This window comes from Acinonyx jubatus, chromosome X, assembly GCF_027475565.1.
Source record: "Acinonyx jubatus isolate Ajub_Pintada_27869175 chromosome X, VMU_Ajub_asm_v1.0, whole genome shotgun sequence".
In the NCBI taxonomy this organism is placed as follows: domain Eukaryota; kingdom Metazoa; phylum Chordata; class Mammalia; order Carnivora; family Felidae; genus Acinonyx; species Acinonyx jubatus.
This window is the reverse complement of record NC_069389.1, coordinates 30,376,317-30,520,495: the sequence shown is the minus strand read 5'-3', so window position 1 is coordinate 30,520,495 and position 144,179 is coordinate 30,376,317. Positions and strand designations below refer to the sequence as shown.

General features: G+C 38.1%; 1 pseudogene; it reads left to right on the top strand.

Annotated features, from left to right (window-relative positions):
* The first annotated feature begins 50,738 nt into the window (after positions 1–50,738).
* Positions 50,739–50,838, top strand: LOC113597364 (uncharacterized; annotated as a pseudogene).
* The last annotated feature ends 93,341 nt before the right edge of the window (positions 50,839–144,179 follow it).

Here is a 144,179-nt window from a genome sequence, read left to right as displayed (position 1 = left end):
ACCTGAGCTGAAGTCTGATGCTTACCAGACTGAGCCACCCAGGCGCCCCTCCCCTACCAGTGTTCTTGAGATCACTTCCCAACAATGGCTTCTGAGGGAACTCTGACAAAGACAGGAATCCTCTGAAATAGGCATTATCTCCATTTTTAAAGATGAGAAAACTGAGGTCTACAGAGGCTTAGCAATTTGCTCAAGGTCACAGAACTGTTAAGTGATGTTGCTAGGATAAACATCCACAACTGCAAAGCTGGGTCTCTGAACGACTTTGCACATGGCTTCTCAGTAAAGACACAGAACACTATCTTACTACCTGCTCACTTAGGTATACACAAAATCTAAAATCTCTACTGAGTAAATAATACTAGTCAATGATTAGAGGAAAGTCTTGCCATCTTTCTAAATTCCTTTAGGTGCTCTGAAATCTACTCAGGGATTGAATCAAATGGTTCCAAAGTCCTGTACCTGAAATCTACATTCCCCTGCAACCATGCTAATACTGCATTCAATGAATTTCTGTGTTGTGATGTCATCTACCCACAACATCAGATGACCTAGAAATATTCTGAGGGATTCATCATAATGTGTAGGTAGTAATGTTATCAAAGCTTTCCTTGTTCCATCACAGTCCTTTTTGAAATATTTGGGAGCAATGGCTTTCAGATGTTAGCAGCAGGAATGACTCCAACAATTGGCTGGTTTCTGTCCTATAGAGCACAATTGTGTCACTCTTCATTTTTCTTCCTTACATGTGCAGTTAGAAAGAGTTTTTGGTTTATTCAGAGAAATGACATGACAGTACTATATCTCCTCCCTGATTGCAAGTGATGTCCCCAATGTTGTTTCAACTTCCTAAAATAATTTATTTGCATTTCACCTTTTCCTGTGTTTAACATCTTTGTGAATAAGGGCATAAATAAATGCATGTATGAGCTAGATAGCACCATAGTTCATTTCAAAGCTTTTGACTGCTGCAGAAATAATCTACTCATGACATGATAAACCAATAGGAGAAGACTGCAGCTCTCAACTTCTTTTAGATTTCTCCTGTCTTACCCAGCTTAGGAATCCAGTATAGGAACAGAAGACTAGACAAGGATATGTATAAACTATAACGGCAGGAATATAGCAAGACCTTGAAAGAACTTTCAGTTGAGTATTATGCAAGGCAATGTATAGTAAAGATTATGTTTCAGGGGCCCACACTTTTTACTGCCTATGAACTTCAAAAGGTGAATGGGATTGGATGGCTGGATAAAGACTCAAGGATCCATCAACAAAGCCATAACCAAATACATACTTCCCTGATTATTCATTTGGGGAATTTCACTTGCATGCTGGGTTTAGCAGTGAAGCATGACAGAATGCACTCGAAATTTCTTATTCTTAGAATATTGGTAGCTATAATCATTTAAGTGCATAAACTCCATTTTACCTTAAGTTTTCAAGTATGTCCTTAGTGGGGTAGGTGGATACATCAGATTATAAGTGTATGCTTGTTTGCAGGCCCAGAATAGACTGAGTAGACAGCACAGACTTTTGTTCTAATAACTACAGTAATTTTCAACCATCTAGCAATAAGTGCTCAAAATGCATTACTTGTAGTTATTTATGGTAATCACTGACATGCTTTATTAACCTCAGCAATTAGCAAAATGCCAGGAAGTTATGCATTGAGTCATCTGTGTAATAGGTGAGCATTTGGCTATGCTGTCAAACCCATTTTCTTAAATTCCAACTGCCAGTCTGGTTTTAACAGATGTAATCACAGGAGGCCAATCAAAGTACAGGATATTACTTTTAAACTAGCTAATACTTCCAACATAACTTTATCACTTTATGTTTCTCTGTAACTGCCTTATTGTTTTTTTTATTGTATCCCTAGTTATGAGGTCAGCAGTATTCAGGAAAATAATTTCTTGTAAAGATGAATGATGGTTATTTGTCATATTTTGTGCTTAATTATGGCATGCCAATCATGCTGATTTACAGTGACATAGGCCCTTAGGACCCATAGAAATAATCTGGCACTGAAAAAGTCATGATTTGAGCATCAATTAAAAGCATAAGATAGCATTATTAGTTTAGTGCAACTCCAGAATTCCAATAGCATTCATTGGTAACTAAAATCCTGTCATTGCATCTGCTGAATTATTTTTGAAATTTGCATGAGGCACAAGAGAAAAAGTGTAACTGGACTTCATTAAAATTAAAAGCTTTTGTCCCTCAAAAGACATTATCAAGGAAGTGAAAATATAACCCACAAAATTAGAGAAAATTTTTATTAATCATGTATTGGATAAGTTTTCATTTCTACAATATATGTGTATGTATAGTGTTTGTATGTATGTATAGCATTTGTGTGTATATATACATATAAAATGGTACAACTCAATAACAAAATGACAAACAACCCAATTAAATGTGCAAGGGACTTGAATACTTAAAAGCTAAACAGAGTAATACTATTATGATCCATGCATTACACTTTTAGGTACAAACACAAAATAACTTAAAAAACTCAGATATTGTGCACCATTGTTCACTGCATCAATACTCAAAATAGCCAAAGATGGAAAAACCCCAAGTGTCCATCCACAGATTTGCAGAATAAACAAATGTACGTACATATAATAGAATATTATTCAGCCCTAAAAGAAATGATGTGCTGATACATGCTATAACATGGATAAATATAAAAAATATAATGCTAGGTCAAATAAGTCAGACACAAAAGGATACATATTATGATCCCATTTGTCTGAAATATCTGTAAAAGAAAAAAAAATCATACAATTGGAATGTAGATAGAGGTTACCAGGGGCTGGGGGGGGGGGTCAGAATTATTGATTAATGACTACATAATTTATGCTTGAGGTAAAGAAGAAGTTTTGGAAATAGTGATGAGCAATGATAGATCTACATTGTGAATGCTATTAATTCCACTGAATTGTGCCTTAAAAATGGGTAAAATTTCAAATTTTGTGTTACATATACTTCATGACAGAAAAAATACATACTTTTGTGTAACAGTGAAGACTACATTAATTTTAAAGTTTATTTATTTTGAGAGAGTGAGAGAGAGAGAGAGAGAGAGAGAGGGAGAGAAAATGGGGGAGGGGTAGAGAGAGAATCCCAAGCAGGTTCCACACTGTCAGCGTACAGCCAGATGCAGGGCTCGAACTCATGAACTACGAAATCATGACCTAAGCTTAAACCAAGAGCCCAACACCCAACTGACTGAGCCACTCAGGCACCCCAGACATTTTCTTATTAAGATTTAAAATTGCTCAATAGAGTTTCTGTAGAGGGAAGCAAGTGGTTATCTTCCTCACTGAGTTCCTACAATTTCAGCTAATACACTTCACCTTTTCATTTACCTGTGCAGCCTTTTTATGGGGGAAATGGGGGATTGATTTCTATCTGAGCTTTAAATATAATGCCCTTCTTCCTTCAAGTATCCCTAGGGGTCTAGACTTCTTAGTATCCAGGGATGGAAGCTTCTGGTATAGTACAAGGAGGACTTGACTAGGAGTCCAAAACAATATTTCAAAATCAAGCTCTGTCACAAACAAAATGGGCTTAACACATCTATTAAATATAATATCCAATTTGACTTACAATTCAAGATATACACATATTCTGTATTAAATGGTTTGGTTCATAAAGGCTAAAACAAATGGATGTGTTAAGGTGTATCAGGCAAAAGGAAACATAAGAAATCAATTTAATATCTGCCATCAAATATAACCTGAGCCTAAATGCATTATACATGGGAAAGAATGATACTTTTTAATGCTGAAGTCAGAATTAAAATGCACATATAATAGTTAAAAAACATGGCAAAGACAGGATATGCAAGAGACAATAATAGATAAAAATACAGTAATATTAGAGTACTGTAATACTTCACTAAGGCTATAGTAGATGAAACAGAATGAAAAAGGTAGATAATATGGATGCATAGCAAACTTTACATGTCAATCATAAAGAATATAACTTAAGTCACATAGAATATTCACTTGTTTTTAGTTTGGCAGCATTTGAAGGTTTTAAAAATATGCTGATGATGTCACTACATTGGTCATATTTTCATATTAAATTAAAAAATACGGGAGTTGTATGCCATTAAAATGAACACTGTAAATATGCTGGTTTGGGTATATAGGCTTTCGTACCTGGACAAGGGCTGTGGCAGGTGATATATCAATGAGCCAAATATGGCCCATCAACCTTGGCTGTATATTTTTTACTTCTTCACATAGGCCAAAGATCAGTAGCGCAAAAGCCCATAGGCACCAAACCTAAATGTTTATACATCTGGTTGTTTAAATATAGCTCAAATAAGCAGATTTTTAGCCATTTAGAGCTTGCCTGTTTTGCATACGTCCATAAAACCACACCCAACATTTGCTATATATAGTTGAGATAAACTGTAGCTGTAAAAGACTCCAAGCCATTACTTCCCTTCAGAGTTCTCTGAGAGACCCCCACCCACACTGTGCTGCTGAGCAATTATCACCCATACACATGAACCTCCTGTCTGATTCCTCTCTTTCCCCCGGAGTTCCTCTGCCTTTTACTCCTGAGGGTAGCTCTGCCCTGTGGCTTCAGGAAGTTTTCATGCTGTTAAGGACTTCCCACTTGAATGCAACCTATCATATTGCTGCCCAAAGAAATCTCATTGGGCGCTACTGTCCCCTAGTGATCGGATCTTTTTCCTTGATGAGCCTTGAAATCTCTCAAACTCACCACAAGGTGTATGTAAAAAAGGGTAATTACAAAATATGGACTGCTCTTGACCTGCTGTGATATAAAGTGTTCTAAAAGATCATGGCTTAGGCTAACGCTACCCAAGGTGTCTTTCCTATACCTCTGGAAGCTGTAGCGGAGGCCATTAGGTATGGCCCAGTTAACCCTTCAAAACTGAAGCCCCAACTAGTGTAAGTACTGCCTGTCGAGAGCCCGCAGCCATCATCCTTTTTGGCAAATTGCACTTGATTGAAGGGAAGAAAGCAGGCTTGCTCAAGGTCAGGACTTTTTTTTCCATAGGCAGACTGTATCCAATGACTGGTTGATGCAGGGACAGAAAGTCTTGATTACAAACACTTCAATTTAGGACGACTCTGAAGAGCCTTTCTAGCTTTAGACCATCACGTGAGATCAGCAACGACTTTTTGTGATTGAATCACAGCCCACCCTCTGTTTAATCCTGCTTCTTTCTCTTTCCACACAGGTGTTGCTCCTGAAAGCACTCCTTAATAAACTTCCTGGGAATTAATCTCCTTTTCAATATATGCTCCCTGACATTGAGCAGCGTTAGTTAAGATGGTTCTGAGTGGCAGGAAGACAAGTATTTTTAAATTCTTTTTCTTTTTCAGGGTGGGGGAGGGGTTTGTTGACAACGTTACATTAGTTCAGGTGTACAACATATTTATTCAACAACTCTGTATGTTATGCTATGCTCACCACAAGCGTAGCTACCATCTGTCACCATACAACACTATTACAATATCACTGGCTATATTCCCTATGCTGTGGCTTTTATTCCCATGACTTAATTCATTTCCATAACTGGAAGCAAGTACCTCCAACTCCCCTTCACCCAACGTGCCCATCCTCCCCACCCCCTCCCTTCTGGCAAACATGAGTTCTCTGTATTTATATGTCTTGTTTCTGCTTTTTGCTTGTTTATTCATATGTTTTGTTTTTTAGAATACACATATAAGTTAAATCATAATGGTTGTTTAAAATTTATTTTATTAGTTATTTATCAACTTTTTACAGTTATATTTTGTTTATAACGGTATTGTTTATTGGGTAAGAGCCCGGATCCTGAGGCTAGACTGAATGCATTCAAGTCCAACATCACTACTTAATATCTGATTACTTTAGACAAACTGCTTAACCTTATGAACCTCAGTTTCATTATCTTTACAATAAAAATTATTATGATACCTACTACAGATAGTTCTATGAGAATGAAATCAATATTTTTATGGTGCTTAGAAGAGTAACACATAAACTCAATATACATGTTTTTTAAGTAAAACAAGCAAGAAAAAATAAAGTTAGCAGCAATGTATGTATAAAATTATCAGATACAAAGGGGTAACATTTTATAATTTGTATGTTTATGTAATGGACCTGGATTGTATTTCATCAAGGAACACTAGAGCTGGGGTGCAATTCAAGGGCATTGTTTATGTTAGAAATGTGATTCATGGAATCATAATTAGTGTTAATTAAATGTGAAAGCAAAATATTACTTTTTAATTGTTCTTTTAATTAGTCATTAGACCTCTACAGAAGAGTACAGTGTGTGGTATATCATAGGTATCTCAATAGTAAGGTCATGTTCAGTGTTTCCATCAGCCAACACTAGAAATACGCTGCAAAATGAACTGTCATTTAGAACAAGACTGTGCTAACCTACATGTGTGGGCTAGCTGGGGTTTAGATAACTGAGGTTAGGCTTTTTTTTTTTTTTAAGTTTATTTTTTATTTATTTTGAGAGAGAGAGAGACAGAGAGACAGACTGGAGGGGCAGAGAGAGAGAGGGAGAGAGAGAGAATCCCAAGCAGGCTCTGTGCTGTCAGCGCAGAGCCTGATGCAGGGCTTGAACTCAGGAACCCTGAGATCATAACCTGAGCTGAAACCAAGAGTCAGACACTTAACCGACTGAGCGCCCCAAGAGGTTGTACTTTCTGTGTCATATCTAAGAATCCATAGAAATAAAAAACTCAAGTCAACATTTAATCTTACACAATGGATGTTTCATACTTTTCTAGTTATCTCATATAAGGAAAATAATGAATGCATTTTATAAAAATTAAAAAAAAAATCATTCTAAGATTTCCCTCTTTGGGAAACCATTCATGACTTATTGTTGTTCATTCTTTCTGAATTGTGGTAGCTAACATGGATGTCCTTTCCTATAGCAACTGGGTGGGTACTGGGACCCCCTCCTCCTTGATAGAAGTAGACAGAGTAATTATTGAGCTATATTTATCTTTTTATCATGAGTAAATGCTGCTCCAATATTTACCGCAAATTCTACCACGAGGAAAACTGATAGGAGGAAAAGCGCAAATGGTGAGACATTCATCTTGTATCTAAGCATACAATTCCAGGATGCAGTAGCAAACTCTCCACATAAGACATTGGTTTATTTGTGAGAATGGGATTTTGAGGATAATAAGCTCATATATAAGAAATTGTATATATTTAATAATAATTATATGATATATGGTATATATGATAATACACATTCTTTATATATGTGTATAGAATTTTATATGCATATATAAAGAATTATATACAATATATATTTATATATAATACTATATATGTTATATATGTATATTTATATATGTATACACACATACATACAGTATATATTTATGTATAACACAATATGTATATATTATATGTATATGTATATATGTACACACACAAACACACATTTAGGTAGTTAAAGAGTATTGAATAATTGTTGGATTACTTTCTAACCATTGAATTTCTTATATGTGATTTATATTTACAAAGCTCTCCATTCTTACCCATTTCCAAAGACTCATTTCCCAAAATAGTGGTGGGGGGGGTGTGAGATCTTACTACCACCATCTATCTTTTTGTACATCAGGAATGTCTCATTATGCATTTATCTCTATATTGTTCATCACCACACACACACACACACACACACACACACACACACACACACAAACCAAAACAGTTCTTCCACGGCATCTCTCATTCTCTGAACTCTTATCACCAAGGGCAGTGTACCTCCACTCTTATGACTATAATTCTCCTCCATTTCCAAATCCTAAAACTGTACCCCACCATCTTCTGGAAATTTTAATCTGTCATCAGGAAAAATCACTCATATCCCCTGGGATCATCTTCTCTAATGTTCTCTTTACCTTCTTGCTCTACCTGAAACCGGGCTCTCCCCTGTGAAGACAATGCTTCCCCAGCCCAGCCATTTAATATGGTGGCTCATTTGTCTTCTATACCTTCCCTCTCTCTTAAAATTCCCCAGTTTTAAATCTTAGATCACCAAACAAAATCACCTATCAAAATTAACTATTTTTTTTCAATATATGGAGGTTATTGTCAAATTGGTTTCCATACAACACCCAGTGCTCATTCCAAAAGTGCCCTCCTCAATACCCATCACCCACCCTCCCCTCCCTCCCACCCCCCCATCAACCCTCAGTTTGTTCTCAGTTTTTAAGAGTCTCTTGTGCTTTGGCTCTCTCCCACTCTAACCTCTTTTTTTTTCTTCCCTTCCCCCATGGGTTTCTGTTAAGTTTCTCAGGATCCACATAAGAGTGAAACCATATGGCATCTGTCTTTCTCTGCATGGCTTATTTCACTTAGCATAAACACTCTCCAGTTCCACCACGTTGCTACAAAGGGCCATATTTCATTCTTTCTCATTGCCACGTAGTACTCCATTGTGAATATAAACCACAGTTTCTTGATCCATTCATCAGTTGATGGCCATTTAGGCTCTTTCCATAATTTGGCTATTGTTGAGACTGCTGCCATAAACATTGGGGTACAAGTGCCCCTATGCATCAGTACTCCTGTATCCCTTGGGTAAATTCCTAGCAGTGCTATTGCTGGGTCATAGGGGAGGTCTATTTTTAATTTTTGGAGGAACCTCCACACTGTTTTCCAGAGTGGCTGCACCAATTTGTATTCCCACCAAAAGTGCAAGAGGGTTCCCGTTTCTCCACATCCTTGCCCGCATCTATAGTCTCCTGATTTGTTCATTTTGGCCACTCTGACTGGCGTGAGGTGATATCTGAGTGTGGTTTTGATTTACATTTCCCTGATGAGGAGCGACGTTGAGCATCTTTTCATGTGCCTGTTGGCCATCCGGATGTCTTCTTTAGAGAAGTGTCTATTCATGTTTTATACCCATTTCTTCACTGGGTTATTTGATTTTTGGGTGTGGAGTTTGGTGAGCTCTTTATAGATTTTGGATACTAGCCCTTTGTCCGATATGTCATTTGCAAATGTCTTTCCAATTCTATTGGCTGCCTTTTAGTTTTGTTGGTTGTTTCCTTTGCTGTGCAGAAGCTTTTTATCTTCATAAAGTCCCAGTAGTTCATTTTGCTTGTAATTCCCTTGCCTTTGGGGATGTGTCAAGTAAGAAATTGCTACGGCTGAGGTCAGAGAGGTCTTTTCCTGCTTTCTCCTCTAGGGTTTTGATGGTTGCCTGTCACATTCAGGTCCTTTATCCATTTTGAGTTTATTTTTGTGAATGGTGTGAGAAAGTGGTCTAGTTTCAATCTTCTGCATGTTGCTGTCCAGTTCTCCCAGCACCATTTGTTAAAGAGACTGTCTTTTTTCCATTGGATATTCTTTCCTGCTTTGTCAAAGATGAGTTGGCCCTACGTTTGTGGGTCTAGTTCTGGGGTTTCTATTCTATTCCATTGGTCTATGTGTCTGTTTTTGTGCCAATACCATGCTGTCTTGATGATTACAGCTTTGTAGTAGAGGCTAAAGTCTGGGATTGTGATGCCTCCTGCTTTGGTCTTCTTCTTCAAAATTACTTTGGCTATTCGGGGCCTTTTGTGGGTCCATATGAATTTTAGGATTGGTTGTTCTAGGTTCGAGAAGAATGCTGGTGCAATTTTGATTGGGATTGCATTGAATGTGTACATAGCTTTGGGTAGTATTGACATTTTGACAATATTTATTCTTCCAACCCATGAGCATGGAATGTTTTTCCATTTCTTTATATCTTCTTCAATTTCCTTCATAAGCTTTCTATAGTTTCCAGCATACAGATCTTTTACATCTTTGGTTAGATTTATCCCTAGGTATTTTATACTTCTTGGTGCAATTGTGAATGGGATCAGTTTCTTTATTTGTCTTTCTGTTGCTTCATTATTAGTGCATAAGAATGCAACTGATTTCTGTACATTGATTTTGTATCCTGAAACTTTGCTGAATTCATGTATCAGTTCTAGCAGACTTTTGGTGGAGTCTATCGGATTTTCCATGTATAATATCATGTCATCTGCAAAAAGTGAAAGCTTAACTTCATCTTTGCCAATCTTGATGCCTTTGATTTCTTTTTGTTGTCTGATTGCTGATGCAAGAACTTCCAACACTATGTTAAACAACAGCAGTGAGAGTGGACATCCCTGTTGTGTTCCTGATCTCAGGGAAAAAGCTCTCAGTTTTTCCCCATTGAGGATGATGTTAGCTGTGGGCTTTTCATAAATGGCTTTTATGATGTTTAAGTATGTTCCTTCTATCCCGACTTTCTTGAGGGTTTTTATTAAGAAACTTTGCTGAATTTTGTTAAATGCCTTTTCTGCATCGATTGACAGGATCATATGGTTCTTATCTTTTCTTGTGTAAATGTGATGTATCACGTTGATTGATTTGTGAAGGTTGAACCAGCCCTGCATCCCAGGAATGAATCCCACTTGATCATGGTGAATAATTCTTTTTATATGCTGTTGAATTCGATTTGCTAGTATCTTACTGAGAATTTTTGCATCCATATTCATCAGGGATATTGGCCTGTAGTTCTCTTTTTTTACTTGGTCTCTGTCTGGTTTAGGAATCAAAGTAATACTGGCTTCATAGAATGAGTCTGGAAGTTTTCCTTCCCTTTCTTTTTCTTGGAATAGCTTGAGAAGGATAGGTATTATCTCTGTTTTAAACGTCAGGTAGAACTCCCCTGGGAAGCCATCTGGTCCTGGACTCTTATTTGTTGGGAGATTTTTGATAACCGATTCAATTTCTTCGCTGGTTATGGGTCTGTTCAAGCTTTCTATTTCCTCCTGATTGAGTTTTGGAAGCGTGTGGGTGTTTAGGAATTTGTCCATTTCTTCCAGGTTGCCCAGTTTGTTGGCATATAAGTTTTCATAGTATTCCCTGATAATTGCTTGTATCTCTGAGGGATTGGTTGTAATAATTCCATTTTCATTCATGATTTTATCTATTTGGGTCATCTCCCTTTTCTTTTTGAGAAGCCTGGCTAGAGGTTTATCAATTTTGTGTATTTTTTCAAAAAACCAACTCTTGGTTCCGTTGATCTGCTCTATAGTTTTTTTAGAGTCTATATTGTTTATTTCTGCTCTGATCTTTTTTATTTCTCTTCTTCTGCTGGGTTTAGGCTGCCTTTGCTGTTCTGCTTCTATTTCCTTTAGGTGTGCTGTTAGATTTTGTATTTGGGATTTTTCTTGTTTCTTGAGATAGGCCTGGATTGCAATGTATTTTCCTCTCAGGACTGCCTTCACTGCATCCCAAAGCATTTGGATTGTTGTATCTTCATTTTCATTTGTTTCCATATATTTTTTAAATTTCTTCTCTAATTGCCTGGTTGACCCATTCATTCTTAAGTAGGGTGTTCTTTAACCTCCATGCCTTTGGAGGTTTCCCAGACTTTTTCCTGTGGTTCATTTCAAGCTTCGTAGCATTGTGGTCTGAAAGTATGCATGGTATGATTTCAATTCTTGTATACTTATGAAGGGCTGTCTTGTGACCCAGTATGTGATCTATCTTGGAGAAGGTTCCATGTTCACTCGAGAAGAAAGTATATTCTGTTGCTTTGGGATGTAGAGTTCTAAATATATCTGTCAAGTCCATCTGATCCAATGTATCATTCAGCGCCTTTTTTTCTTTATTTATCCTGTGTCTTGATGATCTATCCATTGTTGTAAGTGGAGTATTAAAGTCCCCTGCAATTACCACATTCTTATCAATAAGGTTGCTTATGTTTGTGAGTAATTGTTTTCTATATTTGGGGGCTCCCGTATTTGGCGCATAGACATTTATAATTGTTAGCTCTTCCTCATGGATAGACCCTGTGATTATTATATAATGCCCTTCTTCATCTCTTGTTACAGCCTTTAATTTAAAGTCTAGTGTGTCTGATATAAGTATGGCTACTCCAGCTTTGTTTTGACTTCCAGTGGCATGATAAATAGTTCTCCATCCCCTCACTCTCAATCTGAAGGTGTCCTCAGGTCTAAAATGAGTCTCTTGTAGACAGCAAATAGATGGGTCTTGTTTTTTTATCCATTCTGATACCCTATGTCTTTTGGTTGGCGCATTTAATCCATTTACATTCAGTGTTATTATAGAAAGGTATGGGTTTAGAGTCATTGTGATGTCTGTATGTTTTATGCTTGTAGTGATGTCTCTGGTACTTTGTCTCACAGGGTCCCCCTTAGGGTCTCTTGTAGGGCTGGTTTAGTGGTGACAAATTCCTTCAGTTTTTGTTTGTTTGGGAAGACCTTTATCTCTCCTTCTATTCTAAATGACAGACTTGCTGGATAAAGGATTCTCGGCTGCATATTTTTTCTGTTCAGCACATTGAAGATCTCCTGCCATTCCTTTCTGGCCTGCCAAGTTTCAGTAGAGAGATCGGTCACGAGTCTTATAGGTCTCCCTTTATATGTTAGAGCACGTTTATCTCTAGCTGCTTTCAGAATTTTCTCTTTATCCTTGTATTTTGCCAGTTTCACTATGGTATGTCATGCAGAAGATCAATTCAAGTTACGTCTGAAGGGAGTTCTCTGTGCCTCTTGGATTTCAATGCCTTTTTCCTTCCCCAGTTCAGGGAAGTTCTCAGCTATTATTTCTTCAAGTACACCTTCAGCACCTTTCCCTCTCTCTTCCTCCTCTGGAATACCAATTATGCATAGATTATTTCTCTTTAGTGCATCACTTAGTTCTCTAATTTTCCCCTCTTACTCCTGGATTTTTTTATCTCTCTTTTTCTCAGCTTCTTCTTTTTCCTTAATTTTATCTTCTAGTTCACCTATTCTCTCCTCTGTCTCTTCAATCCGAGCCGTAGTTGTCTCCATTTTATTTTGCAACTCTTTGATAGCATTTTTTAGCTCCTCCTGGCTGTTCCTTAGTCCCTTGATCTCTGTAGCAAGAGATTCTCTGCTGTCCTTTATACTGTTTTCAAGCCCAGCGATTAATTTTATGACTATTACTCTAAATTCACTTTCTGTTATATTGTTTAAATTATTTTTGATCAGTTCATTAGTTGTTATTTCCTGGACGTTTTTCTGAGGGGAATTCTTCTGTTTAGTCATTTTGGATAGTCCCTGGAGTGGTGCGGGACTGTGGGGCACTTCCCCTGTGCTGTCTTGAATAACTTGCGTTGGTGGCTGGGACTGCTGTCAGACCTGATGTCTGCCCCCAGCCCACCGCTGGGGCCATAGTCAGACTGGTGTGTGCCTTCTCCTCCCCTCTCCTAGGGGCAGGATTCACTGTGGGGTGGCGTGGCCCATCTGGGTTACTTGCATACTGCCAGGCTTGTGGTGCCAGGGATATGGCGAATTAGCTGGGGTGGATTGGCAAGGTGCAGGGGGCGGGAGCGGCAGGCTCAGCTTGATTTTCCTTCAGAGATCCGCTTCGGGAGGGGCCCTGTGGCACCGGGAGGGGGTCAGACCCATGGCCAGAGGGATGGATCCGCAGAAGCACAGCGTTGGGTGTTTGCGAGGTGCAAGCAAGTTCCCTGGCAGGAACTGGTTCCCTTTGGGATTTTGGCTGGGGGATGGGCGAGGGAGATGGCGGTGGCGAGTGCCTTTGTTCCCCGCCAAGCTGAGCTCTGGCGTCCGGGGCTCAACAACTCTCCCTCTCGTTGCCGTTCAGCCCTCCCATTCTCTGAGCCGAGCTGTTAGCTTATAACATTCCAGATGTCAAGTCCCTCTTGCTGTCAGAACACACTCCATCCGGCCCCTCTGCTTTTGCAAGCCAGACTCAGGGGCTCTGCTTGACCAGCGGGCCGCCCCTATGCCCCGGCTCCCTCCCTCCAGTCCGTGTAGTGAGCACCGCCTCGCCTCCCTTCCTACCCTCTTCTGTGGGCCTCTTGTCTGTGCTTGGCTCCGGAGACTCCGTTCTGCTAGTCTTCTGGCAGTTTTCTGGGTTATTTAGGCAGGTGTAGGTGGAATCTAAGTGATCCGCAGGACGCGTGGTGAGCCCAGCGTCCTCCTACGCCGCCATCTTCCCAGGATCCTCCTCAAAATTAACTATTAACTCTATATCAGTCTCTCATTTCTTGATGGTTTTAAAATTCAAGCTCAGGGGCGCCTGGGTGGTGCAGTCGGTTAAGCGTCCGACTTCAGCCAGGTCACGATCTCGCGGTCCGTGAGTTCGAGCCCCGCGTCAGGCTCTGGGCTGATGGCTCGGAGCCTGGAGCCTGTTTCCGATTCTGTGTCTCCCTCTCTCTCTGACCCTCCCCCGTTCATGCTCTGTCTCTCTCTGTCCCAAAAATAAATAAACGTTGAAAAAAATTTTTTTTAAAAAATAAAAAATAATTCAAGCTCAAACATTACTCTTATAATTCTTGGGGACTTCAATATCCTGTCTATAACTGTCCCCAATCATCTCTCTCTCCATCCAACCACAGCCACACACTCCTGGGTACATACCCTAGATCGAGTCATTCTCAAGAATAGTAGCCCCTCCATGATGTCAATTTCAAGTCTTTCATTCTCTTACTACCACCTTTACCCCAGTTCCAGAAATTCCTTAAATCTCTTCCCTCCTGATGTTCTTACATCATATAATGAATTTCATGGCCCATAATTACAATAACTCTCTTGCATATATTCTCATCTTCTTTGCTTGCCTCTCTGCCCCCGAATCGTTTAATGTACTTATAAATGGTGAGATCATCCAAGTATGCCTCTGTTCAGATGAATGTGGCTGGAGGATATCATACAATCATGCTGGAAGGTCTCACTTTAAATCTATGACCATTAATCTCAAATGGATCCCAAATGACACCTTGCAATCATAGCACATTTCCTGAGCTTTCTCACTCTAACCATTTCACACCTTTTCCTCTTCTCCTACAGCCAAAACTTTCTCCCAGATTTTCAATGTCAACTAATAATTGATAGTTCTGATTTTCCAAGAACACAGAGACAATCAATTGAGAACTTCCAAAAGCTCTTACTATCTCCAGCAAGCCAGAGACATGTTCGTTTAATCATATAGTCTGACTTCCCTCCTTTTATTTTGGAGAAATTTTCAGAATTCTTGTTCCGGTCATTCTCTCTGCCTGCCCACCTGATATCATTCTTAGTGGCTCTACCAATTCTTTATCACTAGCCTCATCACTTTTCCCTCTTCTAAATCATTCTCATTTGCATATAAAATGCTATACTTTCTCCTATCTTTAAGAGAAACTGTCATCTTCAAGATAGCTCCCCATTTCCAAGCCCCTTCATTTATAACAAAGCTCCCCAAAAGAGTTGAGGAGACCTCGAGTTGAGATCTCCCATTTCTCACTCCTCATTTCCTGATAGCCCATTCAGTCAGATTTATTATTACATTTCATCAAGGCAACCGTCATCAAGGTCACTATGATTCCCATGTTGCCACATTCAATTATTAAATTCTATTTCTCATCTTACCTCACTTAACAGATGATTACCTCTTCCACGTTGAAACAGTTTCTCACTTGCTTTCCAAGACCATATTGTCCTGGTTTTATCGCTGCCTCATGCCCCACAAACTGTTAGTAATTTTTCCTTACTGCTTCTCTTCTTACATCCTCTAAATGTTGGAGTATGCTAAGTGGAAAATAATAAGAAAAACATATATTGGTCTCTGCCCCAATTCCTTCAACAGAGCTCCTAAAAATCCCTGTAAATTCCTAAGTTATAACACTAGGAACATCTCTTGTAATACTTGTGTTTGACCCCATCCCTGACACAGGACTCCTAAAACCTTGTGGTTTTCCTAAGTGATGACAGCATCACAGGCATCATTTTTTCTAATGTGGTGATGCTGGGTGGGTTGCTAGATGGCTCCTGTATGGGAGCTGGTCACCAGAAAGACCAAGCCATGATTAGAAGCTTAGAATTTTCAGCCTCATACCCCCCAATCCTCCAGAGAGGGGAGAAGGGCTACACATGGGGTTAATAATTGATCATGGCTACATGAGGAAGCCTCCTTAAAATCCCAATAGTAGGAGGCTCCAGGAGCTTCCAGGTGGGTGAACACATCCACACAGGGAAGGTGATGTACCTTTCAGAAATGTCAGAAGTGAAGTGTCTTGTGTGAGAGTAAAGAAAGACTCACAGGAAAGAAACACAGGAAAAACCTGAGGTTTTTTTATGTTACATCAGGACTCAATCTTTGGATATCTTATCTTTGGATATCCTATCTAAGGTGATCTGATCAATTCTCATGGCTTGTGTCATCCATATCCTAATGATTCTCAAATTATTATTCTCAGCATGTACTCATTTTCTAAATTTGGAATTAATAATTCAGTGGCCTAGGGGCACCTCAGTGGCTCAGTCAGTTAAGCGCCCGACTCTTGGCTTTGGTTCAGGTCATGATCATACAGTTCGTGGGTTCAAGCCCCACATCAGGCTCCATGCTGGTAGTGCAGAGCCTACTTGGGATCTTCTCTCTTTCCATCTCTCTCTACCCCTCTTCTGTTCATGCTCTCTCTCTCTCTCTCTCAAAATAAGTAAATTTAAAAAAAATTAAAAAAAATTCAGTGGACTACAGATTATCTTTGTATATCTAATAAGAACCTCAAAAGGTAGCTTGCCTCAAACCAAACTCCTGCTGTCTCTAAACTACCTCCTCCTATAGTCTTCCTTATGTCATTAGTGGCAATTCTTTTCTTTTACCTTAAATAATCTTTGAACAGCTCCTGATGACTCATATTTTCTTTCTTTCTTTTAAAATATTTATTTATTTATTTATTTATTTATTTATTTATTTATTTATTGAGAAAGTAAGAGAGGACGCAAGTGAGTGAGGGGTAGAGGGAGAGAGAGAATCCCAGGAGGGGGAGAGTGAGCAAGTGAGTGAGCGAGAGAGAGAGAGAGAAGCAGGGCTCACCTGAAACGGGCCTCATGCTAACCCAACAAAATTACCCTTTTCATAAAACCACATCTACTTCTACCACCCTCATCTGAGTTACCATCTCATTACTCCCCAAGAGCTTCCTATCTGCTCTTTCTGCTTTCTCTGTTTTCGCCCAAACTGTATTGTACCAACTGCAATCAGAGGGAAATCTGAAAACTTGAGGTCAAATCAGATCTCTCCTCTGCTCCATGCCCTCTTATGACTTCCCATCTCACTTTGAGTACACCCCAAAATGACCTCCAAATTCCTATGCCATTAACCCAGTGGTTAGTAACATTGAATAATGTGTGTTGCTGCCTGATATAAAGCACAGGAAGGTCTTTCCGATAATTGCCATGAAAGTGTATTAAATACTGTTGGCATCTGAGCACGGCTTTCAGATGTTTTATAAAATTTTCCTTCCCATTATATCTAATGACCAATTTTCCACCCAACTGAGCTCAGGATCCAATCATACAGATTTCTAATTATGATTTACAGCATAAAGCAGGTGGGTTTCCTAACTCATAAGGGAAGCTGCTGATTTTATTGTAAAGACAAAGGTATACCTTTTGTTATGCAAAGATATATGGATGTCTGCCTTCCGGAAAAACCTGCAATCTGAAATTTAGACCTACTTATACCAGTAGAATATTTTTTTATGAAGAGAATAGAAATTGAACCTATTAAAATAGTGTATAAATAAAGTCTGGGTTTATGAAATGCATCCTAAGCCCCAGTGCAGTTTATCTTTTATATTATTTTATGCCATTTGCTTAGCTTCAGATATGCAGGTAAATATACTGTAACAGAGTAATATCTGCGGAGGAGGTTATAGGATATCTGGAGTTAACAAGAGGTAGATTGGTAGATGTTTGTGTAGATGAACAGAGAGAAACGGAAATCTATAAGTAAGCACACTGTGAGTACTTAATGACCTTTTCATGGCAGATAGTTTTCTGTTAGTGAAATTTGCTATAGTGAAATTTCTTACAGTGAATTGAAATCTACATCACTACTAGTAACACCCATCACTCCCTTTCCTTCTGGATCTCAGCTGATATTCTTCTTTATTTCACTAAGAATATAGAGGCAAATTAGAGTCAAAGTGTCTGGTCCTTCCATTACATCCACCATCCTAGTTGCATTTGTATTCATGTGCTTTGCCTTTCTTCCCATTATATCAAAACAAAACAAACAAACAAGTAACTCTCTGTGCTTGTATAGCTAGGCCTTCACTAATTCACAGTATTGCACACCATCTCAATGACATATCTCCTCTTTGTCTTCACTATAACAAATTAGTTCCTCCTTGTTGGATTATCTCTATCAACATACACATGCTAAAATAGCTCTCAGTATCAAAGGGCATGCCTTCCTTTACCCTTTATCCCTGCCAGCTACTATCCCACTTCTCTTGGTCCCTCTTTTTTAGCAGAGCAAGTTAAAAGGTTGTATATACTTACTGGCTCACTTATACCATTATTTTTTAACCCTGGACAATTCAGTTCTATTCCTCTTCAGTCTACTGAGACTGTCCTTAAGTTCAACAATAACCTAACACTGTCAAATCTAATCATCTCAGTTCTGCTCTTGTTCAACCCACGAGCTCCATTTGACACAGTTAAATCTGCCACTGCTTCTGAAACCCTTGGCAGGTAGAACTCCATTTTCCCTTGATTGTTCTCTTACCTTTCTAGTAAGCCCTCCTCATTCATGTTTCTCTTGAAAAACTCATGTTTCTCTCTCTGTTCCTGTCCTTCTGACTTCTAAGGTCCAGGGCTCAGTTTTCTGTCTTCACCTTGTTTTTTTTTTTTTTTTTCATATCAAATATTTTATTTTTTTTCAAAATTCTATTTTATTCTTTTTTATTTAAATTTTTGTTAACATACAGTGCAATATTGTTTCTAGAGTACAATTCAGTGACTTGTCACTTACATACACCATCCAGTGCTCATCATAAGTGCCCTCCTTAGTACCCATCACCCATCTAGCCCATCTCCCACCCAACTCCCTCCATCAGTCCTCAGTTTGTTCTCTATCATTAAGAGTCTCTTATGGCTTGTTTCCCTCTCTCCTTTCCCCCCATTTCCCATGTTTATCTGTTTTCTTTCTTAAATTCCACATAGAATTTAGATCATATGGTATTTGTCTTTCCCTGGCCTATTTCACTTAGCATACTACACTCTAGCTCCATCCACGTCATTGCAAATGGCAAGATTTCATTATTTTTGATGGCTAAGTAATATTCCAGTGTGTGTGTGTGTGTGTGTGTGTGTATACACCACCTTTTCTTTATCCATTCATCAGTCAATGGACATTTGGGCTCTCTCCGTAGTTTGGCTATTGTTGATATGCTGCTATAAATATCGGGGTGTATGTACTCCTATGAACCTGTATTTTTGTATCCTTTGTGTAAATACCTATTAGTGCAATTGCTGGATTGTAGGGTTGTTCTATTTTCAGCTTTTTGAGGGACCTCCAAACTGTTTTCCAGGGTGGCTGCTCCAGTTTGCATTCCCACCAGCAGTACAAGAGGGTTCCCCTTTCTCTGTATCCTCACCAACACCTGTTTTCTTGTGTTGTGAATTTTAGCCATTCTCACAGGTATATGTCCTCACACCTTTTCTATCTACCCTCATTCTTGATGAAGTCCTGTACAGTCACACACAGATACCAGTGAATTCTAAATTGACAGCCTCAGCCTTGACCTTTCAGTAAATCATGACTCATTCCACATTCATATAGCCACTTGCTATCTCAGTATTCCTCCCATGGATATCTAACAATGCTTTTCAAAGTTCCACAGATGCTCTGCTCAAGTGACACTTTATCAGATAGGTTTCCCTAGGCTACCTTGTATTAAATAAAACCCACATTATCTAACTCTTATTGTTTTATTTAACAGTGCCATAAGCATTGAAAATTTTTTTTGTTTGACTTGAACCTGCCCTGCCTTTACCAATACACTCTGGAGTACGTGCTCCAGTAAAGCAGGGGATTTGTTTTCATCATTATTTTATCCCCAGGGCTTGTTATAGTGAATAGCACATAGTAGGTACTTAATAAATATTTGCTGGGTGCATAAATAAGATAATAATATAGTGTAGAATAAAATCAGTATACAGACTTTCAGTAGTGACATGAGCAGAAATGTCCAAAAAGGGAGGCCCATTCTCCAAAGAAACATGGAAAAAACAAGCCAAAGTTGTAAAAATCAACTTTGCAAGAACTCTGGAAAAACTGTCAAAGAGTTAAAGCAACCAAGGAAATGCTGAAGAAAAAGACAACTCACACATGATGGAAGAGCTCTGTGGTGTTTTAATGTAACCCTGCCACATCCCCCTTTCCTGGCATGGTGGTGATCTGGAAGATGGCAATTCATGCTCCTGGTGTGATTATCTGGTTCTGGGGGAAACAGAGTGGTCTTTATTACCAGGGAATTTTGTCTGTATGTTTTGGCCTGTCTGGAGGTTCCCTGAAGGATGGATGTGCTGTGCTTGCCTTTCCTTCACCTAACTGGAATACCCTCAGAGCAGGAAAGGTGCTAAGCAGTGGGTGTTCCTTGGAAACACTGAGAAGTCAGTGGACATTCTGTTGCCTCCTAGGACAAAAAATTAAAGCTTAGGAAAACAACAGACATGCTGAAAGCTTGTAAAGAAAAGCTGGAGAGAAAATTACTTTGCATAATAAGGACTTTAAGAAAGCTCCCATGGGGAAGAGCCAAGATGGCAGAAAAGCATGGAAGTTTTTTGTGTGTCTCGCATCAATGAAATACAGCCAGATGAACATTAAACCATCCTGCACACCTAGAAAACTGATCTGAGGATTAACACAACAATCTGCAAAACCTGAACCACAGAACTCAGCAGGTACACGGCACGGTGAGGTGAACTGGGGGAGAGAGAAGCTGTGGAGGTCAGGGAGCTGCTTTTGCCTGCAGGGAGAGGACAGAGAAGTGGGGGAAGCACCTCTCCCCAAAAGCAGCTGGAAAAAAGGTGGAAAAGTGGAAATAGCTGCAGGGACTGAACAAAAAAGGGAGAAAGGAGAGGGTTTACATTCCATTAAGACTATAAACAGGGGGAGCGCAGAGTCTGAAACTCCACAGTTTGATACCTGAGAGTGCTCTGGTGGGAAGGGCGAATCCCTAGGAGCAGAGTGGAGTCCAGGGTTCTTCAGGCCACGTGGAAGAAGCGGTTCCCCTGCTTGGAGGACATCTGGTAGAAGCTGTGTGGGTCCCCCAAAGGCAAGGCCCCAGTGGACCCAGGAGAACAACCACATTTGCTGGTGCTGGAACAAGGTCATTGAAGGTGAGGCCTGGTGCCAGATGTGTGTTGTGGTTTTCCATAATCCCTGAAACACTGCTGCTACACTATCTCGTGAAATGTTTCTAGGGTGGGCTGGCACCCGGTCAGACTCTGGGCATCAGCAATAGCACAGTCCCGCGAACATTCCTGGGTGCAGCTAGCACCTGGTCATTGCTTGGTGAGACCCTCCTGCAGAGGGGCAAAATGGGTCAAAGCCACAGTCCTTCAGAAGTAAGGGGTTGGGGAAAAATAGCCACATCTGAGACAAAATTCAGGAGGGAGGTGCTGCCTGGAGCTTGGTCACGGACTGTGTAAAAGTGAGGGGTGGATGCAAGCCTGAGACAAAGGACGGGTGCATGATTGCTGATCAGGGAGAAGAGGGTTCCGATACGAGCTGGGTGACGCCATTTTCACCGCTTCTGCACATGCGCATACACACCTACAAGCACCACAAGAATCCACCCCAGTAAGCTAAGCAGCACCATCTAGTGAAGAACAGAGCCGTTACACTAAGCCCTGCCCAACTGGGCCAACCTCGCCCTTCAGGAATACAAATCTCTCTGCCTGCTTAGTGTATGGACTATAAAGCGCCTCATAGTTTGACTTCTAGGGGAAAACAAAGTAATTTCAGTCGTATTTCACTCTGTTCCCTGGCCCATCTATTCAATTTTCTTTTTTTCTTTTTTTTTCTCTTTTTTTGTTTCTTTTCTTTTTCTTGAATACATACAGAGAAAAAATTCATTTGTATTTTCAATTTTTATTAAAAATATTTTTCTTTAATTTTTTGTACTATATTTTTTACTTTTGTGTAAATGTTTTCAAATTCTATTTTACTCCCATCATTTCATTTTAGTATACTTCAGTGTATTCATTTTTTCAAATTTTCAAACAATTTTTTTTTCTTTTTCCCCCCTTTTTCTCTAATCTATCAAGCCCCTTTCAACACCCAGACCAAAACACACCTAGGATCTAGCATCATTTATTTGATTTTTGTGCTGTATTTGTTTTTAATTTTTTAACATTAATATTTTTAAATTTTAATTTGTATGAATTTTAATTTTTTTACTTCATTAATTCCTTTTCTCTCTTCAAAATGATGAAAGGAAGGAATTCACCCCAAAAGAAAGAGCATGAAGAAGCGACAGCCAGGGACTTAACCAACACAGATACAAGCAAGATGTCTGAACCAGAATTTAGAATCAGGATAATAAGAATACTAGCTGGAATTGAAAATAGGTTAGAATCCCTATTCTAAATAGGGATTAGATAAAAGGAGTAAGAGCTACTCAGGATGAAATAAAAAAATGCTATAACTGAGATGCAATCATGGATGGATGGATGCCACGGCCGCAAGGATGGATGCGGCAGACCAGAGAATCAGCGACATAGAGGACAAACTTACGGAGAATAATAAAGCAGAAAAAAAGAGGGAGATTAAGGCAAAAGAGCATGATTTAAGAATTAGAGAAATCAGTGACTCAGTAAAAAGGAACAACATCAGAATCATAGGGGTCCCAGAAGAGGAAGAGACAGTAATAGGAGTAGAAAGGTTATGTGAGCAAATCATAGCAGAAAACATTCCTAACGTGGGGAAAGACACAGACATCAAAATCCAGGAAGAACAGAGGACTCCCATTAGATTAAACGAAAACCTACGAACAGCAAGGCATATCATAGTCAAATTCACAAAATACTGAGGCAAGGAGAGAATCTTGAAAGCAGCAAGGGAAAAAAAGCCCTTAACCTACAAGGGAAGACAGATCAGGTTTGCAACAGATGTAGCCACAAAAACTGGGCAGGCTAGAAAGGAGTGGCAGGATATATTCAGTGTGCTGAATCAGAAAAATATGCAGCCAAGAATTCTTTTTTTTTTAATTTTATTTTTTATTTTTTAAAATTTACATCCAAATTAGTTAGCATATAGTGCAACAGCGATTTCAGGAGTAGATTCCTTAATGCCCCTTACCCATTTAGCCCACACTCCCCTCCCACAACCCCTCCAGTAACCCTCTGTTTGTTCTCCATATTTAAGAGTCTCTTCTGTTTTGTCCCCCTCCCTGTTTTTATTTTGTTTCCCTTCTCTTATGTTCATCTGTTTTGTCTCTTAAATTCCTCATATGAGTGAAGTCATATGATTTTTGTCTTTCTCTAATTTTACTTAGCATTATACCTTCCAGTTCCATCCATGTAGTTGCAAATGGCAAGATTTCATTCTTTTTGATTGCCAAGTAATATCCATCTATGGACATTTGGGCTCTTTCCATACTTTGGCTATTGTTGATAGTGCTGCTATATACATGGGGGTACATGTGTCCCTTCGAAACAGCACACCTGTATCCTGTGGATAAATGCCTAGTAGTGCAGTTGCTGGGTCATAGGGTAGTTCTATTTTTAGTTTTTTGAGGAACCTCAATACTGTTTTCCAGAGTGGCTGTACCAGCTTGCATTCCCATGCAGCCAAGAATTCTTTATCCAGCAAGGCTCTCATTCAAAATAAAAGGAGAGATAAAAAGTTCGAGACAAACAAAAATTAAAGGAGTTTGTGTCCACTAAAGCAGCCCTGCCAGAAATTTTAAGGGGGAGTCTCTGAGGGGAGAAAAGATGAACAAACAAACAAACAAACAACAAATAAATATGACCAAAAGCAACAAAGACTAGAAAGGACCAGAGAACACCACCAGAAACTCCAACTCTAAAAGCAACATAACGGCAATAAATTTATATCTTTCAGTACTCACTCTAAATGTCAATGGACTAAATGCTCCAATCAAAAGACACAGGGTAACAGAATGGATAAGAAAACAAGATCCATCTATATGCTGTTTACAAGAGACCCACTTTCGACCTAAAGACACCTTCAGATTGAAAGTAAGGGGAAAGAGAACCATCTATCATGCTAATGGTCAACAAAAGAAAGCCAGAGTAGCCATACTTATATCAGACAATCTAGACTTTAAAATAAAGACTGTATCAAGAGATGAAGAAGGGCATTATATCATAATTAAGCAGTCTATCCACCAAGAAAACCTAACAATTGTAAACATTTATGCACCAAATGTGGAGCTCCCAAATATATAAATTAATCACAAACATAAAGAAACTCACTGATAGTAATACCATAATAGTAGGGGACTTCAACACCCGACTCACAACAATGGACAGATCATCTAATCAAAAAATCAGTAAGGAAACAATGGCTTTGAATGACACACTGGACCAAATGGACTTAACAGATATATTCAAAACATTTCATCCTAAAGCAGTGGAATATACATTCTTCTCCAGTGCACATGAAACATTCTCCAGAATAGACCGCATACTGGGACACAAATCAGCCCTCAACACGTACAAAAAAGATCGAGATCATACTGTGTGTATTTTCAGACCACAATGCTATGAAACTCGAAATCAACCACAAGAAAAAATTTGGAAAGGTAACAAATACTGGGAGACTAAAAACATCCTACTAAAGAATGAATGGGCTAACCAAGAAGTTAAAGAGGAAATTAAAAAGTTAATGCAAGCCAATGAAAATGACAACACCACAACCCAAAACCTCTGGGACACAGGAAAGGCGGTCATAAGAGGAAAGTGTATAGCAATCCAGGCCTTCCTAAAGAAGGAAGAAAGATCTCAGATACACAGCCTAACGTTACACTTTATAGAACCAGAAAAAGAACAGCAAATAAAACCCCAAAACAGCAGAAGACAGGAAATAATAAAGATTAGAGCAGAAACCAATGCTATGGAAACCAAAAAAAACAGTAGAACAGATCAATGAAACCAGAAGCTGGTTCTTTGAAAGAGTTAACAAAATTGATAAACCACTAGCCAGTTTGATCAAAAAGAAAACGGAAAAGACCCAAATAAATAAAATCATGAATGAAGGAGGAGAGATCACAACCAACTGCAGAAATAAAAACAATAATAAGAGAATATTATGAGCAATTATATGCCAATAAAATGGGCAATCTGGAAGAAATGGACAAATTCCCAGAAACATATACACTATCAAAACTGAAACAGGAAGATATAGAAAATTTGAACAGACCCATAACCAGTAAAAAAATCGAATTAGTAATCAAAAATTCCCAAAATACAAGAGTCCAGTGCCAGATGGCTTTCCAGGGGAATTTTATTAAACATTTAAGGAAGAGTTAACACCTATTCTCTTGAAGCTGTCCCAAAAAATAGAAATGGAAGGAAAACTTCCAAACTCTTTCTATGAGGCCAGCATTACCTTGATTCCAAAACCAGACAGAGACCCCACTAAAAAGGAGACCTATAGACCAATTTCCCTGATGAACATGGATGCAAAAATCTTCAACAGGATATTAGCCAACCGGATCCAACAATATATCAAGCAAATTATTCACCATGACCAAGTGGGATTTATACCTGGAATGTAGGGCTGGTTCAATATCCACAAAACAATCAATGTGATTCATCACATCAATAAAAGAAAGGAAAAGAACCATATGATCCTCTCAATAGATGCAGAGAAAGCCTTTGACAAAATACAGCATCCTTTCTTGATAAATACCCTCAAGAAAGTAGGGATAGAAGGCTCATACCTTGAGATCATAAAAACCATATATGAAAGACCCAATGCTAATATCATCCTCAATGGGGAAAAACTGAGAGCTTTTCCCCTAAGGTCAGGAACAAGACAGGGATGTCCACTCTGGCCACGGTTATTCAACACAGTGCTGAAAGTCTTAGCTTCTGCAATCAGACAACACAAAGAAATAAAAGGCATCCAAATCAGCCAGGAGGAGGCCAAACTTTCTCTCTTCACAGATGACATGATATTCGATATGGAAAAGCCAAAAGATTCCACCAAAAAACTGCTAGAACTAATTCATGAATTCAGCAAAGTTTCAAGATATATAAAATCAATGCACAGAAATTGGTTGCATTCCCATTGACCAACAATGAAGCAACAGAAAGAGAAATCAAGGAATCTATCCCATGTACAATTGCACCAAAATCCATAAAATACCTAGGAATAAGTCTAACCAAAGAGGTGAAAAACCTATTCACTGAAAACTATAGAAAGCTTATGAAAGAAACTGAAGAAGACACAAAAAAATGGGAAAAGATTCCATGCTCCTGGATAGGAAGAAGAAATATTGTTAAAATGTTGATACCACCCAGAGCAATCTACACATTCAATGCAATTCCTATCAAAATAACACCAACGTTCTTCACAGAACTAGAACAAATAATCCTAAAATTTGGAACCAGAGACTGAATAGCCAAAGCAATCTTTAAGAAGAAAACCAAAGCAGGAGGCATCACAATTCCAGACTTCAAGCTGTATTACAAAGCTGTAATCATGAATACAGTATGCTACTGGCACAAAAAGAGACGCTCAGATCAATGGAACAGAATAGAAAACCCAAAAATGGACCCACAAACGTTATGGCCAACTAATCTTTGACAAAACAGGAAAGAATATCCAGTGGAATAAAGATAGTCTCTTCAGCAAGTGGTGCTGGGAAAACTGGACAGCGACATGCAGAATGAACCTGGACCAGTTTCTTACACCATACACAAAAATAAACTCAAAATGGATGAAAGACCTAAATGTAGGACAGGAAGCCATAAAAATCCTTGAGGAGAAAGCCGGAAAAACCTTTTTGATTTTGGCCGCAGCAAATTCTTACTCAACACGTCTCCGGAGGAAAGGGAAACAAAAGCAAAAATGAACTATTGGGACCTCATCAAAATAAAAAAGCTTCTGCACAGCAGAGGAAATGATCAGCAAAACTAAAAGGCAACTGATGGAATGGGAGAAGATATTTAAACGACATATCAGACAAAGGGTTTGTATCCAAAATCTATAAAGAACGTATCAAACTCAACACCCAAAAAACAACTAATCCAGTGAAGAAATGGGCAAAAGACATGAATAGACACTTCTCAAAGAAGACATCCAGATGGTCAAGTGACACATGAAAAGATGCTCAACATCACTATCATTAGGGAAATACAAATCAAAACCACAATGAGATACCACCTGACACCTGTCAGAAAGGCTAACATGAACAACTCAGTCAACACAAGATGTTGACAAGGATGCAGAGAGAGAGGATTTCTTTTGCATTGCCGGTGGGAATGCAAACTGGTGCAGCCACTCTGGATAACAGTATGGAGGTTCCTCAAAAAACTAAAAATAGAACGACCTTATGACCCAGCAATTGCACTACTAGGTATTTATCCAAGGGATACAGGTATGCTGTTTCAAAGGGACACATGCACCCCAGTGTTTATAGCAGCACTATCAACAAGAGCCAAAGTATGGAAATATATATATATATATATATATATATATATATATATATATATATATATATAATGGAGTATAACTTGGCAATCGAAAAGAATGAAACCTTGCCATTTGCATCTATGTGGATCGAACTAGAGGGTAGTATGCTAAGCGAAGTTAGTCAGAGAAAGACAAATATCATATGACTTCACTCATATGAGGACTTTATGACACAGAACAGATGAACATAAGGGAAGGGAAGCAAGAATAATACAAAAACAGGGAGGTAGACAAAAACAGAAGAGACTCTTAAACATGGAGAACAAACAGAGGGTTACTGGAGGGGTTGTGGGAGGGGAGTGTGGGCTAAATGGGTAAGGGGCACTAAGGAATCTGTTCCTGAAATCGCTGTTGCACTATATGCTAACTAATTTGGATGTAAATTAAAAAAACAAAATTAAAAAAAAAAAGAAAGCAAGCTCCCATGGATAATGGGGAATCTAGAAAGACAGGCTGATGCCCAGGTCAGGGTCATGCTCAGAAAAATTAAGAAGATAATAAGCTTTCACCTAAGGCTGATCTTCCTGCTGAGGACAAGAAGGAAGTGAAGGCTAAGAATTGTAAATGGCCTGGCTGAGTATTGAAGAACTGCCCCAATGTGGTCGATCTGCAAAGACAGTGAGAATTTTGGTGGGGTGGTAGTGGTGGTGGTGGTAATCTAGGCATTTAAGAAATTCTGTATGACACCACAGGCTGACCAAACACTCAAAGAACAGAGAGTCACACATGAAAAGAATAAAAAATCCTTAACACATACTTTTGAAGAGTTACTGAACAAGCAACTATGACCCATATTAAGCAACAACAAATTCCAAGGAAGGGGAAGAATCTGATAATATTAAAAACAGTTCTGTCAGGGCACCTAGGTTGCTCAGTTAGTGAAGCATCCAACTTCATCTCAGGTCGTGATCTCTTGGTTCATGAGTTTGAGCCCCTCACCAGGCTCTCTGCTGTCAGCACAGAGCCCACTTAGATCCTCTGTCTTCCTCCCCCTCTGCCCTTCCCTCACTCTCTCTCTTTCTCAAAAATAAAATACAAACATTATAAATAGATAGGTATATAGATGGATAGATAGATAGATAGATAGATAGATAGATAGAAACAGTTTTGTTAAAGGCCAAAGAAACAAGGCATTTGGTCCTTTATAGGAAAAAGTAAATAAACAGAAATGGTCCCTGAAAAGGACAGACAATGTACTTACTAGACAAAGACTTTTAATCAGATCTCTTAAACATAGTTGAGGTAAAAGAAACCATGGAAAAAAAATAAAGTAGGAAAATGATGTTATGAAAAAGTGGATCTTCATTCACTTCTGTGATGCTTATTGTGACTCTTGTTTGCTGGAGATAATAAACATATTGGACAGTGAGTTTCTTTACTTATTTTAGTGTGAATTTCAAGCCAGATAGAATGTAAACATTGCTTATTATGAGTATTTTTGTATTATTGTGTGGTTATCTACACCCTCCATTCCCAGCCATATTACAATATTAAACTCATAGACATACATATATACATAAGCTTAAAAATTTTATTTGCTCTTTCTCAGCTCTTAATTTTTATGGCATATGTATGCTTAAGAGTACAATACTGAATGATGATCATAATGATGAAAATGACATACTGAAAGATCTCAAAAGCATTCTGAAATTTCCAAATTGTATCCCAAATTTTCCCCCTGAACTCTGCCAATATTTGTTTGACCTCACATAGGCAGAGCTCATGAATTCATTCCTCCATTTATTCATTCAGAGCATACTATATAACAAACCAACAGAAGAATTTTAAATGGCTAAGTTGAGGAGTGCCTGGGTGGCTTAGTTGGTTAGCCCACTAACCAAGAGTTGGCATCCCACTCTTGACTCCTTCTCAGATCATGATCTCATGGTTCGTGAGTTCGAGCCAGGACAGGCTGTGAGCTAACAGTGCAGAGCCTGCTTGGGATTCTCTCTCTCCCCCACTCTGTGTGCCCCTCTGCTGTTCATATGCTCGCTTGCTCTCTCTCTTTCTCTTAAAATAAGTGAATAACCTAAAAAAAAAAAACCACCAGAAATGTTATGGAATGTTTATTGTTATCAGTGAGATATTAAATAAATTTAATAAAATCTCAAAGTTATTTTCAATTTTAAGATTGTATTTCTTGGAAGTTATGAATATTGAACCACAACTTCACAGGTCAGCAAGAATAGTGGTTCTTACTATTCAAAGGTATAATTAAAACTAATGAAATGGTAAATTTTGGGGAAAATTGGTTTTCCCTTATATATGACAAATAGCTATAGGAGCAAACATGCCCTAGATTTTTACTTTAGTGAGCTTAGTTATTTGAAAGATCATATCCTTTTAAATTCAAATATTACAAGCAAGTACAGTATATATATAACCTTATCTATATCTTGTTTCCTTAGGTCGCATAAATATCAAAGTATGTTTTTAGTAATAAAATAGCTTTTATAAGTTTAAATGATATCTTCTAAACTTGATTATTTTGAGATGCACGGCCTACTTGAATCAGTTCTTACTGTTTCGTGTTCCAAAACTGTTTTGCAATGCACCACTCTATTACTGTAGTATAACGAAAAAAGAAGAGTTGAATTTTCATAAACTATATACTTAGTCAGATTTGTACTTGTGGCCTTTGAAATAAAATCAGCTACATTACTCTTTCATAACTTTGCAAGGGAATTCATAGATGTTAAATTAGTAACATAAGGTTTTTTTTTGTTTGTTTTTCATGTTTATTCATTTCTGAGAGAGAAAGAGAGCATGAGCAGAGGAGGGACAGAGAGAGAGGGAGGCATGGAATCTGAACCAGGTTCCAGGCTCTAAGCTGTCAGCACAGAGCCCAATGCAGGGTTTGAACCCATGAACCTTGAGATCATGACCTGAGCTGAAGTCAGACACTCAACCGACTAAGCCAACCAGGCACCCTAGTAACATGAGGTCTTTTTATTTTGCTATGAATGATCATGAATCATAAGTAAATGTTGATAAAACTGGAAAGCGGGGGCCTGGCTGGCTCAGTTGATAGAGCATGTGACTCTTGATCTCAGGGTCATTGAGTTCAAGTCCCATGTTGGGCCTACATCGTACTTAAAGAAAAAAAAGGAAAGAAGTTTAGAGTCGAATGGTTCTTATAAGTATATACCAAGATTTTAGTGCATGTATAATTTAATCATAGACATAATATTTTATATTGAATTTATTTTTTAATTTTTTTAGGGGGGCACAGAGAGAGAGAGGGGGAGAGAGAATCTTAAGCAGGCTCCATGTTCAGTGCAGAGCCCAATGCGGGGCTCTATGTCAAGACCCCGAGATCATGACTTTGGCTGAAATCAAGAGTTGGACACTTAACCGACTGAGCCACCCAGGTACCCCTATTGTATTTATTTTTTAGAAATAAATTTCTTTTAACTAACTGGTATATCACAAAGCAATGATTCATGAAAAATGTACAACTTACAAAGACAGATTTGAAGATAAAAAGCCTTATATAGATATCTTAGTTAACCTCATATTCTTTTATTGATATTTCTGAAAAATTATGTTGTTACTATCACTTACAAGATTTTTGACCTTATGCAATTTTTTTTTATCCTGTTAACTCAATTTCCCTAGTTATAAAATTGGAAAATTATAGCACCTAACTCATAGGGGTTTTTCTGATTATTAAATGAGATGGTACAAGCCAAATACCCAGAACAGAGACCAGCATATATTAAGCACTCAATAGTTAGTTATGATTAATTACTAGGTGTGTTACCTGTAGTGACAGTGAGCTAGAAAATTTGCATTTAATAAGGAATAAAGTTAATATTTTGTGGAATTATAAGAATCTTGAGTTGGGACATATTGGAGAAGGAGGGATTTTCTTTTTCTTACTTTATTAATAGTTTAGTAACAAATCTCACTTTTGGTAAATATGTCTTTGAATACTTTGTGCCTTATTGCAAAGAATAAGAAAAGAATACAGACAACATTTCAGTATCATGAAGGAAGATGTCATTCCTTCACAGTAAAAAAAACTCATAACTTCTGCAACCTCTAAATATCTGTCATAGATACGTTGTTTCTCAAAGTGTGGCCCCATGATCATTTGATTCTGAATCCCTTAGCTGCTAAGGAAAGCTTCTGTTAAAATGGCAGCTTCCTGAACACCAACCAGATTGAATGAATCAGACTCTCAGGAGGTGTGTCTCATCTGACTGTCTTTTTAGCAAGCTCCACAGGTGATTTTTACACATGGTAAAGTTTGAAAAATTGTAATCTAGTATGACATAAGGAAACTGCTATCAATCATTTTGCCTTATGGCTTTCACAAGAGTGAGAATTTTATTCTTTATTTTACAAATAGTTTTTGATTTCCATCTTGGATCAGTCAAGAAAATGAACAGTGATTACTGGCAGCAATTTTGAGGCTTCAAATAGACATCCATACCTGTTATAGAGTGGAAATAAATACCAGAAATCAAAGGTTTTCTTTATTTTTAAAATGAAACTAATGGGTTTTGACTTAATTTCTCTTTGTAAAGTGTGACAGACTCGTGAGTTTTATGGTTCCTTAGTTAGGAAATCCCGGCTCTTCCTTATGACATTTCCCAGAGAAATAAGGATAAACTGATTTTTTAAAAATAGGCTCTATGCCCACGTGAGGCTTGAACTTACAACCCCAAGATCAAGAGTTGCATGCTCTACTGACTGAGCCAGCCAGGCCCCACCTAGACTGATTTTTAATAGGGCTGGTTGATACCTTTTGAGATAAAATGGTAATCGTGCACTCATAAACCATCATACTGTAATTTTTGCTTAAAAGTGGTTTCTTTAAATATGTTATTTTATTGCGGTGCCTGGGTGGCTTAGTTGAGTAAGCAGCTGACATAGGCTCAGGTCATGATCTCGCGGTTCGTGAGTTCCAGCCCCAAGTCGGGCTCTTGGCTCACAGCAGCCTGGAGCCCGCTACAGATTCTGTGTCTCCCTCTCTCTTTTCCCCTCCTCTGCTCATGCTCTGTCTCTCCCTCTCTCAAAAATAAATAAACATTTAACAAATTTTTTTAAAAATGTTATTTTATTGTCCTAATTATATTTAACGTGAGATGGAACTTTTAATAAATTTTTCCCATTATTTTTTAATTTTAATTTTTATTTATTTTTAATTCAAGTTAGTTAACATAGAGTATTATCATGGTTTCAGGAGTAGAACCCAATGATTCAGCTCTTACATATGACACCCAGGGCTCATCCCCGCAAGTGCCTTCCTTAATGCTTGTCAACCATTTCGTCCAATCCCCCACCCACCTCTCCTCCAGCAACCCTGAGTTTGTTCTCTGTATTTAAGAGTCTTTTATGGTTTGCCTTCCTCCCTGTTTTTATCTCATTTTGCCTTCCCTTTTCCTATGGTCATCTGTTGTGTTTCTCAAATTCCACATCTGAGTGAAATTATATGATATCTGTCTTCCTCTGACTTATTTCGCTAACAAATTTTAATCGTACATTATTCATCTTGCTTAATAAAAATTTTATGTCCATTTATTAGTAACTCCCCATTTCCCTCTTTCTCCAGTCCCTGGGAACCATCATTCCACTCTGATTCTACGAATCTATTTTAGAGACCTCATATAAGTAGAATTGTGCAGTATTTGTCTTCCTGTGAGTGGCTTACTTCACTTAGCATGCGTCCTCCAGGTTCATCACGTCACATATTACAGAATTTCCTTCTTTTTAAAGGCTTTATTGTACTCCATTGTTGTATGTACCACATCTTCTTTACCCATTCATCTGTCAAGGGACAGTTAAGTTGTTTCCACATCTCAGGTATTATGAATAGTGCTGCAATGAACATATGAGTGTAGACATCTCTTTAATATCCTGATTTCTATTCTTTTGGAAAAATATCCAGAACTGAAATTACTCAATTTAGAGGGGATTTTGATAAATTGATAATCACTAAAGGATTTGGATTATTTATTGATGCCACTAAATTGGTATTTCACAAATATTTATCATATTAGTTTTTATCTTATGGATATATTATCTCCAAAATAAAATTCAGATATTCTGGTGTTACCTGCAACTTTATGAAATTATACACAATACTGGTGATTACTCAGATGATAGGTGCAAATGGCAGTTTTAATGAATTGAATGTAAAAAGACATTTAAATAACATTGAAAAGAAATTGTTTTATTTTGACTAACTGATTTGATTGGTTTCTTTTGCATGCTATGCATATACAATATAAAATTCAGGATTTTTGTGGTGATGAATTTATTTCATGATGTCTTAAATGATTAAATTTTTATTCTCAGAGGGGGAAAATATACATGTTATATGAGTACAGCATATATCATTGTTGATTTGAAGTTCAAAGTGATAAACAAGTTCAACCAGTATCATTAATAAATCATAGAGACATGAAAGGAGACTCTTTTTAAATTGGGATATTAGTGACTACAAAGACAATCAGTATCCAGAGAATAAGCTCAGACAGGTTTGTCTAGGAAAAGTAGAAGACTTAGGATGCTGGCATTTACCAAGTGATGGAAATCCTAATGAAACACTGCCATGACTTAGGTGATACTGTGCCACTTTGTAATGTGACTCAGACAAAGTTTCTTTGCACACTTTTATTAACCTCCTGTTCTATTCCTGCTATAGTCTACTGTTACTTATTTAAAATTTCTTGCTTTCGCAGTGGGCATGGTGGTGTTGTGTCCAAGGGTCAGTCATTGGCATGTACCATTTACCTGAGTAGCACGGATGTGCCTTCTTGGTTATCGTGCTTCTCTCCAAATTGTACTCATAGATTCCATGCATACTCATTCCTCTTCTCCAGGAGTATGGTTCTTATACTTATTTGATGGTTCCAAATGCAATGACTGTTCACCATTCGCTAAGATTGACAATGGTTGTTGTTCTTCTTCCCACAGATGGAAGCTATTGTTCTGTACTGGATCTAGAGAAGTATGTTGGTAGAGTTTCTTGTTCCTCTGTTATGACTGTTGCTTCCCTCCCACAGGCCTGCACCAGTGGGTATTTTCCAGGAGTCCTTCTGACTTTTTCTGTCAGTGCCTGTTGGGTTTTGTTGAAAAAGGACATGAAAGAGTATATGGACTTCTCCAATTTCCGATGCCAATTTCAGGGATTACACATTGTCTCACCAGGCCATGTTTGGTCTTCACCAAGTGCCACTGATGCTAGCTGAACTCTTCTTACCAGTGTCTGATTGTGTCTACCCCAGGCGAGTGCTTGTTCTTCATTTCTCCTTGCAGCATCATGATCTTTCCTTAGATATGGGACCATTGACTTTAACTCTCTGGTAGTTCAAGAAAAGCCATATAATTTGAAGTTGGTCTAGCTCTTTTTTATTGTAAAGGGGTAAGCAGCACTCCTTCAACACTAAAACCCAGGCCAGATGGAAGCCAAAACCATTATTCATGTAGTTTTAATTTTAGCAAGTGGAGTGAAAATCCACATTCTAGCAGTGCCTTTGACAATAATGTCACTTTTCTTTATACTTGCAGTATTCTTACTCTTGGGTTAAAAAATACACAGCATATATAAATATTTCATAACTACTAAATTATTTTCAGGATGTTTCAGAAACATTTCAAAATGTTTCTTTTTTATTTCTAGAAGATAAGTGATTGTATAGCTTCCATAGAGATGAAATTTAAAATTTGTAAAAATTAAATTTGTAATAGAGTCATCTGATCAAAGTGATGTAATAAAGCCTAGATATTGCTCTGTTGGAGTTTGAACAGTAATGTTGCTTGTATTTTCTGTAAACACTCTTCTTCCCAAATTAAAAATGTAAAGCAGGAAATTTCAGTCTAAAACAAGGCCAATGAGAACATAAAAATATAAATTTCTTGTATGTATTTTTTCACAAAAGTGTTGGCACAAGGTCCAGGAAGTTATAGGTGATGGTAGACATGTTCTACACCCTTTATTCATATGGCTTGGTAATTACGTATTTAATTAAATATGAAGTCTTCATCTAGACTGTGTTGGATTATAGTAGAAAAACCAAATAGTAATGACAATGTTCTGAAAAAGATTGTGTACTAGGTGTTGAATCATTTTATCAAAGAGCTCAAAGATCTTATGTACAGAGGTCCTTAAAGAGAACATTGATATAATTGTACAGCTATGTATTATATAAATTCTATATAGCACAGTCCCCATTATTTACTTACTAGATCATTGAAGATTAACTGTGCTTTTCCCTTTCAACTGGATCATCTGTTGACATTTTACTTTTACTTACATAATTTTATTTTGCTGTATCTCATCCAGGTTCTATTCAAACCAAGGGCCCCTTTATTGTTGTTCCATGGGCCACTTTCTCTCTTTGTGCATTCTGTTTTCTCCTATCCACTGTGACAGATAATTGGAAAAGGACTCCACTACCTGTTACAGTGGAAATACAATGGAATGTGAATCCACTGTATGCAATGAGTGATGCATGCATTGTCAGGGTACTCATTTCTTAAAGACTTATAGGACAAGATCAGTGACACGATGTTAATTATTACCTTCATGTCACTAATTTCCAATTTAATGCTTTAAGACTCTGAAGCTAAGTATAACCAGAAAAGCCTATATATTTTCCATAGCCATCCTAACCCTCTCAAATTACATATAACTGTATCTTTATTATTTCACATACTTTCATAGGTCCAGAGTGTTCAATATCCACCTATAAATTTGAGAATAAAAAATAAATGTATTTTGATATTTTATTATGTTACAAATGTGCTACATATTGCAAATACACATAGATTTGAGCATGCTTACCAATTTGCAGTTTAGGTAAATATGTGATTATTCATGTCACAAAAACATAGCATACTAAATTTTAAAAGCTCTTATCTATATTAAAATTCCCCCTTTCCCACAGATTCCATTCATATTTTCTGCGCATCTAACTTAATAAAACTATAATATTTAGCATATTTATGAGGAACATAAATATTCCCATTTACTTGGACTCTAGTGCACATGGCTCCAGAATACTCTAGAGCTAAGGCACAAAGAAAATATTGATACCATGTTTTTGTGTAAATATTGTCTATATAGATGAATTATATTTTTATTTTCACAAGATCACTGATAGTTTCCCCTCACCTATATAGAAAAAAAAAATATATATCCTGTGAATATTTAATCTCATATTTAAGCTTGTTTTTGAGGTTATTAATTACAATGATATTTATTTTCCATGATTAAAGACATACTAATCTGTTCAGTTTGTAAATGGAAAAGCAATTCAAAAAATGAAAATTCAAAATATTTTATTAAATGAGTTTAAATATACATTAGTAAGGGGTATTGGAATAAGTAGTTTGAGTAAGGAATTGTTTGAATAAGAAAAATACTTAAAGCATAAAAGCATACCGCACATTTTTACAGTGTCACACTAATTTTTGCAAATTTATGAAAAAAGAGATTGTTATTGCCACAATGAGCAAATTCATTTGTCCACAGTGACCAGTTGAATTAGTCATATAATCATACTCTTGGAGCAGATTCCTGTGTACTAATCTAGTCTTCTTTAATATAGCCCATATCTGTTAGATATGTTTTATGTAGTAGTATCTTTTTGTATATTATTTAGTAGTCATTTCTGTCATCTTATATATTTTTTGCCAGTTACCAGTCATCTCTCTGTGGGTAAAGCTGTGTGTATGCATGCACATTCATGTATTTATAGATACTCATATTTTACATTAGTTATTTATTTATGTATAAATACCAGATGAAATGACAAGACAATGCATACCAAAAAAGGTATATATTTCATGGTTGACATAGCTTGACATAGTTTATTTTCTGCTATCTCAAGTATGATCATATAAATTAAGAGTCAAATACCTGGAGATATTTCTCTCTAGGAATCAGGTAGAGAATAACACAGAAACCGTACTGACTGGTGAATTTTGTTGGAACAAAATACCTCAGAACTGATAAATTGTGCAGTGTTTTTAAAAAGGAGTTCAGATAATTGTAATAAAGACATCAAGGTAAGAGAACCCACCATGATTTTTTTTTTAAATATTACAAACACAGTGTGCTTGAGTTATATAGTGCTGACAGTCCACTTTTTGTTTTTTTCCTTCACTCTATTGAGATACAATCAATATATAACATTGTGTAAATTTAAGGTGTACAACATGATGCTTTGATGTATGTTTAAACTGTGAAATTATCACCATAATAAGGTTAATTAATAGGCTAGAGTGGGTTTTTTTAAGTTCATTTTATTTAGAGACAGAGAGAGAGTGTGTGCACAGCTGCATGCAGGGGAGGGGAAGAGAGAGAGGGAGAGAAAATCCCAAGCAGGCCCCGCACTGGCAGCACAGAGCCCGACTTGGGCCTCGATCCCACAAACCCTGAGATCATGACCTGAGCTGAAATCCAGAGTTGGACGTTTAACCAACTGATAAGCTAGAGTGTTTTAAAGCAGGGCTTCTTAACCTTTAGTAGTCTAGTGAGGTCTCTGGACCCTTTCTCAAAAAAAAAAAAAAGTTTCCACTTATATTGCAAAACAGTTATCAAAATATTAAACAAACTTTCAATATGGTAATATACATACTTCTTGAATGCGTTAAATATCAAGATTTAGTGGTGGGTCAAATAGCCACTATGATTTTGAAGTATAAATGGGAAAAATATTTTAAAGATATTTACAACATTCATTTACTTTTCTTATACACCATTTGAGTAGTGCTCAAAGAGTGCTCAGTTCTTATATTTGCTGTCTTCATTTAGTTATCATACCCCCAAATGGCAGTAATTAAAATTATTAATAGATCTAGAAGACAGAGATTATGATTCTGTCAACAGTGAAAAAAGGAAAATCTGTAATAACTGAAATTTCCACTTCCAGCCTACTTTAAATTACCTCATTTCTCTTCATGATTTCCTTTTGAGTTTAAGGAATATGACTGAGCCCATGTGTTGTAGCCTTAATTTTAGAAATACAAGCTTGGGAAAAATGCCTCCTTTTTAAAGAAATAGAAGAATTGACATAAATTAGATATAATGCCCAAACATTTATTTTATAATCAAGCATAAGGTATTCATTACATGTAAATTACAGTGTTTCACTGGATATTTGCCATCTAATTTTGACTCCAAATAATTTAAAATATTTTATCTAATTTTCCAAATACGCAACTTTTCACTTGTAATAAATAATATGCCACTAGCAAAAATGAAAAGCACATTTTGGGCAAGCCATGGATTGCTCTTATATTGATTTGGGGCAGTTAATCTTTTCAGGTAAGCATTTTGGTAATGAAATGTTTTGACCCTGGTAGTAGTAGAGTGATTTATGTTTGTGTCAGACATTATTTTTAGATATATCTGATGCCTGCTAGCAAGTCAGGTTTACTACTATAATGTTTGGGTTTTGTACAATACCAGTAAAAAGGGAAATAAACATGAAAGTGCTAACATAATGGCAAGGCAATGTCTCTCTCCCTCTTACCTAAAGTGATGATTCTTCTGAGATCTGCAGTGTTTGTCAAGCAGTATTTGTTTTTTTAGCTGCCAATAGATTACAATAATAATTAGAGGAAGATCTGTTTTAAACAAGTTCAGCTTTAGGATTCAAGTATTTTGGTCAAACTTGTCTGAAAGTGAGTTTAGTAAGAACTAAAACTGCCCACAAGTACAGAAGGACAAAACCATCTTCATTTGAATTTCAGACGAATGTGGGCCCTGATAATCCTTCTGAGATTTAGTCTTAAGATTTCTCAAAAAGTTAATATGATGATCTGGCAAAATCGAATCCCAATGATGCCAACTCGATTTTTCAATTGAATTCCAGATGAACTAACTGGGAATGAGCCTAATCCACATCAAAAGGGAAATTCCTATAGCACACTATTATCATTAAATTCAAGGGTAAAATAAATCTATGATTATGTATTATTTAAAAAGCAAGTTGACCACAAAATTGAACACACAATTCCTTGCAGGAACAAAGATATATTCCCAAGTATGATGAGAAAACAGCTACTATGAGTCGCTGCCTAGGCATTTGACAGTATGACAGCCCTCCTCACACCCAGAGTCTGGACTTTGAGATAAGGACCAGAGCTTAAGATTCCCGCCACAGGATTCTGCTTGGCTTTTCTCAGGGCATCTTTTAAAGTAACCACTTGGAAAAAATATATATAAATAAAAAAATAAAGTAACCACTTGGACGCGCGCCTGGGTGACTCAGTCGGTTAAGCGTCCGACTTTGGCTCAGGTCATGATCTCACTGTTCCTGAGTTAGAACCTCGTGTTGGGCTCTGTGCTGACAGCTCAGAGTCTGGAGCCCACTTTGAATTCTGTGTCTCCCTTTTTCTCTGCCCCTTCCCCTCCCATGCTCTGTCTCTGTGTGTGTGTGTGTGTGTGTGTGTGTGTGTGTGTGTGTGTCTCAAGAATAAACATTAAAAATAAATAAGTAAATAAAGTAACCACTTGGAGTGAAGCCCACAAAAAGTTAGTGACCTCTGCCCCAAACACTGTAGAAGTAATAGGTGCTTGCTACCCTGCCCTCTATCTCCTGATGGCTCATGACCTGGGAGGGGAGGACTGCCCTTCCCCAGGCTCACTGTGCCCCCCACCCACCCTTGTTTCCAGGGCTTGTAAGTAATGAATCTTGTGCCTTTACTTCTTTTGTGTAGGTATATTGAAACTTCACCTTCAAGCAAAACAATTCTGGGGTTTCCACCTCACCAATGTGGGAACCTGGATGCTGAGGGAGCTACCTGCTAAATTCTTGTGGGTGGCTTGTGCTTCCTCATTAAGCAGATCATAATCTCCATAATTATGGCAGGCTTCAGGTCCCCCAGCACACCTAGTTTTCTCCATGCATATCTATTTTGTTTTACTTTGATTCCAGTTTTATCAGCTCTGTCTCTGATCTAATTATTGCAGTGATAAAAGAGTATAAATGAAATATAACTAAAGGAGTTACGGAGAGGGTAAAGAACAGTTGATCTTTGAACAATGCAGGGGGTAGGGGCACTGACCCCTTGCACAACTGAAAATCTGCATGTAACTTTTGATTGCCCCAGATCTTAACTACTGATAGCTTATTGAGGACCGGAAGCCTTTTTGACAACATAAACAGGCGATTAACATGTTGTATGTTATATGTATTATACACTGTATTCTTAAAATAAAGTAAGATAGAAAAGAAAATTAAGAAAATTATAAGACAAAATATGTCTACAATACTGTCCTGTATTTGTTGAAAAAAAATCTGTGTATAGTGGACTCACACAATTCAAACCCATGTTGTTAAAGGGGCAACTGTAGTTTTAATATTATATAATAATGGCTATTTCTGTTACTTCATTTAAAAATATTAATTTTTAACAATTCAAGTAATTCCTGACATAATATTAATAGCCCCTCCCCCAACTTAATCCAATCTCACTTACATGATGTTACACCCTAATCAATTAGGCATATGATCTTCCATGCTTCCATGCATACTTGGGGGGAAGAAACAATTTTAAACAGAAAACCAATGAGTCATCTTACATATTAATGAAGAATGTACTTCAGTTGTTTTAACAGTGAGCAAATAACAATGACAAATAAGGCTTATTTCTCTTTCACACGAAGGCCTAGACTTGTAGGAGGTCCAGGGAGTGTGGTGCCTATGTCCCCTGAGATCATCCAGGGACCAGGTTCCTTTTCTCTTGTTGCTGCACCATCCACTGTGTTGTCCTCATCTGCATATCAGTTGTGCAGGGACATCTGCAGTGGAGAGTAAGCTGGTTCCCTTTAAAACTGTGACCTGAAGATGCCCACGTCATTTCTACTTGCATCTCATTGGTCAGAACTCAGTCATATGGCTACATCTTGCTGCAACTGAGGCTGGGAAATGTTGTCTCTTGACAGGTCAAGATAAAATTGGGGGACCTTCTATTACTAACAAAAGAGAAAGAAGGAAATAAATATTGAGGAGACAATTAGCAGTCTCTGCCATAATTTATTTACTGTGGATTTATAAAATCTATCCATCGATCCATAGATCCATCCACAAGTATTTACTGAGCACCCCATCACACATGAAATACTTTTCTGTGCTGGTGACACCATGTTGTGGGGAGCTCTTGTCCTCATGCACACCATCACACCATCTCTTTCCTACCATCAGACTGCTATCTCTACTTTTTTTCTTAATTTTAAAAAATCTTTTATTTTGAGAGAGAGTGTGTGTGGAGGGGCAGAGAGAAAGAGGGAGAGAGAGAATCCCAAGCAGGCTCCACACTCAGCGCATAGCTCAACGGTGGGCAGTTGATCTCATGAACCAACAGATCATGACCTGAGCTGAAATCAAGAGTCCGATGCTTAGCCCACTGAGCCACCCAGGTGCCCCTCCACTCTTTACGATAGAGCTCCAGGCAATTTCTTGGCAATACATCAAATCCCCTACTGAGACTAGAAATGTCTGAGTTCTACTGTACTGGACTAGGACTAGGGTGACTAATAATCCCAGTTTCCTCATGATTAAAATGCTTCATAGGACACAGAACTTTCAGTGGGTTTTTTGTAAACAATAGTGTTGACAACACACATGGTAGGGTTCAGGAACTATTAAATATTTCTTAATAAACCAACAAAAAAAATCAGAATAATTTTCCTTCCCATTGGTACTGGATGAAATGAAATTATTTTTTCTTTAAGGAGGAGAATGAGGGGCACTTGGGTGGCTCAGTCAGTTAAGGGTTTGACTCTTGATTTCAGCTCAGGTCATGATCTCACAGTTCATGGGTTCAAGCCCCACATAGGGCTCTGCGCTGACAGCATAGAGCCTGCTTGGTATTCTCTTTCTCCCTCTCTAGCTGCCCTTTCCTGGCTTGCATGTGTGTGCTCTCTCTGTCTCTCTCTCTCAGAATAAATAAAATAAAGTGGAGAGTGAATTATGAAATCAATATCTGCTATTGCATATACCCAACTATATCCCATATGTTCTTTGGAATTACAGAAAAAGTTTGATACCTCACACAAACTGCATTCTTTTTATTTACTAGTTAGATATTAGTAATACACATTTTTCAAGAAAAAAGGAGACAGTATTAAGTCACACAATTAAATTTTAATAATGCTTTTTAATAGTTATTTCCTTTAATCTGAGTAAATTTTAATTTTATAATTGCAGATAGGGCCAAATTAATCACATAAGGCCTAAATTTATAAATAAAATTGGCATATATCCACATGGAAAGTATAGACTATTATTCAATTGCCAACTTTCACAATTACTCTTTATGGAATTGTTATTTCTTCAAATTAAAATTAGACAGATGTAAACCAGTCTCACTTATCTTGGAAATATTATTATAACCTGGATCCAGAATTTCCCTTAGTAAAATAATTAAAGGAATTTTGGAAATTCAATTTTTACCAAATTAAACCCTCTAAGCCTTCCTTTCTTCAACTAATAGCAAAAACTAATAGGCAAATAAGGGAAGCAGATACTAGAGTGGATTAGACACAGAGTTCAAATATGTAACACTTAACTGCTAATTTTCAGGGTCAAGTAAATTTCTTAAGTATTTCATGATTAAAATGGAACAAAATTTTAATGAGCAGGCAAATGATATTTATAGTACTTCAGGAACAGCCAGTCATTCAGATGTGAAAAGATTGTTTTGTGTCATTTTGCTATACTTAAGTGACGTTTAATAGCTGATTAAGTTTCATTGTAGAAACTTAACTGGGATTAAGTGTTCAAAGCTTGATTTCTATTGTAAACCTAGTCTAATGAAGGAAAATGACTCTATGTATACAGGAAGGTAGAATGAAAGGTTTGTATATAGGAATCATTGTAATATAGTCTTACTACTTCACTTGTATATCCGTCAGTTTGTAACCTAAAGAAATTATGAATCTGATAATAGGAACTGGTTAAAAGTTACCATCTACAATATTTGAAAGTTGCTAACATTGTAGATCCTAAAAGTTTTCATCACGAGGAAAAAAACATGTATTTTTTGGAACTACATGAGGTGATGGATGTTAACAAAACTTACTGCGGTAATCATTTCCCATTATGTGTAAATCAAGCTATTATGCTAAACATCTTAAATTTATACAGAGCTTTATGTCAATTATATATCAATAAAACTGAAAAAAAATTAAAAGTTTCTACCTAAAAAGTGTCCACTTTCTCCTAGATGAGCAAGATCTCTATGGAAGCTGCCAAACTATTTTGGGAAATTTGAAAGGCATATTAGGAAAATAACCTCTCTCAAAAATTTTTAAAAATGTAATTTTTGATATGATCCTAATTGTATTGCTTCATTACTTTTCATAATGGAAAATAATATTTAATGTTGAAAATAACTATATGGAAAGATTGCAGGCTTATCTTCATCCATCATTCCCTTTGAAAGATTTTTTTCTCTGCTTAGTGCTACCAAATTCAACAAGCTAATTTTTTGGCTAAAGACACTTTAATTTGTGAATGTTCTTTTTGTTCTCTTGAAGCATGTATTTCTATACAGAAGTAGGTTTGATCAGTTCCCTCTCAACTTTAATATTTTCTGTCTTCATGCTGACCCCTCCCTTGTCTTGTCTTTTTAAAGATGTCTGAGAATAATTTGATTCCTTTCCCTGCCTTTATTCCAAGAGTGTAACCAACTTGCCTGCCCTCTCTCAAAGTGCCCCTGCTTGCCCTTGCCTTCTTCCCTATTTCTTTATGAAAGGACAACTCTGGCCACAACTCTGAATATGATTTGACTCTTTGGTATATGCAGAGGCAAACCAGTTATTTTCCTCCAGGAGTGTAATTTAAATACAATTTACTCAGCACATTAAATAGTGTCCAAAGAGTCATGTTGTTCATGCCATTTTGTATTTCCTGTCCTCTGTTAAATCCCTTATGGTGGAAATTAAAACACTTCACTCTGTGGCTTGGACTGTGATGGGGTTTCAGGAGTGATCATTAATTACACGCTCATCTGAGTTTCTAACCAATTGAGAAGTACTTGTAGAAAAAAGGCAGATGGAGATTAAAATGTCAGCTGCTTCTTTGTAAAGATAAACTGGAAAGTGGTTTGGAATTTTGGACACAGTGGGCTTATTACTACCTTCCTGAAATTGAATGTATGCACATCACATTGGCTAGTAGTTGACTTTGTGCAGAGAAAAAGGAACCTGCACATGAAGGGGGAGAGGAAAGGATGGGTTCCTAGATTGAACTTATTGGGAAAGAAAGAGAAAGGTCTGCTGCTCTGCTTATGTTCTGTTCACCCAAATTCACTGATCTACTATGTTGCTTTTCCTCTGAAGGCAAGTCATGATGGAGGAGGCAGACTGAAGGTGGAAGTTTTTTGCTTCCACACTTTCCCTTGTAAGTGAATAGGCCCTTTACATAAACATAGTAAGTAGGATATAAGAATCTCCACCACTTTCTTCCTAACATTCTCCATTCATTTTCATGTTCTTTCCACCTGTCCCATAAAATTATCAAGCCTCATTACATGCAAACTCCAGAAGCCCTATGCTCTCTCTCCATCCCTACTCTTCACGTGCACCATTTGCCTGCATTAACCGGGAATGATCATTTTAATACTTTTATCATTGAATCAGAGTCAAGCGAGTCTTTTTGCTCCTGGATACTATGGTTAGTCTCAGATGCTGAAATGAACAAAACACAGACTCAGTTGTCAAGAGGTTCAATGAACATCTATCCAACATGTTTTATGTATGAATCGTTCTATTTAAATCAGGTGGTATTGTCCTACCAGGATATTATTCTCCTTAAATATTTAGACTTTGTTTCACCATATCACTTCTGTAAGACTACAAATCATTCTCTGAAGGCAGAAGTTCCCCTATACTTTTATCTCTTTTTCCTAAGTAACTCTTGGTCCAAGTGTTCTTTGTGACTTTCTGGGGATTAGTTCAGTGATGTTTCTCTGTGGGATGTTCTCCTGAGGGGATTCATGGCTCTTCTATTTCCCAGGTATTTTGCAGCTCAAGGGCATTGTTTTTTGACTAACTTGTCTTTTCTGTCTTTGCCTTGCTGATTTATGAGTCTGGCTGGTCTCATTTCACCCAAGGCCAGTCAGCTTGGTGTATTTTGTTTGTATGTTGTATGTAAACTCTCTTGTGAGATTTGGTTTGTAATTACAAAGACCCCCTGAAAAACCTGTCATTGGTTCCCCCATGACCTCACATTACCCTTTGACCCTTTGTTTTGCTTCTCCTCATTTTGTCTTCTCTGGTCGGTTCACTTCATTAAGGCTTCTGTCCTCCCCACTTTAGTTGGACTGTCCTTGACTAGACCTCCAACTTTGTCTTTTACACCTTCCATCTAATGGTCAGATTTGTGCTCAAAACTTAATCAACCCATCAGCAGAATTTACCATTTGACCAGTTGAAGTTCTTTCTGCTTTTGGGTTTCATGACTATCTTTATTAATTTATTATCTCAGTGGCTGTCCATTTTCCATCTCTTTTACCGCCTTCTCTTCCTCTGATCTCTGACCCTGAGGGCCAGTGCACTCTATCATGCGGGCTATAGGTTATGCCCTGCACACTTCCAGCTCTAGTTGGATATTCTGTGACAGTGAAGTACTGGTGTGCCCATCTTTCATCCTCAAGTCAGTTTTTTCAGAGTTACACAAAAGAACATTCTATGAAAACAAAGTATAAAAATATGATATCTAAATCATGGATAGAGTCTGAAATTGGATGTGATTGCTAAGAGCTCAGATAAAATATTTGTGTTTCAGGAAGTCCCTTTATCTTTCATTTCTGGTATCTTTTTTCAAAAGAAAACATGTAAGAAGAGCATCAGATGTGGGGCCAATCTTCATTTTGTTGCTTACTGTTCTTACAATCATAGCAGATGAAAATGCCGTTATTTTAAATTAATAAAAATGTCTGGTCTTTTAAATGACCTTATGAAAGTGAAGTAAAAACATGTAAATGAAATGCCCCTTCAAAAAGATGCAATTTCATAAAAATAATAGTAGGCAGATGGCATTTCTTAATTATATGTTCAAAGAAAGTAGCTTCTGGTAGTTTATCCATCATCTTCTATTTTCCTTGAATACCTTGTAATCTATCCTATTTCAAATTTGTCTCAGTAAAAGCCTTCATTTCTTATATGCTTGTTATGTTCTTTGTTAAACAAATGTAGATGCTTATTATTAAAGCACAGGAAACTACAGAGATTTAGGGAAGTGACATGGATAACAATTTCCATTACACTTTGATACTCATTTCTCCATCACTGAGATATTTTTGTTGAGTTTGCCATAAAATGTATTTAATGTAAGATTAAAGTGTTATTGGTTTTGTAAATAAATATGTTACAATTCAATAGTTTTAAATTATTTATCAAAGTCAATCAAGTATTCTGTCTAAAAAATTTTCTGATTCTACCATATTGATTAAAACTCAATCATTGCCCTGAGAAAACTCACCCAAGGAACAGGCACCTTGGGCAACATAGCTCCTGCTACATGATCTTTTCACACTGTTATACAGGCATTAGATTGAATAGTAATTATGCAGGGACATTATGGGGATAGGAGACATACCTCTTTTGTTCAATATAATGGCTGCTGGCACCTGCAAATGATTATTACCATTATTGTATTATGACACTATATATATAATGTGTGTGTATGTATATATGTATATAATATATATATATATATATATATATATATATATATATCCATATACCATACTGTGCAATTCTCTGAAACTTGTTTGATTAAATACTTTGTATATATGTACAGGGTATGAATACAGAAATGATAATCTTGTGATTATATTGCCAGTCATGACTGCTCATGTATCTCCCACTTTATACATAGCAAAGCATTTCTTGATCCGAATCTTTACCTTCCTCTCACCCTTGTGCAAGCTACTACCTGGCCTGAACTACTGCGGAAATATCATTAAATTCTCTCCTAATCCCCTTTTGCTCACTTTCCCATCAAAAGAGCACATTACCTCCATAAACACATAAAATATTCCATGGCCTACTATTATTCTTAGAAGTCTCAAATCCTTACCATACCCAGCATGGCCTTAAGGTCTAATGTGCCTGCTTCATCTCTTCACAAATTCTTCCCATTCCCTCTGTCCCACCCACATAAGTTCTTAAATGGGCCAAGCTGGTTTCCATCATGGAAAATTCCCACATGCTGCTCTGATAGCTAGGAGGTGATTTGTCCCTCTATGCTCAGCTAACTCTTACTCACTCACCTTCAGGTCTGGAATATTGGTCTCCCCTTGGGGAATCCTTAGCAGTCAGGGTCCCAGCACCCTATGCTCTCATAGCCTCCTTTACTTATTCATGGTAGCAGTTATCACAGCAATAATTCTAAAACTAGTTGTGTCATTGACAGTTTATTGTCAGTTCTATTCTATTGATCTTAATCTCCATGAGAACGAAAAAAATCATAGTTTTCATTTCAACAAAAGTCCTCAATTAGTATTTGCTGAATGAATAAAGGAATGAAAATGTAAATATAAATCATAAGAAAATTGTTCTTCTTTTAATGTTTATTTTTGAGGCACAGAGAGAGATTGCAAGCAGGGGAGGCGTAAAGAGAGAGGGAGAGATAGAATCCCAAGCAGGCCCAGCACTGGAGTGCAGAGCCCGATGTGGGGCTCCATCCCACGAACCGTGAGATGATGACCTGAGCTGAAATCAAGAGTCAGCCATTCAACTGACTCAGCCACCCAGGCATCCCAGAAAAATGTACTTTTTAAAAACTTATTTATTTTTTATTTTTTTAAATGCTTATTCAGTTTTGAGAGGGAGAGAGAGCATGAGTGGGGGAAAGAAAGAGAGAGAGGGAGACACAGAATCGAAAGCAGGCTCCAGGCTTTGAGGTGTCAGCACAGAGCCCGATGTGGGGCTTGAACCCATGAACTGCAAGATCATGGCCTGAGCCGAAGTTGGATGCTCAACCAACTGAGCCACCCAGGCACCCCAAAATGTTCTTTTAAAAGTATGTTTAGATACTGGCTGTAGAAACAAAATTATCTACCCCATATTCATGAATTTAGCCATGGCTAGAAAGTTTCATTGGGGTGGAATCTAAAGGTCTTAGTGGTTCATAAATATCTTCACAGCACGGAGGACAGTTGACAATGGGAGGAGTTCTGAGAAGACCAGCCTGTGCTAACTATTATATATTGTAATATAGAAAAAACAACAATAGGAGTGCCTGGGCAGCTCAGTCAGTTAAGTGCCTGACTCTTGATTTCATTTTAGGTCATGATTTCACAGTTCATGAGTTTGAGCCTACATTGGGCTTTGTGCTGAGAGCTCAGAGCCTGCTTGGGATTCTCTGTCTCCCTCTCTCTGCTCCTACCTCACTCTCTCAAAAATAAATAAATAAACATTTAAATTAAAAAAAAAAAAGAAAAAACAACAGAAGTTAGTTACATACCTGTTCAAACACAATTATAAATACATACTTATTCTGAATACTGATTTTATGAAGTCTTTCTAAACATTTGTTTTAAAAGGGCAGAAAATTTCTCTAATATTAAAAGGTTTATTACCTTAGTACTAAGTACTGTTGAGTTGCAACTTTGAGTTTTAAATACTTATTTTAGAAACCTGCATTTATTCTCTTAAAGTTGGCAGCTATGTTTATCATGAGACTGATTTTATCCAACAACCAGATTATTCACTGACTTAGCTGTTAACAACTCAATCCACATAAAATGACTGTACAGATTCTGTCCAAATTGGGAACATAGCAAAAGGCTTATTAATTTATAACATGATTTTTCATATAAAATATTGAGACTCTAACAGATCAGTTTTAAGACATAATGTAGAAGCATGATTTTTTTAATCATGATTTTTGTCATTGGTGGGTCTGTCCCTCTCCCATAGGGGCTTATATCAAACATATTTGAGTTACAGACAGGGGGATATATGTAGCATGAAAAATATGCTCACATGATTATTACTTGCCTCACCTTCTGTCCTCAGCTGATAATTACATCTCTATTTTTACCAATGGATATTCTTATAATCAGAATTATTACAGCTATACAGACAGATCTGCAAAGGAGTTCCAATGCTTCAGAAGCTAAAATTAGTTTCTCATTTCTTAGTTTCATTTTGACACCACCATTCCCATAAAGGCTTCAATAATTAAGTGGAAATACTTGTGGATATCAACCACATACAGTATTTGTATCTGTAGAGGTAAATTAGTATATGCAATGAAAATGAGAGGAAGAAAATGAGAGAATGGTTGATTGTGTGTGTGTATGGTGTGTGTGTGAGTGAGTGTGTAGGTTTTCCTCAATTTCAAAATATTTTTATATGAAGAAGGAGCAGGAAAATTATCTCCTAAAAACAGGCATTTCAGGGCACCTGGGTGGCCCAGTAGGTCAAGCATTCAACTCTCAGTTTCAGCTCAGGTCATGATCTCACGTTTCATGAGTTCAAGCCCTGTGTTGGGCTCTGTGCTGACAATGCAGAGCCTGCTTGGGATTCTCTCTCTCCCTCTGTCTCTGCCCCTCCCCCACTCATGCTATCTCTGCCTCTTCAAAATAAATAAATAAACTTAATTTTTTTAAAAAAAAATAGTCATCTTTTCTACAGTCATGTTTTAGAGAATCAGGAAGATAAAAGATCTTATAATTTTTTTCAAGTACAAAATGTATACACATTCTTTGATAAGTAGATATAAACTTTGTGTTATTACAGCACAGTACTTTTCATAAGGCAGGCATACTTGTCTGATGTTTTATGTGTTAGCTGTTTTTAAAAAACATTTGAAATGATTTGGGACTCCACGTGCAGTGACCACATGTGTGAGTCATGTAGCTCACAATCTACAGTGAAGGTACACAACCTTCCTGCCTCAAGGAGTTGTCACTTTGTTTAGGCGGTATTTATGCTAAAGAACTTTCTAGAAATATAGAATTTCACAGAAGGAAATGCTAAGAACATAGTACCCTTTAGAGTTTGTGTATCTGCTGAAAGTCTAACTGTATTTTGCTGGTTTCAAAGCTCTAAATTAGATTTTCAGTGCAGGGGATACAAAAAAAATCTAGGTAAGGGACAGCAAATAAATGCCTACAATTGCTTTTGTTCTGCCACTTAGACTTTCCCCCCTTAAGTTTCTGTAATTACAAAGACATTTTAAATGAGTTGATATTTCTAAGTTCATATATCACACGTAGGAATCAAAACAGAACAGACCCGTACAAATATAACCGTATTTAGTACCAATACTAAAATTGGAATGATGCAGAGAATATTGGCATGGCCCCTGCACAAGGATGACACACAAAACAAACCATAAATGCCAACTAGAATCACAAAAGGTGTCCCTAAAATCTGAGAGCAAAACAGAAGATAGGAATTATAAAAAGTAGCATAGTTTCTCACACAAATAAAAGAAGTAATCTATGTCAGAGTTTCTCAACTTCGGCACCATTTGGGACAATTCATTCTTTGTCGGGTGACTATCTTGTGCATCGTGGGATATTTAGCAGGATCCCCGGCCTCTAACCACCAGATATCAATAGCACACATTCTCCCTGCTTTGTGACAATCCAAAATGTCTCCACTCCTTGCCAAATATCCCCTAGGGGAAGAAGGCCAAATCATTCCCTCCCACTCTTGGAGAATCATCGATCTAGCTTAACGCTTGTCCATCTGTGGACACGTAGGTGTGTTGGGGAGATTCTGAGACGTAGGATTGCTGGATCAAATGGATGTAGGACAATGCCTGGTGTTTCTTTGTGTCACAGAAAGATGAATGGTCAAAGTTTAATTTTTTTGTCAAACCAACAGGTGAGGGAAAATGTCTCTGTGTTGCTTTGTTTTGTATTTTCAAGCTCATTTTGACAGGACAATTTTTACTTATTCTGTGGTCAAGAAGATCACCTTAACAGGATTTGTTATTCTTTAAAGTCACGCTTCTCAAACTTGGTCATTGTTCAGACAATTTAAGTTAAGGAGAAAAGGTGTTTTGGTCTCCCTCTGTGGGCTTTAATCATTTTTACTAGCCAATTACTTAAATTCAAACAAATATAAAAGAGCATATCTTTAGCATACAGCTTCCATAAAGCTGTAAAAATGAAGTAATAAGTGTACAAATTAAATAGTAACAGAAAAATCAAACCCAAATGTTCAAATTACAAATGCTAATTTAATGTGGCCAATGATATACCATGAACACTTAATCAGAGCAGACAATATGAATATGGAACTGCTGGTTAAGGAGGATACTTAGGTGTTTTCCTTTGCCTTTCCTACAGACTGCCACAATCTGCCCTCCATTGCTAAGCCACTCCATCACCTTAGATCTCATGAAAAGATCTAGGGAAGCATGTGAGCCCTCTTTTTAGTACAAAATTATCATTTATGTATAACTCCTTTCCTTCTAGAACCCTCTTTCTCTGATTGTAGAAGCATTTCTGGAAGCTTTGGTTCCCAGGCCCAGGGATTTGTGACCCCTCTGGGCCTGGTCTTTAGAGGGGAACTCATTTGCACCTATGCAATCATAGTTTATCTTTCTTGAGAAGTGACATTATTGGTTGCCAAGAATTTTCTGTGAAAGAATCAAAATTATCAATTGTATGGGGGTTTTTTTTGAGAGAAAGAGAACATACAAGAAGGGAATAGAGTCAGAGGGAGGGAGGGAAGGAAGGGGGAGGCAGAGAGAGAGAGAGAGAGAGAGAGAGGGAGAGAGAGAGAGAGAGAGAGAGAATCTTAAGCAGGCTCCACACTCAGCACAGAGCCCGAATCAGGGCTCAATTCCACAACCCTGGGATCATGACCTGAGCCAAAATCAAGAATCAGATGCTCAACTGACTGAGTCACCGAGGCTCTCCAAGTCATGACCATGTTAATAGATACTTTATAGTAATAGTCAAAATATAGTCATAATTGAAAAACACAATTGAGGGGTATTTTCTGTCATTCTTTGTTTCAAATGTATTTGATTTGCCTCACTAGAAGAGACACTTATAAATAACACCAGTAAATATAAAAGCAATTTTTCAAAATTATGAAAAAATAAAAATAGTTATAACAAAACCTTAGCATAGATATTAAATGTAACTCTTCCTGGATAACATGGTAGAAAGGGAAATACTATGCATTACATATTTTCATGGTTTGGTAAAGGGAAATGCACCATTCCTTCATAATACCATACCTGTTTGAGAAATTTTAGGTAATTTTTCATTTTAAATATTTTGAGATATACTGTACTACATAATAATGGTCAGTGACCTAAAATTATGCTTTTTTAAAAAATAAAAGATGGCCATTTTATATTGCTTGAAATAAAAATCAAAGTCCTAATATTATAACTTAAGTCAATGAAGACATTTTGGTTGGGTGCAGAGCTCCTACAGCATTAATCAGTCTGATAATCATTTTAGAACAGGAATCAGTAAACTTTTTCTACAAAGAGTTATATAAAAATATTTTATACTTTGTGGGTCATACGTTCTTTGGCACAACTACTCAACTCTGTCATGGTAGCATGAAAGCAGGTTTAAACAAATTTTAAGTGAATGGGCACAGCTGTGTTCCAATACAATTTTATTTTCTAAAACATTTGACCCTTATATATCTTATCTTGGAGTATATTCTCAAGTACTAATTATCTTAATAATCCCTATAACTTTTTATCTGCTCATCATGATCGCTAGTACATTCCAAACTGAAACACTAACAGAAAAATGCAAAAATGGATAGGAATGGTAAACAAACTTAGATATATTTATACAATTGAGTACCACTGTCCAATTAAAAGCAACAACCTAGTGATATGTGGATCAACATGAAGAATCTCAAACATTTCCTGCTGTGTGAAAAAAAAAACAGACACAGAAGAATACATACTTTACATAAATGTATGATTCCATTTATGTAAAGTTGTAGAACAGGCAATGCTAAGCCACAGCAACAGAAATCAAAAGAGAGGTTGCCTTGTGGATGCCATCATTGACTGGGAAGGAGTGTAAAGAGACTTATTTCAGTGGATGTAAAATCTACCTCATTTTTTAAAAGGGTAAAAAAGAAAAAAAAGATTGCTTAAGACATCATTTATTTGCCAAAAGCATCCTAATCATAACAGGAATGTCAGTAACCTGGGTCTGAGGTCAAACTCATAATTTGATTCATAATCTGATATGCAGATGGGACTTATTTACATATTTCAGAAGTTAGATTTCACATTTACTTGGAGTTTGACTTATTTTGCTTTATGGCACTAGAACAGATACAAGAAAGGGAAAAAAAGCAAACATACCTAGAGAATTCATGATGTGCCAAACATTGTGTTACCTGTGTTGCATGATATTTAATATCATAAATCTGTGAAACAAACATGAGTAAACTGACACTTTACAAAATCAGGTAACTTGTCCAAGGGCACAGACAGTACATCACAAAACTATACAATCCATATGTGTCTAATCTCAAATTTTAGCTCTTCCCAACCTTAGTATGACTGACTAGCAGTTTACCTACAGAAGATTCAGAAAAACTACAGTGATGATCACACATGTCATTATAAAGGGGATTCCCCTTTAAATGTAGCTTAAAAGATATGATCAAAGATGTTGGTAAACCTTAAATACCTGGTGAGGCTGAGCCAGCAGCACTTAAAACACTTAGGTTTTGTTTTTGTTTTAAGATTTTATTATTAAGCAATCACTATACCCAACATGGGGCTTGAACTCACAACCCCAATATCAAGAGACTGAGCCAGCTAGGGGCCCCTTGAGGCACTCCCTTGAAACAAAACCCAATCTGTTGCACTGGTGAGACTTCTTTTGGGGTAATTTTCCATGGCAGATCAGCAGGGAATGTTTCTGTTGTTTGCATCTGAATCCACACAGGTTTTTGCAGCTTCCCCTCATACCCACAGGCTTTGGCATCACTGATTACTGTCCATGTTTTGGGATTTGTGTTTCAGTAGTATGTGTGTGAAAGACCACAAAGGCATGTGAACTTACAGGGAAAGAATGTTGTCCCTGAAAAGGTGTTGCAGAAAGCCATCAGTTCAACAGCTGGTATCAATAAGGCACATTCTTCTTCCTTTTCTATAACCACCACATTCACCATTTAACCTAACAAATGCTTTGCCCATTGTACAGTGGACTATATTCAGCACCCTTAACACAGTAAAGTGCTAATAATGGGGTTATGCTGTAATGTGCCTGTGGTCATTAGCAATACAATTTAAAAAACACCAATCTTTCTCAGGCAATATCGTGAGGCTTTTCCAAGTATTTTTACAGAAAACATGCATTTTGTTTAAGAAAAATTTTTTTTAACGTTTATTTACTTTTTTGAGACAGAGAAAGAGCATGAACGGGGGAGGGTCAGAGAGAGAGGGAGACACAGAATCGGAAACAGGCTCCAGGCTCTGAGCTGTCGGCACAGAGCCCAACACGAGACTCTAACTCAGGAACAGCGAGATCATGACCTGAGCCAAAGTCGGACGCTTAACCGACTGAATGAGTCACCCAGGCGCCCCTAACCATTTGCATTTTTAAAAGAAAACTGACAATGACTTTGCCAACACCTTAAGATTTATATTTTCACCTCAGAAATTGTTTAAGCATTCCATGGTTCTCTTTGTTTTCCTGATGAGCATTTAAAAAAAAACAAACTCTTATTTCATTCAGTGTCTCAAGTCACACTGATAATAGAGTGTATGATAGGATCTGGAAGTTTCTCATAATGTTGGTCATCAATGAGCCTGAAGTGGACGGTGTCACTGACATTGAAAGAGACCCAGTATTTTTTTTTTTAGGTCATCTATTACTTGGCTTTAGGCTGACAAGTCAAAGAAGGTAATATATCAAGCAAAAGTATGTGGTTCAGTTTTGCTAATGCAATTTATGCTCAACTGTGACACAGAATTTAAGATGGAAAATCCTATTAGGTCTTCATTTGCTGCTCAAGCCAGAGCAGCAGTGCTGTTATGCTCAAACTTTATGCGTTTAATATTCACTAAAATATAGTGCCTGCAAAGTGAAGACCACAAAAAGCTGGATGCTGATAGAAATAAACCAATATTGTTTAGGAAAATGTTTCTACTGGTATTCAATGGGCATCCCAAAGCTTTTTATTTTATTTTTAAAGTTTATTTATCTATTTTGAGAGAGAGAGAGAGAGAGAGAGAGAGAGAGAGAGAGAGAGAGAGAGAGAGGCAGAGAGAGGGAAAGACAGAGAATCCCAAGTCTCCACACTGCCAGCAAGGAGCCCAACGTGGGGCTTGAACCCACAAAACATGAGATCATGACCTGAGCTGAAATCAAGAGTCAGACACTTAACTGACTGAGCCACCCAGGAGCCCCTGCATTTTATTTTTTAACATGTGGATTTTTTTCCTCATTAATATTTAAAGGCTCTTTCTTATGAAAACTTTAAGCAGAGATGACTGGGTGATACATCGATTCCACTGTCTATCTTATTTTCGTGCTCTACCATAACTGTCTTTTTTGCACTTGTGATATCATATGCTACATGATGACATTTCAGCCTCTCATTTGCACATGTTCAATATACTTTAAGTAAGTACACTTTACTTGAATACAAATGCTCCCTGTTGTTTTATATTTTAAATGCAGACTAGAAACTGGTATATTTTTCTTCATCATATGCTAGAAAAATGGTATGTTTTTGTTTGACCAGAACTGGGGTTTAATTGTGTCCACTCAACAAGACTGCTAAACCTTGCTGAGTGGAGAAATAAGAGGTTCATGTCCCCAGGTCATATTAAATACTTCTCTCCCTGGTGTTGGACAAGATGTGAGAAGTACAAATTTGGAAAGGCAGGACCTAACTTACATATTTTTCTCATTTTACAACTGCCAGAAGCATGTTTTGACATGACTCGCCTGTCTGTACTTTGTGGTGGCTCAGGATGGTCCATGGGCCTACCATATAAATGAACTGTACAAAGGTACTGTGTATGTACGAATGGACTTAAGTAAAAATTCATGAACACTAAAATGTTTGATCGCCTACTGCAATTGGACTTCTCACCTTTGCCAGCACAGGCTCTCAAGTGACCATTGTGACTATGTTGTAATGTTGTCATTAAACTATTTTATGCCAATTAACTGCAAATATTCCAAGCTATTAGATTCTTTTTTAAGAAGTCTAAATACACTTGATGCCTTCAAAATGGTTTTTCAGGTTTAGGGAAATATTTTTAACTGGTTTCATGAATAATCAACAGGATCCTCAGAACAAATGTTAGAAACACTTTGTTCACTTTGAAATACTAACAGGGGCGCCTGGGTGGCTCAGTCGGTTAAGCGGCCGACTTCGGCTCAGGTCATGATCTCGCGGTCCGTGGGTTCGAGCCCCGCGTCGGGCTCTGTGCGGACAGCTCAGAGCCTGGAGCCTGTTTCAGATTCTGTGTCTCCCTCTCTCGGACCCTCCCCCGTTCATGCTCTGTCTCTGTCTCAAAAATAAATAAACGTTAAAAAAAAAATTAAAAAAAAAAAAAGAAATACTAACAAAGAACAGTTGAAAATAGGTCATAAGAAATTACATATATTCTTTGCTTTATCCAATGTTGAAACAATTTTCTTCTTCCTTTTTTTTTAAAAATATTTCAATCGCATTCTTATCATTTTAGCTTGGATGGTTTTCTCTTCATGTTTGAGCTAACACAATTAGCTCTTCATTAGTCTCACTTCCAATCCACCTTACAAAGTGCCATAAAACTAATCTCCCTTATACTTTGTCATAACATGTCACTTCTCTTATCAAAAGCATTCAAAGATTTCTTGTTGCTTATACAGGGTAGCATTTCAATTATAAATGCTGTCCATAGTACTAGCCTATTCAGATTTTCTAGGATTCCTCTTATGTTTAAAACACATTCTCTGCTTCAGTCTATGCAAAGGGTCACTATTTCTGAAGCCCATCTTATGCATCCCTCCCCCTCAGCTGTCTTCATTTTCTTTAGGCTCCTAAAATACCCTCCTCTCCATCTACTTAAATTCTATTTTCAATGTTCACATCCTATTTTATGATGCCAACATAGTGTTGGTGTATGCATGTGTGTGTCTTTACTTACTAACTTACTTTCTTACTATTTGGTGTATAGTTCTGAATTTTAACACAGGCATAGATTCCTGTAACCACCACCACAATAAAGATACAGAAAAATCTCATCACTGTTAAAAACTCCTTTTGTTTGAATATTTATTTATTTTTGAGGGGGAGAAGGACAGAAAGAGAGGGACAGAGAGAGAATCCCAAGCGGGCTCCACACTGTTAGCACAGAGCCTGATGTGGGGCTGGATTGCATGAACCCTGATATCATGTCCTGAGCCAAAATCAAAAAGTTGGATGCCCGACTGACTGAGTCACCAAGGTGCCCCTAAAAAGTCCCTTTCATAGCAATTTTGTAGTAAGCACTCCTCTTGCCCTTAATCCCTGGTAATCACTGATCTATTCTCATTGCTTTTAGTTTTGCTTTGTTTATTAGGATGTCCTATGATGGAATTATACAGCATTTAATCTTTTGAAACTATCTTCTTTCACTCACATAATGCCTTAAAGATTCATCTAAGTTATTGTATGCATCAACGATTTTTTCCTTTATATTTATAAGTACTTGTCCCATTACATGGATTTACTATGCTTTATTTATCTGTTCACTCCTTAAAAAAATTTTGTGTTGCCTCCAGGTTTTAGCAATTACAAATAGAGCTGCTGTAAACATTCATATACAGGTTTATGTGTAAACATGTTCCCATTTTTCTGGGATATATACCTGGGTGTGAAACTGCTGGGCAGGGCTAGGCTGAGATATACTGGAGCTAGAGGCACAAGGTAAAATCAGTAACATATCCAACTTTTGATATTTTGTCCTTCATGGATTTTTGCATTCATTTTAGTGTTTTAATATATTACAATGAAATAACATTTATTTTGATTGCCATTTTTTGACATGCCCTTAATTTTCTTCTTAAGGTGAACGTCTCCATTGATTCACTTTAGTTTTTTCTTTTTGTTTTTTAATGTTTATTTATTTTAAGAGAAAGAGAGAGACAGAGAGAGAGAGAGCCTGCCCATGAGTGGGGTTGGGGGGTGGAGAGGGAGAGAAAGAATCCTAAGCAGACTCCACACTGTCAGCACGGAGATCAACACGGGGCTTGATCTCATGTAACAGGAGATCACGACCTGAGCTGAGATCAAGAGTTGGACACTTAACCAACTGAACCACCCAAGCACCCTGATTCATTCTAGTTTTGACCCTATTTCTGGGTAAGTTTATGTTTAACTTTGTGAGAAATTGTTGTTATCCAGAGTGGCTTTAACCATGGTGCATTCTCATCATTAATATGTGAGAATTCTAGTGGCTCCACAGCATTCCTAGTACTTGGTATTGACAATTATTTAGATGTTGAGGATGTTGTAATGTGGATGACAATGAAGATGATGGTGATTATAGGCAACCTAATAGTTATGGAGGGGTCTCTCTTTGTGGTTTTAATTTGCATTTTCCCTAATCACTAATGATACGGAACTTTAGTTGATGTGATTACTTGCCATCTATATACCTTCATTGGTAACACATTCCTGATGATTTTTGTGTATTCATTCATGATATTGGAATTTTCCTTTTCTTATAATGTCTTGGTCCAACTTTAGTATCAGGGTAATTATGGACTCATAAAATGAATTGGGAAGTGTTCCTTCCTCTTCTGTTTTCTGGAATAGAATGTACAGAATTAGTTTATTTCCTTTTTGAGTCTGACAAATTCACTAGTGAAACTATCTGGCTCAGAATATTCTTTTTTTTTGGAAGGACTCTTTTTAATTACAAACTAAATGGCTACAGTAGATAAAGGATCTAATTTCATTCTTTTGCATGTGGATATCTAGTTTTCTCAGTACCATTTACTGAAGAGAGTATTCTTTCCCAACTGTGTGTTCTTGGCACCCTTGCTGAAGATCAGTTGACTGCAAATGAGTGTATTTATTTTACAGCTCTCTATTCTGTTCCACTGGATCATGCTTTTAAAAATAAGTTCTGCCAAGAATGAACCTGGACAACTTTCTTATACCGTACACAAAAATAAACTCAAAATGGATGAAAGACCTAAACCTAAGACAGGAATCCATCAAAATCCTCAAGGAGAAAGCAGGCAAGAACCTCTCTGACCTTGGCCACAGCAACTTGTTACTCAACATGTCTCTGGAGGCAAGAGAAGCAAAACCAAAAATGAACTATTGGGACCTCAGCAAGACAAAAAGCTTCTGCATGGCAAAGGAAACAATCAGAAAAACTAAAAGGCAACTGATGGAATGGGAGAAGATACTTGCAAACGACATATCAGACAAAGAGTTAGTATCCAAAATCTACAAAGAATGTATCAAATCCAACACCCAAAAATCAAATAATCCAGTGAAGAAATAGTCAAAAGACACGAATAGATGCTTTTCCAAAGAAGACAGCCAGATGGCTCACAGAAACATGAAAAAATTCTCAACATCACTCATCATTAGGGAAATACAAATCAAAACCACAATGAGATACCACCTGACACCTGTCAGAATGGCTAACATTAACAACTCAAGCAATGACAGATGCTGGAAAGGATGCAGAGAAAGAGGCCCCCTTTTGCACTGCTGGTGGAAATGCCAACTGGTGCAGCCACTCTGGAAAACAGTGTGGAGGTTCCTCAAAAAATTAAAAACAGAACTACCCTACAACCCAACAATTGCACTACTAGGTATTTATCCAAAGGATACAGGTGTGCTGTTTCAAAGGGTCACATGTACCCCGATGTTTATAGCAGCTCTATCAATAATAGCCAAAGTATGGAAAGACCCCGAATGTCCAACAACAGAGGAATGGATAGAAAAGACGTTGTGTGCATATATGTATGTACTTCATATATGGAGTAACACACACTATGGAGTATTACTCGGCAATCAAAAAGAATGAAATCTTGCCATTTGCAACAACGTGGTTGGAACTAGAGTGTATTAAGCTAAGTGAAATTAGAGAAAGACAAATAACATATGACTTAACTCACGTGGAATTTAAGATACAAAACAGATGAACATAAGGGAAGGGAAACAAAAATAATATAAAAATAGGGAGGGGGACAAAACACAAGAGACTCTCAAATATAGAGAACAAACTGGGTTTGTTTGAGGGTTGCTGGAGGGGTTGTGCATGGGGAAAATGGCTAAATGGGCAAGGGGCATGAAGAAGGACACTTGTTAGGATGAGCACGGGTGTTAGGTGTTATATGTAGGGGATAAATCACTGGATTCTACTCGTGAAATCACTATTGCACTATATGCTAAGTTGGATGTAAATTTAAAAAATAAATTAATTAAAAAAAGAATAAAACATGAGGATAAAATACTTAGTCTGAATAAAAAAAAGAAGTTCTGCCAGTCTTTGTCTTTTAATTGGTTTGTTTAATCCTTTCACATTTATTTTAATTACTTATAAGTTGGACTTTATGTGTCATTTTGCTATTTGTTTTTTTCTCCTTAGATATGCAGATACTTTATTTTTTATTTTTTTATTTTTTTTCAATATATGAAATTTATTGTCAAATTGGTTTCCATACAACACCCAGTGCTCATCCCAAAAGGTGCCCTCCTTAGCTATTTGTTTTTTTGTATGATTATTATCTTTAAATTTTTTTACATTTATTTATTTATTTATTATGAGAGAGAGAGAGTAGGGGAGGGGTAGAGAGAGAGCGAGAGAGTGAATCCCAAGGAGGCTCTGTGTTGACAGTGTAGATCTTGATGCAGGGCTCAAACACATGAATGGCGAGATCATGACCTGAGCTGAAATCAAGAATCAGATGCTTAACCGACTGAGTCACTCAGGTGCCCCTCATTATTATCTTTTTATCCTTCATTCTTCCATACTGCTTTCTTTTCTGTTAAACACATATTTTCTAGTGTACCATTTAAATATCCTTTTGTTTCAGGGTGCCTGGGTGGCTCAGTTGGTTAAGTGTCTGACTCTTGATTTTGGTTCAGGTCATGATCTCATGTTTCGTGAGTGCGAGCCCCGTGTGGGGGTTTATGCTCATAGCATGAAGCCTGCTTGGGATTCTGTCTCTCTCTGCCCCTCCCCTGCTTGCACTACCTCTGTCTCTCTCAAAATAAATAAATGAACTTAAAAAAATTATATCCTTGTGTTTCTCTTACTACGTATTTTTGAGCTATTTTCTTATGGGTTGTACTAGGAATTATTATCAACATATTATTAACATATTAACAACCCTTATAATCTATTCTGAATTAATACAAATTTAATTTCAATATCATACCAAAACATTGTTTCTGTATAGCTACATTCCCCCTCCTTTGTGCTGTTATTGTCATAGACATTACATGTTTATACACTGTGTGCCCATTAACAAAGATTTATAATTATTGCCTTATGCAGTATCTTTTAAATGAGATAGGGGAAAACATTATAAACACAAAATACATTTAATACACATTTAAACACAAAATACATTTTGTATTTTCCAATGTAGTTACATTTACTTTGTTTCTTTATGTGGATTCAAGGTACTAGTGTGTGTGTTTTCAGCTTGCATGGACTCCCCTAAATATTTCCTATAGGACATGACTGCTAGTGACAATTCTTTTCTGCTTATCTGGGTATGTCTTAAGTTGGTCATTTTACAGGGTCTTTTTTATTTTTTTAAATTCTTTAAGTTATTGACTTATAGTGATAATCAACAGATGTTTACTGAGTTGAGGCACTATGCTAGTTACTAAAGGCAAGTACAAAGAAGATTGAACTTTGTGAAAATTAGACAAGAGGAGAGAATAATAATTAAGTTTTACTCTTTTTGTTGTTACCACTGCACACGACAAGCCACTCTGAAACTTTGTGCCTTAAAATGATTGCTTTATTATGTTGGTTTATTCTGTCTATCAAGAATTTGAACTGAGTGCAGATGGTTTGTCTCTTATTCACCATGTGTGGGGCTTCACTTGGGAAGACTGAAAGGCAGGCAGTAACTTGATGAATGAGGCTGAAGTCCATCTGAATCAATGTTTGTTTACTCGTGTATTTGGTGGTCAAATTAAACTTCTTACATAGTGCATCAGAGTTCTTGGTGTCTCAGAACTCAATTTCCTTTTATTACTTAGCCTCAAAAGTCACGGAGAATCATTTTACCATACCTATTTGTTAAAACAGTCACAAGCTTGCTCAGATCCAAGGGGTATAGACTTAACTTTTCCTCTCAAAGGATGAGGTTCCCAGATCATACTGTGCAAGAACATGTGGGTTTTGAGAGATTGTTACAAGCATCCTTGGGAAAAACAATGTGCCACAACTTCATAGAAAGTAAGCTCCACAGGGTTTATGTATCATTTTTATTTGCAAACTCACCACCTACATTTTCATTATTGCAATTTTGACAGAATATTTCAATAGCAAACATTTTAAGCTGAGTTTTGAAAATTAAGTAGTTGCTTGCAAGGGATATAAAGGAGGAGAATAAAGGGATTCCAGGCTGAGAAAACAGTGAGTGCAATGGCATAGAATACATGAAACCATAGGTTCTATTTGAAAAAACACAAAGAGTTATAATTTGAAATTTATTGTGCCACAATGAAACCGGGAGCATGTGAGGCTGGATAGGTTTTCACTGACAAGTCCTTAACAAGAAGACTATAAGGGCCCCTAGTGTCTATGATTCACTTCACTTTTTAGATGTGGTAAGAAGATTTTGGCAATATTCATCATTCATGTATTCAATAAAGAATTATTATGCCAATTCCCTGTTCTGTCCTCTGTACGCGTAAGAGCTCTGTTAGAGTAATAGCAAATGTTTGCCTATCACCATATTTATTTCACTCAGTGACAAGAATATGAGCTCCTAGAGCACAAGACCCAAGACCTAACAGAGTAAATGACATATATGAATTTAGGAAATATTGATTAGTGAATATCTAAATGAAATTACAAAATTAGAAGGAAGGTATCATTCTTGAGGATCAACCTAATCAGGTATTTAAAAATCACAATAGAAAGAAAACATACATATATCTTATATTTAAGTATGATTTACAACTTTTCCCCATGTATTTTAATTCTTTCTGCCTTAGAGATTCAGTGTCTATCCCTGTACTTGTGATGTGTGTGTGTATACACACACACACACACACACACACACATATGTTTATATTTATATATGTTTATATATATATATACATATATATATATATATGTATATATATATATATTTTAATGTCCATTCATTTTAGAGAGAGAGAGTGCATGAGCACGAGCAGGAGAGGGGCAGACAGAGAGGGGGACAGATAATACAAAGTGGGCTCTGTGTTGATAGCAGAGAGCCAAATGTGGAGCTCAAACTCATGAACCATGAGATCATCATGACCTAAACTGAAGTCGGACACCTAACCAACTGAGCCACCCAGGCAACTCTGATTTTTATATTTTTAAGGAAACTATAAAGATGTAAATTAAAAGTGGCCTTTTGGAAATTTGAGAAGCCTTAAGTGGACAAGATTTCTCTGCACCTCGAGTACCTTCATAGTAAAATGTACATGTGATGAAATTCCTAAGTGTAATTTTTTAGGAGAACAACAGAAATGAAGCAATTTCACTGGTTGGATGTAATTTGTTGGTAGGTATTTGATAGCTGTGTGGAACCCTCATACAGGTATAGCTTGTATTGCATTTCACTTTATTGGGTTTTGCAGATATTGCATTTCTTTCTTTTTTTATTTTAGAAAGAGGGGTGGGGAGAGGGGAAGAGGGAGGGAGGGAGGGAGGGAGGGAGAGAGAGAGAGAGAGAGAATCTTAAGCTAGCTCTATACTCAGCACAGAGCCTGATGTGGGGCTCGATCCCAAGACCCTGGGATCATGACCTGAGCCAAAATCAGAAGTCACCCAGGCACCCTGATAATACATTTCTTACAGACTGAAAGTGTGTGGCAACCCTGTGTTGAGCAAGCTCTATTGGTGCCATTTTTCCAATAGCATTTGCTTACCTCATGTCTCTGTGTCACATTTTGGTAATTGTTACAATATTTCAAACTATTTCATGATTATTATGTTTGTTATGGTGATCAGTAGTTTCTTGAGATAGAATTTATTCCTGGTAGAGATGTTGTGAAGATTGTGAAATGACCACAAAGGATTTAGAATATTATATAAACTTGGTTGATAAAACAGGAGCATGGTTTGAGAAGACTGATCTAATTTTGAAAGAGTTTATACTGTGGGTAAAATGTTATCAAACAGCATCACTTGCTACAGAGAAACTGTTCATGAAAGGAGGAGCCAACAGAATGTGGCAAATTTCATTTTTGTCTCATTTTAAGAAATTGCCACAGCTACCCACCTTCAGCAACCACCACCCTGATGAGCCAGCAACCATCAACATTTATGCAAGACTCCCCTACCTGCAAAAAGTGTGACATGCTAAAGACTAAGATAATGGTCAGCATATTTTAGCAATAAAAATAAGGTATTTAAAATTTTTTTTAAGTTTATTATTTTTAGTAATCTCTATACCCAACGCAGGACTTGAGCTCATGACCCCAAGGTCAAGAGTTAAATGCTCTTCTAAGCCAGCCAGATGACCCCAAAACAAAGTTTATTTTTTAATGTTTATTTTTGAGACAATGTGAGAGACAGAGCGCAAGCAGCAGAGGGGCAGACAGAGGGAGACACAGAATCTGAAGCAGGCTCCAGGCTCTGAGCTACCAGCCCAGAGCCTGACTCGAGGCTTGAACTCACGAACCGTGAGATCATGACCTGAGCCGAAGTCGGACGCTTAACTGACTGAGCCACTCAGGTGCCCCCAAAATAAAGTATTTTTAAATTAAGGTATGTGCATTACTTAAAAAAAATTAAGTTTATTCATTTTTGAGAGAGAGAGAGAGAGAGTGAGCAGGGGAGGGGCAGAGAGAGAGAGGGAGACACAGAATCCAAAGGAGGCTCCAGGCTCTGAGCTGTCAGCACAAAGCCCGACACAGGGCTTGAACTCATGAACGGTGAGATCATGACCTGAGCAGAAGTCGGACACTCAACTGACTGAGCCACCCAAGCAACCCGGTATGTGCGTTACTTTTTAGACATAATGCTATTATAAGCTTAATAGACTACAGTATAATGTAGACATAACTTTTATAGGTGCTGGGAAGCCAAAAATTCATCTGACTCACGTTATTGTGATATTTGCTTTATTGCCATGTACTGGAACTGAACCTGCAATATCTCCAGGGTATGCCTGCATCTCCCTCAAAAAGTAGAAGCAAGTCTGAATCCTTGTCATTACCTAAGGAAAAAGGGAGACTATGATGGAAGACTATCATATCTCTTATGTTAAAACAAAACAAAAGAAAACATTCATCTATTTCAGAAGTATAGCTTTTGCCTATATTAAAGAACAGGATATAATATTGTTTTAGGTTACAGTAGCAATTAATTTTTTTTCAAAAAATATCTTGGGTTAATTTATGTCATGTGTAGCAAGCAGAACCTCAAACTAAGATTTTTTCCTAAAAAAAACAGAGGATAATATTTAGAAGATGAAAAATATGAATAGATATGAGGCATAACTTTTGTGTGTGTGTAGTATCAGGACTCAATTTGTTTGGTTTGAGAAATAAGAAGAGGACCCACATTATAGATCACTTGGCAGGACACAAGCCATGGGATAAAAAGTGACAGAAAAGCAAGACAGAGCAAGTGGCAACTATTATCCATATTGGTCTCCGGGCTTAAATTAACTGTCTCACTGATGAGTTTATGCTCAGAATGGTTCCTACCCTCTGTAGTTAGTTCTAATCCATAAGGAAGAACTTAATGATGTAGAAATCACAAGTTTGGGAAAAAAATGGCCATAAAAATAAGGAAAAATCCAGATACTCTAAAGCATGTAGCGACAACACTACTGCTCAGAGTCCTATCAATAACTGATCCATTCTGAATTTTGTACTGTAAGAGGATGATTCTAAATTTCTGGGGCATCTAGAGACATGTGAAAAGCAGAGTAAGGAGAGCTAAAATCACCTCACCCGAGTTCTACAAAAGCAAAAAAAAAAAAAAGAAAATTTGTGTGAGCTGAATGTTCAAATCTATGAAATTATGTTATCAGTGCCTCCAATAATGGGTCAGGTTGCTTTTATTCATCAGTTATTTCATCATTAATTACCATTTAATTCATTCAATGTATTGACTACACATATGAAAAATGTGAAATTTTAACATGTGATACCTATGACGAGAAGTAAATGGTATGCTTTTATTTTCTAAATATAATTTATTGTCAAGTTGCTAACATACAGTGTATATACAGTATGCTCTTGGTTTTGGGGGTAGATTCCCGTGGTTCATCGCTTACATACAACACCCAGTGCTCATCCCAGCAAGTGCCCTCTTCAGTGCCCATTACCCATTTTCCCTTCCCCCTGGCCCCCTCATCAACCTTCAGTTTGTTCTCTGTATTGAAGAGTCTCTTATGGTTTCCCTCCCTCTCTGTTTGAAACTATTTTTCCCCTTCCCTTTCCCCATGGTCTTATGTTAAGTTTCTCAAATTCCACATATGAGTGAAAACATATGATACCTGTCTTTCTATGACTGTCTGCTCATCATCAGGGAAATATAAATCAAAACCACAATGAGATACCACCTAACCCAAAGTGGCTAAAATTAACAACTCAGGAAACAACAGATGTTGGCGAGGATGTGGAGAAATGGGAACTCTCTTGCACTGTTGGTAGGAATGCAAACGGGTACAGCTGCTCTGGAAAACAGGATGGAGGTTCCTCAAAAAAACTAAAAATTTTTGCTGGTTGCTCTACAACCCAGCAATAGCACTACTAGGAATTTATCCAAAGGATACAGGAGTGCTGATTCATAGGGGCACATGTACCTCAATGTTTATAGCAGTGCTATCAACAATAACCAAATTATGGAAAGAACCCAAATGTTAATCAACTGATGAATGGGTACTCAATGCATATAATAAGGAAATTTGGCTCAGTCATGGAAGCCAGGGAAACTCCACCAGGAAGAGCGATTTGAAGACTAAAGAGAGGCAAAGCAAAGGGGAGGGGAAGTGGATTGAGGCAGAAGAAATCACATGGGCAAAGGTCCTTTGCTGGGAAGAAAGCAGGTCATAGACCTGGGACCAATGAAAGCCAGAGTGGCTGAGAAAATGAAGCTAAGGAAAGTAGAGGGCAAGTTGCTAGAGAGGTCGGACAGAGCCAGATGGTTCAAGGAGTGCTCTCAAGATCAATACACATTGAAGGCAGGGGGGGAATATACATACACACACAAACACACATACACACATAGTTTAGCTGAGAGAGAAATTGAGCTGTGATGCAGACCCAGCAAAGATTCATCCAAGCTCTTACTTATTCTGATTTATCCCAATTTGGAGTAAGAAAACCTACTACTACTCCTCTCTCTGCATTGGCAAGTCACTGGATACAGGTATCCCTCAAGGAAGGAAGGGCTTCTTTGGATAAAGCAGTGCTTTTTAGGTGAGGGCAATTCCTGCAGAGCCATGACAGCTGGTGCTGTCAGCCAACTGCATTCTCACCAGCTGGGGGAGTAAGTCCTTCATTCATGAAAGGTGACGTGGGCAGAACATCACAGTGCCTCTGTACCTACTGATTTCTACTCATTCTTCAGGTCTCAACATAATGCCATTTTTTTTCGGGAAGCATACTAGATAGCTAGAAACATGATCCTATAACACCACCATGTCATCATTCACTTTGGTAATGATCCATGTTGTCCTTACTTGTGCAGTGTTGGCTATCACCTAGAGCCTGAGTTCAGTGAGGTAGGAACTATGGTCATCTTCCTCAAATACTGTATCCCCAACAACCAGCATGGTGCCAAGCATGTAAGAGATGCTTAATAAGCATACATAGAAAGAATGAAAATCCTCAAGCACTTTGGTTTCCACAATAAGTAATAAACAAGTTGCTGATGGCCTCACTTATTGCGGAATATAAATTTGCCTTGAAGTACACTTAGGAAAAAGAGAACCTTGGTATATTTCTTGGGTTTCTGGGGGATACTGGTATATATAATGAATTACAATTTCTAATCATATATTTTAAAAACTTTTTAAAAATCTGAAAAGAGCAGTCATAGCTTAATGTTGTGGCAATTCCTTATCCTTCTTTAATCGATAAAGCCATTACCTCTCTCTATATGGAGTCTTTTCAAAGTAAACTATTCATTGTAAAAAATAGTATTTTTTTTATGGATTGACCAGCTCAAAAAAAAAAAAAAAAACAGAGTTAGGGTCATGAATGAGAGCTCTCTGTTCCTCCACTAATTGATGAAATGTTTTGCATAACTTACCCACTTTGCTCAGCTTGAAAACATTCCCTTTGAAATCAGGAGTGCAAAAATGAATTTCTACCTATTTAGTAAGTATTAGATTGTACTATCCTAGTTGTTTACTCTGAGAAATTTGCCTCTTGGGTAGAATATTGATTTCCCTTCATTCAGTTCTGTATGTTCATCTGGCCTACATAACACTTGGGGATTGCCCAAAGCCTTTGCTACTAGGAGTTTATTTTAGACTTTCTACATTGCAAGTTTCTAGCGTAGGTGAAAATGAGCTAAACATGCCAGATATATTCCACCTAAAACTGATTTCATAACTTTTCTAGGCCTTTAACAAAACTTTCTTTGTTATTTCTTGATTATAGAAAATAACTTAGAGAGTTCAGGGTAATCAAGCTATTATATGGTGTCCTTATTAATCATCCTGTTATATTATCCTGCATGTATTTTGATGAAAACAGAGCAACCAAATAATTTATATTAAAATAATACAAGTTCTATCCTCTACTGCCTCACTTGTGATTGCTTTTGACAGATACAATTAAGTAATTCAATCATCAGTTATAAGAGATTACAATCAACACATAAGTCTCAAAATTCTGGATGATATTTACAAAGGAAAATATCCAATAAAGATCTAAAATTAAATGTATGAGTTTTCTGCAAGATGCCATCATGATTATTTCTAAGTTGAAAAAATTCATAAGTCTAATTTATCTTTAAAACTGATTGGAAACTCTGCCTGCAGTTACTTAATTGGAGACATAGAACTCAGGCTATATTTAGGGTCAGAAAGAAGACAAGGAAGAACAGGGGCATGTCACATCCTGCTGTACATACAATTTAATTCAGATATGAGACTCCTTCACTTTGGGGGGAAGGGTATCATCCTAATTTCAGTAGAATCTACTGCAGAAGATCTATGCTCAATAGATCTCCCACAATAAAACTTACATTTTTGAATCTAAGTCTTGCTCAGACTTCTCAGTACTAAATTAGGAGCTCAACTCTTACTTTCTTTATTCCCCCATATTTATTCATTTCTTCTCAATCCAATTCCAAGCTGACTTCCAGACTACCTTTCTACATTCTCTAGGCTGTTAGAGAACACTAAGACAAATTTCTTCACACTGGCATTTCGTTTAAATGTGTATTTTTATGGAGTATTTTGATGTTTTTAGTGTCTTTGTGGTAATTTGGTTATGGGTGCTACTGGAAAATATTATACAAGATTGTTTCTAATGTAATAGGGTCTGCTTCCTTATGCCCCATTAAAAAAAGGAATAAATGAGACAAGTATGGCAAAATATTTTTATGGGAAAAACAAAAAGGAAGCAGTAATTTTGTTTTCATACTTAATGGTAAGTTTATTTTTTAAAAATGTTTTACTTATTTTTGAGAGAGAGAGAGAGAGACAGAGTATGAGCAGGGAAGGGGCAGAGAGAGAAGGAGACACAGAATCCGAAGCAGGCTCCAGGCTCTGAGCTGCCAGCACAGAGCCCGACGTGGGGCTTGAACTCACAAACCGCGAGATCATAACCTGAGCTGAAGTCAGATGCTTAAATGACTGAGCCGCCCAGGCACCCCAGTTCACTTTTAATAAATATCCCTAATAGACTATTAGGTGTTTATTTGAAATTAGAAGCAGCATTTATCATTTATTCTGGTGTTTCTGCAAATGTTAATTTTAAAAATAGTCTCAAAAGAAATATGAAATACCTACTTTGTTATTTTTCAATAAAAATTTTCCTAGGGAATGAATGTATTTATTAGGAATTCTATTATATGAAATCATATGTCAAATGAATTCAAAATACAAAATAAAATTTGGTTCTTCTGCCTTGAATTCTGATGATCCTTGTATACTAAGCGAGTTACTTAGAATTACCAAGTAACCCAAAAATGCAACAGATTATTTCATAAAGACTTTGATTTTGTATAACTTTGACTCTGAGAATGTGATAATGTAAGCCTTATACTGATACTGGTAGATTTTAGTGCATTTTTTGGTGTATTTTAATGATTCAGGTTCTCTCATACAGTTGCAATCACATATTCGTCATGTCCACAATTTGTTTCACTGAGCTGGATGATCAAAATGGTTAACTCTCACAACTAGCAGTTTATGCTGGTTGTAGACTGGCACCTTAACTGGGCTGTCATCAGAAGTGCCTATATGTAGTCTATTTGTATCTCCCAGGTAGTTGGATTTTCTACATGACCACTGGTTTCATGTAGAACAGGTATCCTACAAGAACCAGGTGAAAGATGCAGGACATTTTCTGACCTAGACACAAAGTTAGGCAGCATCACTTCAGCCACATTCTATTGGTTACAGTTAAGATAGGGAACATAGGACTCACCTTTCAGTGAGTTAAGTGTTATTAAGTAAGGTGTAGGCATGCTACAATGGAGTAAGCTTACTTGAGTAAAGTTTGGCCCCTGGATTGCCAAAGGTTCTGTGGATGAAAAAGTCTTGCTGAGAGTTAAGAAAATGGGAAGGAGGTAGGGGGAGGAGCAGGAAATCTTAAATTTGGAGGCATAAAACTTGAGTTGGACACTAACGTCAGGTGAGGAAAGTCATGTCGAAAGTAGGGAGTTGTGAATAGAAACACATCTTGATAAAAGAGATGGAAAGAGCAAGAGAGTCTAGGCAAATGGCAAAGATAAAGAAGCAGGGTAGGGGCGCCGGTTAAGCATCTGACTTCGGCACAGGTCATGAACTCACAGTTCGTGATTTCGAGCCCCATGTCAGGCTCTGTGCTGACAGCTCAGGACTTGGACTCTGCTTCAGATTCTGTGTCTTTCTCTCTGCCCCTCTCTTGCTTGCATGCTCTCTCTCAAAAATAAATAAACATCAAGAAGCAGGGGATAAGGAGAATCCAGGTGAGTCTTGTTCTCTGACCTTGGGCAGAAGCTGACTACCTTGTGATGTCCTCTATGTTTCTGGAGGTTTTTGGGATGGCTGTCTGCTTCTGGCTGTTGTTTGGTTCTGGAAATCTTGACACAGCCTCAGTTTGAGGTGTCTGGTTAGAATACTCCAGTATGAATAGCTCTTGTATTTCTTTAGTTGTGAAACATGAACCGAACAATCTAGGTTTAGCAGAGCAACCTGGTAAAAAGTCCCCTCCATCTGGGCTCAAGGTTGGTTTTCCAATGGTGGCATTTCCACAATACTAGATTACATATTTGTAAATCACATAAAGGATGACCAGGAAGTTCTAAAGGGAAAGCAGGTTTGATTTGTTGATTATAGGACTGAGTATGTTTTACTAACTCTTGAGAGTATCTAAGGATGTCAGATTGTGTCCAGTTAGAATCTTCTGCAAGCCAAGATGAATAAGGCATCCTCATGGGCCCACTCATGATAATTTCAAAATATGGAGACAGCAGTGAAAATTCTGAGTCATAAGAGCAATGGGATGCTCTCATGGCCATGGTAAGTTCAATTCTTCAAATAGTTAAGCTAGTTTGGTCTTAAAGGTAATATTGGCTCTTTCTATGGTGCCTGGTGACAGAGAACAGTAAGAGCAGTGAAGACTTTGACTAATGTGTTGCCTTTTCAATTTCTTGTATAATTCTCCCAGTGAAATGTGATCTTCTGTCACTAGATACAATAGAGGGGATACCTTGAATGGGGAAAGAGTCATTATAGGAAAACTTTGGCAACTGATGTTGCTGAGGCATTTTGGCAAGGGAAAACCTCTAATCATTCAGAAAACATGCAGATTAGGGTGAGTATATTTGGGGAGTCTTGTGCTTTTGGTAGTTTGATAAAATATATTTGTGTGTGAGGGAATGTTCAGTATTGGGGGTGGGGATCCACTTCTCTTCCTCGCTCCAAAAAGGGCACACAGTTTTCCTAGGATTATGTTTTTAGCATATGAAGCAAGCAGCAACTATTGGTCCAAATAAAAACTAAAAGGTCAAAATGTATTGCTTGTCTAATATACTTGGCATTTTATCCATTCCATGGTGAGTCTAATCATGTTAACTATATACAATAACTTGGGTAATAGATGTAAGAGCCATCGAGTGGTCATCTTGGTGTAATTGAAGTCTGAGTGGATTGAACACCCAGTTTTTCCCTATCCAGTGCCTTCTGAGTCTGAAGCTGTTACATGGGTCATGTAGACATCTTTTATTATTTCCCTGGGAGTCATTCTAAAGAAGCTGTTTCCCTCAAGGGAGGGTGAATAATGCCATCAGGAATTAGGGCTTGAAGCAGGATCCTGGGGCACAGTCCTAAGGCTTATAGACCATTTGGATTTCTTGGGTGTTTTAGGAAGAGGCTGATAACATAGTTATCAACCAATTTATTTTCATGGGCACTGTCTGAGTTTTTAATGCTATGCTCCTCCATTTTAACTATAGCAATCTGCCAGGGATAACAACAATGCCTCTAGAAGTTGTTATTTTGGGTCCGTCTTTAACAGGAATACCAGCTGCTGTCACGAATCTTCTGTTTCCATAACATACCAAAATCATGTGCTACCTTAAAGGCACAGTGGCTGTCAGTATAAATGTTAACCTTTATTCCCTCCACTCTTATACAAGCCTGAGTGAGAGCAATTAATTCAGCCATCTGAACTCATTTAACATTTAGCTTGGCTTGATATTCAAGAGGTTTGTGTTGATCAGTGATGGCATATCCAACCTGGCAGGTCCCATACTCCCTCTGGAGGTAGGAGCCATCAACATAAATAATGAGATCAACTTGGGGGAGGGAGTTTTCTGATAAATCTAACTTAAGACAAAATAATGATCTAGTGTTAGTGAAGCAATCATGGGGGATTCTGTCAGTGGGTAAAGGAAGCAGGGTAGCAGGATTAAGTTTCTGACAGCAACGTAGGGTGATGCAAGAGAAGAACAGTGGTAAAATTGCATAAAAAGTCAAGATGTGGAAAAGTTCTGTGTATATTCATTAAGAAATTGGGTCTGGGGTCACCTGGGTGGCTCAGATGGTGAAGCATCCAACTCTTGGTTGTGGCTCAGGTCATGATTTCATGGTTTTTGAGATCTAGTCCCACATCAGGCTCTGTGCTGACAACAGGGAGTCTGCTTGGGATTCTCTCCCTCTCTCTGTCCCTTCCCCACTCACATGTGTGCACGCACACACTCTCTCAAAATAAATTAATAAACTTAAAAAAAAAAGAAATTGGCTCTGTACATCATAAGGTGCATTTATGTCACACAAATGACCTAATACTAATCAGAGGCAGTGTAGACAAATTTGGCAGTGGGAGCCACAGCTCACAGGCAAGGAGGATATGCCTTAGTTACTGGGTTCGAGGCCAAGCTATAATACCCTACAGGTTTCTGGTGTCCACCATGCCGTTGGAATAACATTCCAAGGGCATGGTGCTCTCATTCATGCACAAATAAGGAAAAGGAAGAGTAATTGGGAAGTCCAAGTGTGGGAGGTGAAAGCAGAGAGGCGTTAAGGTTCTTCAAAGCATCCTTTGATAGGGATTCTAGAGTACTAGGTCTGGGGATGACTTCCTAGTCATAGCATAGAGAAGTAAAGCAATCATAAAAAAATAGATATCCACATCTTACAATACCCACAAGACCCCCAAAACTTTTCTGTTGTAATTCTGTTTCAGGGAGAGAAAAATTTTGAATAGTAGATTCTTGGTTCACAGAGACAGATATTTGTATGGCTGAGATGCATTACCAAGATCATGGACACACATAGAGCATAACTGAATTTTGTCTCTAGCCACCTTGTGTGCCCTTCTTGCTAATGTCCTAAGAAGGTTTTCAAGTATCCAGAAGGGAGCTGTCATAGCTGTCAGATCATCTCCATATCGGATTATAGTGGAGCCTCCTGGGATTTTTAAAGTTCTTCAAATTGGCATTTAGGATACACAAGAATAGGTAGGGGCATCGATAAATTCTTGGGGCATAACAGTCCAGGTATATTGTTGGTTTTCCCAGGTGAAGGCAAGCAAATGTTAGGATTCTTCATGAAGGGGAATACTAATAAAAAAGCTGAACATAAATTCATGACTGTGAAATACTGGGTGCTGGAAGGAATAGACAGGATAGTGTTAGGATTTGGCACAAAGGAAAGTCTAGAGTTGACAATTTTATTGAGAAATCTAATTATGAACTAACCAATATCCTTTCCCATTTGTTTTCTTAATAGGCAAAATGGTAGTATTGCATGGACCATAAGAAGTTTTTTTGTATAATAAATTTTGAAATATTGGGCAGAGCCTCTCAAGTCTTTCTGGTTTTAGAAGATATTGAAGAATCCTGGGGAGGGGCATGAAGGGATCTGTTTCTACTTTGAAGGGTTCTGCATCCTGTATGTACCTAATACTGATGGATTTTTTTTTGCCCCAAATAAGGAATTTTATGTTTTTAAAATTTTTTTAATGTTTATTTATTTTTTGAAAGAAAGAGAGAGAGACAGAGTGTGAGCAGGGGGAGGGCAGAGCGAGAAGGAGACACAGAATCCAAAGCAGGCTGTCAGCACAGAGCCCGATGTAGGGCTCAAACTCACGAGCCGTGATCGCGACCTGAGCTGAAGTCGGACGCTTAACGGACTGAGCTAATAAGGAATTTTAACCAGGCACCCCAACAAGGAATTTTATCTTAACAGTTGATTTGCATCTTCAGTTAAATTAATGCTAAGTTGAAGGGAGAAAAGGAACTCAGGCAAGTTGGACAAAGCCCTAGGGAATATACACATGAAGGGGAGGTTTTGGGGACCCATAGAAAGGGCCCTTCAAGGACTCACTTGAATATCACAGTGAATTGTGATACCTTAACTCATGGAAATATCCCTCCCTAACAGATTTACTTGGGTGGTAGAATTGAGAAGGAACTTCTTTTGAGCTTTCAGAGGTCCCACAGAAGTGTTAAGAGGTTGATAGAGAAAATCATGAGGCAAATTATCAAAACCCACTAATGTTAGGGGTGCCTGGGTGGCTCAGTCAGTTAAGTGTCTGACCCTTGATTTCGGCTCAGTCCATGATCTCATGGTTTGTGAGCAAGCCACACGTTGGGCTCCAAGCTGACAGTGTGGAGCCTGCTTAGGATCCTTCTCTCCCTCTCTCTTTGCCCCTCCCCTGTTCATGCTCTCTTTCTCTCCCTCTCTCAAGATAAATAAATAAAACTTAAAAAAACACACCAATGTTAACCTTTCTTGACTCCATGGAAGGATGACAGGAAATGAAGAGGCTAAAAGTGGAATACGTTGCCCTTTCATCAGTGAGAAATCTGATAAGTGACCCTTTAACTCTGAGAGTTATTTTCTCTTGTGAGTTTAGGGGCAGTTGAGAGCAATAGGCATTTACTTCTAGGGACGGGAGTCAATAATGTTCTGATTTGGAAGGCACTTGGACTTTTCCGTTCCTCTTGAGATCCAGACAATCCTAGACCCAATGTCCTTTTTCCTTACAATTTTGGCAAGTATCTTGATAAAGGAGAACCAGTAATTCTGGAGCTTGCCATAGATTACGATTTTCAGGGGTTTTGTTTGTTTGTTTTAATTGCATTGCCTTAAGAGGGTATTGTGTATTTTTCAAGTTTTCGGAAATGCTATCTTTATAATGTTGGGCTAATATCTGGGCCACAGACATGTTTGTATTTTGCCAGTTAATATTATTGTCCTGTAATGTGTCCTGCACCCTGGCCTGAGACCATTTACAAAGCTATGGTCAGAGGAGAGGCTGTTTGGGAAGTCCGTTCTGGCTCTGAATGTTCTATGTGGTCTCCAATTAGTGGTGATAACTAGTGTTTCAACTCTTTGTTGATTTATAATTTTGAATACATGACCAATCAATTTTTGTGGGATAGACCTAAGGCATGTCCCCTAGTTAATTTTCTCTAACTTCTTTCATTTTCTGGTAGGAATAAAAGTAGTATGAGGTCTTAAAAAAAAAAAGTTATCCATCTGACTTTTTAAACCAAAGGGAAGCATCTCTGAGCTCAAGAATAGGTGGAAAAAATGATATAAATTGAGGAATCCTGGAGCATATGCTCCTAGAATGATTTTCAATTGTTCAGTAAGCCTTCACCTTTCCTTTTGGAAGTTAGAAAAATCCTTGGTGAGAGTATGTAATTTGGAACAATACCAAGGTTTAAATATCTCCTCTGTCAGCTTCACTTGGAATGGGTAGGGTCTGTACCCTAGGCTTCACCTGCAAAAGATGGGGCCTGAAGAACTTTATGGTGACAGGGAGTTCAGGGGTTGGGGGTACTACCAATGAAGGATATTGTGTGTGTGTGTGTGGGGAAGAATAGAGAGAACTAGGGAGGGGAATATGTGAGTGCCATGGGTGACAGGCTCTAGACAGCTTACTGGGTCAGAACGTTTTTTTCTGAAAGCATTATTTAAGAGCCTCAGTAGTTTAAGGGAGGCTTGAATTATTTAGTCATTTTTCACTTTTGAACCAAGCAAAATAAGCAGGCCATTTTGTGTTCAAGATTTTTGTTCCCATTATTCTAGGGCTCCTTTTAGGTAGACTAATTTGAGATATCCCAGGAATCCCAGAAGGGTCATTGCAGCTCAGGGAAGTATAGTATACTTTTGCTAGGGAGAAAGAAAGTGTATAGTATTAAGGTTGTAGTGGTTAAGCATATAGTCAGCAGGAGTTTGAGGAAGGGGGTGGTTTTCAATTAACTTAGAAGATATCTTCTTCTTGACTAATGATATCTTTACATATATAAACAGATAGGCCTGTGACCCTAATCTAGCTTCTGTTTGCCTGAGACTCTAACTCAACTTCTAGAGTATATTTGATTGTTTTTAAGAATCGAAGTCTGTTCTCATCATGCTTCAATGGATACTTATCCAGAACACTGGAATCTCAAATCAGACTCACCACTGGATACCCAAATAAACAAGTAGCCTGAAGACAAAAGTCTTGGTGCACACTGAGAGGTCTAGTTGTCATGGCTGAGGATGTGATGGTGGTTTTGACTCAGATATAGGAGTCCTGATACCTGAGTCTTGAAATTTCTTAAAGAGAACCAGAGCTAGACACTAGTTAAAGTGGTAAAGAAAGATTTTATTCAGAAACTACTGCAATAAAGGAAAAGAGACTTCGGTATAGAATTTAGCTCAATTCCATTCCAAATATGAGAACAAGTGAGAATTTATAGACAAAGAGCAAGAGGAGGAGGTCAATGGATGTAAAATTACTAAGAGGAGACATCAAGGGTAGGGAGATTCTTGCTAAACTGACTTCATAGGATTCTTACTGAAGACAGGCTAAGGTGATCAGATATCAAGGGTGGGGGATTCTCTCTAAATGAAAGTAGCAGGATTCTTGCTAGGAAAAAACTTCAAAAGACGCATGTGGAAGCTCAAGGTCAAGTCTTAGCTGAGAAGAAGACGCAGAGGAGTTTGTCTAAAGTTTCATCAAGGAGAGAGTCTTCCTCTAGCTCCATTTCAACAGATATACCCCTGTTCACATTACTACTTTGGCTGAGTGTCCTATGAATTTTAGATACAGGTCAATCTTATCTTTGGTAGACTAAAAGAACACAGGGCATCTGCTGTCTATATTCTCAACAGTAAAAGCACTGAGAAAGCTATTAAATATCCCTATTCCATTAGGGTTATCTCCAACATTAGATTAGGCAGATGTTGGCAGAATGGGTATCCCACTGGGCAGTATAATTTAAGAAATACCACACAGAGGAAGGCTTAATTTCTATATATAACTGTCATCACACACTGGGGTCTAGAATTCTTCTATCGCAGTGACATCCTTTTATATTAAGGTTATTTTTAAAACCTGCTACTCTATTCTCTCCTTCAAGCATCCCCTGATACAAAACACATACAATGCTTACTATTTAAAAAGAAATACTATTTCATCTGTTTTATTCATTTGTGTTTCTATACAACTTGTTTGAGCAAAGGAGTTCATGGCCAAAAAAGGAAATCAATATAATAGAAGTCTTGCAAATCATGAAATGGAGAAGGAAAATCTCCTGGAAGTCAAGCCAACTCCAATTAAAATGGACTGCTGGGGTTATATAAAAACAATCCTAATATAGATGTGTATAGAGCTTTATAAGTTTGAAAAGGTCACATTGTTGAGACACTACCAACAAAAAGCAAGAAAATGAACTTTGGAGTTAGGTCCAGTGGTTTTCAACGATGAGCCATAATACCTCTGTTAGGAGGTATGTAAAAATCTACGGAGAAGTGTTTGGTTGGGTATTACAGACATTTAAAGCCTTGGATAAGGGGGTCCTAAACCTCCTGCCATCCCCAGGACTCCACAGATCACTGGGTCTGGTATTGGGCAGTTACTTCTTCACTATTGCCACTCTACACTGTTCACTGCCAGATGCCAGCTTTGAGGTCCATGTCATCAGAATCTCCTGCCTCTACTCTTTCTTAATACAGTCATTGTATAGACACTGTAATAACCTCCCTCTTAGCTACTAGTTCAAAATCATTCTTTCCTATACCATCCCTGACATGGTTCTCCATGACGTCAACATCCCCTGAAATGAAGCATCCATAAGCATTGCCTTTTAGGTTGTGCTCTCTCTACACTTCTAATAAGAAGTCAATTCTTACTCGTCATCTATCTCACTGAATGTGAGTCCATCATCTGGTACAGTTCACCACTACTTCTTTCTTAAACCAGTGCTCTTACATCACCCTGAAAGCATCACCTTTTATTGGACTGCCTTTCCTGTTACTGACCACTCTTTCTCTAATTCCTTCATTTATTCTTTCTCGTTTCCCTCATCTTTACTCATCCTAGTGCCCAGAGCTTAATCTGAGATATTTCTTCTATGTACACTCCCTCTCTATGTGCTTAGACCAGTCTACTGACTTTACCATCTGTGCTCTGAAGAAACCAAAAATTATATTTCCAGTCTAGGCCTCTTCCCTGAAATGTCAGACTCATGTAACCAATTATCTACTCAACATCGCTATTTGCATGCTAATATTCATCTTTATCATAGCATGCCCCAAAACAGATTCTTGAATTTCTCTGGAAGCTGGTTCTTTTTAAAGTCCTCCTATTTTAATAAATGGCAATTTTATTCTTGCATTCTTTCAGGCCAGGAAGCTTCAAGCAAACTCTGATTTGCTTCCATTGCACTCCTCATCTGATCCACTAGCAAATTTGTCAATGAAATCTACAAAATATAAACAAAAATCCAAATACATTTCACCATTACTACTACTTCCATCTTGATCTAAGCCACCAACATCTTTAGGCTGGATTGCTGCAAAAATTCTTTACTGGTCTCTATCTTTTCTACCTATAGTCTATTCTCAGAATAACCACAGCAATTCTTATAAAGTGTAAATTTCCACCACTTATTTGACCAGTCCACTTTGGATTCCTTTCTCCTTTTTTTCTATAGCATTCATTTAGTGGTTGAAATATGCTGTCTTTCAAATTTTAATTGGTTTGGTTGTTACAGGTATTTGTCTAGGTGGTTCATTTTCCTGAGTAGGTTACATGCTACCTGAATGCAGGAACCATTTTTACACTTGTGTCTTCCATTAAAGATATGTAACAAAATGTAGGGACCCAGTATGTTTGCCAAATAAGTGAAATAACTGAAGTTTAAATATGCTCTTGATATTATAGATGGACAGGTCTTAAATTCCTGGATTTCCAATATTGTAAATATAACTCTAGCATATAATTTCCCCCATAAAGGATGGTAACATATAAGAAAAATTAAGATCTTTAAAAACTCTCAATGATACTATAAATGCAGGATAAATTTTCTGTAAGTCTACTGAAATAAATTTTGCCACGACCATACCCAATCTTACAGCGTATAACTCTAGCAAGGCTAAAGATGAGCTTAGCTGATTCAAGCAAAGTAATGATGATGAAGGAATACCTGTTGAGTGTCCCTTTAATCGTGCTTCTCTTGGAAGTGACACATTTCTTGAATCTTAAGTAAAATGACTCCAATTTTCTCCATTTTTTAAAGTTGGATAAGCATATATAGTGGATCAGAGCATCCTCTGAAGTCATTTCTGAAAACCCTTTTTCTTGTTTCCTCATATAACCTATAGGAGGCCCATTCACATCATAAATCATGACTTGAAACTATTACTTCAACACTCCATTCTCTAACCAGAAATTTTGTTTTTCTTCTAAAAGTCATAAATCTTACTGATTGCTTCAATTTTTATCTTTTCTCATCATCAGCAATAGCTGACATCTTTAATTTTTGATCTAGTTTTCAAAATAAAACACTGATTTATAATTGCATATGGGATGACTAAGGCAGAACAATGTTTTGCTAAGGATGCTCAAGGAGAGGCCAGACTCAGTGACTTGCTAGTTCTCCCCGCAACCCCATTTGTGTAATTTTGTGCCTCTATGAAGTTACAAATCACTCTGCTAGTCAGTGTTCCCATGAATGCTGGAGACTACACAAGCTACATCTGTCAGCACCAGGGAACAAAGGTGTGTAATTGGGTACTCAGTTTAAAAACAGGAATTTAGTAACAGATGCATGAAAAGATGTTCAACATCACTCATCATCAGGGAAAGGCAAATCAAAACCACAATGAGGTACCGCTTCACACTAGCCAGAATGGCTAGTATCAAAAAGACCCAAAATAACAAGTGTCCGTGACAATGTAGAGAAAAGGGAAACCTTAGGCCCTGTTGGTAGGAATGTAAATTGGTGTAGCCACTCTGGAAAACAGTATGGAAGTTCCTCAAAAAACTACAACTAGGACTACTCTATGATCCAATAATTTCAGGAGCCTGGGTGGCTCAGCCAATTAAGCATCTGACTTTGGATCAGGTCATGATCTTATGGTTGGTTTGGGAGCTCGAGCCCCACATGGGGTGATCACGAACCCTGTGTGGGGTGAGCACAAGCCCCACTTCGGGGGAGTCCTGCTTTTTTCTCTCTCTCTCTTTCTCTCTCTGCCCCTTGTGGGATTCTCTCTCTCTGTCCTTGCTCACTTGTGCCTTCTCTCTCATAAAAATGCAGTAATTCCACTTTTGGGTATTTACTTGAGGAAAATGAAAATAGCAATTCGAAAAGATATATGCACTCCATGTTTATTGCAGCACTATTTACAATGGCCAAGATCTAGAAGCAACATAGGTGTCCATCTATAGGTGAGTGGATAAAGATGTGGAATATGTATATACCAACAGAATATTAGTTAGCCATAGAAAAAAATGAAATCTTGTCATTTGTGACACCATGCATAGGCCTAGAGGGTGCTACTGCTAAGGAAATAAAGCAAAGAAAGACAAATACTGCATGATTTCATTCAAATATGGAATGTAAAAAAACAAACAACAAAAGAGAAACAGATTCAAACATACAGAACAAACTGGTGGTTGCCATAGGGAGGTGGGTGGGGTAATGGGTAAAAAAGTTGAAGGAAATGAAGAGGTACAAACTTCCACTTAATAAAATAATGTTGTCAGAGACATAAAAATTACAGCATAGGGAATATAATCAATATTCTAATAACTTTGTATGGTGACAGATGGTAACTATACTTACGGTGAATGCTTTATAATGTATATAATTGAATCACTATGTTGTACACCTGAAACTAATATGTCAACTACACTTCCATTAACATTTTTTAAAATGAAAACTGAATAAAATCAGGCTTTAAAAGCTTTACTTCACAAAAGAAGTCGAGATCATTATATTATTAAGCAATTGGGTCTGAACATCATAATGGCAAAACTATAATAACTAATGAACTGGTAGTTGTCTGTTTGATAGGAATCTGCAAAACCTGAATTTTAGATTATAGGTTGGATATACATTTATAGCACATCCATTTTTCTGAGTCTGGGCTCCTCCTGTTTCTTCCACTCTAGCTCTAAACAAGAGGGATGTCTGAGGTGTCTAATATTTGCCATCCCTCTTCCCTTGTCCACGCTGTCTTTGACTGATGGACACGGCTCTAATGTAGCCTCCATTAGCTTCCTGAGGAGTCCTTTGTCTCCTCATGTTTCCTTCTTCCTCAAGGCCAAATGCCACCCCTGCTGAGGCTTTCTTCTCATGTGACAGGGTCCCAGGATTGCAGTGGAGGCTGGAGACGCTTGCATACGTGAAAAGTCACAAAGGAGACAGGACACTGTGCTATGGCTGTTAGTTAATATTACTGCTTTCACAAACAGCAGGTGCTGTAGTGTGTGAAGAAGGGCAGACAACTACCCTATCAGGCCTGGCACTAAATACCCAATCAATCCCTCTCTCTCACACATCAAGAGAGTAGTATTTGTGCCTTCTTCCTCGATAGAGGACACCCCCTTCCCTATTTCTCTCCCCAGAAAATAGAGTTCTAGATCTCAGGCTGTCTGTCCTGCTTCCTCCTGGAAACTGGTCTAAATCCACCCCATCTCTGGTTAAAGTTTTCCTCCAAGTTCATTTAAGAGATCTGACTGAAATTTGATGTGACAGAAGTTTAATAAATTACAGCTATTACTTTTATTATCCATGCATAGAGCCATTCACCAATGATTGTTTTTTCCTTAGTTCCAGGCATAGCCTTAATATTCTTAGATTTTTTTTTGTTATTTATTTATTTATTTATTTATTTATTTATTTATTTATTTATTTTTAAATATATGAAATTTATTGTCAAATTGGTTTCCATACAACACCCAGTGCTCATTCCAACAAGTGCCCTCCTCAATACCCACCACCCACTCTCCCCTCCCTCCCACCCCCATCAGCCCTCAGTTTGTTCTCAGTTCTTAAGAGTCTCCTATGCTCTGGCTCTCTCCCACTCTAACCTCTTTTTTTTTTTCTTCCTTCCCCTCCCCCATGGGTTCCTATTAGGTTTCTCAGGATCCACATAGGAGTGAAAACATATGGTATCTGTCTTTCTCTGTATGACTTATTTCAATTAGCATCAGACTCTCCAGTTCCATCCACGTTGCTACAAAGGGCCATATTTCATTCTTTCTCATTGCCATGTAGTACTCCATTGTGTATCTAAACCACAATTTCTTTATCCATTCACAGGTGATGGATATTTAGGCTCTTTCCATAATTTGGCTATTGTTGAGAATGCTGCTATAAACATTGGGGTACAAGTGCCCCTTTGCATCAGTACTCCTGTATCCCTTGGGTAAATTCCTAGCAGTGCTACTGCTGGGTCATAGGGTAGGTCTATTTTAAATTTTTGGAGGAACCTCCACACTGTCTTCCAGAGCGGCTGCACCAGTTTGCATTCCCACCAACAGTGCAAGAGGGTTCCCGTCTCTCCACAACCTCTCCAGGATCTATAGTGTCCTGATTTGTTCATTTTGGCCATTCTGACTGACGTAAGGTGATATCTGAGTGTGGTTTTGATTTGTATTTCCCTGTGGGGAGTGATGTTGAGCATCTTTTCATGTGCCTGTTGGCCATCCAGATATCTTCTTTAGAGAATTGTCTATTCATGTTTTCTGCCCATTTCTTCACTGGATTATTTGTTTTTCGGGTGTGGTGTTTGGTGAGCTCTTTATAGATTTTGGATACTAGCCCTTTGTCAGATATGTCATTTGCAAACATCCTTTCCTATTCCATTGGTCGCCTTTTAGTTGTGTTGATTGTTTCCTTTGCTGTGCAGAAGCTTTTTATCTTCATAAGGTCCCAGTAGTTCATTTTTGCTTTTAATTCCCTTGCCTTTGGGGATGTGTCAAGTAAGAAATTGCTACGGCTGAGGTCAGAGAGGTCTTTTCCTGCTTTCTCCTCTAGGGTTTTGATGGTTTCCTGTCACATTCAGGTCCTTTATCCATTTTGAGGTTTTTTTGTGAATGTTGTGAGAAAGTGGTCTAGTTTCAATCTTCTGCATGTTGCTGTCCAGTTCTCCCAGCACCATTTGTTGAAGAGACTGTCTTTTTTCCATTGGATGTTCTTTCCTGCTTTGTCAAAGATGAGTTGGCCATATGTTTGTGGGTCTAGTTCTGGGGTTTCTATTCTATTCCATTGGTCTATGTGTCTGTTTTTGTGCCAATACCATGCTGTCTTGATGATTACAGCTTTGGAGTAGAGGCTAAAGTCTGGGATTGTGATGCCTCCTGCTTTGGTCGTCAAAATTATTTTGGCTATTCGGGGCCTTTTGTGGTTCCATATGAATTTTAGGATTGCTTGTTCTAGTTTTGAGAAGAATGCTGGTGCAATTTTGATTGGGATTGCATTGAATGTGTACTAGCTTTGGGTAGTATTGACATCTTGACAATATTTATTCTACCAATGCATGAGCACGGAATGTTTTTCCATTTCTTTATATCTTCTTCAATTTCCTTCATAAGCTTTCTATAGTTTTCAGCATACAGATCTTTTACATCTTTGGTTAGATTTATCCCTAGGTATTTTATGCTTCTTGGTGCAATTGTGAATGGGATCAGCTTCTTTATTTGTCTTTCTGTTGCTTCATTATTAGTGTATAAGAATGCAACTGGTTTCTGTACATTGATTTTGTATCCTGCAACTTTGCTGAATTCATGTATCAGTTCTAGCAGACTTCTGGTGGAGTCTATCAGATTTTCCATGTATAATATCATGTCATCTGCAAAAAGTGAAAGCTTGACTTCATCTTTGCCAATTTTGATGCCTTTGATTTCCTTTGGTTGTCTGATTGCTGATGCAAGAACTTCCAACACTATGTTAAACAACAGCGGTGAGAGTGGACATCCCTGTTGTATTCCTGATCTCAGGGGGAAAGCTCTCGGTTTTTCCCCATTGAGGATGATGTTAGCTATGGGCTTTTCATACATGGCTTTTATGATCTTTAAGTATGTTCCTTCTATCCTGACTTTCTCAAGGTTTTTATTAAGAAAGGATGCTGAATTTTCTCAAATGCTTTTTCTGCATCGATTGACAGGATCATATGGTTCTTATCTTTTCTTTTATTAATGTGATGTATCACGTTGATTGATTTGCAAATGTTGAACCAGCCCTGCATCCCAGGAATGAATCCCACTTGATCATGGTGAATAATTCCTTTTATATGCTGTTGAATTCGATTTGCTAGTATCTTCTTGAGAATTTTTGCATTGATATTCATCAGGGATATTGGCCTGTAGTTCTCTTTTGTTACTGGGTCTCTGTCTGGTTTAGGAATCAAAGTAATAATGGCTTCATAGAATGAGCCTGGAAGTTTTCCTTCCTTTACTATTTTTTGGAATAGCTTGAGAAGGATAGGTATTATCTCTGCTTTAAACATCTGGTGGAACTCCCCTGGGAAGCCATCTGGTCCTGGAATCTTATTTGTTGGGAGATTTTTGATAACTGATTCAATTTATTTGCTGGTCATGGGTCTGTTCAAGCTTTCTATTTCCTCCTGATTGAGTTTTGGAAGTGTGTGGGTGTTTAGGAATTTGTCCATTTCTTCCAGGTTGTCCAGTTTGTTGGCATATAGTTTTTCATAGCATTCCCTGATAATTTCTTGTATTGCTGAGGGATTGGTTGTAATAATTCCATTTTCATTCATGATTTTATCTATTTGGGTCATCTCCCTTTTCTTTTTGAGAAGCCTGGCTACAGGTTTATCAATTTTGTGTATTTTTTCAAATAACCAACTCTTGGTTTCATTGATCTGCTCTACAGTTTTTTTGATTCTATATTGTTTATTTCTGCTATAATCTTTATTATTTCTCTTCTTCCTCTGGGTTTAGGGTATCTTTGCTGTTCTGCTTCTATTTCCTTTAGGTGTGCTGTTAGATTTTGTTTTTGGGATATTTCTTGTTTCTTGAGATAGGCCTGGATTGCAATGTATTTTCCTCTCAGGACTGCCTTCACTACATCCCAAAGCATTTGGATTGTTGTATTTTCATTTTCGTTTGTTTCCATATATTTTTTAATTTCTTCTCTAATTGCCTGGTTGACCCATTCATTCTTTAGTAGGGTGTTCTTTAACCTCCATGCTTTTGAAGGTTTTCCAGACTTTTTCCTGTGGTTGATTTCAAGCTTCATAGCATTGTGGTCTGAAAGTATGCATGGTATGATCTCAATTTTTGTGTATACTTATGAAGGGCTGTTTTGTGACCCAGTATGTGATCTATCTTGGAGAAGGTTTCATGCGCACTCGAGAAGAAAGTATATTCAGTTGCTTTGGGACGCAGAGTTATAAATATATCTGTCAAGTCCATCTGATCCAATGTATCATTCAGGCCTTTGTTTCTTTACTGACCTTGTGTCTAGATGATCTATCCATTGTTGTAAGTGGGGTGTTAAAAATCCACTGCAATTACCACATTCTTATCAATAAGGTTGCTTATGTTTGTGAGTAATTGTTTTATACATTTGGGGGCTACTGTATTTGGTGCATAGACATTTATACTTGTTAGCTCTTCTTGATGTATAGACCCTGCAATTATTATATAATGCCCTTCTTCATCTCTTGTTACAGCCTTTAATTTAAAGTCTAGTGTGTCTGATATAAGTATGGCTACTCCAGCTTTATTTTCACTTCCAGTAGCATGATAAATATTTCTCCATCCCCTCACTTTCTATCTGAAGGTGTCCTCAGGTCTAAAATGAGTCTCTTGTAGACAGCAAATAGATGGGTCTTGGTTTTTCATCCATTCTGACACCCTATGTCTTTTGGTTGGCGCATTTAGTCCATTTACATTCAGTGTTATTATAGAAAGATAGGAGTGTAGAGTCATTATGATGTCTGTAGGTTTCATGCTTGTAGCGTTGTCTCTGGTACTTTGTCTCACAGGATCCTCCTTATGATCTCTTGTAGGGCTGGTTTAGTGGTGACTAATTCCTTCAGTTTTTGTTTGTTTGGGAAGACCCTTATCTCTCCTTCTATTCTAAATGACAGATTTGCTGGATAAAGGATTCTCAGCTGCATATTTTCTCTGTTCATCACATTGAAGATTTCCTGCCATTCCTTTCTGGCCTGCCAAGTTTCAGTAGAGAGATCCGTCACGAGTCTTATCGGTCTCCCTTTATATGTTACAGCACGTTTATCCCTAGCTGCTTTCAGAATTTTCTCTTTAGCCTTGTATTTTGCCAGTTTCACTATGATATATCGTCCAGAAGATCGATTCAAGTTACATCTGCAGGGAGTTCTCTGTGCCTCTTGGATTTCAATGCCTTTTTCCTTCCCCAGATCAGGGAAGTTCTCAGCTATGATCTCTTCAAGTACACCTTCAGCACCTTTCCGTCTCTCTTCCTCCTCTGGAATACCAGTTATGTGTAGATTATTTCTCTTTAGTGCATTACTTAGTTCTCCAATTTTCCCCTCATACTCCTGGATTTTTTTATCTCTTTTTCTCAGCTTCCTCTTTTCCCATAATTTTATTTTCCAGTTCACCTATTCTCTCCTCTGCCTCTTCAATCCAAGCTGTGGTTGTCTCCATTTTATTTTGCAGCTCATTTATAGCACTTTTTAGCTCCTCCTGGCTGTTCCTTTGTCCCTTGATGTTTGTAGCAATAGATTTTCTGCTGTCCCATATACTGTTTTTAAGCCCAGCGATTAATTCCATGACTATTATTCTAAATTCACTTTCTGTTATATTGTTTAAATCCCTTTTGATCAGTTCTTTAGCTGTCATTATTTTCTGGAGATTCTTTTGAGGGGAATTCTTCTGTTTCGTCATTTTGGATAGTCCCTGGAGTGGTGCAGAACTGTAGGGCGCTTCCCCTGTGCTCTCTTGAATAATTTGCGTTGGTGCGTGGGGCCGCAGTCAGACCTGATGTCTGCCCCCACCCCACCGCTGGGTCTACAGTCAGACTGGTGTGCACCTTCTCTTTCCCTCTCCTAGGGGCGGGATTCAATATGGGGTGGCGTGGTCCGTCTGGGCTACTTTCACATTGCCAGGCTTGTGGTGCTGGGGATCTGGCATATTAGCTGGGGTGGATCGGCAAGGTGCACAGGGGCAGGAAGGGCATGCTCAGCTCTCTTTTCCTTTGGCGATCTGCCTCCGGAGGGGCCCTGCAGCACTGGGAGTGAGTCAGAGCCGCCGCTGGAGGGATGGATCTGCAGAAGCACAGCGTTGGGTGTTTGCACAGTGCCAGCAAGTTCCCTGACAGGAACCAGTTCCCTTTGGGATTTTGGCTGGGGGATGGCCGAGGGAGATGGTGCTGGCGAGTGCGTTTGTTCCCCGCCAAGCTGAGCTCTGTCGTCCGGGGCTCAACAACTCTCCCTCCCGTTGTCCTCCACCCCTCCCGCTCTCTGAGCAGAGCTGTTAGCTTATAACCTTCCAGATGTTAAGTCCCGCTTGCTGTCCGAACACACTCCGCCCGGCCCCTCTGCTTTTGCAGCCAGACTCAGGGGCTCGGCTTTGCCAGTGGGCTGCCCCTCCGCCCCAGCTCCCTCCCGCCAGTCTGTGTAGGGCACACCACCTTTCCGCCCTTCCTACCCTCTTCTGTGGGACTCTCGTCTGTGCTTGGCTCTGGAGACTCCATTCTGCTAGTCTTCTGCTGGTTTTCTGGGTTATTTAGGCAGGTGTGGGTGGAATCTAAGTGATTGGCAGGACACGGTAAGCCCAGCGTCCTCCTACGCCGCCATCTTCCTCTCTGAAACTCTTTTAAAATGACATCTAGATTCTTACACCATTCTTGTTCAGCGTCCTTCCCTCAGCTTTCTTCCTCTGTAATACGCAGTGCACAGTGCAACGAGTGATGCTCAGAACATCAGATGAGTAGTTCTCTACGTTCTATGGCAGTTCATGTTCTTCATTCTCATTTCCAGTTCTCTCCTTAGTGTTCCTGGAGATATCCTGCTCTGTAATTGGTTTCCTCTAGAAACCTCAGCTGTGCTTTCAATAGAATATCTATTATATCTAGATTTTTTTAAAATAGCAGACTGTATTTAAAAAGAACAAAGTGCTTAGCTCATGGATATCCATCAGTATTTTTCCCTGAAGATCCCAGATGTGGTTTCTGTGTCTCAACTTTAAGAAATATACAGGGGGGCCTGGGTGCTCAGTCAGTTGCACGACCGACTGCAGCTCACGTCATGATCTCACAATCTGTGAGTTCAAGCCCCATGCTGGGCTCTGTGCTGATAGCTCAGAGCCTGGAGCCTTCTTCAGATTCTGTGTCTCCCTCTCTTCTTCATGCTCTCTCTCTCTCAAAAATAAATAAATGTTAACAATTTTTTTAAGAAATATACAAGAGTAGGTTATAGTTTTCTAAAAACAGTTGCTCTTTAAAACTATACCAGATTTTAAACTTTTCCTAAAAGTAACACAAAAATTCCTTATTAACATGTTAATTTTTTGAACTTGTAATAAAGAAATCCTATTATTTGAACTCATTATAGAGTTGTGCTATATATAACCCATGGGTATCTGAATAAAGTTCTGTTATCTCTAATTCTTATGTCACTATTACTTATGTTCTAGATCTTTGGGACTTTCAGTTCCTATTTTTTTTTTTTTTGTGGTTAAGATTTTATTTTTTTAAGATTCTTGGATATTTTGCATATTTTTCTGTTAGACTGTAAAAATACTGGAAATCACAGATAATGAATCTGGTTCAGAGACAGGAAATTTCCTATGCTGATTACAAAAACATCCCAGCAAAATACTAAGAAGCACTGGGTTACCTGAAGACACAAACTCATTTCCTAATGACAACAGCACAATGTATCCCGATTGGCTTCCTATTATAACCTGAATGGCAACAACTCACTTATTTTTAATATACCTTCTAATTATCTTATATTTTAGAAATGTGTGTAAACTAATTTTAATGATCACCTGCATTTATTTATTTATTTATTTATTTATTTATTTATTTATAAGTAGGCTCTATGCCTAACGTGGGGCTTGAACTCACAACCCTGAGACCAAGAATCGCATGCTCTACCAACCCAGCCAGGTGCCACAATCAAGTGCCTTTAAATTAACGGTTTAAATTAATTTAAATTAATGCTCTAGGCTTAACTTCTTTGGAATGGACACTCTGTCTTATTCAGCTTTCATTTATTTGATTATGCATCACTGCCTAGCACCAGTCAAAAAATGTTACAACAGTTAACAGCAAGGATAACGGCCACAGTAATGTTGGTTAATCCTGGACACTTTCCACTGTTAAGCACTGATCTGGTAGATTTACAGGAGTTGAGTTCATTGAACAGATCAGAAGACTGAGGTACAGAAAGGCTAAGTAAACACCTGAAATCATACACCTGTATAGAGCTAGCATTCTAATCCAGGCTGTCCACATCCACAGTTCACTTTCAAACCCTCTACCACCACAATCAGTACACACTTGCTGAATGCATCAAGGGGTCCCAACCTAAATGTGCCCTGTCTCCTTTCCTATGTTACACCATGGGACCTGTTCTTTGAGTCTGCACTTTACTTTCCACCTGCATTTCCTATCAGTCTGGATTTTAAATTCCTCACATACAGTCTCCCATTTGGTGTGCTCCTTCCCAGTTTATTTTACTGAGGAGTTCCTCAACTTCTTTCACAGTCTTCATCTCAAATATAATCAACCTTGACACGAAGATGGCCACTTGAGTCTTAAACGTCACTCAGTTAACTTCAGATCATTGCGACCCATCTTAGAATACTTAGTGAGCCTGTAAAGCACATTCGTCTCAGTAACTGGAGAGCTAAAGATGAGTAAACATCACAGTGGAATAAATGTTTAAACAAAAGACTTTGTGATAGTTGTTGTGGTCAGTTATTTTACATATGAATTTTAAAAACGACTGAATTTTCATTTGGGATATTGAGTGATTCCCATTTTTGCAGTGACTGCATTATTTCATGGCATGGCACAAATATAAGATGCACTGAAAACATCTTTAGGATTCAATTTTGTGACCCTGGTGAGAGTGACACTTTTTAGTATGGCTTCTGATTATTATTCTGTAAGGATTCCATAAAGTAACAAGCATCAGGCTCACAGCCGCATGGCAGCATGAATGTTTAACTGTAGTGGTATTGTGGCAGGATACGTCTCTGGTCATCAAGGTCTCACAAAGAGAATGGGGTAATATTCAAATTTTATCAGAAATGCTGAGTCATTCACCACAAACTTCCTACATAGCAATGATCTAGAATTTTTGGTGAAACTTCAGATTGGAGAACTTCTTCCATTTGACCCTGATGAAACTGTGGGATTTAAACCCCAAATATACAGCAGGAAATATAAAGGAACATTAATGCAATTAAGTTCTATAAAGGCAGTAGTCAATGTTCGTTATCACTAAAGGTATTAAGTGAACTAGGGAGAAAAATTTGTACCCGGTGACTGCAGATAAACAATAACAATATTACCTTGCAAAAGTCAACTTACTTCAAATCTTTAGTCTTCTGTTTTATTTACTTTTATTCAGTGGAGGTGCAAAGGGCTGTCTGCCCCAAAATGGGCCACTTTGGTATAAAGATTATTTTGAGTTAAAGGTAATCAAAACCAGGGATGCCTGTGGGGCGCCTGGGTGGCTCAGTTGGTTAAGCATCCGACTTCAGCTCAGGTCACGATCTCACGGTCCATGAGTTCGAGCCCTGCGTCGGGCTCTGGGCTGATGGCTCAGAGCCTGGAGCTGCTTCCGATTCTGTGTCTCCCTCTCTCTCTGCCCCTCCCCCGTTCATGCTCTGTCTCTGTCTCAAAAATAAACGTTAAAAAAAAATTCAAAACCAGGGATGCCTGGATGGCTCACTGGGTTAAGCATCTGACTTTTGGTTTTCGCTCAGGTCATGATCTCATGGTTTGTGGGTTCGAGCCCTACATTGGGCTCTACACTGGTAGCATGGAGCCTGCTTGGGATTCTCTCTCTCTCCCTCTCTCTCTGCCCCTCCCCACCTATCAAAATAAATAAATAAAAACATTTTTAAAAAAGTAATCAAAACCTAGCAGGTGCAGAAAAAGCTCTCTGCTTCTCCCTCAACTGCCTAAATTTATATTGGAAAAGAGAGCCTGTACCTGGAAGAGAACTATTAACAGAGACTCCATTTCACTTAAGAACCTTATCTGACTCTCAGGGCAACCTTTGTTTTTGAAAACCTCTCCTTTAGCCTTCTTGATAATGGTCTTTCTTCCCTTTGTGTCCTCATCCCCTATCCATGCCTTAGTGCATATGAGCTTCCTGTTGCCTCATTGCGTTTGGAATTTCATGTCTGTGTGGATTCCCTGTACAAATACCTATGAAATTTGATTTTCTCCTGTTGATCTATATCATGGCAATTTGATTCTAAGTCCAGCTAGAAGGACCGTAGGGCAGAGGAAGGTCTTCCCCCCCAATATCAGCAAAGAATTTCTAATTATAGAATGTAACAGAAAGGTTGTCAACACTAGTGGCAAGTAAGAAGTTACTTGCCTTCCACATTAAGTTAATATGGCACAAATAATGACCATAAAGTGATTTTGATATTAAAATACTTCCTATAATATACCTTTAAGGACTTTATTAAGTATAGGTGATTTGATAGGTATTTTACAAACTTTTTTATAAAGGCATAGGATATTGTAAAAAAAACACTGAGTCTGAAATGTTGAAAATTAAATACAAGATTAAAAATTCTTTTGAATTTAAATAAAGTGAAGCATTAAAAGTATCATTTCATTAATAGCAAAGGTAAACACAATTTTGCAAATTTCACATGTAGGCAAAATTTCTCCATAAAATTTCACACACATATTTTACTAACAATTTTTAGGTTAAAGACAACTTTCAAATTATTTCTGAAAAGATGACTATTGCCAGTATCTAGCTTCAGTAGCAGAGGCACAAAGGTCATATTTTAAGACATACCTCTTGGTGCCAAAGTGATTACTAGCCTTTTAAAGCAGACACTAGTTAGTACCATGCACAGAAAAATGTGTTGTTATTGTTTTAAAGTGATTATGTTGTTGACTTGCTTATTAAGAAATGAGGATATATGTTTGTTTGAAAGGTCTTAAATGACCTCTTTAAAAATAGATTTACAAATATAAATGGTGTTCATTTCATCTAGCATACAGTGGACATTTCTAAAATTAACTACTTAGGAAGCTTTATGAACAAAATCTATGCCTGGTTTCCCCGTATTGATTTGACAGTCAAATCACTGGCAGAAGAATTAAAGGTTTTATGTGAGAGAATAATTTGGCATATGGTATTGACTGAAAACATGACATTTACAGTTAGTCTCAAGTGGTACAGCTTGAAAAGGCTTACATGGGGAATCACTGTTTTCTTGATTCTATTTTTATTATGGACAACTTCAAATATGTGCAGAAACAGAATTAATCTCCATGCACTCATCATCCAGTATGAATATATATAAAATCACAGCCAATCCTGCTTCAGATATATGCCCACCCTGTCCCCAACTTCCATATTCTGTTGAAAAAAATCCCAGACATTCTGTCATCTGTAAATATTTACTTTTCATCTCTATAAATAAAAGATAACAAGCAGGGTACCACTGTCACATCTAAAAATTAAAAATTCCTTAGTATCAATACACTTCAAATAACCATTTACTGTTTAAATTTCCAGTCATTTTATAATTATCATTTTGTTAACTTCTGTTTTAAAATATAGATTCATAGAAAATTGCAAAAATAGATTCTTGTGAACTCTTACCCTAATGTTGTCCACAATGGTGACATGTTAAATAACTGTAGTAAAATAGCAAAGAATAAGGAAATTTACATTGGTAAAATACTGTTAACTAGACTACAGTCTTATTCCATTTTTGTCATTTTTTTACATATATGCATGCATGTGTGTGTGTCAGAGACAGAGAGATCACAGTGTGATCTCTGGGTAGGCCCCAGACTAGTGGACAGGCCAGAGGAGGGCTTGAAACTCAGCTAAAGATTTGCTTGCTGCCACAGGCATGTCTGAAAATCCCAAGTGACACCTCTTTATCTTCTGTCCCAAAGCTCCCTCCTCCAAAAGCAGAGATAAAAGGGGACGTAATGGAGGCAAAAGAAATATATGTATTTGTTTACAACACTTCTATATGATACAATTTATTTATATAATCCCTGGCCCTTTTCCTTTCCCATAGTCATTATGCTCCAGGACAAGGGCTAATGCAAATGGAAATGAGATGGTGATATTGCTCCAACGACACTAAATCAGGAACCCCTACAGCTGAAATATCATTCTGTCCCCTGCCTCTCCGGCAACAGGCTGCCTAACCATCACTGGTAGTCTGACCAAATGAAATCTCAGAGGGCTTGGAGAAGCATTTATGAGTAAATGGGGTTACATTTGAAACCCCCACAGGTTAAGTGTCGGGGAAGGTGAGTCTCTCTGACGACTAGTTGAAAGGTACATATTCTCATTTTAAAACAATATAAACTTAATTTTTAATGTTTATTTTTATTTTTGAAAGAGAGAGCACAAGAAGGGCAGGGACAGAGAGAGGGCGACAGAGGATCCAAAGCAGGCTCTGCACTGACAGCAGTGAGCCCAATGTGGGGCTCAAACTCACGAACTGCAAGATCATGACCTGAGCTGAAGCCGGACACTCAATCTACTGAGCCATTCAGGTGCCCCACTATATAAATTTAATAGAAATTTGCATTTGAGAATTTGTTCTATAGATATTAGCACCATCACAAATTATCATTCAAAAAATATTGACTTTTCATGATTGCTAATTACAAAACAGTTCTTAGTGGTAAGACCTATTTGGAATGGCGAGAATCATTGAAATTATGGGAATATATAAACCACTTAATGGATAAACATTCAACTGGGCAATAGTTTCTAATGTACTTATCCTTATTCTCAAATTTGGGGCATTATACCCATTACTGCTGACTAAAAATGACATTACCTGAGCAATATGTTATTCACACCAGCACTATGTCATTCTGTACCAAGATAACATGGCTACTAAACCAGAAGAATGCTTGCTTCTATTGCTTCCAAAAATACTATGAATGTCAGATCACCTATTTTTACTGTTTAATGTGTGGATGCAGGTCTTTTCCTGTATTTCATTCATTTGTACCCACTAAATACCAGGTATGGGTGCTGGTCCCTTGATTTAGCTTCTATGTTGAATCCTTACAAGTCTAGGAGGGAGGTGGTATTATTTTGTACTTTATGATGAAGAAACAAGGTTTAAATAAAAAAAATTACTTTTCATTTTTACATAGTAAGCCATTGTGCTGGAATTTGAAACTGGCTCTTAGGTATGTGATCAGGAGCTGATGGTATTTCAGCTACAGCATGCAAGTGCAAATAAATATATATTTTTTTGCTGCTTTTATAAACCCAGAATCATCAAGCTTACTGTTAAATGTCTAAACTCAGTCATTTACTTTCAAATAGTTCACTGTTACTCTAAAGTCAAAATATATTGATAACGTGGTATCTTCTTGCAAAATTTTTACTTCATAACTGATTTCAAATACAACCATTGTACTTTAATACACCTTACCTCTTTAAATTGCCTTCTTTTATAACTACTAATTTTCACTAAAATGAAAGTGACTGTATGCATTACATTAAAAAACACAAAAACCATAGTGCCAAACATTTACATAATACATATTAAGTCACATTTAATTTCACAAATATCAGGATTGGTGAATAGTTTTTATTTTCACTCAGTGGTGTATCACTTTCTGTTCAATTCCTGCAATTTCTATCAGACTTTAAAATTAATGTTTTTCTCACAACTCCTATTTTCTCAATTAAGAACAAATTATCAATGCCTACAAAAGGAAATACTTCTCTGCCACTTTCCCCCTAAACATACCTTCTTCCTCATATTCCCCTTTCAATTAAATGATGCTAACATATCCTCCACTGCACAAGAAAGTATCTTTATCTTATTATTTTTTGAAAATGTCTTTATCTTAAAATTCACCTATCATTATATTTTACTGCTACGTGTCTCTTAGATTCCCATTTGTTGACTCTCTTATCAGATTCTACTATAACATTAAATTTGGGTTCACACCATGTTGCTGACTTAATGCTAAAGCTTCTGAATTGATGTATCAGATTTTGGTTTCTCCCCATCACCATTCCAACCTCTATGCTACCACCAGATTTGACTTCCTAAGACATAGGTATGATTGCATTACTCCTCTGCTTAACAACGTCCAATATTACATCTATTGTCAATAGCATTTTCACCTCTAATATGTTCCCCAAGTAGAACATGTTTTAAGCTCCTCTGAATAACAATTGTATTTTGCTCATATTTGTACTTTCAAAAATGAAAATCGAACTAGTGTGCTAAATAATTACAGCTTCAATTAATAAAAGGATAAATGAGTGAGCAAATAAACCAAGACTGCAAATCAACTTGAGTAGTGTTTTCTAATCTGTTAGTCACAATCTATTAGTGGGTAGAAAAATCAATCCAGATATTGCCAACTAGTACTTTTTTTAATTAGGCAAAATAAAATAGGAATATAGTGGAATGAATCACACTTAGTAAGGAAAAGTATTCTGTAAAATCTTGTTATAATTAAGTGTGTAGGTGCATGTGTGTGTTTACTGGGTCATGATGGAAAATATATTCTTAAATCAGGTCATGATAATGGAGGACTGAGGTTCTACATCTGGCATGACAGTGTAAGGGGCTCTACAGACCCACCTGCCTTTGAAAGTGGTAAAAATTACTTAAAAAGATAAAGACTTAATGTCTCTGAAAATGGTATTCTTAAAAGAATACTGCAAATGAAGAACATTTATTCAAGAAAAACTATTAAAACAAGGTAAGAATTATGAGAGGCTTTGTATTTGAACCACCACCCATGTCCCTCCCCTGGTGAAGCTCAGTGAGACAGACACTCCATTCTAGACTGGTACAGGAAAGAAAACAGAGTTCTCTTTCCCTCCGAGTTCCTAGACATAGGTTTCTTCCCAAGAGGGACAGGATGTCAACATTTCTGATTTAGGTCACAGGTACCTATTGCTGAGGCTATGATCTAGGCATGTGTGACCAAGAGGCAGGGGCTCCCATATGCCCACACCCCATTCTTTGAACAAAGGCTGTATTGCCTGAAATGTTAAGTTTCCAACAAAACATAAGTCATGCAAAGAAGCTGGAAGGTATAATGCACTCACTGGGGGAAAAAAGTATGCAGTATCAACTATCTGTGAGACCAACTAGATGTATTTAATAAAGGCTTAAAAGCCATTATTAAGCCATTCTAGGTTCAAGAACTGAAGAAAATCATGATTATAGAAGTAAAGGAAGGTATGATGGCTGTGTTTCATCAAATAGAGAAAATAAAGAGATAAAGCAAATAAATCGGAGAGTTGAAAAAAACAATAACTAAATAAAACATTCCAGGGTGCCTGGGTGGCTCAGTCAGTTAAGCAGTCAACTCTTGATTTCACCTTAGGTCATGATCTCACAGTTTGCCCCACATAAGGCTTGGTGCTGACAGAGTGGAGCCTGCTTGGGATACTCTCTCCCTCTCTCTCTCTGCCCTTCCTCCACTCACACTCACTCTCACTCAAAATAAGTATTTAAAATAAACAAACAAATAAATAATTCATCACAGACATTCAAGAGCAAATTTGAAATTTCAAACGAAAGAGTTAGCAAACACACTGTATAGACCAATGGAACAAAATTGAGCGCCAAAAAATATACCTGAGCATATTTGGTTAACCAACATATGACAGAATAGCCAAGAATACTCAGTGAGTAAAGGATAGTCTCTTAAATAAATGGTGTTGGGAAAACTGGATAATCACAGGCAAAAGAATAACACTGGATCTCTATCTTATACCACTTAAAAACATTAACTCTAACTGGATTAAAGACTTAAGCATAAAACCTGAAAGCATAAAAATCCTAAAAGAAAATATATGGAAAAAGCTCCTGGATACTGGTCTTGGTAATGATTTTGTTGATCTGACACTCAAAGCATAAGCAACAAAAGAAAAAATCAACAAGTGGGACTACATCAAACTAAAAAGCTTCTGCATAGCGAAAGAAACAATTAACAAAATAAAAAGGAAACCTACAGAATGGGAAAAAATATTTGCAAACTGCATACCTGATAAGGAGTGAATATCCAAAGTAGATCAGGAACTCATATAACACAAGAGCAAAAATAATAATAATGATCCAATTAAAAACTGGAATACTTGAATGGCATTTTTCCAAGGAAGGCATACAGATGGCCAACAGGTACATGAAAAAAAAATTCTCAACATCACTAATTATTAGGGAAGTGCAAATCAAAACCACAATGAAGTATTCCCTCACACCAGTAAGAGTGGCTATCATCAAAAAGACAAGAAACAAGTATTGGTAAAGATGTGGAGAAAGGGGAAACTTTGTGCACTGTTGCTGGGAATGCAAACTGGTGCAGCCATTGTGGTAAACAGTGTGGAGGTTTCTCAAAAAATAATTTAAACATAAAACTATATTATGATCCAGCAATCCCAATTTAGGCTCTATACCCAAAGGAATTGTAATCACTACGTTCAAGAGGTATGTGCATTCCCTCGCTTATTGCAGCATTATTCACAATAGCTGAGAAATAGAAACAACTTAAGTATCCATCCACATGTGAAGGAAATATGAAATACATTATTTATGAAAAATATCCTCTATTTGACTTTGAACTCTAAAAACTAAATTCTGTATGAAAAATAATAAAAATAATTGAAATTCTCTAACACTTAATATTGACTCTAGTCTCCTAAAATTCAAAGACAAAGCCATGTCAATTTTGTTGTAGTCTACATCATTTTCTTCCATATTGCCTTTATTTTATTTTTTTTTTAATTTTTTTTAACGTTTATTTATTTTGGGGACAGAGAGAGACAGAGCATGAACGGGGGAGGGGCAGAGAGACAGGGAGACACAGAATCGGAAACAGGCTCCAGGCCCTGAGCCATCAGCCCAGAGCCTGACACGGGGCTCGAACCCATGGACCGCGAGATCGTGACCTGACTGAAGTCGGACACTTAACCGACTGCGCCACCCAGGCGCCCCCATATTGCCTTTAATATACTAAACTTAACCCACAGGACTCTACTTGCCATTTTCGGTATATAATCTTCTGTGCTTTTTTTACTTTGCCCATAGTGTTCTCTCCACTCCTTCTCTTTTCTGCCGAGAAATTCTTACTAACATTTTTGATTCAGATTGAATGCTTCTTTTTGTGTGAACCATTTGGTAACTATATTATCACGAAATCTGTACCATTCAGTCTTATAGATTTTAGTTTCAATCGATATGTATTAATATTAAGGGAAATAAGCCATATTATAATTGTTAGTTTATTTGCCTTTTTAAAAAAATCACCTGAATGTTTATTTTGTCTTAACTAGCTTTGTTTCCCAATGTTAAACTTTATGCATTAGTAAAATGCCTTGAATGCACACTTTAATATACACTTAAATATTCTTATTGAATATTTAGTGATATATATTTATGTGTTTTTATAATCTCATTCTATTCTCATAAAAGCACTAATCTCAGTTATTATCCTTATTTTATAATTAATAAAACTGTGACACATAGAGTAAAAGTAGCTCTACTAAGGCCATAGAGTTAGCTCTTGCCAGAGCCAGGACTCCACACAGAATCCCAACACTTATAATATTCTAGAACACTATTAGGGTGATGTTGATGACAATTAACTTACATTATATCTTTTATTTGTAGCAAAACTGAACATACTATTTATCTACTCTGAGCTTTGCTCATTCTTCACTTATGAAAAAAAAAAAAACATTCCACATGTCCAGCTTTCAATTGACTGACCCCTAACCCATAAAGATCCATATTCCATTAATTGTGGATCTTGAAATTCTATTTCTGTTTAAAAATTTTCTAACTTTGGCTCACATAGCTTGTTTTCTCACGTGTTTGTAATATGTTAAAATCTGCTTAGTGGGACTCTCAACTGTGGGACTACTGGGTGACCTTGGTTGAAGAGGTATCCCATTAGAAGGGATTTGCTTTTGACTAGGTCAATCTAAGTCAAATTTATGGCACTATCTTTCGTTGGGGATTTCTCAAATCATTTTTGATGTTATACATTCAAACCCCAATACAACGTGAAGATTGTATGTGGTTATGAATTCTCAACTTTCCTAATATTTTTTGACACACAGATTTTATTCAGTTTAACTCCTTCATTGAAGGTGTAGCCCTTCAAGGCCCTTGGCTTTAAATTACAGGCTCAGTTTTGACACCCTATCATATGGAACATGCTTTTCCTTCCCACTCAGCTATTAAAATCTGGTTACTGAGATCAGCATATACCTCTGAAGATAGTCTTAGCATCTGCCCTAACTTACTTATCTCCTAACTTCCATTTTTGTTTTTATTTCTGTCATTCCCTAGGAGATTCTTTTATCACCCTATTAAAAATGTTCATCTCTGCATTTATGTTTTTAAACCAAGTATTGCTAGATGCTTAGACACAATTTTTATTTTTTTTACAGGATATCTAGTCTGCCATATTGCTGGAAAAACATTAAATGTATTTTAAGTCTAATTTTGATGAAGCAGTCATAAGAAAAAGAACTTCCATTTAGGGAGTGCTTGAATTATTCTAGGTCATACATGTTTCCTCATTTATTTGCCCTGAAAAGTAATGGGATTTACTCTGAGGGAAAGAGTGGACTCAAAGTAGTTGTTTTTCTATGATCACACGTTTATGAGTGGCAGAGTAGGGATTTTAACTGAGACCTATGTGACTACTGAGTCCATTTATTGAAACACACAGGGAATTCACCAACATAAGGTCAAGGGCAAGAATATGTGGTAGGTTCAACTACTGCTATTGCTTCATAAATACCACGCTAGTTACATGGATGTGAATTAAAAAATTTTTTTAATGTTTATTTATTTTTGACAGAGAGAGAGAGAGCATGAGCAGGGGAGGGGCAGAGAGAGAAGGAGACACAGAATCTGAAGCAGGCTCCAGACTTTGAGCTGTCAGCACAGAGCCCGACATGAGACTCAAACTCACAGACTGCGAGATCATGACCTGAGCCAAAGTTGGACGCTCAACCGACTGAGCCACCCAGGCACCCCGGATGTGAATTTTTAATGGCTGCTTCAGGGCTGTCGTTGCCTCCTTCTTCTGACATCTGCTTGTTCCAGCAAACTACTATAGGAGAGAACCAACTAGAAATATAACTTTATTCAAATAGGAAATAAAATTTTAGGGGCACCTGGGTGGCTCAGTTAAGCGTCCAACGTTGGCTCAGGACATGATCTCATGGTCTGTGAGCTCGAGCCCTGCATCTGACTCTAAGATTTTCATTTCTTGTGGATTCCCTATACATATACCTATTAAATTTGATCTTCTCCTGTTAATCTGTCTCATGTCAATTTGATTCTAAGTCTAGCTAGAAGGACCATAGGGCAGAGGTAGGTCTTCCTCCCTGACACTATCTGAGCATCCAAGGCAAAATGAAGACGCTTTTGGCCTGATACTTTAATAGTGTTAGGATACACAGGAATTTTGAGAATGATTGCTCCTCTTAAAATTTACACAGCTTGTAACTTCAGGTGATTTTTATGTATATATAGCTTTGGAACTACTTTCTCATACTTGAATCAAAGTGCCGCAGTCAGTAATAATGTCAACATTACATCAAATAGTAGCGATGGAAGGATTTTCTTCATGATTGGTTAACACATTTTGCTACTCCATGGCTCTCTTCCTCATTGACTGAGATGGCACGATACAAAAATAAGAACCGTTAGTAAACTTTTTTCCTATTTGACAGGTTCATCAAAATATTTAACATAATCCATTGATTACAGCTTCTTCAGGATTGATATACTTAAAAGCAAATGCTATAAAAATCTATATAGATTCTAATGGTTGGTATCATTAAAGATAATGTTTTGCTGAAAATGGTAAGTGATGTACATTTGCCTGTAATGAGATTAGACCTGAACAACAGTAATAACTTTCAAATTAGGCATACTATTAGAATAGAGTGGCACAGGGCCATTTTCTCTTTTCATTTAGCTTTTTCCTCTGAAAAAAAAAGTTATATACAGTTCAGAACAAAGAACATATGGGCACTAGAGTTAACCATTCATGGGGTGGGTTGTCTTGACTTCTCATTGTATATGTACTGGGCCATGTTAACATTTTCCCCTAAACTTAACAGAACTTTGCATAAAACTCACAATATGACTTTCCTTTAAATCCTAAGTAAAATGGATGTTTATAGGACTGTCTGAATAAAACAAACTCTACAAACTGGATCATTTAACTTAACTGTTTGTTGCTTTTTCTGACAACCAATTTTAAGCTCTGTGATAAAAAGTTATATGGAGAAAGGGTACAAATTTGGTAGCTACTTTAGGTATAACTGATGCATACGTAATTCTTTGAAAAGATTGCACTTTAGGAGAAGGCAAGATGGCAGAACAGCATGGAAGTTTTTTTTGTGTGTGTCTCACATCCATGAAATACAGCCAGACCAATATTAAACCATCCTGCACACCTAGAAAATGGATTTGAGGATTAACACAACAACGTGCACAACCTGAAACACAGAACTCAGTAGGTACTCAGCGTGGAGAGCTGAACTGGGGGAAAGAGAAGTTGTGAAGGGCAGGGAGCTGGTTTTGCTTGCAGAGAGAGGATGGAGATGGGGGGGGGAGAGTACAGGAAAAGCCTTCCTATCCAGAAGCAGCAGGAAAGTGGAAAAGTGGAAAGAGCTACAGGGACTGAAATAAAAAGGGAGAAAGGAGAAAGGAGAGGGTTTAAATTCCATTAAGACTCTATAAACAAGGGGAGCAGAGAGTCTGAAACTCCACAGCTTGATACCTGGCGGTGCTCTGCTGGGAAGGGTGAATCCCCAGGATCAGAGTGAGGTCCAGGGATACTTGGGCCACATGAGGAGAGGTGATTCCCCTGCTGGAAGGACATTTGGCAGCTGGCTGTGCACCCAGTCCCAGAGGACCCCAGAGAACAACCACATTCGCTGGTGCTGGAACAGGGTCGTTAAGGGTGAAGTCTGGTGCCAGATGTGTGCTGTGATTTTCCATAATCCATGAAATGCTGCTGCTACACGATTGTGTGAACTTTTTCTGGGGCAAACCGGCACCTAGCCACAGACTCTGGGCATCGGCATCAGCACAGTCCCGTGAACATTCCTGGGTACGGCTGGCAGCCAGCCACTGCTCAGTGAGACCCTTCCCCAGAAGGTCTGAACAGGTCAAAGTCACAGTCCCTCAGATGTGAGGGGTTGGGAAACAGAGCTGCATCTGAGATAAAACTCAGGAGGGAGGTGCTGCCTGGCAGATTGACAGCTCGGTCACAGACAGGGTAAAAGTGGGGAGTGGATGGAAGCCAGAGACAAAGGATGGGTGCACGACTGCTGGTCAGGGAAAACAGAGTGCTGATACTAGAGACTGGGTAGCTTGGTGACGCCATTTTCACCTCTCCCGCACATGCACATACACACCCACAAGAGACACAACAATCCACCCCAGGAAGCTAAGCAGCGCCATCTAGTGGAGAATGGAGCCATTACACTAAGCCCCGCCCAAGTAGACCAACCTTGCTCTTCAGGAACACAGGTCTCTCTGCCTGCTTAGTTTATGGAGTATAAAGTACTTCATAGTTTGACTTCTAGGGGAAACGATATAATTTCAATCATATTTCAGTCTGTTCGCTGGACCATCTATTCAATACTCTTTTTTTTCTTTTTCATCTCTTTTCTTTTTCTGAATAAAAAAAGATAAAATATTTATTTTTATTTTCAATTTTTATTAAAAATAATTTTTTAAAATATTTTTCTACTGTATTATTTACTTTTTTGTAAATTTTTCAAATTCTATTTTACTTCCATCATTTCATTTTATTCTATTTCATTGTATTCATTTTTTCAAATTTTCTCATGTTTCCTTCTTATTTCTTTCACTTTTCTTGTTTTTTTCTTTTTCTTTTTTCCCTTTTTTCTCTAGTCTGTCAAGCTCCTTTCAACAACTGTACCAAAACACACCTAGGATCTAACATCATTTAATTGATTTTTGTGTGTGTGTGTTGGTTTTAATTTTTTAATTTTAATTTTTTTACCTTATTAATTCCTTTTCTTTCTTTAAAATAACAAAAGGATAGGATTTGCCCCAAAAGAAAGAGCAGGGAGAAATGACAGCCAGGGAGTTAATCAACACAGATACAAGCAAGATGTCTGAACCACAATTTAGAATCACGATAATAAGAATACTATCTGGGGTTGAAAATAGATTAGAATCCTTTCTGTGGAGATAAAAGAAGTAAAAGCTAGTCAGGATGAAATAAAAAATGCTATAACTGATCTGCAATCTCGAATGGATTCCATGGTAGCAAGGATGGTAAGGCAGAGCAGAGAATCAGCAATATAGAGGACAAACATATGGAGAATAATGAAGCAGAAAAAAAGAGGGAGACTAAGGCAAAAGAGCATGATTTAAGAATTAGAGAAATCAGCGACCCATTAAAAATGAACAACATCAGAATAATAGGTGTCCCAAAAGATGAAGAGAGAAAAAAGGGGTAGAAGGCTTATGTGAGCAAATTATAGCAGAAAACTTTCCTAACCTGGGGAAAGACACAGACATAAATATCCAGGAAGCACAGAGGACTCCCATAAGATTCACAAAAACTGACCATCAACAAGGCATATCATAGTCAGGTTGACAACATACTCAGGCAAGGAGAGAATCATGAAAGCACCAAGGGAAAAAAAAGTCCTTAACCTACAAGTGAAGACAAATCAGGTTTGCAGCAGATCTATCCACAGAAACTTGGCAGGCCAGAAAGGAGTGGCAAGATATATTCAATGTACTGAATGAGAAAAATATGCAGCCAAAAATTCTTTATCCAGCAAGGCTGTCAATCAAAATAGAAGGAGGGATTAAAAGTTTCCCAGACAAACAAAATGAAAGGAGTTCATGACCACTAAACCAGCCCTGCAAGCAATTTTAAGGGGGACTCCTGAAGGGAGAAAACAAGGAAAAAAAAAAAGACCAAAAGCAACAAAGACTAGAAAGGACCAGAGACCACCACCAGAAAATACAACTCTGTAAGAAACATAATGGCAATAAACTTGTATATTTCAGTACTCACTCTAAACGTCAATGGACTAAATGCTCCAATTAGAAGATATAAGGTAAGAGAACCAGTAAGAAAACAAGATCTATCTATATGCTGTTCACAGGAGACCCACTTTAGACCCAAAGACACCTTCAGATTGAAAGTAAGGGGATGGAAAACCATCTATCATACTAATGGTCAACAAAAGAAAGCTGAAGTAGCCACACATATATCAGACAATCTAGACTTTGAAATAAAGACTGTATCAAGAGATGCAGAAGGGCATTATATCATAATTAAGGGGTCTATCCACCAAGAAGACCTCACAATTGTAAAAATTTATCCACCAAATGTGAAGCACCCAAATACATAAATCAATTAATCACAAACATAAAGAAACCCATTGATAATAATACCATAAGGGTAGAGGGCTTCAACACCCCACTCACAGCAATGGACAGATCACCCAAACAGAAAGTCAACAAGGAAACTATGGCTTTGAATGACACACTGGACTGGATGTACTTAACAGATATATTCAGAACATTTCATCCTAGGGCAGCAGAATATACATTCTTCTCCAGTGCACATGGAACATTCTCCAGAATAGATCCCATATTGGGACACAAATAAGCTCTCAATAAATACAAAAAGATTGAGATCTTACCGCGCATATTTTCAGACCACAATGGTATGAAACTCGAAATCAACCAGAAGAAAAATTTTGGAAAGATAACAAATACTTGAAGACTAAAGAAAATTCTACTAAAGAATGAACAGGCTAACCAAGAAGTTAAAGAGGAAATTAAAAAGTACATGGAAGCCAAGGAAAATGATAACACCACAACCCAAAACCTCTGAGATGCAGCAAAGGTGGTCCTAACAGGGAAGTATATAGCAATCCAGGCCTTCCTAAAGAAGGAAGAAAGGTCTGAGACACACAACCTAACCTTACACCTTAAAGAGCTGGAAAAAAAAGAACACCAAATAAAATCCCAAAACAGCAAAAGACAGGAAATAATAAAGATCAGAGCAGAAACCAATGCTATGGAAACCAAAAAAACAGAACAGATCAATGAAATCACAAGCTGGTTCTTGAAAAGAATTTACAAAACTGATAAACCACAAGTCAGTTTGATCAAAAAGAAAAAGGAAAGGACCCAAATAAATAAAATCATGAGTGAAAGAGGAGAGATCACAACCAACAAAGCAGAAGTAAAAACAATAATAAGAGAATATTATGAGGAATTATATGCCAATAAAATGGGCAATCTGAACAAATGGACAAATTCCTAGAAACATATACACTATCAAAACTGAAACAGGAAGATATAGAAAATTTGAACAGACCCATAAACAGTAAAAAAAATCAAATTAGTAATCAGAAATCTCCCAAACAAGAGTCCAGGGCCAGATGGCTTTCCAGGGGAATTCTACCAAACATTTAAGGAAGAGTTAACACCTATTCTCTTGAAGCTGTCCTAAAAAATAGATATGGAAGGAAAACTTCCAAACCCTTTCTATGAGGCCAGAATTACCTTGATTCCAAAACCAGACAGAGACTCCACTAAAAAGGAGACCTATAGACCAATTTCCCTGATGAACATGGATGCAAAAATCTTCAACAGGATATTAGCCAACCGGATCCAACAATATATCAAGCAAATTATTCACCACGACCAAGTGGGATTTATACCTGGGATGCAGGGCTGCTTCAACATCCACAAAACAATCAATGTGATTCATCACATCAATAAAAGACAGGAAAAGAACCACATGATCCCCTCAATAGATGCAGAGAAAGCATTTGACAAAATATAGCATCCTTTCTTGATAAAAACCCTCAAGGAAGTAGGGATAGAAGGAGCATACCTCGAGATCATAAAAGCCATATATGAAAGACCCAATGCTAATATCATCCTCAATGGGGAAAAACTGAGAGCTTTCCCCCTAAGGTCAGGAACAAGACAGGGATGTCCACTCTGGCCACGGTTATTCAACATAGTATTGGAAGTTTTAGCCTCTGCAATCAGACAATACAAAGAAATAAAAGGCATCCATATCGGCCAGAAGGAGGTCAAACTTTCACTCTTTGCAGATGACATGATACTCTATATGGAAAAGCCAAAAGATTCCACCAAAAAACTGCCAGAACTGATCCATGAATTCAGCAAAGTGGCAGGATATAAAGTCAATGCACAGAAATCTATTGCATTCTTATACACCAATAATGACACAACAGAAAGAGAAATCAAGGAATCGATCCCATTTACAATTGCACCAAAACCCACAAAATACCTAGGAATAAATCTAACCAAAGAGGTGAAAAATCTATACACTGAAAACTATAGAAAGCTTATGAAAGAAACTGAAGAAGACACAAAAAAATGGGAAAAGATTCCATGCTCCTGGATAGGAAGAACAAATATTGTTAAAATGTTGATACTACCCAGAGCAATCTACACATTCAATGCAATTCCTATCAAAATAATGCCAGCATTTTTCACAGAGCTAGCAAAAACAATCCTAAAATTTGTATGGAACCAGAAAAGATCCCGAATAGCCAAAGCAAACTTTAAGAAGAAAACCAAAGCAGGAGGCATCGCAATCCCGGACTTCAAACTCTTTTACAAAGCTGTAATCAAGACAGTGTGCTACTGGCACAAAAAGAGACACTCAGATCAATGGAACAGAATAGAGAACCCAGAAATGGACCCACAAACGTATGGCCAACTAATCTTTGACAAAGCAGGAAAGAATATCCAGTGGAATAAAGATAGTCTCTTCAGCAAGTGGTGCTGGGAAAACTGGACAGCGACATGCAGAATGAACCTGTACCAGTTTCTTATACCATACACAACAATAAACTCAAAATGGATGAAAGACCTCAATGTAAGACAGGAAGCCATAAAAATCCTTGAGGAGAAAGCAGGCAAAAACCTCTTTGACCTTGGCTGCAGCAACTTCTTACTCAACACGTCTCCAGAGGCAAGGGAAACAAAAGCAAAAATGAACTATTTGGACCTCATCAAAACAAAAAGCTTTGGTACAGTGAAGGAAACAATCAGCAAAACTAAAAGGCAACTGATGGAATGGGAGAAGATATTTGCAAATGACATATCAGGCAAAAGGTTAGTATCCAAAATCTACAAAGAACATATCAAAGTCAACACCCAAAAAACAACTAATCCAGTGAAGAAATGAGCAAAAGACATGAATAGACACTTCTCCAAAGAAGACATCCAGATGGTCAACTGACACATGAAAACATGCTCAACATCACTCATCATCAGGGAAATACAAATCAAAACCACCATGAGATACCACTTGACACCTGTCAGAATGGCTAACATTAACAACTCAGTCAACAACAGATGTTGGCAAGGATGCGGAGACAGAGGATCTCTTTTGCACTGCTGGTGGGAACGCAAACTGGTGCAGCCACTCTGGAAAAAGTATGGAGGTTCCTCAAAAAACTAAAAATAGAACTACCCTACGACCCAGCAATTGCACTACTAGATATTTATCCAAGGGATACAGGTATGCTGTTTCAAAGGGACACATGCACCCCAGTGTTTATAGCAGCACTATCAACAAGAGCCAACGTATAGAAAGAGACCAAATGTCCACCGATGGACGAATGGATAAAGAAGATGTGGTATACATCACACACACACACACACACCGCGCGCGCTCGCGCGCAATGGAATATTATTCAGCAATCAAAAAGAATGAAATCTTGCCATTTGCAACTACCTGGTTAGAACTAGCAGGTATTATGCTAAGCAAGATTAGTCAGTCAGAGAAAGACAAATATCATATGACTTCACTCATATGAGAACTTTAAGATACAAAACAGGTGAACCTAAGGGAAGGGAATCAAATATAATATAAAAACAGGGAAGTGGACAAAAACATAAGAGAGTCTTCAATATGGAGAACAAACAGAGGATTTCTGGAGGGATGCGGGAGGGGGGATGGGCTAAATGGGTAAGGGGCATTAGGGAATCTACTCCTAAAATCATTGTTGCACTATACACTAACTTGGATGTAAATGAAAAAAAAATAAATTAAAAAAATATTGCATTTTATAATTTTTAAAAATGCTCTTATTTATTTTTGAGACATACCGAGACAGAGCACAAGTAGGGGAGGGACAGAGAGAGAGAGAGACAGCAAATCAGAAGCAGGCTCCAGGCTCTCAGCTGTCAGCACAAAGCCCAACGCAGAGCTCAAACTTGTGAAGTGCAAGATCATTACTTGAGTGGAAGTTGGATGATTAACTGAGTGAGCCACCCAGGCACCCCAAAAATATTGCATTTTTAATTGCACATTTTTAAAATTAATTTTTATTATTTTAATGTTTATTTATTTTTGAGACAGAGAGTAAGTAGGGGAGGGGCAGAGAAAGAGGAAGTTACAGAATGCTAAGCAGGCTCCAGGCTCTGAGCTGTCAGCACAGAGCCAGACGTGGGGCTTGAACTCACAGACCGTGAGATCATGATCTGAGCCGAAGTCAGACGCCTAACCAACTGAACCACCCAGGTGCCCCTAAACTGCACATTTCTAATGTATCCTACGACTATTCTACTAAAATAATTTTAGTAAGAATTCTTATAGATAATCTTACATATTTTAAGAAATTTGATTTTCATCCCATATTAAAATTTTCTACATTAACATTTTCAAGTGTAGAAAATGCAATTACACAGGAAATATACATACACCTGTTACCTAGATTCTATAATTAACATTTACCATAGTTCCTTATCACATTCATCTATCCATCAATCCTTATTTTTTTAAGTTTATTTATTTTGAGAGAGAGAGAAAGAGAGCATACGAGCAGGGAAGGGAAAAATAGAGAGAATCCCAAGCAGGCTCACACTATCATTGCAGAGTGGGATGAGGGGCTTGAACTCACCAACCGTGATATCATGACCTGAGCTGAAATCAAGAGTGGATGCTTAACTGACTGAGCCACCCAGGTGCCCCTATGCATCCTATTTTTAAATGTGCAATACTTCCACTGAGTTGTAGAGAGCGAAAACCTGACAGCTAGCATTAAATTTTATTTAAAAACTTTTTTTGATGTTTATTTTGAGAGAAAGGGGCGGGGAGGGGCAGAGAGAGAGGGAGACACAGAATTAGAAGCAGGCTCCAGGCTCTCAACTGTCAGCACAGAGACCAACATGAGGCTCAAACTCGTGAATTGAGAGATCATGACCTGAGCCGAAGTCGGACCCTTAACCGACTGAGCCACCCAGGAGCCCCCCTAACATTACATTTTAATCCCTTATACTCTTCTTTAAAAGTAAAGGGGTATAGGGGTATTCAGTTGATGTTCACTGACGAATCAAGAGGTTTGTGTTATAGGCTAGGGTTCAGCAAACCACAGCCCATGTGCTAAATCTGGAGTGCTACCTGTGTTACCAAATTTATGACGCAATTTAGCCACCCCCATTTACCTAGTGACTTACTGTTTATGGCTGCTCTTGCACTTCAGTGACAGAGTTATAGCACAGTCCATATAGCCCACAAAGCCTAAAATGTTATCTGGCCCTTTTACAGACAAAGTTTGTTGACTCCTATTCTTTCTGAACTCTATCTCCCAATGCCCCTGTGACCTATACCTGATATGTATATATATGTGTATATACATATACATATATATATATATGTTTTAGCAAATTAGATTTCCTCACATTCAAAACATAGAATGGATATATTGATCTGACACTATCACTCTCTACATTTTTTTTGTTCATCATCTCTATAGTTCTTCCTCTTGCTCTTCTGATTAAGGAGTCTCTGAACTTCCTTTGCTCCATTTCACGTTGATGGGTAAAGATGTTTATCCTGGAGTTAATAATTCAACATAGATCCCGTCATACAAAACAAATTTCAAGTTTACTTGAAATATTCTCTCAGACTTCAGGTCCGTTTATATTTTTCATGAACAAGGACAGTCTTCACAGCCACATTTGTAGTTTCTATCAGTTTAGTGCTAGAATTCTGCCCTACGCACAGTAAAGTACACTCTAACTCTCCCCATATTAACTAGCATACAATTATGGAGAAAAGTCAGAACCGTTATATATGCATACTCACAAATCATCTTTCCCAATTAACATGTTTCCAGAATACCTCTTACTGTTTAATATCAAATTTTGTAAAGCCTAACTCTCAATTTAACATTTTTGGGGGCAATTTTTTATATTTCTATCCATAAGACTCAATATATTTAGTAAAAAAGGGGTGCTCAAGTCTTTTATATGCAAAAGACATTCTACCTTGCAATGAAGAGCCGTCCCTTAGATATTCATGGTATTAAGAGTGGAATCACAGTCTCCTACTCAGTGTGACCCATGCCCGATATTTCATTTGTTAGGAGAGAATTTCCACAGAACCTATCATGTTTAGATGTTTTTGCTTAACTAAAAAAAATGGTAGATAAGGAAACAGAGAGAGAGAGAGAGATTATAATGGAAGAGAAAAAGATACTATTTCTAAGTCAACTCTTCACTATATTAACCATATTAGTTAGTGATTACCAAAACAGAAAAAAAAAGATTTGGCATAGCAATATAATTATCTATCCAGCGCAGTATGGTTTCATTACATTTTATAAAACTGAGTTTGGGTTAGATGCGCAAAATATTATATTTTGCCCATTTAAAATAATTGGGAGGCCAGCCAAGTTGGTCTGTATTTCCTACTGATTACAACTAAAAATTGGACAGAAAAAGTAACCAGTTGAGGAATCTCAAGTGTAAATTGAGAGTGTAAAATCTCAAGGTAGATTGAGGATGATAATAAAAACCTAAATGGAAATTCATTTTTTTCTGTCTTCCAGTCTTTGCACAAATCCTGGAGTAGAACATTGTGCGTTGATATCAAAAGTCATATTTTTTTTTGTTTTGTTTTGCAGAGAACAAGGAAAACTGCTCCCTGCATATCAAAGTGAGGGACATTTCCTCTTTTTCTTCTTTCAGCATGGTCCTGAGGACAGCTGTACTCCCAAAAGTATACAGTGGTGATGGGTGCAACATGAGTGTCTAAAACACCAAAGACGACTTGTCTCTTTGGCAACTGGAGACAGGAAAAGGGGCTCATGCTGTTCAAAGAGTATGGAGAAAATCCTTGTTATTTATTTTCTCACTACATTGCCCTAAAGAGATTTTAGTCACACGGAATTGCACAATAGCATGAGAGGCTAGAACTCTACGACAATTTCATTTTCCAGCCAGAGGAGTCAAAAAGAGGAGCTTAGAGATGGAGTATGTAGGAGAAATCCCAGAGAAGAATCTGGAAAAGAGCATCTTTTTAAAAAATTTGTTAATGTTTATTTAGTTTGAGAGGGAGAAAGCACAAGAGAGGGAGGAATAGAGACAGAGAGGGAGAGAGAGAATCCTGAGCAGGCTGCTTTCAGGGCAGAGCCTGACACAGGCCTCAAACTCATGAAACCATACGATCATGACCTGAACTGAGATCAAGAGTCAGATGCTTAGCCGACTGAGCCACGCCAGTGCTCCAGGAGAAGAGCAGCTTTTAAATCCACGGATGAAGCAATATGAATTCCAGGCTCACTCTTAAGCTGTTAATGGGCAGAAAACATCCAAAGAAGTATAGCAAAGGCTTCAAAAAGTTTACCCTATCAACAACTGCCTAAATATTAGACTAGCCTCTGAGCAACAAATGTAGTAGATGGAAAAAACACAGAAGAGCTTGGAAAACTCAACTGATAAGGGGACCACCACATACAGAAGGTACAACCGAACTTGCATTCTAAAACTAACTGGTTGATTTCCAACTAAAAACATAGAAAGCAACAATCTCCAAAAATTAATGAGTCACAGAATCTCATAGCATAGTATTAAAAATATCCAAGACACAGTCCAAATTTACATGGTGTTAGGTGTAGAAAGGTCAGTAATACATCCAGCAGACTGAGAAAGCACCTTAAGACTGAAAAATGAAGCAAGCCACTCCATACCATTTATAGAGCTTCATTCAGGGTAACTTGCTGATGGGGGAATCAGGTGGGCAGAGTGATGATCCAGCTGGTATGCAGCTCTTTGTCACCCCTGTTCTCAAGTCCGGACCTCAATCCCTAGCTTTTACAGAGTGAGTGGCATGGTGGTGAGGTCATAGGATAGTTCACCAAAGTGGTGCCTTCTGTGCACCAGAGGAGATCTGCTGGTCACCCCAAGTGGCACCTTCTGCATACTACTTTAGGGGAGGTCAGAACAAGCCTTCCCACATTCTGGTCAGGGCATGTATTAGGGGCCTGGAACATGTAGCCCCAAGGGAGGTCACTATGTGGGCATGAACAAGATATAAGGAGTTGGTATTGTCAGCACTCCTACACTCCATACCTGCCCTCTTTGTGTCCTATACCACCTTTACAGGTCTTTCTTCCACTATGACCCTAGAGCTAGATATCAGCAAGTGACCTGCATGCCTGTGCTGCAGCTACAATAATATAAGACCAAAGAAATTACTTAGAACTATTGTTCCTCAGCAATTGTGAATTTCAACATAAGTGGTAGCCCTTGACATTAAGAAGCTTCCTGACACAATAGTAGGGAAAAAAAGCAGTGGGAATCTAGGGGTGATGAATGTTCTACAGACAGTTCCAGTGAGCCAATAGCACCCCTGGCTTAGGTATTCTCCCTGGCATATGTTACCATATGTTTGCCCCTTAATAGCCTCGGAGGGTAGGTTTACATTGTACACAGGCATCTCAGTTGGCATTTTTGCTAACAGCCCTACCTCAGGACCAAATGTCAGAGGTTCAGAAGCAGTGTGTTTGGTTCCGTGTTTTTGATTTGTGTGTTTGGTTCTGACTAAAGCCGAATGAGGGGTTAAGAATAATATTGGATGTGAGCCCTTGGCCCCAAGGGATGAGGACACCAAGCCACTTGGGAGGTGGGGAGTGGGGACTCGAAACTAATTTCCAATGAACTCAAGTCGTACCAGGTAGAAGGTATTGTGGCAAATGCAAAACAAGTGTCTTTCACATGATCAGCTTCAAACCTCCCAACAATACCTGCAACCATACCACCTGCGCCTTGATGAAAGTCTCTGGCTGGGGCACCTGGGTGGCTCAGCCGGTTGAGTGTTGAACTTTGGCTCAGGTCATGATCTCACTGTTTGTGGGTTCAAGCCCTGCATCAGGCTCTGCTGTCAACACGGAGCACCACTTCAGATTCTCTGTCCCCTTCACTCTCTGTCTCTCCCCCACTTGTGCAAGCATGCTCGCTCTCTCTCAAAAATAAATAAACTGAAAAAAAGAAAAAAAAAGGTCTCTGGCTTCCCTTCTTAACCAAAGCATATAAAGGTCCTAATGTCTGCACTAGTTGGGGAATAAAAAGCCTCCAGCAACCTAATAAACAAAAGCCTGTAATTTCTTCACCATTTTAGGGATTGGCAAGGCTTGTATTGCCTCTGGCATCACTTTTGTCTTACCCAACCAGATGATGCCCAGGAACTTTTCTGACTGACTCAGCCCTTGGATCTTGTCAGTAGTTATCTCCCATCCTCATGCCTTTAAGTATGCCTGTAATGATGTGACTACTTCAGACAAGGAGGATAAACCATCAAAAGTTAACATATCATTTATATAACGATAGAGCACCATCTCGTCTGGTAATATCCATTTTTCCAAATCTCTACCATCTCGTAACCAATTGTGAGAGATGAAAATATCCTTTGGGCAATGCCTAGAAGACCCATGGTCTTCTGCTCCATGTGAAAGCGAACTGGTCTTGGGATTCATATCCTAATAGAAAGCTGAAAAAAAAAAGTGATAGGTCCAGTATATAATTATGTCTTAATAAATGCCATGATTTTTTCTAACAATAAGACTATCCCAGGCACCATGACATGGATGGGTAGAGTAACTGTATGGAGTTCCCTATAATCTATTGTGATTAGCCAGTTTCCATCAGATTTTTTTAATGTTAATTTTTTTAATTTGAGAAAGAGAGAGAAGGAGAGAGGATGCTTGAGGAGGGGAGGGGCAGAGAGAGATAGAGACAGAGAGAGAGAGAGACACAGAGAGAGAAAGAATCCCAAAAAGGCTCCAAGGTGGCAGTGCAGAGCCTAAGGCTGGGCTCCATCTCATGAACTGTGAGATCACTACCTCAGCCAAAATCAAGAATTGGACACTTGACTGAGCCACCCAGGTGGCTCTCAGATTTCTTTATAGTCCAAACTGGACTACTGAAGGAGCTCTGAGGAGGCATGATTACCCCTACCTTCTCTAATTCTCCAAAGGTGGCAGTGATCTCATTATGCCCCCCAGGTAGCTTACATTGTTGTAGGTTTATTACTCTCCAGGGAACGAGAGGCTGTATAGGTTCCCATTTTTCATGACCCATGATGATGGGTTTCACTACTTGGGTATGCAACCTGAATTCACTGGTCATTGTAGTCAGAGCCAGATCCTATAAAATATATAGGCCAAGAATATACTCGGGAATGGGGAAAATATTCACTACAATACAGCGGGGAGGGAGCCTGCCCATCTATAGTTTATCTGACCTTGATAATTTGCCCCTCATAACCATCAATAGCCTTTATTTCTCCACCAAATTTGGAGGAGTTTCCATAGGAAGTGTGTGTTCAGCAACTATTAGAGCTAGTACAATCTGTTAGTGCAAGACCAATAAATGGTTAATTCAACATAGGGCCTCTTTTTGCCCCCCTATTGTATGCACTAAAGTGCAACATTGGCCTAACGCCTACTCTCTAAGGAGTGGGGGTATCCACCCCTGAAACTCCTCCATTAGTAGAGGGGAACTCAGTGACATACCTGGCTTGAGCCTTCCTGCAAGGAAGTGAACTACTTTTTCTTAGGCAACACCTTTCTTAGGCTGAGCAAGACTGAATTGGGTTGTTTGTTTAAGTTTTTCCTCAGGTCTCAGTTAACATTAGATCTTGCCACAATTGCTTATGAGAGACCTTGATAGGCCCCCTTTCTGCCATTTTATCGTCAGCAAGATCCTTTGTTTTTCCACCCATCTATTTCTCTTATGACAGATTATTTTGGTTTCACTTCAGCCAGCCACTGTAGCAGCTACTGCAGCAGTGGGACAATTAACCATAGGAGCAAGGACAAATACTAAAGCCCCATAACATGCTCCTGGGGCTCACTGTAAGGTACAGTCTTTCATACTGTAGGAAAATAATTCTTAGTCTGGGCTTCCAAAATGCTGAGTGCAAATGACCTTCCTTCCCAGTTCACATGTAATTTCCTATAGTTCTTCCATAGAGATCCAGTGCAATGGAAGGGAGGGAACATCGCCTTGCCAGACCAGATTCTCCTAATGCTAACATTTATCAAATCAAAGTAGCTAAGTGCCCGTGATTCTCACCCATGCCTGGGGCACATAACCCCGGCCACAAGGCATGTCAAGCAGTGACTGAGGCCATCTTTGACATCTCAAACTCATTTAACATAATACTATCTCCCCCAGGATCCCATAGTCACAACACCCAAGCTACCATCCCTTCTAGGCTCCTTTGTTCAAAGTGGCTAATTCCACCAAATCAGCAGAACTCACTCAATCATTTTCTGACCAGTGGGAACCTCTTCTCTGTTATCCACAGGCTCATGAGGGGGCCTGGGTCTTTGTTTGAATTAAAAGGCATGCCTGTAAGACATTTTCCTCCACCAGGATAATGTCTTCTTCATCAGAGGAGTCACCATCCCAGGAATCCCATGCCTCAGGGTCCCAACTCCCTTGAAATACAACAGCTCTCACTCTAGTATGTGGCACTCTGCACCCACACATCTATGCCATCCCACACACCACAATCGGTAAGTGGTCCTCCTGCTGTTTGATTCTCCTGGACACAATGTTCGAGTTAGAGGAACACTGTGCTCCCACAATCCTCTCTCCCAAGCCAATTATTCTCTAGTCTGCTCCAAGGCTCTCCCTCCTCGTAATTCCCCTTCCAGTATCTTGCAGTGCACACACAGATCAATGGCCAAGCCACCACTGCAACAGCTTGTTCACTGTCCCTTCTCCATTTCCTAGCCCCTGCCCAAGTTTCACATGGAATATCTAACAGTATCTTGGGTGTTTTCAACTTGTCCCTGTACTTGTACACTGGTCTGGAGCACTCAAAGAACCTGGCCAACTCCCCATGTGTCAGTAGCCAGCCAGCTTGGGATTTCCCTCACCACAACAAATCTTCCTCCTTCCTCTCCATGGACAAGGAGCCTTACCCCAAGAGGACTCCTTGACCCATGTTTGTTTCGCATTTGGTTTCCTGCTGGCTTGCCAATTGTTAGAAGGTGGAGGAGGGTCAGTAAAGTATCCTCCAGACCGTGAAGGCCCTTTGTGGACAAAAACAAAGCAAGCTAGTCAGCAAAGCAATTCCATACCTTTTGCAGTTTTACCAAAGATAACTTATTGACAAGGAGAATCAGGCAGGCCATCTAACCAAGACACAGCAAGTCTCCACCCCTATTCACTGCCAAGTGTGGCCCTTAATCCCCAACTTTTATAGAGTGAAGGGATGGTGGGGAGGCCACAGGGTATTTAAAGTGACACCATTTGTGTGCCTGAGGATCTCTACTAGTTACCTAAAATGGGGCCTTTTGTGTGCCACTTTAGGGAAAATCAGAACAAGCTCACCCACATTGTGATCAGAGCATACGTTAACCTCCACAGGGTCTAAAACACATAGACCCAGGGCACCTGGGTGTCTCAGTCAGTTAAGCATCCAACTCTTGATTTAGACTCAGGTCATGATCTCATTGTTTGTGGGATGGAGCCCTGCATCAGGCTCTGCACTGATAGTGCGGGGCCGGCTTGGGATTCTTCTCTCTCTGCCACTGCCCCACTCGCGCTCGCACTTTCTCCCAAAACAAATAAATAAACATTCAAAATATATTAAAAAAAAAACCATATAGCCCTGAGGGAGATCATTGCAGGGGCATGAACAAGATGCAGGGCCAAAGATGGAGTAAGTGTTGTCAGGGCTCCTACACCTGGCCTGCAAAGAAGTAGAAAAATCTGATTAAATTAAAGGGGAAAGACCATCAACAGATGTCAGTTGTGAGATGACACAGACATTGGGATTATCAAAAACAGATTATTATAACTATGTTCAATGTTCCATGATGTAATAGTGAACACACCTGAAATGAAAATAAAGGTATACATTATCAGTAGAAAAATCGAAACCCTACAACAGAATTTTTTTTAATTAATTTATTTTTTCTGAGAGACACAGAGATGGCATGAAATGAGGGGAGGGACAGAGAGAGAGGGAAAGAGAAAGAATCCCAAGCAGGCTCTGCACTGTCAGCATGGAGCCCAAAGCAGGGCTTGAATTCACAAAACCATGAAATCATGACCTGAGCTGAAACCAAGAGTTGGATGCTCAACTGACTGCCACGCAGGTGTCTCTCTAAAACAGAATTTAATGGAAATTTTAGAACTGAAAAGCATGTGAAATTAAAAAAAAATAATCATCGAATGTGCTCAATAGCAGCTTAGAGATAAAGATGACAGCAGAAAGAGTGAATTTAAAGACAACAATAGAAATTATATAACATAACCTGAAGAAGAGAAAGACAAAGGAAAAAAAAAACAACTCAAGGATCTGTGGAACAATAAAATAATTGTGAATTTGTTTATTTATGTGGACATTTTCATGTAGAACACTGGGTTTTGGGGAGTGGCTTACTGCCAAGTAAGCCAATTAAACTAGACTTCTAATTGATTTTCAACCTTTGAAATTATTTTTTAGGGGCGCCTGGGTGGCACAGTCGGTTAAGCGTCCGACTTCAGCCAGGTCACGATCTCACGGTCTATGAGTTCGAGCCCCGCGTCAGGCTCTGGGCTGATGGCTCCGAGCCTGGAGCCTGTTTCCGATTCTGTGTCTCCCTGTCTCTCTGCCCCTCCCCCGTTCATGCTCTGTCTCTCTCTGTCCCAAAAATAAATAAACGTTGAAAAAAAAAAATTTAAAAAAAATTTAAAAAAAAAGAAATTATTTCTTATAAAACTTTTACAAGACTACCATGTAAAATTGCTCTTTACAAATCTTCACCTCAACCATTTTTTCTCTCATTTCATTAATTTATTCAAGAATATTCATTGAGTACCTGCTGTAGACTGCCAGAATTAACGTGATCTTATATTACATATATGAAGGTATAACTTTAAAAACGTGGTCATCCCTCATTATAGGAAGGACCTTCTGTCAACTTAAAATTGAAAGTAAAGTCTGGGGAAATAGAGATTCCCCACTACTAATGTTCAAACCTAGGTTGGCTTTGGCAGTGATAGTGTAAAAAATATCCAAGTGTCAGGTAAATAGCTGGATTATATAACCATTTAAATAAATAACCCATGTAACTGGGATGAACTTCATACAAATATATAAAGTCAAATATTTATTTAAATAATTTATTATCGAAGGAACCAATACAATGTCAAGACTAATTTAAAAGTGAAATGGAGAAGCTATGCAGATGTAATACAAAAAGGAATGTATAAAATTGCTAGATTATATACACAATTGGTTATTGACTTACAAGGTTATAACCTGTAACTTCTGGGTTATCCTTTCTACCACTTACTTGCACCTATACCAAATGAAAGTCCATAATTTAACATGAGACATCATCATGTCCAGGAACACTAATCAATAGTAAACAGTAAATCAAACACAGTGTACTCTCCTAAATAAACTCTAGGTGGATTCTCTGACTCAATAATACTCAAAGGACATTAACCAACCCCCCAACTTTTTTTCTCTAATATTGGATAATACACACACACACACACACACACACACACACACACACACACACCAGATATAATGTATGCCAAGTCTCTTGCAAAACGTTAAATCATTGAATTGAAATAAGTAGAAAAGTCAAGTTATTTAATTTGTATGAAAATATGGTGTTTTTAAACACAAAACCAATATGTGGTAGGCAGAATTCTAATATGGACTCTGTAGTTCCCCCTCTCCCCTTATGTATGCATGCTCTGTATAATCCCTTCTCTGAGTATGTGCAGGATTTGTAAATATGATGAGACTTCTCTCCTTGATTACCCGGTATCACAAAGGTGAAGAGATTTTGCATATGTAATCAGGTTTCCAATACACTGTCTTTGAGTTCATCAAAAGCAAGATTATCTGGCTGGGCTTGACTTAATCAAAACAGTCCTTTAAAAGAGGATTCAGGTCTTTCTTGAAGAGATGAATTCAGAGCAAGGGAGATTCAAATGAGATTCTTCTGCTGGTCTTAAAGGAGAAAAAGCCATGTTGTGAGTTGACTATGGAAATGGCCATAAGGCAAAGAGCTGAGGGCAATCTCTAAGCAGCCAAGAGTGGCCCCCCACTAACAGCGAGAAGATGGGGACTCTGTCCTCCAACCACATGGAACCGAATTCTGCCAACAACTTGAATAGTTTTGGAAATTGGATTCCTCCTCATGCATGTTTCCAGATTAGACTGCATTCTAGACAACACCTTGAATTCAGTCTTGTGAAACCGTGACCAGAGGACACAATTAAGATATATCTGTACACCTGTCCTACATAAAACTGTGAAATTATATTTGTGTGTGTATACACACACACACACACACACACTCACACACACATACACACGCGTTGTTTTAAACTGGTAAATTTGTGGTAAGTTGTTATACAGCAATAGAAAACTAATATAAAAGCTAATAAACTGTAAGGCCAATGTCTTCTTCATAAAGCCAAATACTTTTATGAATATACCAGGGTAGTATAGCTCAACACATAACAAAATAAATACATTCCAAAAAGTTTTTTCTCAACATTTTCAATTATCTTCTAAAATTATGAATCATCCAGAGCAGCAGATTATTCTTTCATCTTGATATTTTCAATGACTCATACTCTAAATTTAACCCTGGGTTTAAACTTTTAACCAAATAATTTTATTCTCACACATAGAAGAAAGAAAAATATACTTCAATTTGTGCTTGAGTTATGAAGGTAATAAAGTAACTCCTGAGGAAGATAAGATTGATTTTTTTTTAAATGACAACTGCTGTGAATTGAGTTCTGTGGAAAGCAGACCCTGAGATGAAGTTTACCATGCAGGAGTTTATTGAGGAGTTCCTTTACACCAACTCATGTGGAAAGAAAGGGAAGCAGGATTGGACAGAGGGAAGTTAGGCTGCAAAGCAGTCCCCAAGTCAGCTTTTACCAAGCCATGTGTACCCATGCTACTAGAATATACCTTTAGAGTTGTCTAGAGTACAGCTGATATGGCCAGGAATTTGCAGACCTATATTGACCTGATATTTGATGCAGATCAGTCTGGAAAGGGATGCAACTTTAGAGAACTTGGCTCTCTGCAGTTAAGGTAATTCTGTAAGAACGGACAGCCAAAGGCATATTTTGCACGGCACTTTCAGCAGCTGGGGCAGTAAGTCCTACATCGAAGAGGTATCTGGGAGCACATCACAATGTTCCCTACAACTATACATACTATTGAGACATAAGCATCTACTAGTTTTATGTCAGTAACTGTTTCTTTCCTTTTTTTTAAAAGTCTTTTTAAATTTATTTATTTTTAGAGAGAGAGAGAGAGTCAGCGGGGGAGGTGCAGAGAGAGGGAGAGAGAGAATCCTAAGCAAGCTCCATGCTGTCAGCAGAGAGCCCAATCTGGGGCTCGAAATAATGAACTGTGAGATCATGACCTGAGCTGAAACCAAGAGTCAGATGCTTAACAGATGAGCCACCCAGACGTCCCAAGGTCAGTAACTATTTCTGAATGTATCCATCTTCCCCCCAAATGTAATTTATCAAAAAATACTTTATAAGATATTAGGTTAGGAACTGTATCCTCCCATTTATTTTTATATGCTGATAACTGATTTCTTAAATGCATATCAGAGATACTCCTTAAAATACCAAAATGTAGTAGCCCTATTAGAGATAGTATTTATCTTGAGACAAAGAAAATGCCGCGCCAGAGATAAACAATTCAGCATTTTTGGGTATGCCTTTTCATATTGCCAATGTCTGGTACATTACAAAAACATGTAATCACAGAACTGATTATCTTAGCTTGACTTCAGAATCCAGAAAGAAAAGTACATAAACTCAGAGATTGTAGCTATTCATGCCTTTTGATGTTTATATCAAATGTCAAAAATGATCTTTCTTCTTATTACCACAATATTATCACTGCTTCTACTCATTATCAGTTAAAATGATCAACTAAGCAAGGCTATTGACAAATCGGATTTTCAGTGAAATTGTGTGCAACATGCTTTAAATACATGCTAACTGGGTGCATAGCAGCTGAAAAGTAGATAATCCATGGAATTTCATATCAATGTCTACATTTAAGGAGGAGGATCTCGAAATTCCCTGGCAGCTTTCCTGTGATTCTTCTATTAAAATGTATCAGAAGTCCCAAATCTATAAAGAACATATCAAACTCAATACCCCAAAAACAACTAATCCAGTGAATAAATGGGCAAAAGACATGAATAGACACTTCTCCAAAGAAGACATCCAGATGGCCAACCAACACATGAAAAAATGCTCAACATCACCCATCATCAGGGAAATACAAATCAAAACCACAATGAGATACCACCTGACACCTGTCAGAATGGCTAGCAGGAACAACTCAGGCAACAACAGATGTTGGCGAGGATGCAGAGAAAGAGGATCTCTTTTGCATTGTTTGTGGGAATCCAAGTTGGTGCAGCCACTCTGGAAAACAGTATGGAGGTTCCTCAAAAAACTAAAAATAGGGGCGCCTGGGTGGCTCAGTCAGTTAAGCGGCCGACTTCGGCTCAGGTCATGATCTCACGGTCCGTGGGTTCGAGCCCCGCGTCGGGCTCTGTGCTGACAGCTCAGAGCCTGGAGCCTGTTTCAGATTGTGTCTCCCTCTCTCTGACCCTCCCCCATTCATGCTCTGTCTCTCTCTGTCTCAAAAATAAATAAATGTTAAAAAAAAAAATTAAAAAAAAAACTAAAAATAGAACTACCCTACGACCCAGCAATGGCACTACTAGGCATTCATCCACAGGATACAGGTGTGCTGTTTCGAAGGGACACACGCACCCCTATGTTTATAGCAGCACTATCAACAATAGCCGAAGTATGGAAAGAGCCCAAATGTCCATCGATGGACGAATGGATAAAGAAGATGTGGTGTATATATATAGAATGGAGTATTACTCGGCAATGAAAAAGAATGAAATCTTGCCATTTGCAACTATGTGGGTGGAACTGAAGTGTATTATGCTAAGTGAAATTAGTCAGTCAGAGAAAGACAGAAATCATATGACTTCAATCATATGAGGACTTTAGGAGACAAAACAGATGAACAAAAGGGAAGGGAAACACAATATAAAAACAGGGAGGAGGACAAAACAGAAGAGACTCATAAATATGGAGAACAAATTGAGGGTTACAGGAGGGGGGTGGGCTAAATGGGTAAGGGGCACTAAGGAATCTACTCCTGAAATCATTGTTGCACTATATGCTAACTAATTTGGATATAAATTTTAAAAAGCAAAAAATAAAATAAAATAAATAAAATAAAATGTATCAGAAGTAACTTTAGTGTTGATGTCACTTTTGATAATAATCCTAAGAAAGTTTTAACTACTGGAATTTTATGCAATGCCTATCTTTTAATTTTAATTTAATTTTTTTAATGTTTCTTTTTGAGAGAGAGCAGAGGGAGGGGCAGAGAGAGAAGGAGACAGAGGATCTGAAGGGGCTCCACACTGAGAGGGGAGAGCCCAAGGTGGGGTTTGAACTCACAAACCATGAAATCATGACCTGAGCCACAGTGAGATGTTTAACCGACTGAGCCACCCAGGTGCTCCACAATGCCCATATTTTAAATAAGAAATTAGAAAATAAAATTATTGATCTGAATACAAGCACACAAGTGGACCTCCATTATTATGTTGTTTTTTAAAAATTGGCTTGTAATAGTTTCTTTGAATCCCATTCCCTAGAATGATGTTAATACTCATTGATTTTATTCTCTAGATGTATATTTTCATTAAAAAAATATATATGTGTAATAAACCAACGAGTAAAGAAAACAAACCCAAATTACCAAGCAGAAATAAACAAACCCACTCACTGATTCCAGAGGCACTAAAATATCTATCTTGTTTGGTTTCATTTATTTAACCCATTTTATAACTCTCTGACAAGGGCAGTCAACATAGGGCTGACCTTTAAGTCCCCTGTCACATTCTGTTTATTGTCAGTGGTAGCAATGTTACTGCTGTACAAGAGTTTACTCATTTATGCTCCCTAGAGCACCCTGTCCCCTTTTTGTCCTTTCTTCATATTCCATCTGCCTATTAGCCACATTTGATTCAGTGTTTTGCAGAAGACTTCATTTGTCTTTTTCAAAACAGAGAAACACACTGTACCCCGGCAAATGTCTCTCAAACCCTTTCAGGAAGGTTTTGTTTTATTTTAATTTTTTTTTTTTTTTTATCAATGGTATATTGGATACTGAAATCTGACTTTAGGGTTCTTCTGTAATGCCTTCCTCTCATAGATGCTAATATCTGCTTTCCTAACAGGTTACGGTATATCCTTTTCATGTTAATTACCACTCTAGAAAGGAAATGTAGTTACACCTGCTAGCTAGGCTAAGCAGAGGAAAGTTGCTTTGCTATCATTAAAGCAGCCGTTGCAAGAAACTGTTTCTTGTTTTCAAATGATACTTCTCACAAAAATCTTATTCATGCAGGCTCTAATGTCCTTGTGTTCAGTCCCATTGTTCACATCAAATTCAAATCTCTCCACTGTTTTTCAGGGCCTTCTAAAACTTGACCTCACACTAATTATCCAGTGTTATTTACCACTCCTCCTCCACATACAATTTCTGTTGTCAGCTGACAAGGCTCTTACTGTTCCTTTACAAAATCACCATAATCACTTATTTTCATTCTTGCACATCTGCTCATGCCTCTCCTTTTCACCTGACTTTTTCTCCAATTTCCCCTCTGCCTATCCAAAATCTGTTCCTTTTTCAAGGCTTATCTCCATAATGAAGTCTCTGTTGAATACTCTCATTCCGAAGCTTTGACAAAACTCATGATCTCTGACGTTGCATTTGCTATACACTCAGTAATCATCCATACAGTAATATTTCTATTGTTCAAAACACTAAGTAACTTCAGTTTTGGAATGGACATTCAGAATCAGTTTTTGGCGCACATGCATATATGAAACATACACATACAAATTAAACTGATTACATTATAGTCCTAACTTATTTTTGAGATTGCCAAGAGCCTACATTACTATGCCTATCAAATATGAAAACAACCCATTAAAATTTTTCTAAAGCATTAGCTTGCAGTTGGGCAGCAGATCTAAAGGCATAGTTCTTATAGTCCTTATGCTATAGATATTTATAATTTGAGGGGTAAAATTAAAAAATAACAATTACAAATGAAAATACGATAACCAACATTGACAGAAGTGCAAATTGCCACTGATAGTGCTGATAGAAATGGAATAGCCTTCCTGGAGGATATAAAACACAAATCAGACATTGAAGGATAAGAGAGTGATAAAAAGGGACACATGTGAGTCAGAAGGAACAGTGTACACAGAGGCAGGAAAATTATGGGGCCATTGTGTCAAAATGTGACTATTTCTGTCTGAGTATCGGTATGGGAGAGCAGAAAATTTCGTTCAATAGCAGTCATATTATGCATAAGCTCAGCTGGCAGACTATAATACACATATGTGATCTTTTTGGTGTTGTTGGCTGTGGGGAGATATTAAGGCTGTTTGAACAGGAGAGCAATTAAAGCAACTCACGCATTAAGAAGTTTAACATGGCTATGACATAAGGATATTATCAATGTAAGACAGGGACACCTAACAAACATAGAGATTTCATATCATAGGTCATTAGAGGCAATAGATAATGAGGCATCAGAGGACAGCCTTGGGAATGAAGAGTCTGTACTAATAAGAGACACCATGTGTACATGTAGACTGATGGAAGGAGTGCAGTCAAACCTGTCTATTTTTTTGAGCCAGGTGATACCATTATGGTATCTTTATTAATAAAGACAAGAGACAGAAAAGCAGGTAACGATTTTGTTTTTATCTTGAGTATGATCACATAATTTCTGGTGAGACATCCAGGAGACTATACCTGGTGGTTTGGGCTCAAAAAAGTGACAACTAAAGATTTACATTGGTATGTACATATGTATGCGTGTATGCGTATATATATATATGTATATATATGTATGTATACACACATACACATATGCCTATATGTCAGCTTGAATCTTTATTGTACACAGTAGGTGAAATTGATTTAAAAAATAAAAGGCAACATTTTCCAAGATGCAGGCAACATGTTAAACTACTGTTTTACTACTATTCTAAAAAAAAAAATAACAAATCCGAAGGCCAAGATATCAGTTCTTCATGGTTTCCACTTAACTTCTATTCAGATAACTGAATAATTTAGGATCATCACATTCATATATTGGTACTAATTTTGGAATGAGGCAGGTTTGTTTCTGGTGCAGTTGGCAAGAGACCCAAATCACACTGGATTAAGTAACAAAATGTACTTTTAGCTCACATTACCCTAAACATGCAAGAAGCAGTTTAAGCTATGGTTAGATTAGAATAAAAACAAAGTCATCAAGACTGAGTTTCTTTTCATCTCTTGCTGCTTGCTGTGTGTTAAGCTCCATTTGATGGTTACACGCGGTTGCCCAGCAGCTTGTTTCTTCCTTCCGGGGGCATTTTGCTACACCTATTCCATCCTCTTAGTTTCAAGTAGATAAGTAAAAAATGTTCCAAGAATGTAAATGTCGGATATGGTATGGTAAAGTGAGTGTGGCCATAGGAAATGAGAACTTTGAGGCTTCAAAGGAGAAGGTTTATTATACTCACAGATCCCAGACAAGCTGTCACTGCATGCCAGGCAGGGCCACAGAGGAAGCTCCAGGTCTTGGTCAGGTGGCAAAAGACAGGAAAAAGTCTAGGCCAGAGGCTTTATTGGGATTTCTGCAGGAAAAGCAAGGCAAGGCAGAGAAAACAGTGTGGGATTGACTAGTTTGAATAATTATGGCAGGATCTGGGCTATAAGGGTGATCTCTGGTTATCTGGTACCTGGCCTTGGGATGATTTAGGACAGAAGAAATATGGCTTGTGTGTGACAGATAAGGAAGGTTGGGGCTACACGCTCAAGATTATTTGATTTACATAGGGAATATATATATTCCATATAAAAAAAATACATATATATTCATTCCACATACAAATGAATGGCTGGAACCCTTTGCTACCTCTAAGAAAGGGCTAGCCCTGGGAGAGGGAATCACTTTCCAGCCAGTAAGATCTTTAAGATGTCAAAACATGATAAAACACAGAAAGTAAAACAAAAACAAAAACAAAAAACAAAAACAAAAAAACAAAAACATTTCATAACAGCAACAACAACAAAAATATAAGTAATGCTTTAAGAGAACATTCTTTTTTTCCTAACAGTTCCTACAAAAATCTTGAAATTTACTCCATTGTTTTTTACTTTAAATGGGCGCCCACTGCGTAAGAAAATTACTCTGTTCAAGGGTACGTAAGGTACGGCCAACCTAAATAAAAAAGCTAAACTGAGGTAAGCTCCAATTACCAGAAATTGAGTTTATACAGAAATCGCTGAAGAACCGCAACCCGGCAAATGCATGCAGTAGCTCCCTGCAAGCGCGTTCATTGAGGGTTGGTGGGGCCTGTATTTACGGGAGAGGAGGGCAAAAAGGGGAAAATGCCGCCAGAGTTCAAACAGTAAGCTCATTGGCTATAGGATGGGGAGAGATTGTTGGTGAATGTTCATTGGTCAGGAGCTAAATCCGGGTCTTCTGTAAATCAGGCATTGGAGGAAATCAGTCTCCCAGTTCTGAAGTTCTGTTCTTGTGAGGCTGAGTGCTTTAGAGTGGCCATTTAACATCTTCCGCTTCCATTTTCGGTAGAAATCCTTTGATGCTACCTATTTGATTCTTCAAAGAAAGGTCAAGCCCCAATTAAAAAAAAAAAAAAAAAAAGGAGAAGAGGAACTGTGGAGTTGGTCAGCAAGGGTTGTCCCTGCCTTTCTGTCCCAGCCTTGTAACAACTACAATTCGGCACCTGCCCACGAACAAAAGTGCTTCCGAGCCAGCTGTGAGATCTAGAACCAGGCAGCAAGGGAACCGCCAGGTGGGTAGGATCGTCTCCCCGGCCTGTGCCCCATGGTTACAGGCAGATGGGCCTGGAAATGGGTCGCCAGAACCCGCAGGAGCCCGTGGAGTGCCTCAGCCCCTGCTGACTGTGGAGAGAGAGCACCTGGGACATGCTGACTTGAGCGCACGGCCGTGGGGGACTCAGCCTCGCGAGAGTCCTGGTTTCCGGGGGAGAGATTCCAGCGCTCCTTTGGAGCACAGAAAGTTTGGATGCGTAGAAGGTAAGAGGCACTTTGCCGGCGCCGCCCCTCCCTAAAGGCTGCTTGGCGCCGGGAGCTCTCTGGGTGGGGAAGGGACAGTGGATGAGGGTGCCTGACTTCCCGGGCTGCAGGCGGTGCTGCGGTGGAAACCCTTTTCTCCCCTACGGCACCCAGAGTATTGAGGTGCGTCCTCCAGGACTGGGGCGTGAGGAGAGGGGAGATCAGGAAAGAGGCAGATAAAAGTATCGCAGAGCACCAATGGCACGTAGTTCCTGCTGACTGTATTCTGGACTGCAGCAGGAGGCCTTCCCGTGAGCCCCTTCTTCAGTCCCACTTGATTCATGAGACAAGTGATGGGACCAAGCTCAATGTAGTTCAAAAGCTACAGACTTTAATAAGTGGTCCAAAAAGTACCCATTTCTCCCTTCTGATTTTTTTTCTCCCAAATCTTGCTGATTCATCCTCTATTGAGTTGTGTGTAACTGGCCCCTCCTTTCTAGACCCGTTGCACCTGCCCAGGTGCAGCCTAGATTGCTGTAGCTTGTTACCTTCCAGCGCATTCCCAGTTGGATTTTCTTCCTGTCAGTCATAGCCACAGACTTGTAGAGGGCTTTTCATCCCTTGCAGTGAAGATCATTTCTTCCTAACCTTGAAATCCAAAGCATTCCACCATCTTTTTCCCTTCCAGGCTCCATCTTATCTCCACAGTTTTGCCCTCATCTGCCTCAAAACCAGAGCTCAGGCCAGAGCAAATCTCTTTCCCAGTACCTTTGCTTGTGCCGTTCAATTTGCCCAAAGGACACTTCTCTCACACCTGCCTAGCAACACACATTCTGTCTTTGAAAACTCTGCTCAGATTCTTCCAGCAGAAAGTTTTCTAGATGTCCGATATTTTCCATCTGAATTAACTTCCTTTTTTCTGGGCTTTTGTCTCTGTGCTTTATACCATTAGAGTTCTTGTCATACTATGCCTCATTATCACTTGGGAATGAATGTTTCCCTCACTTAGTAGACAGCAACTTAATCATCTTTGCATCCACTACAGTACTTGGTGTTGTTCTTTATGCATAGCATTCGTTAATTGTCTTGTTATTTGAAGTGAATTTAGCATTTGCATCAAAAGCCCTAAGTGAGGAGGAGAGGTGGTCCTCGAATATGTCTCCTTATTAGTAGTTCATTGCTCTCTCTGCCACCATACATTTGGGACCAGTAAAAGCAGTTTCCAGGACATTACCACAGATTTAAATATGTTTATCAAAAGCACCACTCATAATACAGCTAGGGACAGTGCCCTGCCTGGTTTGTTTCTTTATCCTACCTCCGCTTTTCCTCAGTTGGGCTATAATTAATCACAGTGTGATGTGAGCCCCCAGTTCTGACTCAGTGGTTCAGGCAGTTCTCTGAGCATGACCTCTTTTGTCCAGCACCCAGCCATTTCCACCCTCATGAGTGCAAGGAATTCACATAGCCACTCTTGTCTGGATTCTCTGTTGCCTTTGTTGCTGTCAGGCCTTGAGCTTTCTGTGCTCTGAATAGTCTCTTCCAACTGACACCTTGATAATCCACCTGGCTCTTGATTTTATTTCTCCTTTTGACATCATCTCCCAGTTTTCGTTGTTTCTTTTATACAACACTGTGGTTTACTCCCAGCACATCCATAGTTCCTTAAGAGCAGGGATAACGCATTAAGAAGAGGGAGGCATCTAAACAACCTATCAGACACAGGGATGATATGATTATTAGAGACCTAGTTAAGAATTATTGATGTATCAGAATCACTGATGTATCAGAGATGCCTATTAAGCCAAACAGCATCAGTCATACCTGTACTTAGCCCTTGTACCCTTAAACTATTTGTTGGTAGCAACTTTTTGTTAGAGAAACTGCTGAGAAAGAAGAATGAACTGTGGGCATTTAATTGAATTTTCTGTACGAACATGTGAGACAAAGATGAAGAACCCTTAACATCCTTGACTAAAACAGAAACAAGGTGGGGATTGAGAAAAGACATAGAAACAAAGTGAAATTCTAGCCTTAATCCAGTGGACTAGAAGGTATGTCCTCTGGGGACATTCTCTCTGTATTTGACATCATTTTCTTTTAAAAGGCCCTTTTGTACTGGATTTATATACAGGTCCAGAGAGAACAGAGTGTAAAAATAAATTGAAGACAAAGAATCAGTTATAAACCATGCAAAGACCCATAGCAAAGTAGAAAATCTCCTGGAGATAAAGCATTGACATGGAAAAGCCCAGCGCTGTGCTGAGCCAGAAAAATAATCATTCGTGGAGGCAAAGATTTATAAGGATCATGCAATGTTGTGGCTGTTTTATTATTATGTATAACCTGTGTGCATTCATTTACTCAAAAATTATTTTTACAATCATTATGTACCCAGCATGATACAAGGTGTATGGTGTTGGTATACAGAGACAATTGAAATGAAGTTCTGGCTCATGAACTTGCCGTCTGCTCTGCAAGTGGAAAATGATTGTCTTTGCTAATGTAAATGTATGATCTCTTTGCCTACCCTTTTATGATGTAATAACTAATCCCAAAGAGACATTACAGTTCTCTCCACATTCATCCAAATTATGACCTTCAGAACCTTAATTTGAGAAAATTTTTCTCTTCCTATGCAATATCCAGTCTTGCTTTTCACTTGGTGAGACCCTGTGAACTTGTCTCCCGAGTGATATTCTTGGCTCTCCAGGCAAAGGACTACAGAGCAATAAATTCTGCTTGTTTTTATCAGCACTGGGGATCTTTGCATTTTGATCTTACACTAATGAACTTTTGTATTCATACACTAGAGAGTGATTATTATATAGACAAGAGATGATCAATCAATTTTCAGTCATGTTACGTTGAGGAGAGCACAAGACAATAGGGTAGGTTAATTGACTGTAATATATACCTTGTAAAAGTGATTTTATTATATGTGTACATGGGATTTGCAAGGTATTCATCTAGAAGATGAATAAATAGTACACATTGTTGCTACCTATTCCATATGCAATATTTTTAAACTTCTTTGCTCTTTTCTAAAGGTAATTTGCAAGGGTCGTTCTTGAATTCCAGAACCCTCCGTCAGATGACTGATATGGAGAGATTTGGCCAACATCGATGTAAATAGCATCTGGCAGTAAGGGAGAAAAGTAAATCAATATCATAATTTTAAAAAGGTGGGAACTTCTTTGCACTTGGAGGATGATTCTGGATTCCTCTCTCCACTGGCAGGCATTTGAAATACAAGCTTATTCTAGTTAATATTTATTCTCATGTGCTCTCCCAAAGTCCTATTCATTATTAGAACCATTTATAAATAACTTTCAATCTTTATTTGTTTTAGAATATTTGGGCTTTATATTTTCCCTAGTTTATAAATTTGATATTTATCTGTCTAAATGGTACCCAGTGTAGCCAGACATCAAGAAATATCTGAATCCTCAGGACTTAGGGACTTCTGTCACAAGGCACCAAACGTGTCAAGAAGACACAGGGGCAAGGTTGTAGTGTCAGATGCTCTCTCATCCCCATTATTTGTGGATTATTTTAATATTAGAGGGGATTTGAAATTCGATCCAGAGTTTAAACTTTTTCTTTGGCAGTTTCTCTTTTTTCTTTACCTGTAGAAATTACTTGTAGAAACGTTGTTCAGAATGTCTGTCTTTATATAGATGGTCCTAGTTCTTAGGATAACCTATGAGAAAAAACAACATCAACAAATTCTTGAAGATTCTCCAAACACACCTAGTTTTTGTTTTATTTTACTTTAAGAATCCAACAGTGTTGGAAAAGGAATCAGGGAGAAGAAACGATTTCAATGTATGCTTTCCACTATTTTTTAGTGTAGTGCTAATGAATATCAATGGCTCACAAAATCAAAGGGCATCAAATCCATTTCAGAGACTAGAGCAGTCACCGTTGTGAGATCAATCCCCGTGTTGGGCTCCACATTGGGCATGGAGCCTGCTTAAAATTCTCTCTTTTTCTCTCCCTCTGCCCTGCTGGTGCACTCGTGCCCCCCCCCCCCAAATTTGTTTTCTTTTATTCTTGATTTCCTGAAATTTGTATATCATGTATCTGGTTGTGGATCTGTTATGTTATCATTGTATTATTGTTAGTTTGCTTGGTACCGAAAGTGCACTATTAATTTGAATATTAGACCTCTATTTAATCTCAGAAAATTCTTAGCTAATACCTTATCATATATTCTTTCTCTGTCATTGCCTATATTCTGTATATACTAGAACATGTTTTCAAAGCAATTAGTAAAGTTTAAGTGTAAAGGATCTCAGTAGATCTTGTGGGAACCCTAACTGCTCCTGCATGTATTTTATCTCTTTTATCTTTTTGCTGTGTGGTAGGTGAAGAGTTTGGTTCTATCAGTTAGAAATAATCTCTTCAGTGGGGTCTGTTTAGAATGTATCCAGTGTATTAATTTTATTTTTATTTTAATTCTATGTTTGCTTCTCATATTTCAATTTTATACTTTTTTTGTACCTCACCCTGTTTTCTGTATGTAACTTCTTATTTAATATTTTATTGTTATTTTTATGAATGTTATGCTCTCATGCCTTTGAGTATCCCAACCATGCTTATTTTAAAACATTTGTCTAACTATTCCATAACATTCGCATCATTAGAAAATAATTTCTGTCCTGGTGTGGTTTGTTTGGGCTCCTCCTTAGCATCATATTTCTTCATGCATTTTAGAATTGCAGATCACAGACTTATGCAAGGGGAACATAGTTTTTGCTTTACGTTGTTTTCTCTCTCTTTTACTGTCCTGGGCTCAGCTCCTTCCTCCCTAACAAGAAGTTAAGAAGCTACTTCTCTGAATGTCCTGGGGCCCTCGGTTGAGAAGCGGCTCTCATAATGAAGGCTTTGGCCTCCTCCCTGGCGGGGATAGAAGGATATACAGAACTGGTTAGTGAGCCTCAGGCAGCTGTGTCCTGAGGCTGTGTCCATATCCTCAAGCTTACATTGCCTGGCAGCACCATAGAAGTTGTAGCCCCAGGCAGCAGTTGTCAGCATTTTTCACCCTACTTTTATGACTCATAGCCCCTGGAATTAAGCACTCTGGTGGACTCTGTTTTTCCATTTCACATGCAAGCCTCTAGTCCTTCTTTTCCCCAAGGAGGTGAATTTACATCTTCCCCTGCCAGCTTTGGAATATTTACATCTCCCCCTGCCAGCTTTGGAATATGGATCTTTAGCCCCATTTACAATTCCAGCTTTCTGTTTTGTCTCTGGCCTATGAATATGTTTATCTTGTCTAAGTTTTTTGGATTCTTTATCTTTATAATTTATCCATCATTGCCAAGTTTGTAGATCAGAAGGGGATACATCAGAGAGGGAACATAGTGCCATTTTTACTGGTGTCTCTGAGTTAATTTTTCAAGTTTATTTATTGTGAGAGAGAGAGAGGGCATGGATGGGGGGAGGGGCAGAGAGAGAGAGAGAGAGAGAGGGAGGGCAGGCTCCCTCCTGAGAGAAAGAGAGAGAGCATCCCCAGGCAGGCTCCACACTGTCAGCGAGGAGCCCTATGTGGGCCTCGAACTCATGAACTCATGAACCTTGAGATCATGACCTGAGCAGAAATTCAGAGTTTTAATGTTTATTTATTTTTGAGAGAGACAGAGACAGAATGTGAGTGGGTTAGGGGCAGAGAGAGAGGGGAAGACACAGAATCAGAAGCAGGCTTCAGGCTCCGAGCTGTTGGCACAGAGCCTGATGCAGGGCTTGAACCACGAGGCGTGAGATTATGACCTGAGCCGAAGTCAGAAGCTCAAACGACTGAGCCACCCAAGTGCCCCTGAGTTTATTTTTAACTAAATAGCCCATTAGAGTTTGACCAAGTTAATTAGTGAAGGAAATCCAATCACTTTCAAGTGGAAATAGCTATAGAGTTTCCAGAGACTTACATATGTAGATTACAATCAGTTACTAAATTTATTTTTGTTCTTTTCGGGAGATGCTTAATGTGATGTCTAAATGTGGTGTCTCTCTTGATCGGATGAGCCTGATTGGATAGGGATTTCCCCTATTTTGGTAACTGTGCCTGGTTGTAAGTAGCCTATTGGTTAGTTAAGGGCTTCTGGATAGTTTGAGGTAGGTCACCTGATGGGCCTGTGTGTATTCAGCCAGGGGGTTGGGGTCACTTTGGGCCCTTCTACCTTAATCAAGTTTCCAGTACTCAAGTCCGTTGTCTAAAAGCAGCCTCTACACTTAACATTTAAAGAGTCATGTAAAAATTTCCAACTCAGTCAACTAGTTAAGGATATTGAAACTGTTTCTTTCTCATCAGCTGTCACTGAGATGAGCCTTGGTCTCTACATTTTAGGATTGGTGAGGTAATTTGCTATGCCCTTTTCTGCCAGAGCTAGCTAGCCTTTTCTCACTAATATTAAATTGTTGGTCTATATCTTTGCTTATAAATTAACATGTTCCTGAGTAAAACTCTGTTGTGAAGACTTAACATATTGTGTTATGTAGATCTTTTAAACTAGGGCCTTATTTTAAAATTACGTCTACAAGGAGACATTTCTCCTAGAAGAAGCACTTCTTTAACATAAGACAAAATGGCCAATGATATAATTTGTGAGTAAGGTGGCATCCATATACTTAGATAGGTTAACAGTCAAATGAATTAAGACTACATTGATGGGTTAATTAACATCTTTGGACCTCAGCTAAGAAGTTCCCCTAATACACCTCAGGTCACTGACCACAGGTTGGAAATCCCATGTTATCTAGGCAGTCAGCAGAACTCTGCTTCTTTTGTCTTCCCATCTGCTAAGATTTCAAGGGGATGAGTCTTGCTAAGCTTGTCTGTTTACTGATCTTGCTCCATGATCTGGCTGAGGATCTTGGTCCCTCTCCTCTAATGATTCTTTAATATTGCAGAAGTTTGCAGTGGGGCATGTTTGTCAGAGACTGGAGATTGAATGTTGAAGGAGTATGGGGGAGGTACTAAAACAGGAACTGCTGAATCGCTCTTATCCCATGTTACTGATAGAGAAACTGATAGAGATGAGGCCATCCTCATTCCATGTGTAAGCTATATAGGCAGTGGTATTTTTCAGACACCAAGAAAGAGTTCATCTAAAGTTATCTGCCTCATTCATGCTTGTAATTCTCTCCTTACCAATTTATTAATGTAGTGCATCATAGTTTTCAAAAGGTAAATATCACTGGACCCTAGATGTTAGTCCTCAGTATCCATGTTCATCCTCCTGTATGGCCCAACAGTCAGTTGGCTAAAGGGCCGGGAACTGCCCTTGGGGGAAAAAAAAAAACCACTGTATTCTTTCTGTAGGAATTTGGCATTGGGATAAGAGAATGTATTTTGGTATCAACTATTCAGTTAGGTGAATGTGGGAGCTGTGAGATAGTAATGTATGCATCAGTAAAAAACATTAGTAAGGCCTGACTTCAGACAGAAAAATAAGGCAAATGTACACAGAGAGACAAACTTTAGATGGCTATGGTGTGTCTTGCTTACTAAATAACATTCCAGTGGCTTGTTCACATTGTGGGGAGGTCTGTCTGTATTGCTTATCCTTGGGTTTTATGTGTTAAACCTGGATCCTTCTGGCAGATTTCTCCCTTACACTTAAATTTCAGGCACTAATTCTTTACTTTGAATGAGTTTACCAGATAGATTTTCTTGTGGATCTGTTTAAAGAGGAAGCACAAGAATACTGGTATAAAGGTAAAGGATATAGAAGGTTCATGGCCTCAAGGTCAGACCAAGTCAGGGTGAGATGATGAAATATGTAACCAGATATAGAGAGAACAGGTACCTATGTGGTGTCCTTTATATATATCTGCAAAAAGTTCTTTTTAGTACAGATTTATGGTATTTTTGGACAAAAGAATCTCAGTATTATTCATAATATTTCTGTGCAGTTTCTATTACAATTATAAATACATTGCAAATATTTTTTTTAAATAAACTTAAAAAATTTTAAGGTAATTGTAGATTCACATGCAGTGGTAAAAATGAAAAAGAGAGAGTCCATATACCCTTTGCATAGTTTCAGATGTTAGGGTCTGGGAGCAAACGGCCAAGAAAGAATTCTTGAGACATCTTTGGTGGAAAAAGGTGGCTTTATTAAAGCATGGGAACAGTACCTGTGGGCAGAAAGGGCTGCCTTAGGGTTGTGAGGAGTGACTGATTATATTGTATTTTTAAGTTGGAGGATGTTAGGGATAGCATAAGTCTCTAAGGAATTTGGAAGCAAGGTTTCTTTTTTCTTTTTTTTGTTTTTTTTAAATATAATTTATTGTCAAGTTGGCTAACATACATTGTATTCAGTGTGCTCTTGGTTTTGGGGGTAGATTCCTGTGATTCATCACTTGCATACAACACCCAGTGCTCGTCCCAACAGGTGCCCTCCTCAGTGCCCATCACCCATTTTCCCGTCTTCCCCTACCCCCCATCAACCCTTAGTTTGTTGTCTGTATTTAAGAGTCTCTAATGGTTTGCCTCCCTCCCTCTTTGTTGGCAACTATTTTGTTCCCTTCCCTTCCCCCACGGTCTTCTGTTAAGTTTCTCAAGTTCCACATGTGAGTGAAAACATATGATATCTGTCGTTCTCTGACTGACTCATTACACTTAGCATAATACCCTCTAGTTCCATCCACATTGCTGCAAATGGCAGGATTTCATTCTTTTGTTGCATCCACACGACTCCTGAAACAGAATGCTACGGGCACCAGTGACAGTCACAACAAAGTTTATTACAATGAGAGGCAAGGCCGACCGATCAGGACCAACACTCTTGATAAGAGTGCAGCCTCGAACAGCCGGGGTACAGAGTTTTTATAACCGATCACATCGTTTTATCATCACCTGGGAACAGAACAAAGAAACAGTTTCCAGATGAGTTAGAAACAGTTGCCTAATGAGGTGTTTACTTTAGACTTTCTGCCTCTAAGTTGCAACCAGTGGATCTCCTTGACCCTGCCTCTGATGCTCTTTTCTTTGAACTTTTGTTTCCTTAATTGGTGAAGCCTAATTTACAAGAGTATGAGGCGTAATTTATAAGAGTAAAGCAAGGCTGTTATCTCTTAACCTTCAATGTCAACACAAAGCTGTTATTTTTCAAGCTAAGCATTAGCCCTACACTACAATTTAACCCTTACACTTTCTCATTGCCAAGTAGTACTCCATAGGACCTTGAGGGAGCTAGCTATTGTTAGGAAAAGTCATTTATTACTGTCTAGTAAAACCTTAGTCATGAGACCATTCTGATGTATACGAGTGGGCCATATGTTTGGAGGATGATTGCTAACATATATCTGGGGGAGGTAGAGGTAAAGGAAGTTTCCAAAGGGATTTTTATATGTTAAAGAAGATTTATAGGATCCTGGAGGTTGGGCAAGCTAAGGTTGCCTTTTGCCTCTAGCAAAGTATTAACATTGAGGTAATTGAGTTCTTGGAAGAAGATCACCCTGCCTGTCTTTCTTTAAATTTGTTTTTTTTTTTTTAACATTTATTCATTTTTGAGACAGAGAGAGACAGAGCATGAACGGGGGAGGGTCAGAGAGAGAGGGAGACACAGAATCTGAAACAGGCTCCAGGCTCTGAGCAGTCAGCACAGAGCCTGACGCAGGGCTTGAACTCATGGACCGCGAAATCATGACCTGAGCCAAGGTCGGACCTTAACCGACTGAGCCACCCAGGCGTCCCATACCCTGCCTGTCTTAAATACTTGTCAAGGAAATTTAATTTTTTTCTTTATTTCTTTTGCCTTTGTTCTCCACATCAATAACATCTTGCAAAACTATAGTACAACATCATAACCAGGATGTTAACATTGATACAGTAAAAGTACAGAACGATTCCATCACCAAAAGATATCTCATGTTGCCCTTTAATGGCCAAGCTTATGTCATTCCCATTCTTAGCCTCTCTTTAAATTATGGTAACCACTAGTTTATTCTCCATTTCTATAATTATATCATTTCAAGAATGTTATATCAATGGAATCACAGTATGTGACCTTTGAGGATTGTCTCTTCTCACTCAGAACAATTCTGTGGAGATTCATTCAGGCTCCTATATCAATAGTTTGTTCCTTTTTATTGGTGAGTAGTATTCCATGCTATGGAAGTGCCATAGTTTGTGTAACCATTCTCCAGTTGAAAGACATCTGAGTTGTTTCCACTTTTGACTATTACAAATAAAGCTAATGTGAACTTTCATGTACAGGTTTTTGTGTGAACAAAAATTTTCATTTCTCTAGAGTGAATAAAAGTTCAAATGCTGGGCTGTATGATAGTCATATGTTTAATTCTATAAGAACTGCCAAAATGTTTCCAGAGAGGCTATGCCATTTTACATTTTGACCAGCAATGTATATGTGATCCAGTTTCTCCACATCTTCATTAGCATTTTTATTTCCACTATTTTTAGTTGTAACCATTTTGATAGGGGTATAGTGGTATCTTATTATGGTTTTAATTTCCATTTCCATAATGTCTAATGAGGAACATCTTGTCATATGCTTGTTTTCCCTCTGTGTATCCTCTTCAGTGAAGTGTCTCTTCATGTCTTTTAACATTTGCTAATCAGATTGATTTTTTTTGGTTTTTTTTTACTATTGAGTTTCAAAAGTTTTAATATATTGCAGATAGTAGTCCTCTGGGCAGATATATGCTTTGCTTGCAGTTATTTTCTTTCAGTTTGTTACTTGTGTTTTCATCCACTTAGCATAGTATTTCACAAAACAAAAGTTTCTAAATTTGATGAAGTCCAAGTTACCTGTATTTTCTTTAATGGATTTCTTTAATAGATTGTGCTTTTAATGGATTGTGTTTGACCATGTCAAGTCTAGGAAATTCTTTGTCTAGCCCTAGATCCTAAAGATTTTCTCCTTTTTCCTTCTAAAAGTTTTATAGTATTATATTTCACATTTAAATCTGTTATTTATTTTGAGTTGATTTTTATATATAATATGAGACTTAAGCTGAAGTTCATTTTATATATTTGCCTTTGGATGTCCAATTGCTTCAGCATTATTTGTTGAAAAGGTAATACTTTTTTCTCCATTTAATTGCTTTTGCTTCTTTGTCAAACATCAGTTGAGCAGCTAGCATCTCCCATACTCTTTGTACAATAGCCCTGAGCAATTGTAGTTAAATTGTTGCTACAAACTTTGCAACGATATGTTAGATTTAGGGTTCTTTAAAAAATAATTATTTCACCTTTCCTGATCCTAAACTTACTCACCAAAATAAAATGGCCAAGTGCTTTTATTAAATGAAGCTTAGAATCAAGTGTAGGATCTTTAATTCTGTAAAAAAAAAAAAAAAAAAGTCTTACTTTTGACACAATATTTATTTGCATCTTAGTCAATAATAGCATTTCTTTTGCAATGACTTCTTGTTCTAAAATAAATGACTGAAGAATATCTTACTGCTCACACAGATCAAAGTTACTAATGAAATGATAACTCCTTTATAAATAACTCCAAACAAATCTGCTGATCCATAAAAGATTCGTCTTAAAGGAATCCAATTCATTTTCTGCCTCCATCGCTTCCATGGACATGAAACTCTATATTCTACCTAGTTACAGCTTTTGCAATGCTGAGAGCAGCACCTGGCTGGTAATAGTATGTTTTAATGAGAGAGATGACACATTTAATAACATGTCAGAGCTACACTATGAAGGACAGACACTTCTCAAAAGGAAAATGATATTCAAGAATGTCTTCTGGTGTAGAAATTAACTGCAAGAAACAAAAATTTGCTCCATTTCTAAGATCAGAAAGGCGGTGCTGAAAAAGCATTCTGAGGTTTCCAGAGACAACAAGTTTGTCTCATTCCTGGGAATTAATTCTCTGTGTCGTTTTGTATCTGGGACAACAGAGGACGGTTCAAAACTTTAGCAAAAGCAAAATGTGACTTCTCAGCAGATGTCTTCGTGGCTGGGATCTCTTGGAAGTCTAGAGCACCCTCCTATCTTGTATGCCTTTCTAGGATAGATAGTCCTTCCAACTAGGAAATAGTCCCATACTTAGAAATGGAGGCTGTACGTTTTTTCTGAGTCTGCATATAATTATGTGAAACAATTATAGAGTCTGTGTGGAAAAAAAGACATTTATCTGAAAAAAAATTATGAAGTAAGACGTGTATAAACATTTATTTTCCTAAATCTCAGTGAAAAACATGATGACTATTTTATTAAGCAATGTTTTTCCAAAAATGGATAAATCTAGTAGTTCATTAAATGATTGCTTTGAGGAGTTGTGTAATAACTTACACAAGAGACTTATTCAGGCTATTAATTGTTTTTAAGTTCTTAACCTGTGTGTTTAAGAATGGAAAATTATGAGTTGTGTGACTGAGTATTAAATTCAAAATGTGGGTCATGAGATGTTGCTGCTTCCCATGTAGCATTTTATAATAAAAAGAGATGATACTAAATCTAGGTTTAAGCAACTTGCTCTTAAACATAGCACTGAAAATATATTACCCATGTGGAACCTCCAGAAATATGACCTGGTGACTCAGGAAAGCTTTCATTCTCTGGGATCAAATTTGCACACATTGAAATCAGTCTGTCCAAAAGTGTCATTGCAACAGGGCATTTTGACAATTCTGCATATGTATTCTTTTGTTTCTATTAAAAAAATATTTTTTAGTGGGACTCAATCGGTTGAACATCTGACTTTTGATATCAGCTTGGGTCATAATCCCAAGGTCACAGGTTCGAGCCCCATGTCAAGCTCTACGCTGAGTGTGGAGCCTGCTTAAGATCCCTTCTCTCTCTCTCCCTCTGCCTTCTCCCCTGCTCACTCATTCTCTCTCTCTCTCTCTCTAAGTAAAATTTAAAACATAAAAAAATAAATCTTTAAACAATATATGTTTTAATAAGTAAACAGATTGTAAGTGTAAAAAGTTTCATGAATTTTTACACCCATGACATTAAGATACAGAACATATCCAGCGCTCCAGGAAGCTCCTTTGTGCCCTCTCCTAGTTGAAACTCTCCAAAATTTTGAACTTGATATAAAAGGAATTATATAGTTTGTACTCTTTGTGTTTGTCTTTCTTTTGCTCAATATTATGTATATGGGTTTAATGCATGTATTTGCATATATCATATATATATATATGTATATATATATATGTATATATTGCTGAGCTATATCCCATTGTACAAATGTGTCACATGAATTTATCCATTTACCTGTGGATGGACATTTGTGTTGTTCTCAGGTTTTGGCTGGGAAAATCCTTTTTGTCCATGCATTTTGGTATACCTGTGTACACATTTCTGTTGTTTATGTAGCCAGGAATGGAATTACTGAATCCGAGGGTATTTGTGTTTTAGCTTTACTAGTTGCTGTTAAACAGTTTTTAAAAGTGGTTTTAACGAATTTACCTCCAACCAACCATGTACAACAGTTTCAGTTACTCTACAGCCTTGCCAGTGCTTGGTGTTGCCATTCCTTTTAATTTTAACTTTTCTGGTGGTGGTCTAGTGATAACTCATTGAGGTTTATAGTTGGAATCTTGATGATGAGTAATGTTGAGAACTTTTTCATACACTAACGATCTATTGGGTGTAATCTTTTTTTAATATAAAAAGCATCATGAAGTAGATGTTTTTGTTTTTTATTCATAGATTTTAGATTAAAAACAGCTGTCAACTCACAAAATTTCCTAAAACCATTCATAATCATCCTAAATTAATAAACTCGAAGAAAATAAACTAGGATCACATTTTAAAAAGCCAAAAGTCACTGGTAAGATAGTACTGTAACTGCCAAGTTTCATCTCAGGTAGCGCTTCTTGAGTTTTTGCTTTTTATTCCATGCTAATCATAGAACGTCCAGAGTATAATGTCTGTCAAAAACAGACACATTATCACACCAAGTAAGTCATTTATGTCTCAAAAGGTGATAACTGTTAGAGCAATGTGAAGGTTATGGATTTAGGATAAGATCTCATAAGACATGTTGAGTGGCATTTTATTTGATACACATAGGTGTTTTATACTTTTATATTTCTGAGTACTGGATCATAACTGCATATGAATTACTCCTAATGTATATGAATATGTATGTGTAATACAGAAAACTAGAGACACATGCTACTATAAATAAACAGTCATCTAAAAGCTCTTGATAGTTCATTAAGCTTCACAATTTGTTGAAGGCAAAGATGTGACGAAGACTATTCACATTTCTGAAAGCAAGAGACAGTCTCAGTGAGATTCAGGTTCTAAATGAGGGAAGAACTCCTTAGTCTAGCATGAACACAGAGTTGGGTGGTGGTGTTTAATATATATTTCTTTTATTAAGTAAACTCTACACCCAGTGTGGGGCTTGAACCCATGAGTCACATGCTCTACTGACTGAGCCAGCCAGGCACCCCTGGTGGTGGTGGTTAAATCCTTATTGGCAAGTAATCACACTGGGAGTTTGACTGAAAATGCAGCCACTTCCATTCCACCGAGAGGTCTGAATCTTCCCAGGGCCATCAGCCATATATTTGCCTGCAAGTGCTAAAACTGTGTCACTATCACTGACTACATTTATAGAAATAAGTGCAGCCAGCAATGTGCTTGCTGTAGACCAAGTGTTTGTGTCTCCTCAAAATTCATATGTTGAAATCCTAATCCCCAATGTGATGGTATTTAGAGGTGGGACCTTTGGGAGGTGATTAGGTCCTGAGAGGAGAACCCTCATGAATGGAATTAGTGACTTTATAAAAGAGCTTGCAGAAGGGTTCCTTATCTTTCTGCCATTTGAGAATACAGCCAGAAGATGGCCGTCTATGAGCCAAGAAAATGGTTCTCACTGGATATTGAATCTGCTAGATCCTGGATTTTGGACTTTCCAGTCTCCAGAACTGTGAGAAATAAATGCTGTTTGTAAGCCATTCTGTGTATCATATTCTGTTATAGAAGTCTGAGCAGATTGAGGGAAT